Consider the following 144,179-nt stretch of genomic DNA (forward strand, 5'->3'; position numbering starts at 1 on the left):
AAACAACATTTAGATTTAAAATCACTGGTCATGATGCTGTTAGAGGAACACAAGAAGGACATAAATAAATCTCTTAAAGAAATACATGAGAAAATGGATCAAAAGGTAGAAGCCCTTACAAGAGAAACACAAAAATCATTTAAAGAAGTTCAGGAGAATATGGGTCAAAAGATAGAAGCCAATAAAAAGGAAATGCAAAAATCACTTAAAGAAATACAAGAGAACTTGGGACAACAGGCAGAAGTCATGAAAGAGGAAACACAAAAATCTCTCAAAGAATTATAGGAAAACACAAACAAACAAGTGAAGGAACTGAGCAAAACCATCCAGGATCTATAAACAGAAGTAGAAACAACTAAGAAATTGCAAAAGGAGACAACTTTGGAGATAGAAAATCTTGGGAAGAAATCAGGGGCCATAGATGCAAATATCAACAACAAAATACAAGAGATGGAAGAAAGAATCTCAGATGCTGAAGATACCATAGAAACCATGGACTCAACAGTCAAAGAAAATGCAAAATGCAAAAAGTTTGTAACCGAAAACATCCAGGAAATCCAGGACACAATGAGAAGACCAAATGTAAGGATTATAGGTATAGATGAGAGTGAAGATTTACAACTAAAAGGGCCAGCAAATATCTTCAACAAAATTATGGAAGAAAATTTCCCTAACCTAAAGGGAGAGATGCCCATGAATATACAAGAAGCCTACAGAACTCCAAACAGACTGGACCAGAACAGAAATACCTCCCATCACATAATAATCAAAACCCCAAATGTACTAAACAAAGAAAGAATATTAAAGGCAGTAAGAGACAAAAATCAAGTAACATATAAAGGAAGACCTATCAAAATTACACCAGGCTTCTCACCAGAGACCATGAAAGCTAGGAGACCCTGGGCAGATCTCATGCAGACTCTAAGAGAACACAAATTCCAGCCAAGACTACTATACCCAGTAAAACTCTCAATCACCATAGTTGGAGAAACCAAGATATTCCATGACAAAACCAAATTTATACAATATATTTCCACAAACCCAGCCCTACAAAGGATAATAGGTGGAAAACGCCAATACAAGGAGGGAAACTACAACCTGGAAAAAGCAAGATAGTAACTTTCTTTCATCAAACCCAAAAGAAGATAACCACCCAAATATATAAATAACATCAAAAATGACAGGAAGAAATAATCACTATTCCTTAATATCTCTTAACATCAATGGACTCAATTCCCCAATAAAAAGACACAGACTAACAGACTGGATACATAAACAGGACCCTACATTTTGCTGCATACAGGAAACACACCTCAGTGTCAAAGACAAACACTACTTTAGAGTTAAAGACTGGAAGACAATTTTACAAGCAAATGGTCTCAGGAAACAAGCTGTAGTAGCCATTCTAATATCAGATAAAATTGACTTCCAACCTAAAGTCATCAAAAGAGACACGGAAGGACACTTCTTGCTGGTCAAAGGAAAAATCCACCAAGAAGAACTCTCAATTCTGAACATCTATGCTCCAAATGCAAGTGCACCCTCATTTGTAAAAGAAACTTTACTAAAACTCAAAGCACACATTGCACCTAACACAATAATTGTGGGTGACTTCAACACTCCACTCTCCTCAATGCACCGATCAGGAAAACAGAAACTAAACAGGGACACAGTGAAACTAATTGAAGGTTTGGACCATTTGGATTTAACAGATATATATAGAACATTTCATCCTAAAGCAAAAGAATATACCTTTTTCTCAGCACCTCATGGTACCTTCTAAAAGATCAACCATATAATTGGTCACAAGACAGATCTCAACAAATATAAGAAGATCGAACTAATCCCATGCTTCCTATCAGATCACTATGGAGTAAGAGTGGTCTTAAATAGCAACAAAAACAACAGAAAGCCCATATACACATGGAAGCTGAACAATACTCTACTCAATGATACCTTGGCCAAAGAAGAAATAAAGAAATCAAAGACTTTCTAGAATTTAATGAAAATGAAGACACAACCTACCTAAATCTATGGTACACAATGAAAGCAGTGCTAATAGGAAAACTCATAGCCCTGAGTGCTTCTGAAAAGAAACTGGACAAAGCATACTCTAGGAGCTTAATGGCACACCTGAAAGCCCTGGAACAAAAAGAAGCCAATTCACCCAGGGGGAGTAGAAGACAGGAAATCATCAAACTCAGGGCTGAAATCAATCAAGTAGTAACAAAGAGAACCATACAAAGAATCAACAAAACCAGGAGCTGGTTCTTTGAGAATATCAACAAGATAGATAAACCCTTAGCCAGACTGACCAAAGGGCACAGAGACAGTATCCAAATTAACAAAATTAGAAATGAAAAGGGAGATATAACAACAGAAACTGAGGAAATTAAAAAAATCATCAGGTCCTACTACAAAAGCCTATACTCAACACAACTGGAGAATCTGAAGGAAATGGACAATTTCCTAGACAGATACCAAATACCAAAATTAAGTCAATTACGTTGGCCATTTGATGGGAATTGAATTGAATGTGTTGACTTCTTTTGGTAAGATGGTCATTTTCACTCTGTTGATCTTCCCTATACATGAGCACGGAACATCTCCCCATCTTCTTCAATTTATTTCTTCAGGGTCTTGAACTTCTTGTTATACAGTCTTTCACTTGCTTGTTTAGAGTTACGCCAAAATATTTTATATTACTTATAGCTATTGTGTAGGGTGCTGTTTCCCTAATTTCTTTCTAGGTCTCTTTATCATTCCTGTAAGTGAGGGCTTATTTTTTTTAGTTAATTTTGTATCCAGCCACTTTGTTAAACAAGGTTGCTTATCAGCTGTAGGAGTTCTCTGGTAGGATTTTGGAGGGTTTCTTATATATATGTGATATCATCTCTGAATAGTGATACTTTGACTGCTTCATTCCCAAATCGTATTCTCTTGAGCTCCTTTTCTTGTCTTATTGCTCTAGCTAGAATTTCAAGTACTGTCCTGAATAGATTGAGAGAGTGGGCAGCCTTGCATTGTCTTGACTGGGATTGTTTTAAGTTTCTATTTAATATGATGTTGGCTATTGTCTTGCTGTATGTTGCCTTTATTGTGTTTAGCAATGTTCCTTGTATTCCTTATACAAGACTTTTAACATGAAAGGGTGCTGGATTTTGTCAAGGTTTTTTCACAGTCCAATGTCATAGTCATGTGATTTTGTTTTTTTCTGTTTGTTTATATGCAGGATTACATTGACAGATTTTCATATATCAAATCATCCCTGCATCTCTTAGATGAAGCCTGTTTGATTATGATGAATGATGTTTTTGATTTATTCTTGGATTTGGTTTGTGAGAATTTTATTGAATATTTTTGAATTGATGTTCATTAAGTGAAATTGGTCTGAAAGTCTTTTCTTTGTTGAGTATTTGTTGTGGTTTAGGTATCAGAGTGACTGTGGCCTCATAGAATGAATTTGACAGTGTTCCTTGTTTCTATTTTGTGGAATAGTTTAGAATATTGACATTAGCTCCTCTTTGAATGTCTGGTAGAAATCTGTAGTAAAACTATCTGACCCTGGGCTTTTTTGGTTGGGAGATTTTTATTTTTACTTTATTTTTATTTTTAATTTTTAATTTATTTATTTATTTATTTATTTATTTATTTATTTATTTATTTATTTATTTTCAAGACAGGGTTTCTCTGTATAGCCCTGGCTATCTTGGAAATCACTCTGTAGACCAGGCCTTGAACTCAGTAATCCACCTGCTTCTGCCTCCCGAGTGCTGGGATTAGTACCACCACTGCCTGGCTTTTAATTTTTATTTATTTTATGTATATGTGTGCCCTATCTGCAGAGGCCATAAGATCACATTATAGATAGTTGTGAGCCACCATGTGGTTTCTGAGAATTGAACTCAGGACCTCTGGAAGAGCAGCCTATGCTCTACTACTGAACCATCTCTCCAGCTCCCTGGTAAGGAGACTTTTAATGACTGTTTCTATTTCCTTAAGTGTTATTGGAAGATTTAGTTTAACTGATCTTGATTTAACATTGTTCCAGATCGTTCCATCTGGCCCACAGACACAATCTGGGGCAAGGCCTCAGGCAGAAGCCCTCAGGTCAACTCTTTCCGCTTCAGATCAGCCTGGGTGGCCACCACATCTCCAGGTCCATCAAGAGGCTAGTGGGGGCTTCCGGGCGGCCAGCTGGGAGAAGTCGGTGTGCTCCAATAAATCCTGAGGGCCCCAGCGGGAGCCTTCAGGTGCCTGCTTCGGGGTCTGAACAGCCTGGACAACAGCACCCTGTCTACAGGCAGTGCAGAGTGTAAGCTGTGCACCAGAGGCCAACGGGGAAGGGGCAGCTTGCACTGGTGAGTCCAGCACTGACAAGACCAAGTAACACCAGTGAGAGCTAGATGGCAAAAGGCAAACGCAGGAACGTCACTAACAGAAATCAAAGCAATATGGCAACATCTGAACCAAATTCTCCTCTACCAGCAAGTCCTGGATACCCCATCACACCAGTAAAACAAGATTTGGATTTAAAATCACTGGTCATGATGCTGGTACAGGAACACATGAAGGACATTCAGGAGAAAATGGATCAAAAGTTAGAAGCCCTTGCAAGGGAAACACAAAAATCATTGAAAGAAATCCAGGAGAATACAAAAGCCAACAAGGAGGAAATGCAAAAAACACTTAAAGAAATACAGGAGAACTTTGGTCAACAGGCTAAGGTCATGAAAGACGAAACACAAAAATCTCTTAAAGAAATACAGGAGAACTTTGGTCAACAGGCTGAGGTCATGAAAGAAAAAACACAAAAATCTCTTAAAGAATTACAGGAAAGCACAAACAAGCAAGTGAAGGAGCTAAGCAAAACCATCCAGGATCTAAAATCAGAAGTAGAAACAACTAAGAAAACTCAAAAGGAGACAACTTTGGAGATAGAAAGCCTTGGGAAGAAATCAGGGGACAGAGATGCAAATATCAACAACAGAATACAAGAAATAGAAGAAAGAATCTCAGATGCTGAAGATTCCATAGAAACCATGGACTCAACAGTTAAAGAAAATGCAAAATGCAAAAAGCTTGTAACCCAAAATATCCAGGAAATCCAGGACACAATGAGAAGACCAAACCTAAGGATTATAGGCATAGATGAGAGTGAAGATTTACAACTTAAAGGGCCAGCAAATATCTTCAATAAAATTATGGAAGAAAACTTCCCTAACCTAAAGAGAGAGATGCCCATGAATATACAAGAAGCCTACAGAACTCCAAACAGACTGGACCAGAACAGAAATACTTCCCGTCACATAATAATCAAAACACCAAATGTTCTAAACAAAGAAAGAATATTAAAGGCAGTAAGAGAAAAAGGCCAAGTAACATATAAAGGAAGACCTATCAGAATCACAGCAGACTTTTCACCTGAGACTATGAAGGCTAGAAGGTCCTGGGCAGATCTCATGCAGACTCTAAGAGAACACAAATGCCAACCAAAACTACTATATCCAGCAAAACTCTCAATCACCATAGATGGAGAAACTAAGATATTTCACGACAAAACCAAGTTCACCCAATATCTATCCACAAACCCAGCCCTAAAAAGGATAATAGGAGGACAACACCAATACAAGGAGGGAAACTTCACCCTGAAAAAAGCAAGATAGTAACCTTTCATCAAACCCAAAAGAAGTTAAGCAATCAAATTTAAAAAATAACGTCAAAAATGATAGGAAGTAACAATCACTATTCCTTAATATCTCTTAACATCAATGGACTCAATGCCCCAATAAAAAGACACAGACTAACTGACTGGATACGTAAACAGGACCCTACATTTTGCTGCTTACAGGAAACACACCTCAGGGTCAAAGACAAACACTACCTTAGAGTAAAAGGCTGGAAGACAATTTTACAAGCAAATGGTCTCAGGAAACAAGCTGGAGTAGCCATTTTAATATCAGATAAAATTGACTTTCAACCCAAAGTCATCAAAAGAGATTCTGAGGGACACTTCTTGCTGGTCAAAGGAAAAATACAACAAGAAGAACTCTCAATCCTGAACATCTATGCTCCAAATGCAAGGGCACCCTCTTTCATAAAAGAAACTTTATTAAAACTCAAAGCACACATTGCACCTAACACAATAATTGTGGGTGACTTCAACACTGCACTTTCCTCAATGGACCGATCAGGAAAACAGAAACTAAACAAGGACACAATGAAACTAATTGAAGCTTTGGACCAATTAGATTTAACTGATATATATAGAACATTCTATCCTAAAACAAAAGAATATACCTTTTTTTCAGCACCTCATGGTACCTTCTCCAAAATCGACCATATAATTGGTCACAAGACAGACCTCAACAAATATAAGAAGATAGAACTAATCCCATGCCTCCTATCTGATCACTATGGAATAAAAGTGGTCTTCAATAGCAACAGAAACAACAGAAAACCCACATACACGTGGAAATTGAACAATTCTCTACTCAATGATACCTTGGTCAAGGAAGAAATAAAGAAAGAAATTAAAGACTTTTTAGAACACAATGAAAATGAAAACACAACATACCCAAATCTATGGGACACAATGAAAGCAGTGCTAAGAGGAAAACTCATAGCCCTGAGTGCCTCCAAAAAGAAAATGGAGAGAGCATACATTACCAACTTAATGACACACCTGAAAGCCCTGGAACAAAAAGAAGCTATTTCACCCAGGAGGAGTAGAAGGCAGGAAATCATCAAACTCAGGGCCGAAATCAATCAAGTAGAAACAAAGAGAACCATACAAAAAATCAACAAAACCAGGAGCTGGTTCTTTGAGAAAATCAACAAGATAGATAAACCCTTAGCCAGACTGACCAAAGGGCACAGAGAAAGTATCCAAATTAACAAACTTAGAAATGAAAAGGGAGACATAACAACGGAAACTGAGGAAATCCAAAAAATCATCAGATCCTACTACAAGAGCCTGTACTCAACACAACTGGAGAATCTGGAGGAAATGGACAATTTCCTTGACAGATACCAAATACCAAAATTAAATCAGGACCAACTAGACCATCTGAACAGTCCCATAAAGCCTAAAGAAATAGAAGGAGTCATAGAAAGTCTTCCAACCAAAAAAAGCACAGGACCAGATGGTTTCAGTGCAGAATTCTACCAGACCTTCAAAGAAGAGTTAACACCAATACTCTTCAAACTATTCCACAAAATAGAAACAGAAGGAACACTACCCAATTCCTTCTACGAAGCCACAATTACGCTGATACCAAAGCCACACAAAGATCCAACGAAGAAAGAGAACTTCAGACCAATTTCCCTTATGAACATTGATGCAAAAATACTCAATAAAATTCTTGCCAACCGAATCCAAGAACACATCAAAACGATCATCCACCATGATCAAGTAGGCTTTATCCCGGGAATGCAGGGTTGGTTCAATATACGGAAATCCATCAATACAATCCACTACATAAACAAACTCAAAGAACAAAACCACATGGTCATTTCATTGGATGCTGAAAAAGCATTTGACAAAATTCAGCATCCTTTCATGCTTAAAGTCTTGGAGAAAACAGGAATTCAAGGCCCATACCTAAACATAGTAAAAGCAATATACAGCAAACCGGTAGCCAGCATCAAACTAAATGGAGAGAAACTTGAAGCAATCCCACTGAAATCAGGGACCAGACAAGGCTGCCCCCTTTCTCCTTATCTTTTCAATATTGTACTTGAGGTACTAGCTCGGGCAATTCGACAACATAAGGAGGTCAAAGGGATACAAATTGGAAAGGAGGAAGTCAAACTATCATTATTTGCAGACGACATGATAGTCTACCTAAGTGACCCAAAGAACTCCACTAGAGAGCTCCTACAGCTGATAAACAACTTCAGCAAAGTGGCAGGTTATAAAATCAACTCAAGCAAATCAGTGGCCTTCCTATACTCAAAGGATAAGCAGGCTGAGAAAGAAATTAGGGAAATGACCCCCTTCACAATAGCCACAAACAGTATAAAGTATCTTGGGGTGACTCTTACCAAACATGCGAAAGATCTGTATGACAAGAACTTCAAGACTCTGAAGAAGGAAATGGAAGAAGACCTCAAAAAATGGGAAAACCTCCCATGTTCATGGATCGGTAGAATCAATATAGTTAAAATGGCCATTTTGCCTAAAGCACTATACAGATTCAATGCAATACCCATCAAAATCCCAACTCAATTCTTCACAGAGTTAGAAAGAGCAATTATCAAATTCATCTGGAACAACAAAAAACCCAGGATAGCTAAAACTATTCTCAGCAACAAAAGAAAATCTGGGGGAATCAGTATCCCTGACCTCAAGCAATACTACAGAGCAATAGTGTTAAAAACTGCATGGTATTGGTACAGTGACAGGCAGGAGGATCAATGGAACAGGACTGAAGATCCAGAAATGAACCCACACACCTATGGCCACTTGATCCTCGACAAAGAGGCTGAAAACATCCAATGGAAAAAAGATAGCCTTTTCAACAAATGGTGCTGGTTCAACTGGAGGTCAGCATGCAGAAGAATGCGAATTGATCCATCTTTGTCTCCTTGTACTAAGCTCAAATCCAAATGGATCAAGGACCTCCACATAAAGCCAGACACTCTGAAGCTTATAGAAAAGAAACTGGGGAAGACCCTTGAGGACATCGGTACAGGGAGAAAGTTTCTGAACAGAACACCAATAGCGTATGCTCTAAGAGCAAGAATTGACAAATGGGACCTCATAAGGTTACAGAGTTTCTGTAAGGCAAAGGACACCATCAAGAGGACAGATCGGCAACCAACAAATTGGGAAAAGATCTTCACCAATCCTACATCAGATAGAGGGCTAATATCCAATATATATAAAGAACTCAAGAAGTTAGACTCCAGAAAACCGAACAACCCTATTAAAAAATGGGGTACAGAGTTAAACAAAGAATTCTCACCTGAAGAACTTCGGATGGCGGAGAAGCATCTTAAAAAATGCTCAACTTCATTAGTCATTAGGGAAATGCAAATCAAAACAACCCTAAGATTTCATCTTACACCAGTCAGAATGGCTAAGATTAAAAATTCAGGAGACAGCAGGTGTTGGAGAGGGTGCGGAGAAAGAGGAACACTCCTCCACTGCTGGTGGGGTTGCAAATTGATACAACCACTCTGGAAAGCAGTCTGGCGGTTCCTCCGAAAACTGGGCACCTCACTTCCAGAAGATCCTGCTATACCACTCCTGGGCATATACCCAGAGGATTCCCCACCATGTAATAAGGATACATGCTCTACTATGTTCATAGCAGCCCTATTTATAATTGCCAGATGCTGGAAAGAACCCAGGTATCCCTCAACAGAAGAGTGGATACAAAAAATGTGGTATATCTACACAATGGAGTACTATTCAGCCATTAGAAACAATGAATTCATGAAATTCTTAGGCAAATGGATGGAGCTAGAGAACATCATACTAAGTGAGGTAACCCAGACTCAAAAGGTGAATCATGGTATGCACTCACTAATAAGTGGTTATTAACCTAGAAAACTGGAATACCCAAAACATAATCCACACATCAAATGAGATACAAGAAGAAAGCAGGAGTGGTCCCTGGTTCTGGAAAGACTCAGTGAAACAGTATTTGGCAAAACCAGAACGGGGAACTGGGAAGGGGTGGGAGGGAGGACAGGGGAAGAGAAGGGGGCTTATGGGACTTTCGGGGAGTGGGGAGGGGCTAGAAAAGGGGAAATCATTTGAAATGTAAATAAATTATATCGAATAAAAAAAAAAAAACATTGTTCCAGATCATCCATTTCATTTATATTTTCCAGTTTAATGGAATATAAACTTTTGAAATAAGACCTAGTGATTCTTTGGATTTCCTCAGTTTTTGTTATGTCTCACTTTTCATTTCTGATTTTGTTAATGTGCATACTCTCTCTATGCCTTTGAGTTAGTTTGGCTACAGCTTTGTTTAGCTTGTTGATTTTCTCAAAGAATTAGCTCTTGGTTTTGTTGATTATTTTTATTGTTCTTTGTTTCTAATTGATTGGTTCAGCCCTGAATTTGCCTGTTTCCTGTGGTCTACTCTTTTTGGTTTGCTTATTTTTGTTCTAGTGCTTTTGGGTGTACTTTTAAGTTGCTAGTATGAGAACTCTCCAATTTCTTTATGAAAGGCACTTATTGCTATGAGCTTTCCTTAGTATTGCTTTGTGTCCCATAAGTGTAGGTATGCTGTGCCTTCATTTCATTGAATTCTAGAAAGTTTTTAACTTCTTTATTTCTATCCTGATCAAGTCATCATTGGGAGATGTTCAGTTTCCATGAGTATGCAGACTTTCTGTCATTTTTGTTGTTGTTGAAGTTCAGCCTTAGTCCATGGGTCTGATAAAGTGCAAGGGATTATGTCAATCTTCTTTGGGTTGAGGCTTGCTTTGCATCCAATTATGTGGTGGTCATTTTTAGAGAAGGTTCCATGAGATGCTGAGAAGAAGGTATATTATTCTGTTTTGGGGTGAAAAGTTCTGTAGATATGTTAAATCCATTTGGTTCATAACTTGTTAGTTTCACTGTGTCTCTGTTTAGTTTCTGTTTCAATGACCTCTCCACTTGTCAGAGTGGGGTATTGAATTCTCCCACAATTATTGCAAAGTGTTTGATGTGTGATTTGAGCTTTAGTAAATTTTTTAAAGTGTGTGTGCCCTTGCACTTGGGACATAGATGTTCAGAATTGATATGTCATCTTGGTGGGTTTTCCTTTGATGAACATGAAGTGTCTTTCCCCGTCTCTTTTGATTACCTTTGGTTGAAAGTCTATTTTATTAGATATTACAAAGACTACTCCAGCTTGTTTCTTGGATTTGTTTGCTTTGGAAACATTTTTTGAATCTTTTACTCTGAGATAATGTTCATATTGGTTGCTGAGATGTGTTTCTTGTATGCAACAAAATGATGGATGCTGTTTACATATCCAGTCTGTTAGCTTGTGTCTTTTTATTGGTGAATTGAATCCACTGATGTTGAAAGAATTGACCAATGATTATTAGTTCTTGTTATTTTGATGCTTGGTATTAGTACTGTGATTCTCTTCTTTTAGTTTTGCTGTGAGATGATTAATTTCTTGTATAGCTACTCTCCTTGTGTTGACATTTTCCTTCTAGTACCTCAGTGGGGCTGTATTAGTAGAAAGATATTGTTTAAATTTGGTTTTGTCATGAAATATGTCGATGTCTTCATCTATGGTGATAGAAAGTTTTGCTATATAATAATCTGAGCTGACATCTGTTGTCTCAATGGATCTGGATTTTATGGTCTCTGTTGAGAAGTCAGGTGTAATTCTGATGGTCTGCCTTTGTATGTTTTATGACCCTTTTTTCTTTAATATCCTTTCTTTGTTCTGTATATTTAGTATTTTGATTACTATGTGTTGGGAAAATTTTCTTTTGTGGTCCAATCTTTTTTTGTGTTCTGTAAATTTTATGTACCTTTATAACAATCTCTTTCTTTAAGATAGGGAAGTTTTCCTTTATGATTTTGTTGAAGATTCTGGCTCTTTGGGCTGGGAATCACCATTGTCTTCTATTCCTAATATTCTTAGGTTTGGTCTTTTCATTGTGTCCAAATTTCCTGGATGTTTTCAGTTAGGAACTTTTTACACTTGGTATTTCCTTTAACTGATAAATCCTTATCTTCTATGGTATCTTTTATGCTCGAGATGCTTTCTTTCCCATTTATTTTTTTCTATTGATGATGCTTGTATCTGTAGTTCCTATTCTCTTTCCATCTCTGATGTTGCCTTCATTTGTTTTCTTTATTGCTTCTATTTCTATTTTTATGACTTGTACAGTTTTATTCGTTTCCTTCACCTGTTCGGTTGTATTTTTCTATATTTCTTTAAGGGACTTATTTCTTCGTTATGGACTTTGAAATGTTTGTGTTTTCTTTAAAGGATTTATTTATTTCCTCTTTAAAGACCACTATCATCTTCATAAGATGAGATTTAAGGTCTTGCTCTTCAGGTGTATTAGGATATCTGAACTTGCTATAGTAGGAGACCTGGGTTCTTATGGTGCCATATTTCACTGGCTTTTGTTTGTTGTTTTCTTGTGCATGCCTTCAGCTATCTGTCTTTGGTGTTGCCTGGCCCAGTTGTCCTTGGGAGTAGCAAGCTTCTGGGACTGGTTTTCCCTGATAGCAGCAGTCCTCCCAAAACACAGGTAGAACTGTGGGCTGGGGTGTGGAGTGCAAATCCTCAATTGCAGGTAGAGATGTGGACCAGAAGGTGGAGCTAGTTGTCTTGGGTGTCCTTGATGGGAAGAGCTGTAGTTTAGGGAGTGGGGTACAGATCCACATTTACAGGTAGAGGTGTAGACTGGAAGGACAATGGATCTCTGAAAGGATGGGGCAGAGCTCACAGCTGAAGGGCTGGCTGGGGTCCCAGAAGGTAAGGGATTGGGGTGTCAGTGTCTGACCTGGGTGTCCTAGAAGGAAACAGGTCTCCTGGGAGGCAGGAAGAGTTGTGGGGTGAAGAGTGGGATGTGGATCTGCTCTTGCAGGTAGAGGTGTGGATCAAAAGCCTCTCTATTTTTAAGCCTTAATAGAATTCTGCTTGGTTCATTCTGTTTGTATGGCTCTTGAGATTTTGTGGTTGTTACTGGATTTTGTTTTTTCAATTCCACCTTCATTTCAGCTTGATTCCTCTTTAGTGTTATCTGCTTATTGAAGTCTGTTCTCAGGCAATTGTTTTCCTTACATTCTTTCTCTTTAATTTTAGTGAGCTGTGTCTTCTTTAAATTCTGTGAGCTGTTTCTGTTTTCTTCAACTTCTTTAAATCCTTTGTTGAAATTTATGGTTGATCTTTTTGTGTCCTAGGGTTCAACTAGTTAGTTCTCATTGGCAAATATTTTGACAGGACTGGTAGGATTTAGAGAAGATATCAGCTTTGGTTTTCCTGTTATTTGTAGTTTGCAATGAAATTTGGATTTGTGGGCTTTTGTTCTAAGGTTGATATGAATTATATGGGTAGGGCAAGGAGAGGACGTGTAGGTGGGTTGGAAATGACTTGGGTGAAATAAAGTCAGATGGAGAGAGGGAACCAGGCTGGTATACAGGATGTATTTCCTAGTCTAAGCCTAGATTCTGGGGATAAAGGTTACAGGGTGGAGAGGTTGGATACAGCACAGGCAGGAGTGGCAAGACTTGGCCAAAGAGCATTGAACGTGATGCCAGAGCCAGATTTGATAGGTTGACACTAGAGAAATTCATAAGTCTAAACCCCAGAAAAAGATGAAAATCTGACTGGAGAGGTTGGATGTGGTGTAAGAGGCACCTGGGAGTTGTGACAGATAGAGAAGGTATTGGCAAAAACCTAGACTTTTGATGCAGCACAGATAGGAGCAGCTGAACAAAGCCAAAATCCAGATGTGGTAGGTTTGATAGATTGGGTAAATTGGGAAGGACCATGGAGAAAAAAGTGAGAGATCTGGCTGGGCAGAGAGATTCCTTTGTTATTGTTTCACTGATTTCAACCTTGAATTTATTTTGTCTCATGTATTCTTTTTTAGTATTATTTCTTGTTTTTCTAGAGCTTTCAGGCATGTCTGTCAGTTACTAATATAAGCTCTAGCTTTTTGTTGGCACTTAGTGCTAATAAACTTGTATCTATTAGCTATCTTCATTATGTCTCATAAATTTTGGTCTGTTAAATCTTTTTTTGTATTCAATTTTAACATGCTTTTAACTTTCTATCTGTCTTAATGAAAATTTCATTCAGTAATGAGTTTATATACTTCCTGCTTTATCTGTTGTTGGTATCCAGTCTTAATCCATGGTGGTTATAAAGGATGCAGGGTGTTATTACAATTCTCTTGTGTCTGTTGAGACTTGCCTTATGTGCAATATGTTGTCAATGAGCTGCTGAGGATATACTTTAATATTTAGAAGCAATGTTGTGTAGATGTCTGATAGGTCTGTTTGTTGCATATTTAACTGGTGAGTTTTTGTGTGAGTGACCTATTTGTGAGATAGGGGTAACTGAAGTCATCTACCAACACTGGATGATGGCCAGTATGTGACTTTAGCTGTAGTAGTGTTTCTTTTATGAACTGGAGTGTCTTTGTGTTTGGTGCATGTTTAGAATGATAATATTGTCTTGGTGGATCTTTTCTGTAATGAGTACACAATGTCCCTAGCCAGATGAGTATTGAAAACTATTTTACTGAATATGAAAATAGCTATACACATTTATTTTGGGGGTTCTTTTTATAATATATCCTTTCATAAAACTTCATGTGATGTCTTTGAGGATTCCTGCAATTTTTTTGTGGTATGATGTGACCAACCCCCCTTGATTTACTGTTCTGGTTTTATTTATTCCTTATGTCCCCTTGGGTGTAGTTAACCTCTTCAGATTCAAGTTTTCATCCTAATGCCTTCTGTAGATGATTGGATAGAAAATACTTAAATTTTGTGTTTTGTGAGGTTTATCTTTTTTCAATTATGATAGTGTTGCTGTCATAAAAGTCTGGACTCACATGTGGGGTCTCTCAGAGCTTGTAGAATATCCATCCAGGACCTTCAGGCTTTTAGTCTCCATTAAGAAGTTAGTTGTTATTCTAAGTCTTCTGACAGTCTTTTTCACTTGGAGTTTTTCATACTGTTCTGTACATTTAGTGCTTTGATTATATATCCTACAGCATTGGTGTTCTGTATGCTTCTTTTATCTTCATGGGTACCCTTTTAGATTGGGAATGTTTTTATCTAATTTTTTTAAAAAAATATCTGTGTCTTTGACCTTCAATTATTCTATTATTCATAGGTTTGTTCTTTTTGGGTTATTTCAGATTTCCTGGATGTTTTGTGCTTAGAGAGTTTTTTTGTTTTGTTTTGCTTTTTGAGGTAGCATTTTCTTTGAATGAGCTTTCCATTTCTTCCACCTATCATCAAGACCTGAAATTCTCCTTTTCAAGTCCTTTAATTGGTTAGCTGAGGTTTTTGTTTGGCATCTAAATTTTTCGTTTCCAGTTTTATTTCAGTTTGAGTTTTCTTTACTTTGTTAAATTCTCCTTCCATGGCTTGAATTGTTATCATTACTTCACTCAACTGTTTTGATAGTCTTTTATTAAGGCATTTGCTCATAAACTTTTAAGGTTCTTGAACATATTCTTTATTACTATTTTGGAGTCTTCTGCTTTAGAAACTAAATTGCTTTTCTCAGGATCTATTGCTAGCTTCTGGATGTAGCATGCTGTCTTGGTTGTTAATGCTTTTGCACTATTCTCTAGGTACCTGAAGTTATGACATATGAAGTATTTCTTGGCATAGATATTTCATCTTGCTTTGTTAAGTTGGTGTTCCATTCTTTGGTTGCTGTTGCTCTCTATGGGTCCTAGCCAAGTGTTATGGCTGTGGGTTCCTGGAAGAGACTGTTTCTGTGGGGCAGTGAGTATCAGAAAGTAATGAAGACAGGCTAGAAGACAAGACTGAAAAAAGAAATGTCAAAGAACAGGGCGACCCAGGGTCTATACCAAAAGGCAGAATCGCTAGGGGCTGGAGGAGGGCTGGTGTATTTATAGCTTTATAAATCTGTCATTGATCCTTTCAATGATCCTGTGAGAGATGTCGAAAATATTTCTATTTTGTACAGGTAAAAGTTTGAGGTGAGAAACTTTAAACAATTTGCATCTTTCACACTTTGTATTAGCATTATAATTAAAATCCAATTCTGATGTACCAAGAAATTTTTCATATCAAAGTCAGTACTTCATTAAATTATATGTTTTAGTATTCTAATCACATCTGTAATGCTCTACCATGCAAGATTAATTAATATGAATATTTCAGGCTGATGTCATACAAACTTCAAAGCATACATCCAAAATAGTATCTTTGGTTGTAGTGGACTGCTTCAGCAAAATAGTTTATTTAAATCAACAATGTCCAAGGCATCTATTAAACTTGCAAGTTCTTGAGCCCTACTATAGAACTACTGGTAGTTACTATAAGGTATAAACTCTGAAAAAATACTTAGCTCTTTCCCAACTTATTGCTACAGTTTTAGCTATCATCCCCAATTATTTTACAAAGTCTGTAAGAAGTTCTTAAAAGAACTCAAAATATAGGGACTATAGAAATGCTAAGGCCAAAACCACTTCCTGATCTTTCTGAGGCCCATCATCTGGTTCCCACATCCTCATTTGGGTACCTCACTACTGCTTGTAACTCCAACTCCAAGGAATTTAATACCTTCCTCTGGACTCTACAGATACCTTCATTCATATGACATAGATACATGTAAGTAAAAATTTAAAAAGAAAAAGCTTAACAATAAAGTTTTCAGTAACCATCCTCCTCATATGCTTTAGCATTTAGTCTACATTGACTCAATTGTTATGCTACACACAACAAAACTGCCATGTTCAAGCATATAAGCTTGTCTTAAGAAGCAAGAACACTAACTGATGTATCTTAATATGCTATTATAAAATATAGTTAAAAAAATCAATAAAGGGTCACTAACTGCGCCCAGTGAATTAATAATACCAACTTTTAAAAGTCTCTCAAAAATGAAAGGACTTATGGATATCAGGTTTCTCAGGTACTATATTATTCAAAGATATGGGAAAGTGGTACCTGGCAAACAGCCAGTACTTCATGTTTGCTAGGTGAAAAACTGCTAGCATCTGAAGACAAGGTACTCTTGGCAATATTCAAAGAAAGTTTCAATATGGTTTAAGCCTCTACTTTCAAATAGTTAACTGTCAACCAATTTTATGCTGAAGTATTTTAAAGGTTTTATACTAAATACTTCTTGACGTTTTTAACATTGAAAGAGGGTTATTGACATGTGTATGGATATTCTTCAAAGTAACTGAAATTCATTGATATCTTAGAAAATATTATTAGTTATGGCTACTTTAGTCTTATATCAGAAAAGTGTCTAATGCAATTTTCAAATAAAAAACACATATTGACTGTGGTTATAAGAAATTTAAAGTGTTGCTACATGGTAGGGTGAAAGGATATGGTACACAAGATCTGAAAAACCTCATTGTATTTCATTTGATAAGTATATTTAAAATTCATTTCTTCAAACGACAGTATTTTTATTACATTCGAATTATATCCACGCTACCAACAAACCCATCATTTATTTACAAGGCTAGATATTACAAAACAAGGAACATTTAAACAAGTTTTATTTCTTTAAAAGTTTTTCCAAATTTAGAATGCTGAAAACCTCTACATATATACCTTTAAAAAGTATACATTATCAGGAAAATTGTAAGTTTCAAAAGAAATGTAATACACATACAATGAAGCATAATTCACTTTGGCTCAGCTTTACAGGTATATGTCAAAGTGTATAAATGAGTGGGTGAGTGTGTGTACACATATATGCATTAATATATCATATATATGTGTGTATATATGTATATATACATATCACAATTTCTAATACAGGCAAAAGTTATTGCTGGTATCTTCAAGCAATGCATCAGAGATAGTAGAAGAGTCTCAAGACTTCATGCCAATCCATGATTTTTCACATCTTTGCACTCAAATACTAAACCACACATTTGTTTTCTTTTTATCTTTAAATTAAATTCATTTCAAATGCTATGAAAAAGTACTATCAAGCCTGCTCTATTTAGAGCTCAGTAGCGAAGATATATATGATGTTTTGTCCTGCACTTCTACTTTATCTTCAAAGAGTCTCAAAGAAAATCTGTAACCAATGGTGTTAAAAACACCAAAGAAAGTAACTCTGTGATGGTAAAGAGACATGAGACTTAGCATTATCACAGGCTTAGAAAAATAAATGCCCCATTTACATTAAATAGGTGAGAGAAAAAAATCAAAAAGCAAATGGAAAAAGACATGAAGAATTATGGGTTGTATGAGCTTTAGTTTCAAACATATACAGCAACCAAGATATTAATAATTGCTGAGCATTTTTTAAGACTTGTATGAATTTCCATAAATTTTAGTTATTTTAAAGTGGGTTCTGTAGCAGAACAAAGAGGTCATAATAGTTATAGTTATGTGAAGGTTTCTTCATGGGAAGAAAAAAAAGAATGGGTATATTGTACATAAAGTTAAAAGAGACAGGACTAGGAATGAAATTATGCACTGATCTCATCAAAAGTAGAGAGAAATTACCTTTCTTGAGATTTTATCTCATTCTGTAATCAGAGAAAAATAGCACTCCTTCTGTTTTCTTTACTATATCTCAGGTTAAGAATAACAATGAATAGCCCTTATGTATCCTAGTTCTGTAAGAGATAATCAAAAATTTTAGTGTGTTAGCTGTTTTTTTTTAAATGATAAACCTAAGAGCTGACTCTTTCAGAATGGTTCTTAGATGTACTGATATATTTATGGCTTTCCTGAATGAAAAAGTCAACAACAGGGCTGGAGAGATGGTGCAGCCATTAAAGGATAGGCTCACAACCAAAAAGTCAACAATAAGAGTTTGTCATATCAGGCAGTGGTGGTGAAAGCCTTTAATTCCAGCACTGAGGAGGCAGAAGCAGGCAGATACTGAGTTTGAGGTCAGCCTGATCTTACAGAGCTAGTTCCTGGACAGTTGAAGCTACACAAAAAAAAAAAAAAAAAAAAGAAACCCTGTCTGGAAAAAGCAAAAGGAAAAGAATTTGGCATCAACAGTCATTAACTAAATATTTTAAAGAAATGTTTACATTCAAATTAAGTGCTGTTGTATCAAATACCAAAATTGCTATTTTGTTCATCTGAAACAGATAATTAACAAACATTATAAAATAATTTCCTAAAAAACACTAGAAAATTTTAAATGATCTTTTCCTCTATATGAAGATGATGATTCTGAAGGAATACGTTATGCTACAAACCCACTCATGGTATACAACACTTCATCAAGGTTTTCAGAAAATCAGTGCCTTCTGTAGCTACAATAGGCATAATGCTCTTCCACAGTCAGGAGTTCTGAAAAAGTTAAAAAAAAAAAAAGGTAAATAATCTGAAAGTCATCCTGAAGATTACAAATTCTGGGAGTAGTGCTCAAACCAAATATTATTTAACCTGAATGTCAATCAGATGTAGTTTTTTCTCCCAATGGAAGACGTTCCCATAACTGGAGCAACTGTTCTCCAACCTGAGGTTCTAGCTCCTAGATAAGTAAAAAGAGAACATAAACATTAAAACAATATCTGGGCTGATTTTTTTTTATCAGTAAAAATATATGTAGACAAAAAGGCAAAAAAATCACTTTAAATTTCATCTTTACAAAGTCAGATCTGCTAATATTAAATGGTAAATACTATTTCCAATTCTCTGCTTTTATAGAGTCAACATTTAAATGTAGAGTTCTACTTAATGTGAAAATCTTACACATTTTGCAATGAACTGAAAAAGGTCCATGCAATCTCTGAATTCTGTCAAGATGGAAACAATAAATTTTATTTGAAGTGAAGAACACTCAATTTGAACTTCTAAAGATTTGAAACCTATAATACTAAGATGTTTTGAGGCTTTCTCCCCAAAATAAAGTATCTTAAGTGACTACCTATTCTTACTTCAGAAATTATTTGACTTTAATTCAAAATTAATAAATTATCAGAACATGAATAAAAAGAAGCTATACTTTTTGTTCTCCTGTGGTATGTGTCATACCTCTAAAGAGTACATAGAAAGAGCTCAATTCTTTCCCCAGCAGAGTTTGAAGTAAGCCACAATGCTTCAAATAAATTATTTGAATGTATGTTTGGTACAGCTAACCGTGGAATATCCTTATATGTAAACTGGGACCAAGAGCTCACAGTAATGTTAATAAGAACAGATTCCACAATGCAGCCAGCACAGCATTTTGGTACTATTTGTGAATTCTCATCATGCAACTAGTTTAAATGTACAAAGGCAACATCAAAAGGGCAAAGAAGCCTGAAATAAAGCAAGCCACTAAAATATTAAAATATTTATAAAATGTGTTTAAACAAAAAGGAAGCTGACAGTGCTGTCAGTTTGAGACTTCAGTCAAAAGACTACAGGATCGTAATCTCTTCAGTCACATGTCATTAGACAACAAAAACCCCATGAAGTGACTTATTAAAGATATCATACAAGAAACAAAATTTACCAAAACGATGAAAAAATATATAAGATATTTGGAAGCACACTTTTATGTTTTTTATAAACCAAAACCACATTGCTCATGTGCATAATGGCATTTACAACTTATATTTACACATTTCCCCTTTGAGTAGTAACAGCAAAACCAAAATCAAATGGAAAAAAAAAGTAAGATGCCTGTATATACCTGCCCATCTCTGCTTATCTGTACTTTCTTATTGTCATTCCAAGGATTGAGTAAATGGTGTGCAAACTGAAAGGGAAGGCTTTCTTTGCGTATCCACTCCACTTTAAATACTCCGCCTAGTCCAGCTGATCCCCAGTCTTGGCTCTTCTCCCTTCCTATCTCAGAAGACATCCTAGAAAATCCCTGTTTAAAAATGAGGGAAGAGGAAGGAAGCAAAAATGACATTAAATTATCTATATTTATCTGATAGGGTTAATCATAATTTTTAAAGAATTCTAGAGAAAAGATATAATATTAAAATATTGCAAATTTATCAAGAACCTTAAGAGCTGCTTTATCAAATTTTGGAAGAAAAACCAATTCTAGCCTAATGTAATTTCAAATATTAACAGGTTTTTTTTGTAATGTATCAACAGTTATAAGTCAGCATTTATTAAATAAAAATCCAATAAGCAAACCTGTAATTTTCATTTATAAATATGGTAAATATGAAACAATTTAATAGTTTTCAAGTTGAGATATACATAAATTCAAATTAATATTAAGAAACGGACTCAATGATAGCAATGGCTCAATGAATGGTGAAGAGCACTAGCTGCTTTTTCGGAGAACCTGAGAACCTATTCCCAGCACCCACGTGGTGGCTCATAACCACCTGTAACTCCAATTCCAGGGGATCTGACTCCCTCCTCTTCTGATCTCCACAGATAATGCATACATGTGGTGCACAGACTCACGCTCAGGCAAACACCCATACAACATAACATAATTTCAATTTTTTTTCTAAAAAGAATCATGGTCTTTTTGTTGTCAATAGCATTTCTAGTCCACATAAACATTTTACAAAGGCAAAGCTTCTTGCATTTAATCCACTAACAGATGCAAAGTTTCTGTAAGAAGGACTACTAATCTGGAAGCATCCTAGTGAGTCAAGGTAAAGAGGTTCTATCATCCTCTTGCAGAAATGTGAAATAGATCTCACTACCAGTCCCACTACAGACAATTTAATGGAGCCAAATACAATGGAAAGTTAGGCTTTTGTTTTGGTTTTTCTCTGATGGTGAGAGTGTAATCTACAGGCAAAACAAAGCCCATTGTATTGATTCAGGATGGCTCACCTGGAAATGTCCAGATCCTTGAACAGAAAATACCAAGTAGACCATGCTGCTCTCCCAAAACGCTCGATTTAGCTTCCGCTCATTACTAGGGGTTGTAGACCAGATACCCTTCTGTTGAGAAATTTCAAGGTTTCTCAGATTGCTACTCTTCATTATGAAGTAACGAATAGGCATGTTTGGTCTCGGTGAAGGAGATTTTGAGCCCTATGAAAGAATGTGTAAGTTATTGAAAGGTAATTTGACTTTCAACGACAGTAAGCTCTCATTAATAACATCTTGATAAACAAATAAATGTTACCAAATCTAACAAATGCAAATTAAAACTTTTCATTGCTTAATCAAAAAACCAAAAAGAAGCACTTACTTCCAAAGCACCTAAGTACCAAGAAAGTTACTTTATTAATTTTAATACACTTAGAATGAATTTTCATAAAATGTTTTATGAAACTTCCAATTCTGAAAACAAAACCACAATTATTTTAAACAGTTTAATTTTTTTTATTTATTTTTATTTACATTGCAAATGATTTCCCCTTTTCTGGGTCCCCACTCCCCGCAAATCCCATAAGCCCTCTTCCGTCCCTCTATTCTTCCATCTACCCCTTCCCCCTTCCCTGTTCTGGAATTCCCCTATACTCTTGCACTGAGTCTTTCCAGAACCAGGGCCCACTCCTCCATTCTTTTTGGACATCATTTAATTTGTGGATTATGTCCTGGGTATTAAAAGTTTCTAGGCTAATATCCACTTATCAGTGAGTGCATACCATGATTGATCTTTTGAGACTGGGTTACCTCACTTAGTATGATGTTCTCCAGCTCCATCCATTTGTCTAAGAATTTCATGAATTCATTGTTTCTAATGGCTGAATAGTACTCCATTGTATAAATATACCACATTTTTTTTATCCATTCCTCCGTTGAAGGACATCTAGGTTCTTTCCAGCTTCTGGCTACTACAAATAGGGCTGCTATGAACATAGTGGAGCATGTGTCCTTATTGCATGCTGAAGAATCCTCTGGATATATGCCCAGTAGTGGTATAACAGGGTCCTCAGGAAGTGACATGCCCAGTTTTCTGAGGAACCGCCAGACTGATTTCCAAAGTGGTTGCACCATCTTCCAATCCCACCAGCAGTGGAGGAGTGTTCCTCTTTCTCCACATCCTCGCCAACACCTGCTGTCTCCTGATTTTTTGACCTTAGCCATTCTGACTGGTGTGAGGTGAAATCTCAGGGTTGTTTTGATTTGCATTTCCCTAATGATTAATGATGTTGAACATTTCTTAAGGTGTTTCTCAGCTCTCCGAAGTTCTTCATGTGAAAATTCTTTGTTTAGCTCCATACCCCACACCAGAGACCATGAAAGCTGGAAGATCCTGGGCGGAGCTCATACAGACTCTAAGAGAACACAAATGCCAGCCAAGACTACTATACCCAGCGAAACTCTCAATTACTATAGATGGAGAAACCAAGATATTCCACGACAAAACCAAATTTACACAATATCTTTCTACAAACCCAGCCCTACAAAGGTTAATAGGAGGAAAGCACCAGTACAATGATGGAAACTATACCCTGGCAAGAGCAGGATATTAAGCTTCTTTCATCAAACCCAAAGAGGATAACCACACACATATAAAATTAAAATAAAAAAATGTTAGGAAGCAATAACCACTACTCACTGATATCTCTTAACATCAATGGACTCAATTCCCCAATAAAAAGACATAGACTAACAGACTGGTTACATAAACAGGACCCTACATTTTGCTGCTTACAGGGAACACACCTCAATGTCAAAGACAAAAACTACCTTAGAGTAAAAGGCTGGAAGACAAGCAAATGGTCCCAGGAAACAAGCCGGAGAGTTGCCATTCTAATTTCAGATAAAATTGACTTTCAACCTAAAGTCATCAAAAGAGACATGGAAGGTCACTACTTGCTGGTCAAAGGAAAAATCCAACAAGAAGAATTCTCAATCCTGAACATCTATGCCCCAAATACAAGGGCGCCCTCATTCATAAAAAAAACTTTACTAAAGCTCAAAGTACACATTGCACCTAACATAATAATTGTGGGTGACTTCAACACTCCACTTTCACCAATGGACCGATCAGGAAAACAGAAACTAAACAGGGAGACAATGAAACTAATTGAAGCTTTGAACCAATTGGAGTTAACAGATATATATAGAACTTTTTATCCCAAAGCAAAAGAATATACCTTTTTCTCAGCACCTCATGGTACCTTCTCCAAAATAGATCATATAGTTGGTCACAAGACAGACCTCAACAAATATAAGAAGATTGAAATAATCCCATGCCTCCTATCAGATCACTATGGAGTAAAAGTGGTCTTTAGTAACAGTAAAAACAACAGAAAGCCCACATACACATGGAAACTGAATAATACTCTATTCAATGATACCTTGGTCAAGGAAGAAATAAAGAAAGAAATCAAAGATTTCTTAGAATTTAATGAAAATGAAGGCACAACATACACAAATCTATGGGACACATTGAAAGCAGTGCTAAGAGGAAAACTCATAGCTTTGAGTGCCTTCAAAAAGAAATTCGAGAGAGCGTACACTAGAAGATTAAAGGAACAACTGAAAACCCTGGAACAAGAAGAAGCTAATTCACCCAGGAGGAGGAGAAGACAGTTTAATTTTAAGATGGCCAAATGAACAGTCTGGAAATCTCACTGAGTTGTAGAGACTAAAGTTTAGGCACCATAGTGACTGGAATGGGAACAACAATATAGAAAGGAATTGCACAAAGAGTTCCAAAGAAACTGCAGAAGAATTCCCAAAAGTGAGTGGCTAGGCACAGACCTGATCAATAGATCAGACAAAATGTGCAGAGAGTAGGCAACGACTAGAAGGAAAGCAGCACACTAAATATCTCCCACATCTCACAAGTGATGGAGAATACTTGGCATACTCAGCCAGAGCAGATACCTTGTAATACATAGTGCACTTGCCCTGAGAAGAGTCAAACCCTAGTACTAGAAAGAAACTAGTAACAGAATAAAAACCTCTCATAACCTACTGTATCACTTCTTTTAATCAAACCTCAAAAGGACTAAACTGGCAAGTAGTTCAACAAGTTAAAGTTCTTGCCAAGAAAACATGATAAGTATAATCCCTGGAAGCCATGGTGGAAGAAGAGAACTGACTCCTGAAAGCTGTCTTCTGACCTCCTTACAGTTGCCTTGGCATGAGTACACACCTTCACAAGCATGTACATGTACATGCACACATACAAATAATTTTTTAAAAGTGAAAAAAGTATTAAACTACGTGTTAATTAACCTAAATAGAAGACAATTAAGCAGTATTTAAAGGAACACACACACACACACACACACACAGAGAGAGAGAGAGAGAGAGAGAGAGAGAGAGAGAGAGAGAGAGAGAACCTAGCAGCCAAAAAAATTTATAAGACATACAAAGAAAATAAAGGATAGTATCTATAACCAGGAAAAAAACAAATAGTACAAGCAGACTCACATAGCAGGTTTCGTTCAGACACAGTAGACAAGAATGATAAAATACCTATTATAAATTGTGGGATTGATGTTTTAGAAGATAAAGGAAAACATGAATACCATAAAAAGTGTTATTTTTAAATAGGTGATATTAAAGACACAAGGGGAACCTTGAGACGTAAAATAATAACTGCAAATAATGACATTACAAAAAAATGAATGGCTTACCCTCTAAAAATAAAGATATCTTTGAATGAAGAGTGTAGAGAGAATATCTGTGTTTCTCTGCATGTGGCACCTGTCTATGATTATCTGACAGCCTATGGCTTAAGTAGAAATAGGAGGTGTAACATTCAGGAGGCAGAAAGAATTCTGGGATAGTGCCAGTTGCAGGAGATTTGATGAGACAGACTTACAGTACCTGAGCACAAGTAACCATCCACAAGGCAGAATGAAGATTTAAATAAATGTGTTATTTTACGTTATGATCTAATTAGAGCAGAGTCTAGATATATGGCCAAAGTATTTTAAGTCTTATTTCTAGAGCATGGGGATGGAAAGAATAATGACCAAATTTCCACAAAAGAGATAGCAAAGAATTACCTAAAATAAAGCCAAGAGGGAGAAAGGATTAGAAAGAAAATTAAAAAAGAACTGTGAAATACTGAGTGATCTTATATACACATACACAGATATAGATACATACATAGATACCAAGCAAGAGCTCCAGCAAAGAAAAAGAAAGGGTAGATATGAGAAATAGTATGAGGAAATAATAGATTTAGATAAAAAAAAAAAAACAAAACAGATAGAAATTACTGATAAACGAATTGAAAAAGAGAATCATAGGAAGCAATATCAAAATTCAGTTTTTCAAAAACAATGATGAAAAACTCAGTTAATGGAAAAAAACATATTATTCACTAAGAAATGAAAATGACTGTGAACAGGTTGGAGAGATGGCTCAGAGGTTAAGAGTACTGACTGCTCTTCCAGAGAGGTCCTGAGTTCAATTCCCAGCAACCACATGGTGGCTCACAACCGTCTGTAATGAGATCTGATGCTCTTTTCTGCTGTGTCTGAAGACAGGGATAGTGTACTCACATATAAAATAAAATAAATCTTAAAAAAAGGAAAAGAAAATGACAGCAAACTTCCCATCAATAGTTCCTGTGTTCTAAATACTTATCCTTTACACCCACAAATACAGAAAGTGCTCACTCTACATCAAAGAAACTTTTTCCATCAGTCAGAGGCTTTTGTAGAAATCCACTACTGGTCAAAATGCAAAGAATAACTAACTGTGTGAGTCCCATCCCCAAATGGTATATATATAAAATGCAACCCCTGTTGCAGTATATTTGATCATACAGTGAACCCTAAGATTGTTTTATTTACTGGGGGGGGGGGGGAGGACTCTCACAAGAACTCTTACAAGAACAGAGATAAAAGAATAGCTACTTAAGAGAGACCAGTACAGAAAGAAAGGCAATTTTATGAGACAGAGACAGATTATAGAAAGAGAACAAGTTAGACACAGGTGAAGACAGAATGCACCAGAGAATTAGAAGGAGCCAGAAGATCAGAGCAGATGGCTAGAGTTAGTTTGAGGCCAAGCAGAGCAATTCAGGAGAAAATGAGAGAAGCCAGATTCAATCAATAAAGTTTAGAGAGGAGTTTGAGCCAGAACAGTTTAGCTGAACCAGCCAGCCAGAGCTCAGAAAACTACAGAGGGTAAGGTTATTTACCAGTAAGCCTCCAAGATGACAAAGCAGGAGAATAAAAGATACTTTAACAACAAACACCTATACCTAAAGCTCAGAGAGCATCACTGAAGAAGGGACAGAAATATTCTAAGAGCAACAGGGGACCAGTATAGCCAGAGTTATGGCTACTGGGTGTGTTCTTTTTTCTTTTACCCTTCCCTACCCCTCTTCTTCTACCCTATCAACTCCCTAATACTAGATAGGAGAGAAAAAAAGGTTAGAGGGTAAAGGGAGCAACTTTCCTGTTGACTAGGGGTTGAGTTCATTGGGGCAACTTTGATTTTCACTGTCAGGATATCTAATTTCTTCTTTTTGCCTTTTGACACAGGACTACTTGACAAACCATACAAACCACAACCAACAGCATCCAACCACCAATTGCCCAACCAGCCCCTTCTATTAAGGTTCTAGCATTTTATATATCCTCTGAAAAGTCCCCAGAATTCCAAACTTCACACACTCACAGAAACTATCTTGAACTGGCATAACCATGCCCTTGCTAGAGCACTAGGCAAATCATAGTCACATGCTGTGAAGCAACCCCAAATCCCCATACCTGAGATTAAAACAAAAACATATTCCCATATTTCAGTGTTTTTAGAAACTAAAATTCTTAATACACACCAGGGTACCTATTACTAGATATTGTCTTATAGACTTGATAGAGAATCTACTACACCCATGAAATCTCAACAATATGGTTACTTAACCAAGACCAGAATAAAGAAGTACAAGCTGACATGACTATGTGAAAGGGGGATAATTTTGCTAAGCCTTGTCTCTAGATAGAGTACTACAGGCAATCAATGGCTGTTGAATAAAGGAAGATCAGTACTCACATGAACAAAGCCCCCGATAGGTTATCCAATACCATGTGGGTTAACTCTACCATAATAGGGTATGTGTATGTAGATATATGTGTATATACGTGTAACAATAATTATAGAAGAAGAAATCATAAATTTGAGAGAGAGTGGTGTGGTCATAGGAGTTGTAGAAGTGGAGAGTTTGAAGGGTAGAATATGAGATCCTCAAAAATAATTATATTTCAAAATGTCTTTACTAGTGAATTAAAATTACAAAGTTTCTGTAAGGCAAAGGACACTGTCAAAAGGACAAAACAGCAACCAACAAATTGGAAAAAGATCTTCACCAACCCTACATCTGACAGAGGGCTAATATCCAATATATACAAAGAACTCAAGAAGGTAGACTCCAGAGAGCCAAATAACCCTATTAAAAATGGGGTACAGAGATAAACAAAGAATTTTCACCTGACGAATTTCGAATGGCTGAGAAGCACCTTAAGAAATGTGCAACATCATTAATCATTAGGGAAATGCAAATCAAAACAACCCTGAGATTTCACCTCACACCAGTCAGAATGGCTAAGATTAAAAAATCAGGAGACAGCAGGTGTTGGCGAGGATGTGGAGAAAGAAAAACACTCTTCCACTGCTGGTGGGATTGCAAGCTGGACAACCACTCTAGAAATCAGTCTGGCGGTTCCTCAGAAAACTGGGCATGATACTTCTGGAGGACCCTGCTATACCTCTCCTGGGCATATCCACCCAGAGGATTCCCTGGCATGCAATAAGGACACATGTTCCACTATGTTCACAGCAGCCTTATTTATAATAGCCAGAAGCTGGAAAGAACCCAGATGTCCCTCAATGGAGGAATGGCTACAGAAAATGTGGTATATTTACACAATGGAATACTACTCAGCAATTAAAAACAATGAATTCATGAAATTTCTGGGCTAATGGTTGGAACTGGAAAATATCACCCTAAGTGAGGTAACCCAATCACAAAAGAATACACATGGAATGCAGTCACTGATAAGTGGATATTAATTAGCCCAGAAGCTCTGAATACTCAAGACACAATTAACATTATCAAATGATTCCCAAGAAGAAGGAAGGAGAGGGCCCTGGTCCTGGAAAGGCTTGATGTAGCATTGTAGGGGATTACCAGGACAGAGAAATGAGAGGGGGGTGATTGGGGAATGGGCAGAGGGAAGAGGACTTATGGAACTTATGGGGAGGGGGGAACCAAGAAAGGGGAAATCATTTGGAATGTAAACAAAGAATATAGAAAAAAAGTGTGGTCTTGTTAGAGCAGGTGTGGATTTATTGGAGGAAGTATGTCATACTGGAGGTGGGCTTTGAGGTTTCAAAAGCTCAAGCTAGGCACAGTATCTCTGTGCTGCTTGGGGACCTAGATGTAGAACTCTCAGATACCATGTCTCCCTGCATGCCTCTATGCTCCCCACCATAATAAACGAATCCTTTGAACTGTAAGAAAGCCCCAAATAATTGTTTTGTTTTCTTTTTTTTCTTTCTTTTTCTTTTTTATAAGAGTTTCTGTGGTCAGTGTCTCTTCACAGCAATAGAACACTTAAGACATAAAAAATGTTGGAAAATAAGCAAAACCTACCATCTACTGACAAATGACTCAGATAGAATATGTAGAAAAAACCCTGAACATAACTCTGACTCACAATCTAAACCAAGAAACTAGATCCAAAAGATAATGTTAACAGTTATAGTGCATTAAATAGTGAAACTTAATTAAGTAATTAAATGTCTTCCTGCTAATATCAGGCAATGGTACTTTTCTCAGTACTTACACGACATTCTATTGTAGGCCCTAGCTAGAGAAATAAGCGAAGAATGAATGAACAGAAATCAGAATGAAAAAAAAATTATAGAAAATAAAATGTATTGGACAGTTTACCAATTGGTGACTAGGCATTCAAATATACGAGCATAGGGGGCAGTCATTCTCATTCAAACCATTATACCTGGTTTCAAAACTCTACAAAAGTAGCACAAGAAATAAAGAGTACTGAATAATACATGAATAATATGAACAATACTGACAACAAAAATCAATATTACATTTATCAACAGAAGTCTTGAAACTGATGAAGATACAGTCACAGCTATTCAGGAGGAAAAGTGACAGGTAAGAAAACAAAGACTGTAAGTCTTAGTCTACATATTAAAGTCAGTGTATGACTGACAAAAGAAAAATAATTGTCAATGAGACTCAGTAGAGTCAAATAAAAAGATCAGATATTTATGATCAAAATATAACAAATTTGCCAAAGTAATTTAAGAGGAGTGTGATCTTTTTGGAAAATGATGCTAGAATAATTGTTCAAATAATAATAAAAAACCCATCCCATCTATATCATATGAATTAGCTTGAAATAGTATCATATATCTAAATATAAGAGCTCTAATTGTTAAAGTATTAGAAGGAAGTAGAATATTTTTGTTATGTTGGATTATCCAATAATTTCTTAGAACACAAAATATACAAATCATAAGAAAAAATGGGGGAAAAGATTCAATCAAAACTAGAAACTGATGGGCATATCGCATGATTTTAACCCCAATATTAGCAGTTTGATCTCTGTGAGATCAAGGACAGCCTTGCCCTAAGGCCAGCCTGGACTGCACAGTGAGACTCTATCTCAAAACAGACAAACAATACTATAAATAGCCTATCTTCAAAAGAAGGTTACAGAAGCAATTTGTAGGTAAGAAAAGCTCCAAAGCATGCTAAAACAAATATGTCAGATATGTAGAAAATTCTTATACCTTAATTTTATAAAAGATAACCAATAAAGACAGGATAAAATGAAGAAGACTTTGAACAGCTAATTCACCAACAGCTATCTACAGAACGGCAAGCAAGCACAACAGTGGTGCTGAACATCATCACATTCTCGGCAAGTGCAGAATGACTTCATTATAAAATAACAAGGGTGGTCAATATGGAACACATAAAATACTTACAAATTGTTGCAAAAAAACATTAATTAGTTCAGGCATTTCGAAAAGCAGTAAAGGAGATTCTAATAAAGCTAAATATGCATTTACTATACAACCTACAACCCATTCCTAGGTATTCAGCCCCAAATTAAAAACAAAAACAAAAAAACCCTCTACATACAAAGGCTGCACTCAAATATTATGGCACCTTTAGTAAAAATAAAAAGTAAAATAATTTGAATGTACACATCAACTGATAAAATGGGCAAAAACCAAAAACAAACAACAGACAACAACAACAACAACAAAACCTGTAGCATGCCCATACAATGAAATACTACTCAGAGAAAAATGTAATTGTTACATTCAACAGTATAGATGAATTTTAAAGGTCTGCACTAAGTAAAATAAACTAGACACAAAAGCACGATTCCACTTACAAGATATTTAAGAAAATGAGTAGTGATTACTGGAGTACTAAGGTAACAGAAATATTGGTATCCACTATGGTATCAATACACAGTTATATACATTTGCCAAAATCACTAAGCTGTTCAGTTTGAACATTAAGTTGATAATTTTTCTATTACATATACTTTCTTGTGTGTGTTAGGAGGGTATACTTATACCAAGCACATTCATGTAGAAGTAGAAAGACAACCTGTGGGACTCCATTCTCTCTCTCAACCATCAGGTCCCAGTATCCAAACTCAAGTCACAAGGATTGGCAGAAAGCCCTTTCACCCCGAGTCATCTCAATAGCCCATAAACTAGTAAGTTTTTCTGAACAGAGTATACCTTAGTAAAGGAGTTTAAAATACCCCCCCCGACACACACACACACACACACACACACACACACACACACACACATACACACACAATAAAACATAAGAATACAAATGAGCTTTCTTCTTATTTAGCAAGTGTTCAGCAGACATTGTTCATCAAAACACAGCTAAGGAACTCACAATCATCCTTGTTCATATATCAGTACTATGAGTAAAAAGAAACATATTTGAACATGTGAAACCATTCACATTGCAAGTTTTAAAAGACAGTTTCCAATTCCATATCAAATTTTTCTGTCTTCTATATTTTGTGTTATATTTTTATTTTATGTATTTAAAATAAACACTGAACCACAGAAAACACTTGAAAGAATTATAAAACAAAATTAATATCAAGATAGTATTCTTGTTTTAACTAGAAACTTCTAGAGATATAAAGAAGAAAAAAATAGGCTAAATCGTATATGCCATCAATAAATAATCAGTTAGGTAAAATATAGTGTTAGTATTTAGACCACAGGCCAGTTACAAAGGTACACGGCTAGTAATTCTGTATAATTACATCTGTGAAATATGCTGCAAACCTGCTCTTTACTATAGACTGTAGCTGCCCTACCTTTCCTGAGGACGGAGGAGAGGGGCTAGCACAAGGACTTGGGTAACTGCTGCTGTCTGTGGATTTCACAGATGATTGGTCTGACCGGTCATCAGTACTCCGTTTAGGATGTAAAATTCCTCTATCTTTGTACTTCTGAGGTGGATGTAAGGCTGGAGATGGAGATTTCATCAATACTCTTGAGCAAGAAGAAGCACAGGTCAATTATATATAAGTTTATAATACAAAGAGAATGCTATTTCTATCCAAAATCCCAATGACATACAATGTGTGGAATACTTTTAAGGAAAATTAATTTTTCTATTATTCACCAAAAAGAACAAACTAAAAACGGGCTAGGAAGTATAACTTAGTGATATGGCATTGCCAAAGGCCCTGGGTTTGATCTCCAGGATCAATGAATACATAAATGAAATATAAATTCATAAATAAGAAAGAGTTGAGAGGTGGAAAGTCAGTTCAATTAGTAAAGTGCTTATTGTACGTTGTGGTTTGAATGTAAAACCTAACTGTTGGCTCTTACATTTGGCCACTGGTCCCCAGCTGGTAATTCTGTTCAGGAACAGCTGGAGCTTTACTAGAAAAAGTAAGCCACCGGAGGCAAGCTCTGAGGCTTTACTGCCTCACTACATTTCTTGTTCTTTGATGAAATGTGAGTAGCTAACCTGTTCCTGTTTCCATGCCTGCAAGGCCTTTCCTCCCTGTTGCCACATCTTCTCCAACAGGATGGGCAAGCTGCCTTTCGTCAAGTATTTTATCAATATTTTGTTAAATATTTTTGTCTTGTATCAATATTTTGTCAATTATTTTATCATGGCAACATAAAAGAAACTGATATACCATACCATCATAAGGACCTAAATTCTATCCTGAGTTAAAAGATAAAAAGCTGAGTTCAGCAGCATATCTATAATCTCAGAACTAGGCTGCCATTTTTAATTTCTGACATTTGCACGCGTGCATACATCCACCCCAATCCTACCCCTCCAAAAGCCCACAGACTATAGGGTACATTTAAAATCAGATATAAATCACATTCTGAAAAATCAGAAATGGTATTGTATAAAACACAGATACTGTGCTAACATTGGAAGAATAGTGGACTAGAGCAGACAGAGATCTATATATTCAAACAACAATAACTGTATAGCTATCTAGCATATAATCCTGTACATGTCTCTAAAATTTAAATTATTTGTTAAATTAAAAGGTTATCTTAATTGTTTTCTTTTTATATTCCAGGTTTCCATGAAAAAAATTACATTTAGAAATTGCTATGGGTTGAATGTTATATACAAATAATGAGTTGAATATTTTGAAAAAAATAAAAAGTTATCTTAGATGAACTCCAAGATTCTTCTAAAATTCTATAAATACCATAAATATATCATTTAAGTTTTTTTTTAATTTTTAAAAAATGTATAGTGTTACTCTGTGGTACAATCAGACAGTTAATTCTGGTTGCAGTGTAAGGTTTTTCTAACACCATCTAAAAACACTCGTGAAAAAAAAGGGATATAATCAAACCATGGAGCTAACTATTACTTCACAGAGAATAACCAGAGTATATGATTGAATGATGCAATCTGGAAAAAGGCAAGCCAAATATGCTGGGCATCTCACAGTAGCAATGACTTAGTCTCTTCCAAAAGGTAAGAGGAAATGCTCTACATGGCAATATGTTAACAACAAAATCAAAAAACCCTTAACACTCTACCTAGTATAAACCCTGGGCTTAAATAAATCTACAATTTCTGGCAAGTGGGAAAACTGCAGCTTTGCTAAAATGAAGAAAATATATTATGTGTCTTTTTCCTGCTGTCCTCACATGGAATAGGTGTGCAGAGCACCCCTGATGAGGCAGTGTGATGTTCAGAGGGAATGCTGCCTGGTAACACTGACAGTAGGGAGTGGTGCAGGGCAACTGCTCTGTAAACAGCACTGCCAACTAGGTGTCTAGTAAAAATGTCATCTGACAATGTCTACTAAAATGGATCATTTCAGAATTTGCTATATTCCAAAGAGACCTTAAATTTATGAATCCTGGTTATGCAACATTTTCAGTTTTTTTCTGAAGGTCACCTGCTTAAAATCATTCATAGTCCCATTATAGGTCTTATAGGAAATATCTTTAATAAACTCCATTTTATTGTGCTTTTACATACACTAAGTCATATGTAATTATTAAATGGTATAATAGTTAACTGTCCTAGAGGAAATCTAAAAAAAAATTGCAGATTCACCTTTCTGCAGTAGTAGATCCATCAGCAAACTCAGTGTCAGCTGAACTTTTCCTACTATTATTGGATCTCCAAGATGAAGCCAAAGGAAGTTCTTCTGAAGACATGGGTCTTGGCCTCTGGCCAATTCCAGATGGTTGCTGTAAACCTGCAGACTGTTCTTCAGTGCTTAAAACAGCTATAATTGCTCGTATAGTAGCTTCATCGACTTGAGACCAAGGTTTAGATGGCGCTCTCATTCGGCGTAAAAACAAGCTATGCCACTTCTGTCTGAGCTGTAGCAATAAACTGGCAGCCTGTAGTCAATTCAAATACAAGCAAAATTATGTCAAATTTATCACATAAGTAAGAAGTTTCTTACTTATGTGATAGTTCTTACATTAGTTATAGTTTACAACTGTCTCTACTGAACTATCTTACATTCAACATAGTTGTCTATTCATTTCATTCATTCTGTTACATGAGTGAAAATTTTAGCCATCATATTCTAGGCACTACTGAAGGAAACAAAACAGTAAATACTGCTTCCATACAGTACACGCTGCAGGTGGTATGTGTGGTTAATACTGACAAGGCACTAAGGAAGGCAAATAAAGAAAGATGCACGTAGCCTATTCCTATCATCTACAGACCATCCAAGTGGTGATGGCCAGGAGGCAAACAGATGCACAAGAAGGTCTAATATATAGACCTGAGAGTCCTAAGTGCTGTCAGTTCTAAATGTACACACAGAAATAAAGGTAGCTGAAATTATGCAGGGTGAAGAAAAGAGCAAGGTACACAGAAGTAGAAAATTTAAAGACAAGCACCTAAAATGTAAAGAAATGACTACAAAGGCACAAGAATAAAAAAGGCTGACTTCACTTACAGCAGGATTGAGGAGAATAAAATGGAGAGAGCAGGATTAAAAAGGGAGTCAGAACAAGTATGAGAGCAAGATTATCTAAGACAGACTGGCATGTAACAGGGAAGGCACGGTGGTCTTTGGCAAATGCAGTTTGATTGGTGTGAATAGCAAACGCAGTTTGATTGGTGTGGATAGCAAACGCAGTTTGATTGGTGTGAATAGCAAACGCAGTTTGATTGGTGTGAATGGGAATGAGACTGCAGTATGTTCACATGATAAATACATGAATAAATAGAGCAATGGTTAAAAGAGTAAACCTACCCAGTGGTGACCACTCACAGCTCAGCTGCCCCCAAAATGAATAGAGAATGATTATTATAAAAAAAAAATACTTATAGTAACAAAAGGATATGTCAAGAAAATCTTAAATATTAATAACAAAATTATCTCTTCCAAAAAGAATGACCTCACATCTTTCTCCAGAAATGGTGAAAATAAATGGTGCTCTGTACTCAATACTCAGTATTTTATATATCTATAAATACTATAATATTATTACTATAGCTCAGATGCCTCTAAAATAATCACACTGAAACAATTTGACAGTAATGGACGATGAGACCTTCAGGAATGACAACGACTAGACACACTTCTGAAAAGGTTTGAGAGATGAGCCTATGTCTTTTGCCTCCAGCTTCCGTCATGTATGGACACACCATCCTTCACCTTCACCTTCATCCTTCATGGAGGGCACAGGGTTTAAGGTGTCAGCTAATAAAAGGAGTAACTCTCACCAGCACCCTGATCTTAGACTGAAGAATAACTATTTGTTAAAAATTAGCCAAATTAAGCAGCACAAATGAAATGAAATAACAGCCACACATAGATACTAGGCAACATCTATGTTGTTTTGTATCCTTTCTCAGAAGAAAACCCTGATGTGGCAGAGAATGCATGAGGGGGTCTATGAAAATTGAAAACCAAGCCATAGGTTATTTTTTAAGATTAAAGGATCAATACTGAAGATAAAAATTTTAATACACTATCTCAAATCATATTAACTAAAAGAAATTTATGTCTTACTACAAAGCACCTTACCTCTGGCTCTAGTTTGAAGTTAAGCCATTCATCAAGTTTCAAGGCAGCCAAATTCGCTGTAGTTCTGTCTTCCATCTCACTGTCACTGCTATCATTGGGAATGCCATCCGCTGTCACAACACACAGGAAAAATTAACCATTTTATCTAACATTACAAAATGGCAGAGAACAGCAGAACAGATACTTCTCCTTACCGTCTAAAAGTTCATGTGGCAAGTTCATCTAATCAAACAGAATATAAACTTAAGTATGTAAAATACAAGCCAACAAGATGTCTCAGCTCTGCACAAGCCTTGTTTGATGCCCAGAACCCATGGAGTAAGAAGAGACTCCAGGGCACAGATAAATAAAACACATTGAACTTTATGAAAGAAAACATTAATTGAAAAGAAAAAAAAAGAGCTGTTGCATTCCAAGAGGAATACAAGATTAACTACTGAACTTTAAAAACAGAAATAATAATCAAAGAATATTTTAGCAATACAAGGTCAGCAAAACATTACAGGTAGGTCTTTCACTAACATATTAACTTTATTGGTAAACAAAAATACTAAATGAGGGTACAGTGTAAATATAATTAGTAGCTACACTAGAGAAGATATAGAATATACAAAGAGCATAAAGATTCCAAATTTAAGAGGTATATTTAAGTATTCTAGAAAATGATATATAAGTACTGCAGATTAAGGAGAAACAGGAGAAACACTCCCAAAATGGGAGGGAAAATACTTTAACTCAAATATACCTCACTGAGAAAAATAAACCTTAAAAAATTAAATTATAGAAAACAAAAACTATATCATTGCAACAGAATTACACTTCTCAGCTCTGAAAGTAAATAGTATACGATTAACCAATCTGAATATACAGTAATCTAAACAACTTAAAATGTGGTAGAAAAGGATAAAGCTATAAAGCCATTTTCCTAGGTTGGCAGAATTAATATGTGAAAAATGTCTATACTGTTAAAAGCAATCTATAGGTTCAATACAATCTCCATCAAAATTTCAAAGACATTCTTCACAGAGCTAAACTTAAAAAAAAATCCTAAAATTAATATGGAAATACACAAAAATGAAAACAAAACTACCAAAGGTGGATAACAGAGCAGCTTGAAGCAAAAGGAACACAGCTGAAGATCTCAATGTTACTCAACGCCAAACTATACTACAAAGCCCTCGTGATAAAGACAGCATGGTAATGCAAACACAGACATGTAAGTGACAACTAATGGATATAACAGATGACCCAGAGATAAACACAAACAGCTATAAACACCTAACTTTTGACAACAGCAATAAAGAAACAAAAACCCACCAAACCCCACAGGAAGAAAGAAAACCTTTGCAACAAATAGTACTTGCAAGCTTGCTATCTACTTGCAGAATCTTTCACTCTGCACAAAAATCAAGTTAAATTAGATCAAAGACCTTAACTTCAAACAAAAAACACTTAGAACACTAAAGAAAACCACAGGAAAAATACTTCAAGACATACGCCAAACTCCTGAACAGAATCCCCATAGCACAGGAAAAAAAGCCCCAGCAACAGACAAATGTGATTACATAAAAAGTTTCTGCACAGCAAAACAAATTATCAAAACTAACAGATAGCCTTCAGAAGGACTTAATTTCTAAAATAAATATATGGAAAAAAATAAGCAAAACACCAAATTCCTGCCAATCAATACTGGCCAATGATCTGAACAAATTTCTCAAAAGAAGCAACACAAATAAGCACTAATTCCTTCCAGCCTATAACCTGGCCCAGGGCATAGCCAGTGCTCCAGACTCCCTCCCACACCCAGAGACAGCTTCACTCCCAGCAACCATCATGACCAGACTCACAGTGAAACATCCCCTGCTCCTTCCCACCCTCCCACCACAACACCTGGACTAACTGGGACCCCAACAGGGCAATCATTAAAAGTCTCCCAAACATGTCAGCCAATCAGACACCCCAGGGCTCCCAGGGACTAAGCCATCAACCAAGGGGTACACATGGTTCCAGCCAAAAGTGACAAAGGAAGGCCTTGTCGGGCATCAGTGGGAGGAGAGGTCCTTGGTAATATAGATGCCGCAACAAAAGGAAATCGAGGAGTGGCAGATGGGAATGGGTCTGGTGGAGGAGCAGATTCTTGGAGGCAGGGTGTGGAAGGATGGGTTGGGGTTTTCTGGGAGGGAAAAAACTGGGAAAGTATATAACCTTTGAAATGTAAATGAATAATAAATTCAGTTAAAAAAACTCAAAAAAAATAAAAATTGTTGCTAGTAGGGGCTGAACTGGGTTTTTTCCTATTTTATGTTTTTCCTTCTTTTTAAAATTTTCTCTATTGTCTGGTTTTCTTTATTGAACTTGTAATTAACAGAAGGAGATGGAATGCTAAATATAAAATTTTTAAAAGAAAAGAAAAAATAGAAACAAAAGCAACAACTAGAAGAACCGTTTATCCCAACAGGAGACCATCCTGAGTATATCTCAGGAACAACAACAACAACAACAAAGTCTCCCAAACAAACAAAAAAGGCCCAGGGGTAGATGGTTTCAGTGCGGAATTCTATCTGACCTTCTAATACTAATGCTTCTTAAACTATTTCACAGAATAGAAACAGACGAAATACTATCTAATTCATTCTATGAAAACCAGTTAGGCTAATACCTAAATCACACAAACACCTAACAAAGAAAAAGAATTTCAGACCGATTTCATTTATGAATATCAAAAACATACTCAACAAAATTCTAGCAAACAGAATCCAAGAACACATAAACATCATGATTCACACGTAAGTAGGCTTCATCCCAGGGATGCAGGTATAGTTCAACATACAGAAATCCATCAACATAATCCACTATATAAACAAGCTCAAAGAAAGAAAAAAAACACAGGATCATTTCATTAGATGCTGAAAAAGCCTTTGATCAAATACAACACCCCTTATGTTAAAAGTCTTGCAAAGATCAAGAATTCAAGGCCCATACCTAAACATAATAAAAGTAACATACAGCAAACCAACAGCCAAATCAAATTAAACAGACAGAAACTTGAAGTAATCTCACTAAAATCAAGGACAAGACAAGGCTGCCCACTCTCTCCCTTATTCAATATAGTACTGGAAGTTCTAGCTAGCGTAATTAGACAACAAAAGAAGGTCAAAGAGATACAAATTGGAAAGGAAGAAGTCAAGGTATTGCTATTTACGGATGATATGATAGTATATACATAAGCGACCCCAAATCTACCAGAGAACACCTACAGCTGATAACTTCAGCAAAATGGCTGGATATAAATAAAATTAACAAATCAGTAGCCTTCCTCTACACAAAGGATAAATGGGCTGAGAAAGAAATTAGGGAAATAACACCTTTCACAATAATCACAAATAAAATATCTTGGTGTAAACCTAATCAGGCAAGTGAAATATCTGTATGACAAGAACATCCAGTCTCTCAAAGAAGACCTCAGAAGATAGAAAGATCTCCCATGCTCATAGATCATTAGGATTAACATAGTGAAAATGGCCACCTTACCAAAAGCAATCTATACATTCAGTGCAATCCCCATCAAAATTCTAACTCAATTCTTCACAGAGATAGAGTAATTTTCAACTTCATCTGGAATAACAGAAAACCCAGGATAGCAAAAACCATTCTCAACAATAAAAGAACTTCTAGAGGAATCCCTATCCCTGACCTCAACCTGTACCACAGAGCAATTGTGATAAAAAACTGTACAGTATTGTTACAAAGACAGACAGGTAGATCAACAGAATAGAACTCAAGACCCAAAAATGAACCTACACAACTATGGTAATTTGATCTTTGACAAAGAGGCCAAAACTATACAGTAGGAAAAAAGAAATCATCCTCAACAAGTGGTATTGGTCTAACTTGCTGTCTTCATGTAGATGAATGCAAATTGGCTCATATTTATCACCCTGCACAAAGCTTAAGTCAAGGACCTCAACAGAAAACCAGATACACTGAATCTAATAGAAGAGAGTGAAAAATAGCCTAGAATATATGGGCACAGGGGAAATTTTTCTGAATAGAACATCAAAGGCTCAGACTCTAAGATCAACAACTGACAAATGGGACCTCATGACACTGAAAAGCTTCTGTAAAGCAAAAAACACTGCCTATAGGACAAAATGGCAACCTACAGATTAGGAAAAGATTTTTACCAACCCTACATCTGATAGAGGGCTAATATCCAAAAACCTCAAGAAGTTAGACTCTAGAAAACCAAATAACCCTATTTAAAAAATGGGATAATAAGCCAAAAAGGGAATTTTCAACTGAGGAATCGCAAATGGCCAAGAAGCAACTATAGAAATGTTCAACATCTTTAGTCATCAGGGAAATAAAAATCAAAACTCTGAGATTCCACTTCACACCATCTCAGAATGGCTAAGATAAAAAACTCAGGTGACATCAGATGCTGTTGAGGATCTGGAGAAAGAGGAACATTCCTCCATTGCTGGTGGGCTTGCAAGCTGGTACAACCACTCTGGAATTGAATATGGTGGTTTCTCAGAAAATTGGAAACAGTTCTACCTGAAGACCCAGCTATACCACTCTTGAGCATATACCCCAAAGATGCTCCAACATATAACAAGGACACCTTGTTCATAGCTGCCTTATTTATAATAGGCAGAAGTTGGAAACAACCCAAATGTCAATGGAAGACTAGATACAAAAAAATGTGGTACATTTTCCCAATGGACTACTACTCAGCTATTAAAAATGATGACTTCAAAAACTTTGAAGGCAAATGGATGGAACTAGAAAATGTCATCCTGAGTGAGGTAACCCAACCAAAAAGCACATACATGGTATGTATTCACTGATAAGTGGATATTAGCCCCAATATCCACGATACAACTAACAGACCATCTTAACAAGATGGAAGGCCGAAGTATAGATGCTTCAATCCCACTTAGAAGGAGGAACAACATAATCATAAGAGGTAGAGAGAGGAAGAGACCTAGGTAAGAGAGGGGAGGAAGAGGAAAAAAAAAAAAAGAAGGAGCAGGACCAGGTATAGAAAGTGGCAGGAGAGAAGTCCAGAGGGCCAGGAGAAAGAATAAAAATAGTAGCAGTGAGGAGGTGGGGAATTTGGGGAACCACTAGAAAGTCTCAGATGCCAGGGATGTGAGAAGCTCCCAGGACCCATTTTGGATGACATTAGCTGAAATACACAACAGTGGGAGACAGAACCTGAAGAGACCACCTCTAATAGAGAGATATGGCCCCCAGTGGAGGGATGGAGCCACCACCCATATAAAAATTTTTAACCTAGAATTGTCCCTGTCTAAAAGAAATGCAGGGACAAAAATAGAGACGAGGCTGAAGGAAGAACCATCCAGAGACTGCTCCACCTTGGGATCTATTCCAACTGCAGACACCAAACCCTGACACTATTGCTGATGCCAAGATTTGCTTGCAAACAGGAGCCTGGTATGACTGTCTTCTAAGAGGCTCTGCCAGTACCTGACTAAGACAGATAGATAGCCACAGACAATCACTGGACTAAGCCTGGGGACCCCAGTGGAGGAGTTAGGGGAAGGGCTAAAAGAGCTGAAGGGCATTGCAACCCCACAGGAAGATCAACAATACCAACTAACTGGACCCCTCAGAGCTCCCAGGAGGAGCTCTTATCTGCATCAGTGGGAGGGGAGGCACCTGGTCTTGCAGAGGGCTGATGTCCCAGAGAAGGGGGATGCTAGAGGGGTGAGGGGGGAATGGGTGGCTGAGTAGAGGCAACGGAGAGGTGGAGAGGAACCCAGAGGGGGAGGATAACATTTGAAATGTAAACAAATAAAATGATAATAAAAAAACAAAGCAAGCATCAAATACTGTAGAAAGTAACATCTATCCACCAAAAAAAAAATGAAAATTAAAACTACACTGAAAGAAAAAAAAGACAATAAATGCTGGTGATGTTGGATAAAAAGAGGAGACCTCATCTAGAAAAGTCACTGTGGAAATCTGTGTGTGGGCATCACGAAAGGCTAATACAGACCTAGCATATACCCAGCTATACCAAGCATATGTATATACCCAAAAGTTCCTTGTATCCTACTGTAGAGCTGTGGTTTTTTTTCTATATTCTTTGTTTACACTCCAAATGATTTTCCCTTTCCAGGTTCCCCCCTCCCCGTAAGTCCCATAAGCCTTCTCCCCTCCGCCCATTCCTCAATCACCCCCCTCCCACTTCTCTGTCCTGGTAATCTCCTACAATGCTGGATCAAGCTTTTCCAGGACCAGGGCCTTCTCCTTCCTTCTTCTTGGGAAACATTTGATATGTGAGTTGTGTCTTGGGTATTCAGAGCTTCTGGGCTAATATCCACTTATCAGTGACTGCATTCCATGTGTGTTCTTTTGTGAATGAATTACCTCACTTAGGATAATATTTTCCAGTTCCAACTATTTGCCTAAGAATTTCACGAAATCTATTCTATTCACAAGTACAAGAAGGTGGAATCAGCCTAGATTTCAGTGATCAATAGATCAATGAAAATGTGGTAATAAATACAATGGAATTTGCTTCAACGTAGAGAAACATGAAAAATCCACGTTACTGGAAAACTTGTTCATCAAGGTAAATCCAGACTCAGATATTAGCCTCTAACCATGCAGATCCTATCCTCTGTTAAATGTGTAAATCTAGATGATAGTGAATATTGGCAAAGGCTAGGAAACTACAACAGAGCCTATTTGACTGGGAGGAAAAAGAAAACAACACCTTGAAGGGAGAGGTAAGACAGTACAATAGAAGGGAAGGGAAGCCTGTGGTCACAGGGTATTGAGAGGAAGGAAGCAGTGAGATGAGAGTGGACTATCACACACAAAATCAATTAAGCATGTATGAAAACCCCATAGGGAAACCTATTAGCTAATTTATAAAATAAAGTAGTAACAAAAATTAAAATATAATTTAAGTTTTATAGAAAATAGCAATATCTAAATTAAGTAAATGGGTAAAAGATTAAAAAAAACAACTCTATAAGAAACAAATGACTATAAGGAGATTTATCCCTTGAAAAGAACAGAACTAAAAGTCAAAGAAAACCTTTAATTTTTTAAAATAGCATCCTTAAAAAAAAAAAAAGCCACCAAAAATTAACTAACCAACCAACTAACTAACTTAACTAACTAAGAGCCATTTACTGTGGATGGCCTGGATATAAGGAAGAGCCATATCATTTACATTCTTTTATAAGTAATATTTGTTATATTTTAAACCAAGGAAATTATTAAATAAATGAAAAGAAGGAACAATGGCAATGCACCAAAGCTCCCACCTTAGCTACTCTCTCAGGAGTAACCTGCCATAATATTTTAGAGGTAGGGGCTGAAATGGTACCTCATTGTATAGCCCTGATTAGAACTCAAGTGTGTAAACCAGACTGGCCTTGGATCTCCCACACTCCTGCTGCCTCTACCATGCAAGGGTTAGAATTACAAAGGTGTATTACTGTACTGGTTCCTATCATGTCAATTGCACTCTCTCCCTGAAACTCAATCTCTGAGCCCATCTGTCGCTGGCACTGCTCATGACAAGACAACTGATAGATGCCATATTGCCCAAACCCAACTTAGGATTTTCAGTGTTTATCTTTTCACTCAAATAACAGTTAAGAGAGCCAACCATTTCTTTTTTTTAAACATATTTACCTTCAACGCTTTCTTCCTCTTCTCTAAAAACCTTCTCATGCCTTTAAAATACTTAAAATCTGATAGCTCTGAAATGTGTACTTCCCACACCTCTCTCCTGAACTCTAAGAGACACAGAGAGCAGAATGCCTTCTAAAGTTACTTCACTTAGGGTCTCCTAATCTCTCAGCCTTAAATGTATCTAAAAGACCTCTGTCTTAGACCACACACAGCTTCTAGGTTTTTTCCTACACTCCTAGTTTTTCAATTTCAAATAAGTGGTAGCATGGGCTGGAGAGACAGCTCTATGGTTAGGAATGCTCAGTGCACAATTGCAATGACCAGAGTTAGGACCCCATGTTTGCCCATAAGAGAAACATGGACACTTGGGTTCAAGGAGAGCCTGCCTCCAAGGAACTGGTAGAATGAGTGACAGATGAAGACACCTAATGCTATCTTCTTGACATTCCCCAACACTTGCACGTTTATCATATTCTTATACACTCACAACATACAAAGTAAATAAAAAGGGGCATCATTATTCACCAAGCCACTAAAACAGAAAGCCTGAAAATGTAAAAGGTAATAGCATTAGAAAAATAATTAAAATGTATAAATAGAAAAAACATATAAAAATTACTTGCATAAGATAAAAATATTAGTTACTTTTTAAAAATTATCCTTACATTATTTAAACTAAAGTAGAAAACAAACATCTTCCCATCAGTAAGATTAATAAAATAAACCAACAACCTGTTAACTGAAAATAAATTTCAACAAAAGTAAAATAAATTACTATTTCCTGTCTCAACATACCAAATTTGCTTTATAGTATTTCCTAATTGTCTCACTATCTCAAATACACCTTAGTATTCCCTAACTATCTCATTATATCAAACATTCCTTTGTATTTCCTAATTGTCTCACTATGTCAAATATAACTCAGTATTTTCTGTCTCATGTTATAAACAAACCACACACATTTTTTGCATTTTTTATGATATTATTGGCTTAGTTTATCTCATATGGATTTTTACTACCTCACACTACATTTACCTCTGAAGGACGAAGGCTCCTGAAGAGCGTTACTTGCCAGTCTCGCTGGTCCACAGAACACCAGGACAGTGACAGGTGTCACTGCTGAACAACATCTGATATTAGCAATTCTATGAGCTCTGGTCATTTCATCATAAATAAGCCAATCCGTGGGCAACGCCTGAATCGCTGCAGCCTGGCCATTGGCTGGAGGAATCTATTAAGACAGTTACAAAAAGAAAGAAAAAAGAAAGGAAGGAAGGAAGGAAGGAAGGAAGGAAGGAAGGAAGGAAGGAAGGAAGGAAGAAAGAAAAAAAGAAAGAAAGAAAGAAAGAAAGAAAGAAAGAAAGAAAGAAAAGAAAAGAAAAGAAAAGAAAAGAAAAGAAAAGAAAAGAAAAGAAAAGAAAAGAAAAGAAAAGAAAAGAAAAGAAAAGAAAGAAAGGAAGGAAGAAAGAAAGAAGTTAATCCCTTAATTTATTGGGAATACTTTAAGTTCTTTAGTAAAACATAATGTACATTAGTACTAAAAACTGAAGCAAGTCCTTGTTCTGGTTTATAGAAATTCCCTCACTATTTTTCCAATGTTATCTCTTCTAAGATTTAATATTTTATTACACACATTTCCCAAATTATTTTGCTAAAGAAAAGGTAGTTGCGAGTATTTTTATCTTTACTACCAGAAGGTCTAAGAGCATTAAAAATGTTTTACCTTTTTGTATTGAGGCTGACTGAGAACTGAAGTGGGATGAAAGCGTACTTTTTTTTCCTTTGGCCCTGTCAATACTACATTCTCTCTGTCCACATGGACTAAATTAGGATACATGCCTGCTACCAATGCAGCTTTAACAACAGCCCAGTTCTCGGAGTTTGTGTTAACATCTCGAATGTCACCACCACCTCGTGCTCTAACAAAACCTAGGTGGACAAAAAGAGCACACTAATCTTTTCTATTATGCAAAAGACACTTTAACATTTATGGACATTTAACAACAAAAATTGTAACCTCATATAAATTTAACAATATCTCTCTCCATGACTAATATTATCCATTCTGGCAAGTGTGAAGTATAAAACTAACAGAGCAAAGTTTCTATCTGCTCAGGCTAGATCAAGTATATATGTTACTGGGAAAAGATAACCTGTAACCCCAACTGACCCCCAGTGGATCGTCCTGACCCCCTGTTGATCATCCTGAGCATTTGGGATGTTGGTGGATGGCTGTAATGCCTGGCTCTATATGCACATTCTTCAGGAGAGCCACTGATCAGTTGCTGTGTTGGTTAGCTTTTCTCAACCTGACAAGCTAGAGTCACCAAAGAAGAGGAACCTCACTTAAGAAAACACCCGATCTGGCCTGTAGGCAAGTCTGTGAGGTGTTTTCTTGATTGCAGTGGCGTCCCTGGCAGGCAGTCCTGCATGCTGTAAGAAAGCAAGTCAGCAAGCAGCATTTTTCCAGAGCCTCTGTCTAGTTCCTGCCCTGACTTCCTTGGCTGATGTGACAACTGAAAGCTGAAATAAGACCTTTCTTCCCCAGGTTGCCTTTGATCATGGTCTTTATCATATCAAAAGAAATCAAACCAAAACAGCTGCTATCATAAACATTCTCCAAGTTCACAACTTAAAACCCAAACCAGTCTTTTGATTTTTATCAATACTTCATTTTTTCAGACATTAACTCTAAAGGTATAATTAAGTATGCATGCTGTATGGTTAAATTTTAAAAATCCTTCATATCTTCCCATATTTATAACAAATATAAATTCTCAATTATCTTTTTCCCCTAATACTTTGGCTAAACTATAGATTTGGATGCTAATGATTATCATTATTACTTCAGTTACTTAAAAAAAAAAAACCTTCAAAGGAGCCATTCTAAAAGAAAACAGTAACATTAGAAAAATTGTATATCATCAAGTTATTACCAATCATTTGTGTTCCACATGTATACAGCAGCCATATTAATCTACTTAAAATTTTATATTCACATATTCTTGTATTAAGTGTGTGTATACACACACACACACACACACAAACACAAATTCAGAGTTAAATAACTTCTGACTGGAAGAGTCAAAAGTAAATATAATGACTTATTATATCTAAACTTATTAACAACAATTAAAAGTTGCTCTGCCAACAGTATCAAAAGGGTATACTAATCACACTCATACACTTTTACACACAGTTCATATAGTTTTACACAACCAGTGTAATATTTTACTTCATCGATAAGCAAAAGTACAGAAGTTGGAGAAAAATACATATCAGCTCATGACTATAGCCATACAGTGTGATGTAAGGAGAACAGGAACTGGCATCACTTTAAATCTGAAAACAGGAAGTAAAAGCAGGTGTCCTAGGAGGGAAATCCTTACCTGATGCTCTAAGCTGCCCAAGCAACTGTGTTCTCATGCCTATAATGATTTCCATGGTAGCTTGTGAAAGAAAATTCTTTTCACAAAAGGCGCGCTCCCACCCATCACTTCGTGCTTTCTGCCATGCCTACCAAAAAAAGGAAAAAAACAAACAAAAAGCATAGAATCTGTAAACAAGAATTGTCTGCCAACCACATCTGAGGCAACAAGAGAATACAAAAGAATACCACTACTATATTAATCACTTAAGGTAAAGTATTAGTCTGATAGTTTTACAAAAGTCTAAAATTTTATAATCAAATTAGACTTGTCATTTAGTTTATACACAACTGCTATCATGTCAATTGAATTTCAAAATTCTCAATGAAAACTAAACTCCAAGTGATTCAAATAACCAACTCTGTAAAAATAATTATTCTCATAGATCTAGTTTGGGGCTGGTATATTAATAGCTAGCTTTATTCCAACTGAGAGGCTTTCTACTTATATTTTCCATTAAAATATTTTATATCTAGGAATTCTAAAAGTCCCAGTAATGAAGATAATAATAATTTCTATGCAACTCTCCCAATTTGACTGGAAATCAAAAGTGGGCTTTCTAGAAATCATACATACAATATAAAAATCTGGCCTTTGAAAATATGCTATTCTGGTTTGAGCATAACTAAAAATAAGCCATATCTCATCTGCTTCCAAAGAGCTATAAAAGAACACAAAGCAGGAATTCTAATGCAGATTTCTGATTACTACTAAGTTTCTATAATATATACTATCTAATATCCTAACTTAATAGCCCATTATTAAATATTAATCATAAAAGTTTGCTACTCCTGAAATTACATATGTTGGAAAAATTTTGAGTGTGTGAAGCAGTGCTTTCTTATAAACAAGACAGATGTAAGGATGTAGAGAGAGGCATAGCCTAGAGTCAATAAATTCAAAGAATTAAAAAAGATGTTTGCTTTTTACAAAATAATATATTTTCCCTAAATATCAGAATTTCTAAATCACATTGAATTTTCTCCTCAGAGGCATTTTTTTTCATCCTTTTCCTTACTCAATATCTTACTATTGTTTTTTAAGGTTTTAAATTATTTTTTCTTTATAAAATTAAATTAGTGGCATAAAGTCTTAAGTGCACAAGAAAAATACTGTAAAAAAAAGAATTTCACAAATAATACTAAATTTCAGTCTTTGTTCTGTGTCCTCTATATAGCAACAGCCATTGTAAATAATTTTAACAGTATTTCTGGCCAAATAATGACTAAACATTAAGAAACATTCAAACATTAAATGGAAATATGCATATGCATACATATAACCTAATTAGGAAAAAAATCTAAAATTTTATAATCAAACTAGACTTGTTATTTAGTTTATACTGTTATCATGTCAACTGAGTTAAAATTTCTCTCATATACTCCTTTTTGCTCTCTTTCATATTCATGGCCTCTTTCTTGCTTGTTACATGCATACACACACACACACACACACACTTAAATGCAAGAAGCTCTATCTGTATAATGTATGTATGTTTTCAGAGCTGACCATTGGTACTGAGTAGGCAATTCGTGTGCTCTTCCCTGGGGAAGACTTTCTCCACTCTCGGTGTTCTTTAGTTACCTGTACTTCTTTGTGTAGGGTTGTGGCCTCATGGTCTTTTCCCTGCCCACTTCTGCTCTATTGATAAGATATGACTTCTGAGACTGGAGGTGGCTCAGTAGTTAAGAGCATTTGCTGCTCTTGCGGAGGACCCAGGTGCAGTTCTAAGCACTGGCATGGTGGCTCACAACCATCCATAACCCTACTTCCAGGCAATCAAGCCCCTCTTCCTACTTCCACAGACATCAGGAACACATATGACATATATACATACATGCAGGAAGAATACTCATACAGATAAAAATAAATAAATCTTAAATAAAAATAAAATGTGGCTTCCAAAGTAAAACAAAATTAACAGAGTATTTAGTTGTTTATTTTAATGTTTAAACTGCTATTCTTGCCCCAGAATGCATTACAAAACATTTTACTTTATTGCCCATAAACAAAAGTGACAGCACCTGGAACGCTCTCAGAAGTGCCATGTGGTCACTGAAGGTCCCCGCAGTGAAGCGTTTCCTACAAAGCATAGCTGCACGTTTTTGAGAGGCCTGGGTAGGCAGTACAAAAGGATCGCGGTAGGCCAGTGTACAGGCAATTGTGAGGATGGGGTCCAGACACTTTAAAACAACAGCACATAGGACCATTTTCCCAAGATGTGGTTCTACTGGCAAATCAGCCAAATGATAGCCAAGTTCAGTCAGATCTTCCCATGCATCCATTGCATCTATTGTCTAGGTAAAAGGAGGAAAAAAAGATTGACATATCCCAAAATGATGTTTAAATTGAAAACCTAGTAAGTATGAAATAATGTAAATATTCTTTTGCTATCACATAAAAATATATTTTGTATTAAATATATACATATATAACAACTATATCTACTATTTTAAATTATAAAAGCACTAAAGTACTGATCAAGTAACAATTTTTAAAAGAATAAAGTTATTTAAAAACATATGCTCATTTAGCTTAAATTTTAAGTTAAAAACACAAACAAAATAATTAAAATACCAACCTTAAGCATCTGCACAGCGTTCCTTACAATTAAAGCTGGAGGCGGTTCAGGTGCTTTCATAAGGAAGTCAGCAATGGTACAATTGACTGGGGCTAACAGCTTGGTATGTAAACAAAGTTCCTGAAACCACAAGGGCAAAAAGATTAGAAATGGTAAAACTATCCCACTGACTTTTATATTAAGGAAAGCACTTACAGAGAAACTATCTAAACAGTAGGTCATTGTTCTCCCGTTATGATCACTTCATCCTATCTTCTTTTTCCACTCAACAAAGATTTGGGTGCTTTTGACAGTCAGGCATATGCAACAAATGGATAGATGCCTGCTCTTTTGGAGTTTATAGAAAAGTGAAAAACAGACCTTAGATTACTTTAGCACATCATTATTTATGATTACTTATATATCTGTGCTAAGTGCTATGAAGGATACTGGGTGCTGCAGGTGTGGGGTGGAGCCTAAAATGTATCATGTTCCAGAAGGAGCTGGAGAAGGAGGCTAGGAGAAGTCAAAGACAGTTTCCAAGAAATGATACTTACACTAAGATATACACAAGAGGAGCTTAATTAGGAATTTAGCAATGGGTTAGCACACATGAAAGCAAAAGAAATATAACTTTTAAAAAACACTAAATCTGATAAGAGTAGAAACATGAGGATAGGGGATTGGAAACACTTGAAAAGTTTATTTAATAACTTAGGTTCCAAAAGTTTTAAATTATATATCTGAGGAACAAAAAAAAATCTTGCAAAGACATTGGGAACATGAAATCACAGAGATATGAATATCAAAACCATGATTCTGTATCACTGAAAGACTGGAAGCAAGCAGCTAGGCTAAGAGACTAGAGTACCAAGGTGGGCCTGGACACATGGCTCGGTGCTGTGGAGCCAGGCTGAGAGCCCAACACTCACATCAGGCAGCTCACAGCCTTCTGCAATTCCACCTCCAGGGGATGTGAGGAGACATGCTGGCTTCTAAAGGCACCACATACATGGGCATGCTTACATACAGACACACAAGCATGCATATAAAATAAAAATAAAATGAGTAAATCTTTCAAAAACAGAATCAAACTGATATTCTTTTAGTAGTTTTCCATTAAGGCAGAAAACTCAAAGAAAAGCAATTAAAATTTGGAGATTTCAGTGAATACACAATTACCAAAGTAGAGGCTCAGCATCTTACATTATGATGTTGGGGTTACCTTGTACACCTTAGATTAGTTCCTAATCCTATCTAGAATTTTCAAAATCCACACTGCATACTTGAGACCCTTAAAATGCTAGAATTAAGTGTACACACACACACACACACACACACACACACAGTTTCGAATGGCTCCCATACTTTAAATGTATTCCAATAACTCAAATGAGAAAAATAATTTTTGTGGATATATCCCACTTCATAAAGCATATGATTTTATTTTGTAAACTGAATGTATTCAAGCCCAATCTGTAGAAATGAAATGGGACCTGTCCCCTCACCCCCAGACAAAGCCTTAGAGCTTTAGGTCTACCTGCAATGGCATTCTCAAGAGCTCTGGTGTCTGAAATTCCAGCATGTTCTGAAATCGAAGTCTACTAAACAGACGGAAACAAATGCCAGGTCTACATCGCCCCGCTCTTAAAATAAAACAAAATTAAGACTCAGATAAGGAATAAAGACAGAAATAATGAAACCTCACACTAATATGATTGAGGAAAATAAAACAAAATTAAGACTCAGATAAGGAATAAAGACAGAAATAATGAAACCTCACACTAATATGATTGAGGAGACAGAAAAATGAATCATGATCAAGACATCTGAGTTCTAATCCTTATTTAACCTCCATGAATACATTTAGAAGGTGTTTTGTGCTCTGGGACTTAATATTATCATTTAGTGAGCAAGATTCATAAACATCATCTACAGTTATAGCTAAAACACACAAAGAAATCAAAGTTAGTAACATAAATTTGAAATCAAGTGAAATTCAAAGCATGAATGCTTAGTAATTTAAATTTAGTCAATTTCACTGAGACATTATCAAGCACTATGTTCAGGCCCACTGATCAGAGTTGTACAAACTGTGGGTTACAAAACAAAGCTCTGACACTTACCCTATCATCAGGACAGTTTCTCGGTAAGCACCAGAACAATATAATGAAGTAGTCTCCTTTTAGTTCTTCTAATCAGGGAAATAACTAGTGTCTGGGATGGATGACAGATACTTCCATCCTGATGGAGCTGACAACCAACGGATAAAACTCTCTTCCTCTTCTAGCAGCTAACAAATGCCAGTAGCTCCACAGACATAGGCAGAATCTGTGCTCAATTCCCCTCTCCTCCCTCCATGCTGACATTTGGCATTACTTGGGCTTGCAACATAGCCTAAATTTAACTTTTGAAAAATTACCCCAAAAGGGCCAGCGAGATAGCTCAGGGGTTATAGGCATTTGCCATTAGGCCCAAAGACCTTAGTTCTATTCTCAGGAACTACATGGTAGAAGTTCCCGAAAGGTATCATCTGAATACCACACATGTTCCATAGCATGTATGTACCTCTGACTCACATTCTAAATAAAGGAATGTAATTTAAATTTTTCTAGTTAATTAATTTTTTAAAGTATCAAAACAGTTTGCTTAGCAAAGTCACTGTAAAGTTAAGACTACTATTAAAATTAACATATTTAAAAGGAAAAATATATGACAAATATGTAATGTATATGGTAATATTAGTATCACAGGCAATTAAATGAATGTAAATTATGCATGTATTTTATCATACAAAGTACATTACCTGCCTTTGCGCTGTATGGCACTAGCTTTGGAAATCCATACCATTTTTAACATTGTAACAAAGTTTAGTGCATCAAAGGATTTCTGTAATATTTAAATAATTTTTATGTTAAAACATGATCTGTACTAACAAGGAAATAAATATTATCGATACATTTTTACATGCCAAGTTAAACTTAAAGCCCCTCTTAATTAGTTAGAACAAACTGTTTCTTAAAAACCCAGGTTTCCTGGTTATAAGTACTCTAATGAACAGTAAACGGCAAACTAATCTTAGAAGACCTATCCAATTCTGCATGCTGTGCTTTGCAGAGCTGTTTGCAATTCTCTCCTGCAGTTTATTAACAACCAGTTCTCACAAGACACCAAGACTTTATCATGACATCAACATGGCTACCTGGACATAACCTGAACAAGGACAACATGAGTGCACATCCTGCCATGGAATGGGGAAAGGCTGTTAGGTCTCAACCCTGGACAAAGAATTACAGGTAACTGAGGAATATGAGAGCAGGAGACATGGTCCTTCCCAGACAAGAGCATGCTAATTATTGGTCAGTCCTGAGATCACATATGTACAGCTTGCATTAGACACACTGAGCAGGCTGAATTTATATATTTAGGAGTGTGTGGATGTAAAACAAAGAAAAAGAGGCCATGAATTTGAAATAGGGAGTGGCAAGGAATGAGTCAGAGGAAAAAAAGGAAATGATGTGATTATCATGCCAAAAAAAAACAAAACAAAACAAAAAAACAACAACAAAAACCCTTTAAACAACAAAACAAAGTATAAATAGGATTCCCTGATAATTATTTTTATCATATTTACATCATTTTAAGAAACAGGAGTGACCAAAAAAAGATATTTGCTGAAATGCTTCTCAAGGAGTATCTCTGGAAAAATTTACCAAACTAAACATTTAAATGAAAATATTTTTAACTCTTTCTACTTGATACCCTGCTGAGTTATGTAGTAAGAGTTTCCTGAATCAAAGGGAAATATAAAAAAAGTCATTAATGCCAGCCTACCTCAACATGCCTAAAGTGAATGAATATCTGCTGTAGGAGAAATTTTTTGTTTTTGTTTTTTAAGACAGGGTTTCTCTGTGTAGCCTTGTCTGTCCTGGAACTCACTCTGTAGACCAGGCTGGCCTCGAACTCAGAAATCTGCCTGCCTCTGCCTCCCAAGTGCTGGGACTAAAGGCATGAACAACCACCATCTAGCTAGGAGAAATATTTTTAAATATATTTCTAAGTAAAATACATATTTCAAGTATTCAATGTTCTTGCTTTCTCTTAAAAATTAATCAAAGAGAGCAAATATAATGTATTCTCTAGTAAGTTTAGTTAAGGAATTTTTGAAAATATGCTACTTAACTTAAAATATCTGTTCCATTTGTTAGTTTTGTATATAAAATAACTTTTGATACTCTCTCTGTATATAGGTCCTGATTTGAAAACACTTAAAGAAATTAATTTCTTAAATACTCAAAACCGACTTCCTTCAGCTTTTAATAATTTAAGAGCGATGAATCTGCACTTTTTGTTTTCTCCTCTTTGAGACAAGTTCTTACCATGTAGCCAAGCTAACTTTGAACCTCCCCCATGCAGGTAGTGCGGATATGTAGCACATTTGGTAAGTGTTGATATTTAAAGTGTTTAAAGTATTGATATCACTTACCTTTATTGACACTATCATAGGAGAAACAGTTTGTTCTTTCTTTACAATAAATTTGAACAAAATCTATAATAAATTTTATTTTCTGTAAGATAATCCTAAAATTATATTGAAAACATTAACTTTAACACTAAAAGTGATTACTTATATCCACTTGGTCATCTCTTCCTTAAAATCCAATTACTTCTATTATATGATCTACCAAAAGTGAGTAGCACTGGGAACTGTTAGTCATGTTAATATTGAAAAAAAACAAATGTTATCACTTATTTATCATTTAAGAAATTTTTTTTTGGAGAGGGCCCAGTAGTAAATATTTTACACTTTGAGGTCTTTGCTACAATTTATGAAATGCCACAATGGTATGAAAGAACCAATAGATAGCCAAATAGTGATCTGTACCTATTGAATAAATGTTGTAGTGTTCACCCTGATTTATGTTGCTGTTGGTTTTTATGTAAGTATCTGGCATATGTGTGTGTGAGTGTGCATCTGGAAGACAGAGGTCCACAGTGCACATTTTTCCCTATTGCTTCCCACTACAGTTTTTGAGATAGCATCACTCAGTGAACCTGGAGTTCACTGATTTGGTGATTTGTCTCCATCTTCCTAGCATTGGACATTGCAAGCACACAGTGACATGCTCAGCTTTTTATGTAAGTGACAAGGACTGGAACTCTGGTTCTCACAATTAAAGAACAAGTATTGAGCCATCTCCCTAGCCCTAGTTCCTAGAATCTTATTTTCCTTTGTTAATTAAGGTTCTCTTAACAAATATCTTCAAAATACCTACTATGTATTATCTATGATGCATTAGGTATCAATGAACAAGTAGAATATGACCAATCACCACATATAGGAGGAAAACAGAAAATGTGTACTCATATTGCCATGAGGTGACAAATTTTTATTGTAACTATTCAAACTTTTTACTTTCTTAGTAGTAGTTAGTAAGTAGAAGATAATCTTTTTGTCTATGTCATTGAAATATCAAAATATATCCCATGTACTAAATTTAAGCTAGAATAGTTTAGTAAAAACAACATATATTGTGTTAAATTCATCTATAAATTTTCCAGTAAACAAAGTCTCAGTCTTAAGTACAAATACAAGTTCTTCATACATACCTCTTTCACCTTGCCAGAATCAATAACAAAGACAACATCATTGACAGTGATGCTTGTCTCAGCAATATTGGTAGAAAGGATCTGCAATGCAATATTATTTTATGATTAATATGAAAATAGATCAATAAATTAAAAAACAGAACATAAAGGATCTTATGCTGCTTACTATTTTTCGGACACCTGCAGGTGGATTTTTTAATACCTTCTTCTGATCAGATGTCTGCATATTTGAATGAAGCATAAAGACTTGATACCTGTTTACAATTAAAAAGAAAAAACTCCACTACAGTGCCTGTCAGTTAGCATAAGGAACAAGTTCAAATCTTTAGAGTTTACCTATGTGTATTGTCGGCAAAGCGCTTATCATCAAAGAGGATGCGATCCCTCAAACCAACGATTTCATCATATCCAGGTAGAAAAATTAATATTGCACCTTGGAGAAAAACATTTTTAATATTTAATCTTATGAAATTAAACACAATCAACAAAACTAGTCATAAAGAATAATATGATGTGAGTTCAAGTATTGGTATACCTTTATAAAAGAATCACTATATGCATATATCAATAGAATTATAGAAACATTTTTACAACTAAATACTAATTTTCAACAGAGTTTGCTCCAGTTCTTTCAAACCAAACTCACCAGCATCACAACTATGGCAGATATTATATAGAAGATGCATGATCAAATCCAAGTCTACTTTTTCATCATCAAAACTATGATGGTAAGCTTTCAACAGCTCTCTGTCTTCTGCACTGAGGTCATTTCCATTTGTTTGAACCAAAGAACTTTCATCTAGATTTCCAAATTCCAATGAAGCACTAAGAAAAATACCAAATCAGTTTTTACTGAAAAGAATAAGACTTAAAGACCAAGGTTTCCCATTATTCCCAGCGAATTCTCAATATCCCCTAAGGATGTTGTCTCTTCATGTATTATCTATAATTTGTGTACTGATTGCAAACATTACTAAAGTTAAATTTAATAAGTGCTTTTAGAAAAATTACAACCTGAAGACAACTTCATTAAAAATGTAAAAATGACCTATAAATATTTAAGTGATAGGGATGGTACAGAAATACTAAAACATTCCTAGATAAAATGTAGACAGAAAGAGCAATTTTGGAACATTGGCAGTTCTCAAAGGATACAGTGTTTACTACATCACCTAGCAACTCCATGCCTAGGTACAGGTGAATGAGAAATGGAAATAGATGGATGGATGGATGGATGGATAGTGATAGATATCTATATTAACTTTCGATTTAAATATCTGTATTCCTATTTATAATAGTCAAGAGTAAAAATAACCCAAATATTCATAAATTACCAAATGAACCATGGCATACCAACAGAAGGGACTATTTGAAATGAATAAGAAAAGAAAGTTACAAAAGACTGCATATCATATTGCTCTATTTACACAAAATGCCTAGAATAGACTAAGTTAATAGAAATAGGAAATAAGTTGGTGGCTAGCCTAAGAACTGGGAGAGTTAGGTGGGAAAATAAGTAAATGCTAATTGGCACAAATTTTTGTGAGTGATTAAAATGATCTAATATTGACTGCAGTGACTCTGAACACTTAGAAAAAGGCACTAAATGTGAATTGAGTACAGGCAATATTTCAATAAAATTTTACTTTACAAAATGAAATATTTTGTTATGGTTTTGAATAAAGTGCCTTTGCTACATTTTAACCTCAAACTCCATATTTTAGTTTTTTTGAGATTTTTAAGTAAAAGAGATATAGGTATGTGAGAGTTTTTATATAGGATAAAATCAAATAGAAGCCATCAATGTAATCTAAAGTACATTAAAATCTGCTTTAGTATCTAAAAATCTATGTAATTTAAGGGAATACCCATATTGCACTTGTGGTTTTTCTCATTTTGTTAGTCAGAATAATGTATGCAATATAAACAAGAAATCAAGTTCATGGAAGTATAATTAAAATTCACAGTCCCGTGATCCAGGGCCCTTTTCAATATTTCTTAGCCATTTCTTTTTATTTACTGCCATATATCTGCTACTACATTCCGATGTGTAGTCTGTACCTTTTATGTAAACCCTTTGTAGTTTGATAACTTATCTCCACTTCCCAGTGTACCCAGGAACCTGAAGGTCAAAGTTTAAGCCTAAAGCCTCTGCAGCTTGATCTCTAATGAACCTCCCATTCCTGCCAAAGAGAGGAAGGAACACATTTGGGTACAGGAGATGATCTGGCATGCTACAAACTTATCAAAGAGAATTTAAAAGAAATCTACTAGTTATTTAGCCCTTTGTCATTAAAAGGTCACAGAACAAGTATACATAGAGTTCTGACACTAAAATAAGTTTGTTTCTCACTGGTACTGTGAGTGTTCTAGCTTTGCTAAGGTAGTTATTTCTAATCAGCATGATTCTTGTCATATCACAACTGATTAAGAACATCTATTAGCTGCCATGACCTGCTTCATGTCCTCTCTGCTTGTCAGTTTTAAACTTTAATTTTTTTTTTTAAGATTTATTTTTATTTATGAGTATGAAGGCCAGAAACCAGCATTAGACACCTTAGAGCTGGAATTACAGGAAGCCTTGAGTGCCCTTATATGAATGCTGAAATCTGCAGGAAGCACTCTTTTTTATTTATTTTTTTTGGGGTAATTTTTTCTATATTCTTTGTTTACATTCCAAATGATTTCCCCCTTTCCCGATTCTCCCCTCCCCATAAGTCCCATAAGCCCTCTTCCCTCCGCCCATTTTCCTATCAACCCCCTCCTATTTCTCTCTCCTGGTGCTCCCCTACAATGCTGGATCAAGCCTTTCAGGACCAGGGCCCTCTCCATCCGTCTTCTTGGGAGTCATTTGATATGTGAATTGTATCTTGGGTATTCAGAGCTTCTGAGCTAATATCCACTTATCAGTGACTGCATTCCATTTGTGTTCTTTTATGATTGGGTTACCTCACTTAGGATGATATTTTCCAGTTCCAACCACTTGCCTAAAAATTTCATGAATTCATTGTTTTTAATTGCTGAGTAGTATTCCATAGTGTAAATATACCACATTTTCTGTATTCATTCCTCCATTGAGGGACATCTGGGTTTTTCCAGCTTCTGGCTATTATAAATAGGGCTGCTATGAACATAGTGGAGCATGTGTCCTTATTGCATGCTGGGGAATCCTCTGGGTGTATGTGCAGGGTCCTCTGGAAGTGTCACGCCCAGTTTTCTGAGGAACTGCCAGACTGATTTCCAGAGTGGTCGTGCCAGCTTGCATTCCCACCAGCAGTGGAGGAGTGTTCCTCTTTCCCCACATCCTCGCCAACACCTGCTGTCTTGTGAGTTCTCTTACTCACAGTTATCTACATAGGCCCCTAAATGTTCACACTTTAAAAAACAAAAATCACCATTCTGGCAAACTGTAGGGGAAATGCAGAGACACATATACACTTGAATCTACCATGTCTTGAATGTGCATATATGTGCTTATGTATGTATGTATGTATGTATGTATGTATGTATAGGTGTTCACATGCATGTGAACACAGGTATGGAAGCCAGAGGTCAACCTCATTCTCACGATTTAGATACCATCCCCATTTCTTTTCGAGTCAGGGTCTCTTCCTGGGACTGGAGCTTGCCATGTGAACGGCAGTTTGGGTAGTCAGGGAGTCTCATTCATCTTCCTGTCTCCATCTCTCCAGTGCTGAGATTACAAAACTGTACCAGCACATGGGCTCTTTTATGTGGGTGCTGGAGATCAGAGTCAGGGCCTCATGCTTGTTCAGTAAGCACATTACTGACTGAGCGACCTCCCCATTCTCCAGATGCCATGTTTAAGTGGAAATCTCCCAAATTTTCAAAAAAGTTTTTAAATAAGGTAAATATAATGCAATATGTCTTATTAACAACCTGAAGAAAATTCTTTTCCAACTACAAAAGTAAATCTCCAGGTAAAAGAGTATAAGTGCCTTACCTTTTACAGACTCTGATTTAAACAACTAGAATTTTTTTAAAGGTAAAATTAATTTTAAATAATGTTAAGGTTTTTACCTGTAAGATTCTAGAAGATCCACAATTTCTGTCTGTCCAAAGTGCTTAGCCCAATCTAAAGCCATCCTGCAAATTTCAAAGATATTAGACTGAGAAATAATTTGTTTTCAAAATTACTTAACTAGTCATCCAAAATTATTTACTCATTAAAGCTGTGCCATCAATTATTATACAAAAGATTTTAAAATAAGGACAATCATGAGAAAATGTCAAATTTTCAAAGGTCTGTGCAACTATATAATGCTATACAAAGAATGCATACAATCTAAAATTACCAGCCATTTGACGCTTTACTGTGGACATTGGCTCCCATACTAATTAATTGCTCTACTTGGCTCGTAAAGCCCCGTCCTGCAGCAACCATCAGAGCTGTTGCACTGGTCTCACTATGCCTGTAATCAACTAGAAGAAGAAAAGAGTATGTTAAATGTTCAAATATTAAAGACTCCATTGTTTTAGATAAGTAGCAGAACTATCACAATTAACCTGTGACTGGTTCCTTCATTTTAAATGACAGTAACATTATAACCTTCAACTTTCCCATTCACAAAGAAATCCAAGATGATCTTGCATAAGTAGAACAAAGTCTATCTTTGGAGAAATAAGAAGAAATTATTTAAGGTTTATTTATATAATTAAGAAAAAAGAAAGCTATTGGCTGCAGAACCCTTCAATGGTGACTTTTTAATCTACATATTGCTATATTCATTAAATAAAAAGATATAGAATTAAAGAATGTAAATGTTAATTTTTATCAATAACTAGCAATAAATGCTTTAAAGCAAAGTTCTTGAGGATTTTAAGATACTATAATACTAACTTAAGGAAATAAAATGACCCAAGAAGAGAAACAAACACTACACACTTTGATGACCATATTCAAAGTAATTTAGTAATCACCACAGAAACTAAGGAAGTCAGTCAAGAGTCACAGCTAAATATTTAAATGATTTATCAATATTTTAAAGCAACATAGTAGACAAAGTGATAAAACAACAATAGGCTGAATTAATATACGTATATATAATAGTCATTTTAACAGATAGCAGTGGTGTTGCACACCTTTAATCCCCCACTTAGGAGGCAGAGCCAGGCAAACACTGAGTTAGAGGCCAGTCTGGTCTACAGAGTGAGTTCTAAGACAGACAGAGCTATATAGCAAACCCCTGTCTCAAAAAAATAAATAAACAGATGGGGGGGGAGGAGAGAGAGAGAGAGAGAGAGAGAGAGAGAGAGAGAGAGAGAGAGAGAGAGAGAGAGAGAGAGAGGTAATTTTAAAAAGAATAGCGACCTTCAGGTCAAAAGACCTAGTATATCCTAAGGTGGTCACTAAGAAATTAAGCTCAGAACCACAGAGTATGTGTTTAATTTTATTTTTACATTTATGTAGTAATTTAAGGGAGACATCTGTGAAGAGGTCAGAGAATGACCTGAGAGGAGTCTGCTCTCTCCCCTACCTAGAATGAGGACAAAAATCTTAGGCTTTACGGTAAGCCTGTATTCCCACTATGCAATCTACCCAGCCCCAGCTATGTCTTGAGAGGGTTTATAAATTAATATACATTCAAAAGTGGTGCAAACCAGGGAACTTAGAGTCTACATAGGTATCAAAATAAAATAAATATGATTGGCTGAGAAAACCTTAAAAGGAAAAACTAATTTTACAGCTTAAAAATATAGTCTTTCAGACACAAACACACTAAATCTCTTGGCACACCAGAAGCAGAAAAAGACAGATGGTACATATTAACTAGTTAATGGACAATTAAAACAATACAAAGTTGAAAATCACCCTCAAGTAAGAATGCTACAAGGTATGGTGGTGTCCACATTTAATTCCAGCACTCAGGCAGCTGGGGCAGGAAGATCCTGAGTGTAAGGTTGGGCTGGCTTAAACTGCCAAATCCTCTCCAAGCAAACAAAGCCTCAAGAAAAAAGAAGAAAGGAAAGGAGAGAGGCAAGGAGCTTCCTACCTCCTTCCGTATCAGACATTACTATCTGATAAAAAAGCTTAAAGATAGCATTACTGAGCAAGTATTTAAGCACTTATGATCCCTGGGACCCAGTGGGGAGTGAAGCAGACAGGATTCTGCCTTCACAAAGTCTGCATTCAGTGTAAGATAGGTAGTGAACAATAACAATGATAAATAACTAATGATTAAACCATTAAATGTTAACAAAATAGATTAACAAAATAGTAAGAAAAGGATACAGTTTTCTTAACCAGAAAAGGCCTCTCTGAGAGGCAGTAACTAACCAGAGGCCTAGATGAAAGAGGCCATCAAGTCTATCAGATTCTGTAGTCAGGATTCCAGGTAAACTTAAATAAATAAAACTAAAGGGTGAAAGAGAGGAATCTATCAGTAAATTCAAGGAAAGCAAGGCCAGTGAAATGTCTCAGCAGGGAAAGGCGACTGCCCACCAGGCCTGACCTGAAGACTAGGTACAGCCCCTGAACCCACGGGAGGAAAGACAGAGCCAACTCCTACAACTTGTTGCTTTCCTACAAACATAGACCATAGAATGTGTGCACCCAAACACACACACATACACACACACACACAAAATAAAAATATATTAAGAATGTAGAAAAACAACTGGTGTACCTGCAGATCAGTGACCAAAAAGAAGAGTGCTGGAGCCTGAGCTTAGGAAGGCAGCAGAAGGCCTGGGCTCAGCTACTTTTCTCTCTCTATGATCCAGGGCCGACAAGGAGCAATGCAAGGGAAGAAGGTTTATTCTGGCTCACGATTTGTGAGCCCAGAAACAGTCTATCCTGGAGGTGAGGTGAAGGCATGGCACTGGCTCACTGGTGCGGTGGAAGACCCCGAGACCATCTGCTCACACTCGGAAGTAAGAACACCGACAGGAGGCACGGCTGGGCTATAAAAGTGCCAAGGCACCCACAGTGTTTGTTCAACTTCCTCTGACAAGGTTCTACCTCCTAAAGGTTCTACCACTTCCTAAGCAGCACACAGGCAAGAACCAAATATTCAAATACATGTGCCTACAGTAGACATTTCATATTTAAAGCCACAACAGTCCCAATTATGGAAAGTACTTTGAGGGTTTTTTTTCCCCTACACTATTATTGAAAGCTAACCCAGACTCAAAAGATGAATCATGGTATGCACTCACTAATAAGTGGATATTAACCTAGAAAACTGGAATACCCAAAACATAATCCACACATCAAATGAGGTACAAGAAGAACGGAGGAGTGGCCCCTTGTTCTGAAAAGACTCAGTGAAGCAGTACAGAGCAAAATCAGAACAGGGAAGTGGGAAGGGTTGGGTGGGAAAACAAGGGGAGGGAAGGGAACTGATGGGACTTTCGGGGAGTGGGGGTCTAGAAAAGGGGAAATCATTTGAAATGTAAATAAATATATCAATAAATTAAAAAGAAAAAAGAAAAAAAGAAAGCTATGGAAAACTAGGCCAGTGGTGCTGTCCACAGTGGGCTGGGTCTTCCTACATAAGTTCTGGCAATCCTCCCACAGACCAACCCAATGGAGATAATCACTCATTGAGAATCTCTTTCCCAGGTGATTGGGTCAAACTGACAATTAAAGGTAACCATCATAGCTACTAATAGATGTGATCTATCTAAAGAATAAATGTAAATAGAAATAATAAAATGAAGGTCCTAAAATTGAAGTCCATGTACTTGAAGATGGGGGTTGGGGAATACTTTCTGCCAGGAAAATCTAGAATTAATAGATTAAAAAGATGCCAGGAAAATCTAGAATTAATAGATTAAAAAGATTTTTTTTAAAAAAAGCCAAATTGAAACATCAGAAGCCGAAAGAAGGGTTTAAAAAGAACCAGAATAGTTAATAATTGTAACATTGCCTAGAAGCCTACAGAATTATATCTGTTCATATCTGGTTGCCAATATCCATGAAAGTTAATTAGTTAAACAAAGTTCATGACTGTATGCAGATCAGAACCTGAGCCCATATACTTAAACTTAAAAAAATTCATCATTTACTAAATGACTCAAGGAATTCCAAAGTGTTTTTTTTTTTTTAATTCCAAAGTTTTTAGCCATTGTTTTGTCCATTTCTTTTTCAATCACAAACCTCTTTGAGATACTTTTTTTCTGCAGCACAGAGTTAAGGACCAGATTACATGGATGGATACATACAACACAAATTAATAAAAGCATTTTTTGTAAATAACTGTCATATCTGTTAAGAGTTTAAGAAATCTCTGTGGAGATACTAACAAAATTTGAAACAGTATAAAGCACTCCAAAATAAAATTAATGATAGTAACCAAAATGTGCCCTGCATACTTTTTCAATTAGATTGTATTTGTACCACAAATAATGGCAAGAGAAAATTGTAATTTAAATAAACTTACCACTAACATTTTCCGTTAAAATAAGATGAAAGACCTGAGCAAAAGCATCAACATCTTTATGCAGCCATATATCAGAAAGGCAGGCGTCCATTTCCTTGATTAACCACGGTTCAAGGCAATTCACATCTTTTTCTGTCTTTTAAAAACAAAAAAGCAAAGATTATAAATTATTTATTTGCTTATTATTTGTTTGCCTTACCTTAACAGTGCTGGAGTGCTTGCCCTGGTGACGTGGATAAGGGAGAACCAACTGCTGCCAGGCTCAGCTACCACCCACGCCAGAGCCAGGGCTCTGAATTGATCCACCCAAAATCTGTATCATCTAAGAACAGCTGGGACATGCTCATCCAAAGCTGCAGGATCTCCATGACACAGGGCAACAACAGAATAACTGGGAAGAGTCCCAATGAGGATGCAATATTGATAGTATCACAGAATCCAGAGATCTCAGACCAGATCAATGAAGATGTGTGGACAGAGGGACATACTGTGAGACACCCTGTAAGATGGCTTCCAAGTGAGATGTCTCCTATGCTTTGTTTTTTCTTGTTGCTGTTGGTTTGTGTGTGTGTGTGTGTGTGTGTGTGTGTGTGTGTGTGCATGTGTGTGTGTGTGTTGGTTGTGTTGTTTGTTTTGTTTTATGTTGTGGGAGAGGTTGCAAGGGTGAAGGGACAATATGAGGGAACCCCTGCAACTTGGGTGAAGCATGATGTGAAATTTACAATTTAGAGCAATTAGACAACATAAGGAGGTCAAAGGGATACAAATTGTAAAGGAAGAAGTCAAACTATCACTATTTGCAGATGATATGATAGTATACTTAAGTGACCCAAAAAACTCCACGAGAGAACTCCTACAGCTGATAAACAACTTCAGCAAAGTGGCTGGTTATAAAATCAACTCAAGCAAATCAGTAGCCTTCCTATACTCAAAGGATAAGCAGGCTGAGAAAGAAATTAGGGAAATGACACCCTTCACAATAGCCACAAAAAATATAAAGTATCTTGGTGTGATTCTAACCAAACAAGTGAAAGATCTGTATGACAGGAACTTCAAGTCTCTGAAGAAGGAAATGGAAGAAGAACTCAGAAAATGGAAAAATCTGCCATGCTCGTGGATTGGCAGTATTAATATAGCTAAAATGGCCATCTTGCCAAAAGCAATATACAGATTCAATGCAATACCCATCAAAATCCCAACTCAGTTCTTCATAGAGTTAGAAAGAGCAACTCTCAAATTCATCTGGAATAACAAAAAACCCAGGATAGTTAAAATTATTCTCAACAGTAAAAGAACTTCTGGGGAAATCAGTATCCTGGACCTCAAATAATACTGCAGAGCAATAGTGTTAAAAACTGCATTGTATTGGTACAGTGACAGGCAGGTGGATCAATGGAATAGGATTGAAGACCCAGAAACGAACCCACACACCTATGGCCACTTGATCTTCGACAAAGGAGCTGAAAACATCCAGTGGAAAAAAGCCTTTTCAACAAATGGTGCTGGTTCAACTGGAGGTCAGCATGCAGAAGAAGGTGAATTGATCCATTCTTATCTCCTTGTACTATGCTCAACTCCAAGTGGATCAAGGACCTCCACATAAAGCCAGACACACTGAAACTAACAGAAAAGAAACTGGGAAAGAGTTCCTGAACAGAACACCAATAGCTTATGCTCTAAGATCAAGAATTGACAAATGGGACCTCATAAAACTACAAAGTTTCTGTAAGGCAAAGGACACCATCAAAAGGACAAATCGGCAACCAAAAATTTGGGAAAAGATCTTCACCAACCCTACATCGGACAGAGGGCTAATATCCAATATATACAAAGAACTCAAGAAGTTAGACCTCAGAAAACCAAATAACCCTATTAAAAATGGGGTACAGAGCTAAACAAAGAATTTTCACCTGAAGAACTTCGGATGGCTGAGAAACACCTTAAAAAATGTTCAACATCATTAGTCATTAGGGAAATGCAAATCAAAACAACCCTGAGATTTAACCTCACACCAGTGAGAATGACTAAGATTAAAAACTCAGGAGACAGCAGGTGTTGGCAAGGATGTGGAAAAAGAGGAACACTCCTCCACTACTGGTGGGATTGCAAGATGATACAACCACTCTGGAAATCAGTCTGGCAGTTCCTCAGAAAACTGGACAGGACACTTTCAGAAGACCCTGCTATACAACTCCTGGATATATACCCAGAGGATTCCCCAGCTTGTAATAAGGATAAATACTCCACTGTGTTCATAGCAGCCCTATTTATAATAGCCAGAAGCTGGAAAGAACCCAGATGTCCCTCAATGGAGGAATGGATACAAAAAATGTGGTATGTATACATAATGGAATACTACTCAGCCACTAGAAACGATAAATTCATGAAATTCTTAGACAAATGGATGGAGATGGAGAACATCATCCTAAGTGAGGTAACCCAGTCTCAAAAGATCAATCATGGTATGCACTCACTGGTAAGCAGATATTTGCCTAGAAGCTTGGAATACCCAAGACATAATCCACATATCAGATGATGTCCAAGAAGAAGGTAGGAGTGGCCCCTAGTTCTGGAATGGCTCAGTGCAGCACTGTAGGGCAATACCAGAACAGGGAAGTGGGAAGGGGTGGATGGGGGAACAGGAGGAAGGAAGAGGGCTTTCAGTGAGTGGGGAGCCAGGAAAGGAGAAATCATTTGAAATGTAAATAAAGAATATATCAAATAAAAAAAATTTAAACATTTATCTTGGTTGTTTTCTTTTCTTCTTTTCTTTTTTTCTTTGTTTGTTTGTTTCTTTCTTTCTTTTTGTTTTTGTTTTTTTTTTTTTTCAGACAGGGTTTCTCTGTGTAGCCCTGGCTGTCCTGGAACTCACTCTGTAGACCAGGCTGGCTCTTGAACTCAGAAATGCACATGCCTCTGCCTCCCAAGTACTAGGATTAAAGGCGTGAGCCACCACTACCTGGCACAATAAAAAGTTTAAAATAAAAACATATTTGAAAATAAAATGGCTATAATCATCAGAAGAACTAAAAAACAGATAACATGCATATGCTATTATATAAAAGTCATTAAATTCATCTTTCAAATGTTATCTTTCATAATATGTATTACAATCATCTTTTATCTGAATGTGAGCTTGTCAGCAAAGTACTGTGATCTAGCCACATGAACTAATCGTGTTTGGTGGTACACTGGTAAATAATACAGTTTTCTACCTACATCAGAGAAATCATTACCTTAGAACTTCTTAATACTAAAACCAGTTTCTTATCTATATCAAGCACATAAGAAGCTCTCATTTATAATCCCAGCAACTCAAGAAGTTGAAGCAGAAGAATACAAGTTTCCTTGTATTGGCTAGTCCATGCTACATAGCAAGTTCCAGAAAACTTGGGCTGTCTCAAAAGCTCAAAAGAATTCCTTTCCCTACCACAATCTCCCCCCACTCAAAGAAGCACTGCTGGCAAGGAAACAGATTCCACCAAGCTTTACAAGCTTCTCCATATATACTGTCGAATGTGGTTCTTAAAACCACTAGTTTACACAGTCAAATCCATGGACTAGAGACTGCTTGGCCATTAAAGGCTAGACTCACAGCAAAATGGTGACTGTTAATTCAAAGGGATCTTCCCTAAACAATTTTAAGACATCTTTCAGAAGCCTCATTTAAAACTCAAGTATAATACTTCTGGATATATCAGAATTAAAATACTAGTATAGAATGTTAAGCATTATCTATCTTCTCACTTAAAAAAAAAGAAGTGCTAAATTTGGGGCTGGAGAGATGTTCCTGCAGTTAAGAGCATCTGTAGCTTTTACAAAGGACCCAATTTCAGTTTCCAGCAGCACTTACACGGTGGCTCATAATCACCTGTAACTCCAGTTCAGAGGATCCCATTCCTCAAACTCCAAGGGTATCTGCACTGATGTGCACACAAATACATGCAGGCAAAATATTCTTACACATAAAATAAAAATAAATAAATCTTTTCAAAAAATAGTTAAATTATTCTTCTAAAGACAATGTTTGGGATCATAAGTATAGCTCAGGAATAAAGTGCTTACAAGGCCCTAGATTTAATCTCCAACCTTTTTTAAAAAATGAAGAATTAGATTATTCTGAAATATGTTATAGTTTAAAACAAAAAAAAAACCTTCCAATAACAAAATAAAAAGTACTATTATCTCATTAAAGTTATTTAACCTATAAAATTTTTACTCAAAATAGCATTATGAACCAGTAATATCTTACCAGCTGGCTGAAGACAGCATCACCTCCATCATCCAGTAAGTCATACTCTTCAGACACACTAGCAACAGCTCTCTGTCTCTGAGATTCAGGCTTGAAAGTATTCTCTTGAGCTGAGTACCATTCTGTGAGGGTGGTCTGCTGTTTCTCCTCTAAATTAGAAAAGAAAAATTATAAGTACTCTGTCCTTTCCTTGTGAAAATGTGTTCCTTTGCTTAAACCTAAGTAACTGTTGTATCACTTAAAAGTTGGCTTTACTTTGGAGTCACTTTTAAAAATTACAGTGAGTCTTTCATAAAGTTATGTTGTAACATAAGGACATATAAAAGTACACAAAAACATTCGTTCTTTCAATAAGAAGTTTGCTTCTAACTCAGAATGTCAAAAACAGCATCTTTACCCATACTGTATCTACTATATAAATGACTAATACTCATATAGCACTTTGTATTAACTTATTTATTAAATTTATATCATCCTGTCAATTGTTTGACATATAAGAAACCAGAAGTTCCAAACATTTTAACATCTACAAGTTTCATAATTTACATGTAAGGCATGATATACTTTTGCAGTGATAGAGGGAATTGTTAATTACATATTCAAGTGGAGAATCATAGTTATGTGCCCATAATCATATATAGTGAACAAAGACATAAGAGTACAACCAAGTATACTACAGAAAGGAATATAAACTCCAAATAATTCATACACTGAAACAGAATACCACTGAAAGATTTTTTTTTAGGCAATTATCGATAAAATGGAAATAAAGACCAACCCTATAATAATACTGATTTGGAAATCTTTCTGGAAATAGAGAACATGCTGCAATCCTAGCATTTGGTAGGCAGATGGAAAAGATTAACCAAGTTTCAGGCCTATGTGAGCTATAAAATGAGATTATGTTTTAGAAAATAAATTTTAAAAATTGGAAAGCTTGACATTTTCAAGAAAAATAATCCTGCTGTCATCAATCAGACAATCCTTCTGCCCCTCCCATCTATGTCTTAATTCCACCTATGGAGGGAAGCTGTGCAGGGAGCAGCATGTATCTTGCTGCTTTCTTAAAACACTGATTATGATTCGGGACTCAGATACACTCGACCTCCTCAATCCCAGCATGCATCCCAGCATCCCAATTCTATAAGCTCTCCCGGCACAACGTGCTTATACACAGACATACATGTGGGCAAAACATTTACAAATATGTAACAATAAACAAATCTTTCTTTAAAAAGTGTATTTGGGACAATAATTATCACTTATTTTTATCTAATTATATGCAAGAGAAAAATATGTTCAAGTGTACTAGTTCTTCTGTAAGCTTAAGATGTACAAGGTAAACTTATAATGCAAGCATTATAGAAATAATTTTCAATAGCAAATTCTTAAAAAAAAAAAAACCTACCTCGCTGCTTTTCCTTTTTGTATTTTAACATTTCTTTGTTGGTATATCCAGTAGTTCTTAAAATATCTTCCAGAAACATTTCTTTCACTTCAAATGGTCTTCCCTGTACTAAAGAATAAGAATTTTTAAATATCCAATTTGCATCCTATAGATGATTCACAAAACAGAATTCCCACATTTAATGAAGCTTCTTGTACTATGCAAATGCTGTTCCAAAGCTCCAGTAACTCTCCTAATACTTCCTGTTAACTGTAACTTTTCTCAATAGACAGCTGTCTAGAATGAACAACTGACTTCATAGTCTAGACACGTGCTCACATGCTTTCCCCAGACTACCTGTTTGCCATGACCCTGGCATCACATTAGGAACTGGGAATACTATGCTAAGAACAAACAGCAGAACTTCCTACTTCTGTGAGGCAGAAGACCAGTAACTTGAAAATGGAATGGAAACAGAATGCTGTGCAAGGTCTAATGATAAAAGTCCTAATGATAAAGAAAGAAGAACAGGATGTTATGAGAGCATACCATAGAGGAAAGTGACCACACCAAGAAAATATTTTTACTGATTCATGAGGAAGAAGGAGGCAAAACAACCAGCTTCAGGAAAGTAAATAGCATATGAAGAAAATGCAAAGTCACTAGAGTGGAACCAAATGAGGCTGTTTTCAAGATACTAAACTGCAAGTGAAGAATAAGAGAGAAGTTAAAGTCCAGAAATGAATGAAGTCATAGTAAGTGTCTGCGTCCTGAAATAAAGGTCATTCAAATCTTAGAGAGTGGTCAACATCAACAAAATTTCACTTCAGAAAAAAACACAATGATAATAATTTGGAAAATATATTTAAAAACCAGAATAAAACCATATCACGCAGCAACATGTATAGTAGATCAGGCAATACATAAATTCAGGTTAAATAACAGTAATAATGAAGATTTAAAAAAATTTAAAAACCCAGAAAAATTACTGAAACAAAGTAAAATGAAGAGAAATCATTATTACATTTGTTATGAAAATAATTTATTTTTAAGTCATCTTGCCCAACAAGAATGTTTCTCTGACAAACAAGGAAAGATAAAGAAAAATGAGTTGGCCAGCGAAAGCTGAAATTTCCTTTCACACTTACCAATGAGAACTCAAATCGAACTTTCAATCAGCATAGGTATCAATTTTATGTGCTTAATCATCCAAGCAAATATTATTATTATCAGACAAATGTACAACTTTGAGACTTAGGTGACTTTAGGTATCATCCAAAATATGCAAGACAAAAATAAAACCATAATTTATATATTAAATATTCAGCTTTGGACATATTGGAAGTGATGTCTATAAATTCTACATCCAAAACTCTGGAGAACAATCATCAGTATACAATAGAAGATAGAAGCCATGAGCATTAGAAATGGACGGGGCAATTAAATGTCCATCTGTAATAGCCAGTATAGTTAGAAAATAAAAGCAGGAAGAGAGAAGAAAATGAGAATGAATAGAAACAGAAAGGAAAGAGATTAAGGGAATAAAGGCTAAGAAAGACCAATATATCATTACAAATACCAATATATCAGTACATGCAAATTAAAAGAAGCCAGAGAGAAAACATGATAATGAAGAACAAGACTCAGCAATGGTCCCAAACTGAGATCTGAGGATTCACACACACACACACAATCGTGAGATGTCACAGAACATATATAACTAAAATCTAAATATTGGCCTTAGTAATTAAATCAGCACCAAAATAATATTGTTAAGAATTTCTAAATGGGGGTCCACATTAGATATGAGAGAACCAAGTCCCATAAGCTGTCCTATGACCTGCACTCAAGTACTATGGCATTTACACACACTTACACACACACACACACATCATACAAAATGAATAAAATGTAATTTTTAATAAAAATGCTAAGTGAGCAGCCAACAATTAAAAATATAAATCAATCATCCTTTAGAAAACTTGTACAGTGAGTCTATTCATAAACTAATGACAAAGAGACCCCTGAATACAATGGTAGACTAAAAGATGCCTTCCTGTGATCCAGTGGAGGAGATGTACCAAGATAAGAGAATCAAGTAAGAGCTTTGGAAACATACAAAGGAAGTCCTAGTATAGGTGAAATGCAGGGAAACAAATCCAAAAACTAGGAGAAAGGATGCACAGTTCTCTGGTAGATGGAAAGGAAGCAGAGTCACATCCAGAAAGTAAACCTGACAGCCCAGGAGAAAAGGGGCTACAGTTTCTAACCACAAGAACTCAATTCCAGTGGTGGGAATTACTGGGATAGATAAATGACTTCTCTAGTAGGACAGGTGAGGAGTGGAAAGGGCCCCCTCCCACCCCACTTAGAGGTGGTGAGTAATACTAATAGAAAATCAATCGTTTAAAACTGACAAAACTTAGGGGGCCCAAAACCAAAATCACTCAAGTGAAGATTCAACAAGTCAGGGAGCCTAAATTTAAACTGCCAGTCTCAGCATGAGAGACAACATAAAGAGGTAGCTGGCCAGATGTTGACAAGACAAAATGTGAAGGAAATAAGAGATATAGCTCAAGCAGTAAAGTATACAGAGAGAGGAAGCCTAATGTGGCGGCTAAGAACAGACCTCACCAACCAAGAATAAGTATGCATTTTGACAGCCTTGAGCCTCGGGTTTGCAAGTGGATGAACAGGACAGTATAGAAGACTATTCTAAGAGAGCAGGCAATAAAGTGCAGAGCCGTGTTTAAAGAGAAACACAGGAGAAGCTCATTTCTTTTTAAGATTAGATCATTGGATTTGCTACACAGCATCAAAGAGCTACAGATGCAAAAGAGAGACCAAAGTAGAGACAGACCACTAAGAAGCCTGTCTCATGGGACGCATAAATGAATGTCCTCTACTTCAGAATATTTCCGAATTTCTGCTATAAATAAATAAATAAATAAATAGATAAATAAATAAATAAATAAATAAAACAAAACATTCACACTGCAAAATTTTACTTCAAAGAAATTAAAGATAATGGATAGTCATACTATATATCACCGGACAGCTTCCAAAATATCTTATAAAGAGATTCACATCCAGGGCAGCACTAGAAAGAATTAGTTTCAAAGTTGGGTGCTTTTGCAACAAATCTCTTAACTTTGTAAGTAAAAAATCACTGAATCGATCCCTTTCATGCACTTCATCCTGCACAGATCAGAAACAGAGACAAAACCATAGAGCAGGTTAAATACTGTGGACGATTCATCTTTAACAGAAAACACTGTTAAACATTGGATTTATATCGTTCAAATTAAATAGGGAAAGGTCAATCAATAGCAGTTTGCATTATGTATAATACAGAAATCATTTTACATTAACAACTTACTGTAAATGACAATTTATAAATGAATGTACTATTCTTTTTCATAGACTCTAAAACTACAAAAACTATTAAAAACTCTAAATTATCTCAGTCTATTAAATGAAGCCTCAATATAAACAAAATCAATTTAAATATATGACTAGCTAGGCATGGTAGCACATCCTTGTAATCTCAGCTACTGAGAAGGCTGAAGCCAGAAAATTACAAGATGGAAGCCTAAGCAATACAGCAAAAGACCCTGTCTCAAAAGCAAAACCCAAACAAAAAAAAAAAACCCCTGTGTACATGCAACTTTTAGTACTGGGGATCAAGTGAGTCATTTGGCTAGGTAAGGACTACTTACAACTTAATCTATTTTTTCTGATACAAACTAGGAAAAAAAGCTTAGAATATGTTAGTAAGAGAGTAGTTTTTACTTAACAAGTAGTTAATTAATTTTGCAACTTAACCACAAACATTAAATGTCTATAAAGTATATAGTTGCAATTAAAAAATCTATGGCAATAAAGGATTAATTAGGAAGCTAAGTATAAAGTCTAAAACTTTCTAGAAAATTCTAATTATATTCACCATTTTCATAGATAACATTGTATTTTTAAAAAATGTCCTATTTGGTTATTTTTTCCATAAAACCCAAAGGCAATAGCACCTTTTTGTAATATAAGATATATTTCTAATAATTATATCAAATTACCTTGAATACAATCTACTAAAAATAATAATTCATTTCCCTATTCTGAAAGTATTATTATGTAATTAAGTATTAAGCTGTCTCAGTATCACATGGCAAGTTCAGCAAGTCTTACCACAATAACATGGGTCACAGTTGACAATGTGCTGTCACCTGCCATCAATGTACGAAGCAATACCCCATTAGTGCAAAATGTCAGGAGTGTCTTTGGCGAAACCCTTAAAAATCAAAATGAAGTGCAGTTACAAATCTTTTATATCATTAAAATATAACTACTTTAAATGTTTACTGTATATACAGTTTAACGAATATTATATAAAATATGTGTACTATTATTTTGAATATTATTAATGTATTGGTATATGTGACTTGTGAGAAAAATTAGATGTATATAATGTCTGACAATCACAAATTTCATCAGTAACAGCTTTTAGTTGAGTTATATATGTTGTTAAAGAATATAAGTAGGTTAAAAAAACTTTAAAAATTTTAGTTCCATTAAAAAATTACAGTACAAGTGAAAAAAACTTTATTGTTATAAACCAAAAAATGCTAATACTGTCAAGAAGGCTACAGCAGGTTAAACATCCTCAGTCCAGAAATCCAAACTCCCAAATGTCTCGCTTCGGATTTCAGACTCTCCACAAGCTCAAGCAGGAAAGTTTACTTTACAGTAATATCCAAACTATTCTCAACTCTGATACACTTGTTCCCAAGCACTGTGGGTAAGGCATGCTCAGCTGCACACTGTCACTCAAACTGAATCACTATCATTTACCGAGTAGATCATCGTTCTAGACTTTAGATGGTACAGTACCCTCATATATAAAACAAAGTCTCAGCAAAGTGAATCAGCTTGTTCTTGATCACGACACTGACACAGGATTTTATACCTATGGCTCAGCTGTTCAAAACCTAATTTCAGACATGGTATCAATATCTGAACACAGTAGCAAAACTATCAGTTAGCTTTTTGTCTTCTATGACTTTATCTTTGTATATATTAAATAAAACACAATTAAATCTGGCAGAGCCATATTTACTGGGGATAGTGAAAGCCACAAAGCCAGCACAGCCGCTTGACAGAGACCAGCCAGACTGAGCTGCGTGCTACAGTCACCATCAAGCCACTTCTGGTCTTGATCTTCACATGTTGTATGCTTACGGGGCTTTTCATGTTTGTACAACTTGGGGAAACTGGGTTGATGGGAAATTCCTTATGATTCATTTATGCCTTCTCCCAGGAGTACTGCTTCTAAGCTTCCCCAGGAAAGTCCTGAGCATACTACCTGTCCTGCTTTTAGGAAGATATTCTTATCTGATGCTACTAGAAAGGTCTTCCTTATGCCCTAGAGGTTGTGACTCAAATAAAGACACCAGAGATCTCTTTATTGAGGATCTGGTTCCAGATACTCTTAGAACACTTGTCCCTGGACTTACTCAGGAACAAGATAATCAGAACAAAATAAGTTTAAAAAGGTAAACAAGATTCAATAGGCTAGAGAAGTTAGTAACAGATCAGGTTAAAAGCACTTCTTTTTTTAAATACTTATTTACTTATTATATGTAAGTACACTGTAGCTGTCTTCGGACACCCCAGAAAAGGGCGTCAGACTCAATATGATAGGTGTGAGCCACCCTGTAATTGCTGGGATTTGAACTGGGGACCTTTGGAAGAGCAGTCAGTGCTTTTAACTGCTGAGCCATCTCTCCAGCCCTATAAGCCACTTAATATATACTCAGGAGATTATGTGGACTACAAGATTGGGGACCACATATGATACGCCCCTTGAGGAAAAGAAACAGCAGCAAAGTTAGATTGACTGGAGTTATCTCTGGCCTACACACGGACGTATACTGATAGACAAAGAATGGTTGGCAAGGATAAATGATACAAGAGAAGCATTAAGACCTCCCTCTCTTAGAAAAGTTAGCCTGTGGGCCACTGTGGTATCATATGAACAAGGAACAAAAGAATACCAAGATTAGACATATAAATTCTACAAAAATATAAGCATTGTATTATAGCAGAAACTGAGTAACCACAGCAGCTCTGGCCTGAAGACTTTTCTTAGGCCTAATGACAATTAACACTCTGACCATTAAAGGTTGCTAATATCGTGCTTGGGACATGGCAAACTGCCTAGACTGGCCTGGAGTTTTTTTTTTTTCTATCTAGTACCCTTGAAACTCAAGAGCTACTAACATGAGAATGAGCTGCCATGCTTTGGCAAAATATGCCTCTAGATTCTTAAAAAGTTGAGCTATGGGGTTGTTGAGGAAAAAATGATTATAAAAGATAACTCTGTTCTGTCATTATTAATGATGACTAAACTTAAGACCATGAGTAAGTTAAAACACATGTCCAATAACAAAAATGATAGGATCTATGTTTTGGAACAACTTGAATCTATCTATCCTTGCCTACCTAGTTCTGATAAATAGAGAGGGACTCTGACCAGTCGGTCAGGCTGCAAAATTCCCATCCCCCATGCTTGACTCACTCCTCCCTCTCAGACTCCTTGTCTCCTCTGCTAACCTGGCCATTGCTGGGGATAGCTCCCAGCATAAGTCATTTCCCCTCCCCTTCCTCCCTCCACTCAGCCCCTCCCATGTTCCACAGATTATCAAACGATACCCTTTTTATTATTGTTACATATATGTGCACAAATAGCTCAAGATGACCTGCTAAGTCCAGTTTTGTGGTTCATGGGTTCATGGTTTCAGAGCTGACAACTTAATTTGCAACCCCTTTACAGTCATTCATTGCCTGGGTTCTCCGTCTAGAGGTAGGATTTCTCCCTTCCATTTCACATGATCATTTATTCCTCTACTTTTAGTTAAATATATATACACTTAGCTAGCTTTAAGCATGAAAAAAAGGTAAGAAGACTGTCTTTACCTGCTTTCTAATCGGATCTGATAACCAATTGTTTGACCAATTCTTTCCCTTCTCTCTGCAGCAACTCTTTCAGCCACAGCAATAGCTGCTAATCGTCTTGGTTGAGTACAAAATATTCGGCAGGGGATGCCATTTTTAAAGCAATCATCTAACAGGAACTGAGGAATCTAAACCAAAAATTTTAAAACACAAGCTATTCATTTTGCATACCCAGAAATATCCAACCAAATCAAATAGACATCAAACTTCAAATTTCTATAATATATCAAGACATTAATCTTCAAATCAATAACTGCTAATAATCAATGAGAAAGTATAGTTTTAAGAGATTTTGTTCATCGTGAAAACTAAACCTAAATGTTTTCAGTGAAATATAGCAAGAAATATTCAAGGTAAAGAAGACCTTCAAATATCACTGAAAACAAAAAATGACGAGAGTATATTGAGAAATGTAATCCTGGATGTTAATGATCATTATCGTAGGCTAACTGCCCCAAAATTATCCTATAAAGACAATGAAATGGCAAAGTCCCACTGGGATTTTTTTAATAGTCAAATTCTCACAAAAATAAAAATACAATCCTACAATCCTAGAATTACAACTACTTTAAAATACAATAAAATTCAGGAGGGTCATAAGCATTAAAGTAGTAAGTCCTATTGGGACTAGAAGGATGGCTCAGTAGTTGAAAGCACTCACTATCCTTCCTGAGAACCTGGGTTCATTCAATTCCCTGCACTAACACTGAAGCTCACAAACATCTGTAACTCCAGACCCTGATGATCTGAGAACTTCTTCTGGTCCCTGTGAGCACTGCATGCATGTGGTACAAAATCATACGAAGATAACTCAGACCCAGAAAGACAAATGCTGCAAATTCTCTCTCATACATGTCTGATAACTACAATTTGCACTGGAATATCAATGGAAGGGAGTAAGCTAAGGGCAATGAGAGGAAGTAGAATGCATTGGAAAGGGGGAATAATAGAATAGGAAGGGTTCAACTGATGGAGGGGAGCAGAGAGCAAGGTAGAGAACAGAGTATGAAAAGAAATAACACTAAAGACCTCTAATAATGCCACATGAAAACCTACTACTGTACAAGCTTCCTAAAATACATACACATTAGATAAAAGGAGTTTAAATGGAGTTGCCCTATGAGGGACAATGCTTCTCCCAGACACAATATTCTCTCAAAAAGAACAGTAGGGTTACATCTTTTTGAGTCACTGGTCAGTAGGGTCCCATTACATTACAGACTACTACTACCACTGTCGGTTACCCTCCAGAACTTGGTAAGACCCTATTACTGAAGACACCATATATTTGAGGCATAGGACATGGAAAAATCAAGCTGCTGACCTGGAAGCATTTTCCCTACTGACTAGTCTACAAAGTGCTAAAGATGCTATGCAAGTTATTAGGGAAGAAAAATGATCAACAGTCTTACCCAGATGTGAGTCCTACATGCTATAATAGCTAATGGCCTAGCAAGATACGCCCACTGGAACAACAGTAGTGTAAATTTAATGGGAGTAAACCACCAATTAATGACTGGATTCAAAGCCTGCTCCATAAGACAGAACTCATGCCTGATACTGCTAACTGGGCCAAAATCCTAAAGCCGGCTAGGTCATAGGCCCTAAAGGATGATTTCAAAAAATATTATTATGCTAAATAAATATAGTAATAAGTTACCCCCATTCTTATTTTTATACCCATTGATTAGTATATCTCTAAATCCTATCAGAGAAACTTCTTTACACAGTAGGGAGTAGTTAATAGAGAGACCTACAACTGGCCAATGTACAAAGAATAAGAGTATGGAGTGCTCAGCTCTATATAGGGCAGCAATATCACACCCTACCCCAAGGCTCAGGAATCATTGTAACCAGAACAGAAAGACTCTAAGAGCCATGGGCAGCAGATTTCTGCAGCTAAACAGTATTTGCTAAACATGTTGGTGCCACTGTACACATGAACTCACAGTAGCTGTGACTGCTTGCATAGGATCTGCACAAGATCAAGTCAGTCAAAATCTCCGCATGGATATGAGAAGGGCTCATTAAGTTCTACTGAAGGCTGGTGATGAAGGGAAAGTCAGTTTTCTGTGGGTATGCAGCCCCTGAGAGGCATACTAAGTGAATTGAGTGGGTTTACTAAAAGAGTACATCAGGTTGGCAAGAAATCATGGCAAGGGATGGGAAAGAAATTGGAGGGGAGGAAAAGGTCAATCTGGTTAAAATGAATTATATGCATGTATAAAATTTTCAAAAAAAATGAATAAATTCTTTCATTTTCTACGTAATAGCCTCCATGTCACTTACATTATAAAGATGAATAAGAAGAAATATTGAAAAAATATTTTACTTCCTGAAACTGGCTAAAGTCTTCTTTAAATTTTGTCTTGGTTTGTGGTTCACAGAACAGAAACATCAGGAAAAACTTTAATGGCATCTTAGCATTAAAGTAAATCCTACCAGTAGGAGCTAGTTAGCATTTTATATAAGGCATTCTGTAGAGATTACCTCTAAATTTCACTCTAAAATGAACTAAGTAACAGTTCCATTTTATAAATGAAAAACGGGCTTACAGTGATTATGGGGTTACAATGCTCGATGAAGATTTTACATCTAATAGATAAAATAATAGGAATTTGAACTCCAGGTTCAGTCTCCCAAAATAACAAATCACATAACTTCTGTTTCTTAAAGACCAAATGCATTAGTTTAAAAATAAGAATAAGGCACAGTGTGGAGGCACATGCCTTTAATCCCAGGACTTAACAGGTAGTGACTGAGGATCTCTGTGAGTTCCAACCCAGCGTGTTCTATATAGTAAGTGCCAAGACAGGCAGAACTACATAGAGAGACCCTGTGTCAAAAATAAATAAATAAAAAGTAGTAATTTTATTCTTTATATGCACTCAGTAACAATTTGTAAAATAACTATTAGAATAACCAGAAGTTGTTTTTAAAGACATAGTATAAGTTTGACATAAAACTATGAAATGGAATAAATTCAATTTCCTTTTATAAACAACAAAGAAAAAACAAACCTGTGTGGTCTTTCCAGACCCAGTTTCTCCTACAATCAAAACTACTTTATTTTCCTTAATTATTTTAACAATTTCTTCTTGTTTCTCAAAAACTGGCAAAGACTGCCTGAAGGAGTCAAATTCAGACTCTCCCCTTTTCACAGGGACTTGAGGTATGCCATTGTTGAGTCGCCCGCTTGTCTTGCTCATTTCTCGGTTTTCTTCAAAAGTGAATAAACAGACAGAGAGTTTATGATCAACACTGACATGACATATGGAAAATGAGGCTGCATAACTTCCTGTGCTCCTCTGAATGGCCTTCTCTATAGTCCTCACTACCCAGCGCCTCAGCTACTGCCTCCTGCATGTGTCACTTTACAGGCTACCAGTTTCAGCAATTACACAGTGAGTTTTTTCAAGTATTTCCAATGCATAATTAATAAAAATTAATTATTCTGTAATCACTAAACAAAACAAATTATTTTCATATTTATCATAAAGCTTCGATCACTAATGTCAAAAAATTTTATAATTTAAGCAGGAAATAATGTGCACTATAAAACCTGTTACAGATAATATAACATTACAAAATAGGAAAATACACGGTTAAAATGATACTTGTACAATTAAATGACTAATAGAATAAAATTTGAAAATATAAAGTTCTAATGATGAATGAATTTTCCAACTGAGCATTTCGGCCAATATCCACATATGACAAAGCAGGTGTAATAAGGAAGGTATTGTGCAAATAGCTCAAACTATTTCTATGTGTCCACACTTAAGATACTTTCTTCAGAGCTCAGGTTATAGCTCAATGGTAGAATGCTTGCATAGCACCCATGAGCCCTGTATAGTAAAAACAACCAAACCTTTAAAGATAAATAAACCAAGTTTTTTGGTATCTAGGATCACATATGCCCTATGACCTGAGGACCTACTCCCATACACAACAGTAACCACACAATTCTACACTGGGCAGTTAGGTCATTTTTTCACTTTGAAAGCTATTGTTCTGAATAAAATTAGGACTTCGTTTTATAATTCATATATCAACTGTCTTTGAGTAACTTTGTATGACTCTTTTCCAGCCCTTCTCAGAAGCTAAAGCCCCAGTTTAAAGTACCACACCAATGATTAGCATATCAAGGCACTGAGTGACACACAAAAGCCACAGACTCTGGAGTCCCATCTCAAAAGTGTTCAGTAGCTAGCTGAGTATCCTTATACAGATCATTTTACTCTTCTTAGCGCCAGCTTCTCCATCACTCAGATTTTATAACCCAGAGGTTGCTACTGTAAGGCTAGAAGTGAGGCTACTGCCAAGCACACAGCAACTATTCAATGAACAGTAGTTATTATTACAACCTTTAAAAAACTTGGTTCAATTGCACAATATGCCTTAATACTTTATTCCAAAGGTTCCATAATACTTAGTCACCTCTAATACACTATTAAAACTGAAAAGAAACTTGTACCATATAAGCTCTCAAAAATAAATCTAAGTTGGGAAAAAATAATCGCCAAACAATGGGGTAAATACAGCAGCTCCCTGGAAAATACATACCAGCTTCAACTGCAAACACGTTTCCTCTTTCGGTTTTAGGTAGGAGTTCAGTGCGTTCTTTATTGGTGACAGGAAATCTTTGAATTAGGCTCCTAACAGCATGTTTTGTATTATGAGTCAAATTACAGGTCATCATTGCATGAGCTGTTTCTGATCCATCTTTCTTCTTCACAGTTAGGTATCTATTTGCTCCCTTTCTGAATATTAATAGAAATAATTTATTTACTATATATAGTCAGCTGTTCACATATGATGTATGCCTACTTAGAAAATTAGAAAATAACTGCAATCGAAACAATGAAAAATTCTGATATTAAAAGTCCCCCCCCCAAAAAAAACAATAAAGAAAAACAAAGCAGTCAAAAGAGTATCTTCAATTAAAATATCAAAATACTACAAACCCATTTTTTAAATCAACAATAACAGACAGGAAAAGGAGCTTAATTTATCCATCAATGCTAAAATTTAAATTTAGCAGACTTCTCAGTAGGCGCAACCTCACCAGTAAATACATACTGGGAAGCATGTAAAGGTGGGGAAATCTGAACAGAAGTCCCTAAACATACTGAAAAGCTGATGGCTGACTGTTCATATTAGTATGTCCCATGGAATACTTTGGGAATGCGTTTATTACATTTCCAGGAAAACCTGTTAAAAGAGCCACTTTTAATATCTGAAGTTCAACTGTGTAACACAGTATTGCCAATAATTACTTCAAACACATACTTTGTAAATGAAAAGAATTTTTTTCTCAAAGCTTGTGACTATATAATTCTGTAATAGTTCAAGTTCCTTGCTGGGTGTCTGCTTAATTCATACAAAACTGACCATATCTTTTATGACTTCTTTAAGTCATAAAACCAACAGTTTTATGACTTAAACAGTCCCAGGTAAAATGTTATAGACACAAGAAGTCCCAAATGTGTTCTGAAAGATTTAATAATATATGCCTGAATTTAGCCAAGTTGTACTGATTAAAAACTTGGCTCTAACAAGCACAGACTTGGGTGGGAATCCCAGCTTTACTGTTTTTTAGTTGTGAAACCATAAGTAAATTATAAATAGTTCTAAGCCCAAGTTAATAATACCTACTTTGAATAGGTATTCATATGATTAAGAAGTAAGATGTAAATTATAGCATCTGTCACAGAGCAGGCTTTAAATAAATGAAGGCTATCACAATAAAAATCATTTCATAGTTAACTAAAATATTTCATACATTTTCATTTGATAATGTAACTACCATATTATAATGAACAATGGAACCACAAATTGGTGAAAATGACATTATTTTCTAATTTTCCCACTTTTCATTACATTCAAATTTTGTCAACAATATCTTCCCCATAAGAACATTAAGCTGGGGCCAGACTTGCCTACAACTCTGACAACCTGAAGTCAATCCTGGGAATCCACATGATGGATGGAAAGATCCAACTTCTGCAAGTTGCTAACAGACAACCACACATGTGTCACAGCATGTGTGCACATGATTGTGTCCTCACAGGCACAAATGCTTAAGTGTAAAATAAAAAAGATGTAAAGAACATTAAACTGAGGTCTACACTGTAGTTTTCGCTGTAGGTCTTCTAAGTGCAGCTCTTACTTTACTAACATTTAAATTTCTGCATGCTCCCGAGTAAATACCAGAATGAACTGTGTGTTCTCAATGTGATCATCTGCCCTGACTGATGAGATAACGCAGCACAGTGTAAATTAGCTGGGTGTGGCGGCGTCCACCTCTGTTTGCAGCACGGCAGAGGTGAAAGCCTGAGACCCAGGGCCTTCTGGGGCAGCCTGGGCTACTGGAGACTCTGACTCAAGACGGAAAAAATAACCTCATCTAAAAATTGTCATTTCCACAGCAAACTGGCATCACTAGATTCTACACATATTCTCTGTAGTAGGTTCTTTTCCCCTTGTTGTTTCCCAGTGTCTAAAATTTCAAGGGTAATTATTCATTCCCTGTGCTATTCATTTCATAAAATCTTAACCACACAGGGGAGATAATGTTGGAATGAAATAAGCATGACAGTAGAAGTCTGGAGGCCAGTGTTCATTCAGTAATAATTTTTTAATTAATTAACTATATAATCAAAAGTATATCATTTTAGTTCTATAATACTGTATCCCAGTTAATAAGAATAACTTTAACATGTCTGTGAAACCAAGACAATTTAATTCCTCTAAAGAGTATCTTGGGAAGCTTTGTTATGGTTCACCTTTAGCTAATTTTTTCTGAAATTATTCTTAATTCATGAGTATACACCAGACACTATGGTAGAGGCTATGATTACAAAACTGAGTAAATAGTACTCTTTCCTGAAGCTCAAAACCAAACTGATGGATCAAACTGAAACTTCTCTAACACATTACATCTGTGTGTATAAATAATCCCAATTAAGCAAGTTCAAGTTTAAATTTCCATTAAAAAGTATCTGTCACTTAGAAGTCCAATAATAAACAACTGAACCTGAATAATGGAACTATAGTCACCTTTTAAAGATATTTAAACTTATGAGTATGTACAAATTCAGGGGTCCATGTGGAGGTCATTGAACAACTATTAGGATCCCTACTTGAGGCAGGGTCTAACTTGTTATTTCTACCACTGGGCAAACTTCTGACCCATTTTGCAGTCTCCTGCTTCCATTTCTCCATAGGAGTACATAGTTATCATTGTTTTAACCACAGTGAACTTTATTTTTCTTTCTTTGCTCAAGGCAGGTTCTGAGGATGGAATTCAGATTGGTTGGCTTATATAGCAGATGCTTTTACAACATGAGCCATCTCCCAGGCTCTAAGTTAATTTCTGCACCTGGGAAGTAAAGTGGCTTGGAGGAAGAATAGCTGATCTTGGTACAGACCTAAATGACTTTATTTCCATATACTATTCTTAAGAATGTAAAGTTAAACCAGAAATAATGATTTAAATGTATACTTTTTGTAGTAAATACTTTTGTAAAAATAAGAAAAGTTGTACACTTACCCTTTACTTTTAGAAACTAAACCAAGAGATTGACTTAGTCGGTGAATAAAGGCTCTTTCCGTACTGGTCAAAGAAGAAGGAAATTCCATTTCTACATAGGAAAAAAGGTTCCACTTAGAGACAATTATAGGCAGAAAACATGAAAAATACATGTAAATATAAATCAAATTATGTATTTTATACGAAAAGTATTTGTAGTCAGTAACTCACATCAAATACGATTCTGATATTAACTTTTAATGTTTACTTATTTAATTGTGTGTGTGAACCATATGTGTGCAGTGGCCACAGGTCAGAAGAATCATCAGATCCCCTGAAGTTGACTCAATGGTTTCAAGCCATCGTGTGGTGCTAAGAATTAAACCTGGGTCTTCTGCAAGAGCAGTCCGCAAGAGTAACTGAGCCCAGAATTCTGATATTAATTATTAAGTTACACATGAAACCTAAATATGATAAAGGGCTTGAAAATTGATCAAAGATTACTACCTGTGCTGAAATCTTAAATTAGTATAACTATGGACATCGTTTTATAATTTAACTTATCCTGTCTTACTTAACAAAACTGCATTTCCTTCAGTAATGAGGCATGCTCAAGCATTATGAATTCTCAAGCTGAAACTCCCATGTTTCTGTTCTCAAAACTGTTTAGGGCTCTTGCTCAATATTTCAGAATGGATTTGCTGCGACATCTTGTCAAGGTTTTGCTTCTGTTAAATATATGTTCAAAATCGTTTCAGACAATAAGCCTCAGCAAATGATTAGTTAAGCCAACAAATCAAAATGAGCATTCAATATGCTATGCAAGACACAGGCTGTAGATTTCTAGCAGAGGGCTAAGTAATAACTGTGCCACAGCCTGAATGGTACCCTATCTTTACCATAATTTGCAAACTCATTTGTATATTATGAGGCTCGAACCAAATAGGTCTCTAACCTGATAAAAGGACGAAGCACACAAGTTTGTGTTTGATTTGATGCATCTAGAATTTCAATAAAATCTATAAATTCAATAAATCCAAAGCCTCCTGAAGCTTTTTCAGCTTAAAGTAAGGCTACACCTTCTTTTCAGTAATAATGAGGATGGTAGGGGCTTACCAACTCCTTTTAAAAAATGTTGACTTAGCAGCCTCGGGTTGCTGAAAAGTACCTGGGAGAACGTTTTCCCACCTGGGAGTAACCTAACCTTTGCCCCCTAACCCCACCGACCCACAAGGCATCCCACTCGGTGACCAACAGTCACCAGACGACGCTGGTTTCACCTCTGCGGCCCGGCCCTGGGTTCCTCTGCCCATCAGGGGCGGGCCTGGGGGCGGGTGTCAACCCGCAAGGTACCCCGTCAGAAGCCTCACCTCGCTGGTCACCATATCGGAAGCGCTCCAGAGCGATGTTGACAGCGATCTTCACTTCCTCGTCGATACGAATGTCTTTGAGGCCCTTGGCCCGGCCACCGCCTCCAGGACCACACGAAGCGGGGCCGCCGCCGCCACCACCACCGCCTCCGGAGCCGCCTCCACTAGGAGCCGGCGGACGCGGCGAGACGCTGCTCGGCCTGGACATGGCCCTGAGGAGAAGCTCGCTCCGCGTGGGAGCGGCCAGGCCTGCTGCCAGCGAGCAGTGACAGAGACAGAGAGCCTGTGGGAACGCGGCGGACCTACCGCTCGGAAGACAGCGCCAGGAGCGACTAGCGGGAAAGCGCCGCTCACAGCAGTGGTGGAAGCGAAAGCGCCGGCACCACTACAACCCAGAGAAGCTTTGGGCGCGCGCGTGATGACGTCACGAGGGCGCGCCGCGCGCGATCCCAGAACGCTGGACGGCTGGCAATGCTGGTGTGCCGCGGGGAATGTGGTCCTTGGAAGGGTGGTGTGATCCTCGCGACCCCGAGGCTTTGGTTCTCATAAAGTATCATCATTTAATTGGAGGACGTATTATTCGGCTACCCACTCGATGATTTAATGCTTCACTCATATATATATATATATATATATATATATATATATATAAACGGGCTTCTGCCCAGTACTAGATTCACAAACTCGAACGCGCTTAAATAAAAGGGTTTTCCTGCAATTCTGGGATGCGTGGTCTAGTGGGACCAAAGTAAGTATGGTGGGTAGGCCAACTGATTTGATTTTAAATAACAAATAACTGTTTAGTATATATCTTTCATTCTGAGACACGTTGAAAACTTGGTTACAGGTTTTAATAAAAATTTAACTGTGTTTTAGATTATAAAGAAATAAAAATTTAACTGTGTTTTACCTCGGAACCCTAACGAGCGGTTACAGTCCCCAAAGGGAAATGCTTACATGATAGTTATTAAAGTGCTTACAGTTTTAGGGAACAGCCCACCGTGGATGTGGAAGCCATAGCAATGAGAATAGTTATATTTTGTGGCAAGAGTAAGCATGAAGAGGAACTTCTCAAGAGTTTCTGGGGGTATGGGGTGCAAATGCCTTTATTCCCAGAACTTGGGAGGCAGAGGCAGGTGAATCTCTTAAGTTTGATGCCAGCCCGGTCTACAGAGTGAGTTCTAGAATAGCCAAGGCTACAAGAGAAATCCCATCGAGAGAGAGAGAGAGAGAGAGAGAGAGAGAGAGAGAGAGAGAGAGTTGGGAAGATTATGAGAATTGCCATTGGCTCAAATAGAGCCCTACTAACATAAATCTAATTCCACTGACCTGAATTGCTTCTACTGTGGTGACGCTGTTGTTCTCCGGACAACAACAGACGTGATCCAGAGTGTAGTAACATGCTCTTATACACAACCTTCTAGTTGCTTTCCTCTACAACTAGAACATAAATTTCTCATAATCCTCAAGATCCTCTATGATACCAGACTGTGCCAACACTCACCCTCACACTGCTCAGATGCACTTAATTTTGTTGTTTGGTTTTAAGTTGCTTGGATGATTTTTGTCTTGGAAAAGGTGGTCTCCCTCTGAGAATTCCTCTGTACCATATTTTAAAAACTGATTTTTGGATCGTACATAGACAGACTTTCTAATCTTGTGATATCATTTGTTACATTTGAAAATATTTTAGTTGCTCTTGCCAAACGGTATAAGCTACTAAGAAAATGAAAGTTATCTTGTTTGTCATCATTCCTTCAGCACACACAAGTTATTTTTCTAATGCAGCCTGGTCTACAGAGCAAGTTCCAGGACAGCCAGGGCTATGCAGAAATCCTGTCTCAAATAAATAAATAAATTAAATAAATAAATAAATAAATAAATAAATAACCAGCAAAACAAGAAGGCAGGAGAGGGGGAGCAAAAAGAAGGAAGAATAGAAAAGGAATGATATTTCAACTCTCAGAAAATTTTTGTTGTTGTCCTTGAACTACCTATATCTTTGATTGATTACTAAAACCAGCTTTGGGCAAGTAGAGATGTGCCTAAGCTACCTCTGTCCCGATCTAAAGCAAGTAACTACTAGCTTTGAGGTCCCCTAAGATAACTTCCAGGAGATATATTACAAACTTTGTTTTGAAAAATCAGAAAAATATCCCAGAGAGCAGTTTTCTCCTGAAACAACAAAGAAAAAGCCATGGCAACGGTACACACCTGCACAGAATCTGAGCAGAGATGCCCTTCAGAGTCATTCACAGTTTGGGTTTTCTCAGGAGAGTCTGTATTTCCACAGGTCAGATTTTTTTTTGATAGATGGGATCTTACTCAAAGGACACCTTTCTTCTATCCCAGTGTAAGCTCTTAGATTTCTCTTTAGAGGTGTAGTCTCTGTGACAATTCCAGCTGTTTTCCCAGCCCCGGCCTTCTTTGCAGCTTCACACTGCCTTCCGCTCCTTTCCCCAGCACACCACTGTTTTCCTATCTTTTTGTTCACACTCACTCTCCCACACAGGCTGTAGATGTCTATCAGAGGGCTAAGTAATAACTGTGCCACAGCCTGAATGGTACCCTATCTTTAAATTTCCTCTTAGGACATGGACGGTATGAAGCCAGATTCTGTGCCAGAACATCATCCAAATGGTCTTTAGCCTAGTTCTAGACCTACTCTTTGCTCTTCACTCGTGTTCACATTTCTCCTAGCACTGTGATTTCTTAGCCGTCTACCAGCATGGCCCATTGAGCTCCGTTTGCAGCATTCTCGGACCTCTCTGTCTAGCTTACATCTCTAACTTCCCCACAGTCCTCCCTTCAAAGGCCCAAGAATGGAATGGTGGCCTCACTCCGTAGCAAATGACTATACTGGTAAGAGCAAGTTAAGGAAGTAAGAGTACAATTCAGCTCAAAGATTGAGGGAACAGTCCATCATGCCTGAGGAAGGCATAGTGTCCAGAACAGCTTTGCTTTGGTGACAGGAATGGGACATGCAGCTGGTCACACTGCAGCCACAGACAGGAAGCAGGGAGAGTTGGATGCTACCATGTGACTCCCTTTCTCCTTCTGTTTTAGTCTAGGGCCCAAGCCCATGGGATGGTCCTACCAACATTCAGGTGAGTCTTCCTGCCTCAGTTAAAGCTCTCTGGAAATGCCTTCCCAGGTGTGCTCAGACATATGTCTCCTAGGTAATTGTCAATGCTGTCAAGTTGATGCTCAAGATTTACCATCACACCACAGGAAACGTCTTCCACACATGCCCAAGACTGTTGCAAAAGCACTGTGAACCACAGAGTAATTACTGTGTCTTAAGTTCCTCTCTCTCCTAAATGGGAAGTGTTTATACAAGTATTCTAGCTCTGCTTATCATTTTACATACAGCATGTGGGTGGAGACATACACTGTACATATTTACACATTACATAACTAACCTGACTGCGACCGTTTGTTAAGACATTTTCACCTTATTAGAGGACTGACTCAACAACAGATCCTGGTTGCAGTGACTAGGTAGAACTTTGGATTTCTCAGGGAATATGTGTATTTTATGGGTGGCAAAAAGACAAATTTACAAAGAAACTTACAACAATTTGTTCAAAGATTTTAATTTTCTTTAGGATTCTGGAATCAGGGAAAAACTTGGTTCATAATTAGAGGATGTCAGCTTTATGAAGAAGAATGGAAGAAAGCAGAAGGAAAGAACAAAAGCAGAAAGGGAGGGAGGAATAGAAAACTGGCTGCTTTTCAGGACGTTATTTATTTTGTTGAGACAAGGTCTTACTACCTTGAAAGGCTACCCTCAAACTCACTGTCCTTTTGCCTTCACCTCCTGAGTGCTAGGACTGTAGGCACACCCAGCTTCTGGTGTTGTGCTTTGTTTATTAATTGATTGATTTAGGCATAAAGACTAGCGTAGAGAACATTCTCAGGCCAACTGAAACTGCTTTCCTGAGTAAATGTGCTGGCTCCCTCCCACACCTGCTCCCCATTCCCCTTCTTGCACCCCCCTCTTCTTTCTTTCCCTGTTTGACTCCATCTCCCTTTTCCCTCTTAAAAGTTCTCACAAAACCTGGGAACAATTTAGTTTCAGTTTGGTGGCATACATACATCTTTATTTGAGTTTTCTCTGTGGCTTGTTGGATTCTGGCGTAATAACTTAGTTTAAAACAATGTTGTTCCTTTTTATTTCAATTTGCCATAATTAATCATGTCAATGGATTGCAGTGCTTACCAATAAATGTGTTCATTGTCTTTTAGACATTATATTAATTTTGGACATTGAGTTAACTGTAAGCCACATGGCTAAGTTGCTGGAGGCAACATATACCACTTCTGGGCTTTGTCTCTAAAGCCTTTTGTCACACCTGCATTTTCTGCTTTTCCTTGTCAGATGGAAGTTCTTAGGCAGTGATAGATACACTATGTAGACGAGTCCAGGGTTCCATGATGATTGCAGCAGTCGTCTTACCAACCTGGTGTGACATTAGTAAGAAATAACAGTTGATTGTGGGAGCCACTGAGTGTTAGGGATGTTCTTTTATAGCACTATGGAAGTTCTTGCATGAATTGTTCCTGATGAATCACACTTCCTTGTACTCATATCTTTACACACGTACAGTGACTCAGTCCTTCAGCTATGAACTTACCTTTGACCACAGTGACCTTAGTGACCAGAGGTTTGAATGATACTTATACATTTGTACTTATCCTCCTTTACTGTTAGGCATTCTGCTTCCCCTGTGTAAAGAAGTAGAGGCTAGCTTACAAAGGCTTGTAGACACACCATTAGTCAACACCAATGATTAGATATATGAAAGACAACATATTGGAAAATATACCCTCCAACAAGTTGCAGATGGGGGAGGGAGGGAGAGGGCACGTATATGACCCAAAGTAAGATCAAAAACCTCTCCTTGACATACATCCCAAGTTTTCACCCACAGAATTCGTGGACAAATAAAATGCATATTGTAGTAAGGCATAAGTTTTGAGTTTGGTTTGTTATACAACAGTAGCTAACAAATAGAAAGTTAATATACTCTGTTCTGGGCAGTGGCACAAGCCTGTAATCTCAGTGATTGTAAACAGGACAATCAAGAGTTCAAGATCAGCTTCTGCTACATAAAAACACTGAGGCTAAACTAGACTTCATGAAAACTTTTATTTAAAAATATTAATGTGTTCTGATTACTATCAAGAGATATAGATAAGGTTCATCTTGTCCAGAAGCAACCAGTGCAAGAAAACTGACTGGGACAGCACCAGTTTCTATCTAGCTGGTGTTATCAACACTTAAGCATACTTACAAACAATTCATAGTGGCATGCTACAGCAGAGAGTTCTGTAATGTACTCTAGAAGATTCTCTGTGTCTATGAAATTACCCTGTTAGAGTAATAGATGTAGCCACCTTGCTTTGTAATTGCTGTTATCGATACTTTCTTTCACCCTTTGTCTCCTTACCACCCACAGTCTCTACTTCTCCAGCTCCTCTATTTAGATACGTTGTTTCAGGTCTTTTAGGTGATGTGGAGTCTTTTATTTCAATGATTGTTGTCTTAGGTTAGCTTTGGCTCCCAAAAGCTTGAAAGAGAAAGGTCACATACTGGGAGGTGAGTTACTTAAAAGGATCCTGATATACATATGATCCCATTAGGGAAAGAAGCAATTTTTTTGAGGACTTGGGAGGCCAAAAACAAAGTGGAGCCTAGTAAGGACATGCTGCTATTAAGGTCTGGGTGTGTGTTGTCACCACTAAACCTCATGATGACGTTTTCATCATCATGAGGGAGTCAGACAATAGAAACATGGTCCCACTATAGTATTCAGAGGTGAGGTCTTTACAGATAATGATTAGGGGGAGATAGGGTCATGAAAGAGAGAGAGAGAGACAGAGAGAGAGAGGGAGAGAGAGAGAGAGAGAGAGAGAGAGAGAGAGAGAGAGAGACTGCCATAAGAAAGAGAATACTGATGGCTTTACAATATTGGGTAGCACACATCTATTAGTTATTTTTTGTTGCTGAGATAAAGTACCATGGCCAAAAGCAAGTTAAAGAAGAGTTTGTTTTGTCTTATAGTTCCAGGGAGCTAGATATCCATAATGGCAGGAGTGGGAAAGTGAAAGATCACATGTCAACCACATACAGGAGGCCGAGGAGAGGCAGAGACAGAGCAGGAAGTGAGGGCAGTGCTATAATCCTTCAAAGACTTCTTCCAATGATGCGCTTCCTCCAGCAAAGCTGCACCTCCTAAAGGATTGATAGCATCCCAAATAGTGCTACCACACGGTGACCAATGTGAAAATACGTGAGCCTATGGGGGCTTTTTATTTTGTTTGTTTCCATTCTAACCGCAATAGGGCAGAGGGGGAATTGAGCATACATGTTGACTCCCTGTATCTTGCCATATGATTCTGTCCATTTCCTAAGGACTCTCTACATGGAAAGTGCCATCTAGAATACCCTATCTAAATTTGTTCCCTTAGCCCAACTTTGAGCCAAAAGGAACCTCTTTTCATTGTAATGTACCCCTTTTCTTTGTAATGCATTCATAATTCAGTCCTGTATTATGAATAGAAAATGGACCAAAGCAAATGTTTTCTTAAGTGTAGCCATGGGGTGACTCCCCAGGGAGGAACAGTGACAGGATATGTGTAGGCAATTAGGACTCGTGATTAAACATCAGTAGATGGGACTAGAATTGGCAAAGACAGATACCAGGGCCTGGAGGAGTCTTGCAGTAGGGAATAAGCAGTGAGTGACTTAAGTTAGATGCATAGAGACAGCAAAGGATCAGAAACACAGTACCTAATGCTGAAGAACCCTGAAAGAACCTCAGATTAAGTTAATCAGAGAAATTAAGTCCTGCCCTATTTAAACCTCCTTGCTCAGGTTGCCTAAGGTTTAAGAAACTGTAAAACCACCTCTAACTCGACCATCTGATGCATGTGTAACGATGGAGACATCAACATGTGTATGTGGCTGATCTGCATACATTTTACCCGCTCTTCTATCTCTGTAGCAATTAACCTGAAAATACACATTAATAGTCAGCCACAAGGTGGTAGTATAAAGCTGTCTTTTGCCTGCAATCCCATTTTACATTGCTAATTTCCACATAGAGCTTCTGTGAACTATTTTAGCAGTAACTGTGAAAAAAAAAAAAAGAAAAGAAAAATCAAGATAGCCACAATGGGGTAAAGCAATACATATTTAAAATCATAAAACTAGACTCTGAGGAAAATGCTGTCAGTGTGCGTTCTTCCTCTTTTTCTTATCTACTACTATGTCATTAGATATCTTAATTCTCATTCAAAACATCAAAAACTAGCATATTCCACACACATTTTTTAAAAGTATTATATTCCACACATAATTAAAAATGCTAACAGACATGGTTTCTTATATTTTAAGCTTTCTAAATTAGTCTTTACAGGATATGCCATAACACATATAGAATACCCTTAAACTGTATTGTGAACACTAAAATCTCAGTCTCCCATGTGAATACAGCATGCTAGGAAGTGTGCAGCAGAGCTGACGGAGTGCAGTACCTGTTATCTTCAGGGAGGACTGAAGAGAGAAAGAAAACTCCCTTCCCCTAGGAGTTCCTGCCTCTGCCCCCACACGCCCCTTTTCTTCATTTGTTTGTTTTGTTTCCCCCATGTGATGCAGCATTGAAGAGACACACATTAAAAAGGGAGAAGAGAGTGGGAAAACCACACAGGAGGAACTCCCTATGCAAAATGGCTCTGTGTAAGAGAAGGCACCACGTCACAACACAAAATGAACAGCGACTGCTCAGGCTTTGCATCTGATGTTGGACTGGAGCTTTCTCACTGGATTTGCGGTTTTCTTCTTGGGAATGAGTTCGATCCCTCACTGAGTATGGTTGCTCAATTTAAATCCAAATACCTAGGCTCCTTACAAGACATAATATTTAGTGTGGGATGACTTAAATTCAATTTACATCGGGCAGGCAATTCGCAGCTAGCCAAACACACCAGAGTAGAGGTGGAGAGGGCCGGAAAGTCTGTCATTGTGAGGCTAAGAAAACCGTGATGACTCATAGTCCCGTGCAGTCAGCCCACTGCAAATATGCCCTGCAGGGTTCGCTACAGAATAAGAAACTATTTCTTTCTTTTTTTCTGCATCTGAGCATGGGGGCTAGAATAGAACCGACCAATCTGGAGACATCGATCAACAATTTCCAAAGCTCTTATTGCTTTGGGCTCTGGAAAGGAGCCTCCACCATGAGGACCTGTTACCCAGGATCCACAGAATGGCTAACAATAATCTGTAACTAAATGTATTTGTTAGTCACCATGACCAAGGAACCTTGTAGAAGAAAGTGTGCTTTGGTTTATAGTTCCAGAGTATGGCAGCACGAAGGCAGGAAGGCGAGGACTCACATCTTCTTCTCCAAAGAGGAAGCTCAGAGAAAACACTGGGATCGGTGCTAGCCTTTGAAACTCCAAAACCTGCCCCCAATGGCACATTTCCTCCAGCAAGGCTGCACCTCTTAAACTTACCCAAATAATGCTACTAATTGGGAACCACATGTTTAAATACCTGAGAATATGGGGAGATCTTATTCAAGCCGCAATACTCTGATTCGAGGGAGCGCCTTCTTCTGGCCTCTCAGGCCACAGCATGAACATGGTGAATAGATACACATGCAGGCAAAAATATTCACATTAAATTTTAAAAGAATGGAAAATGTTTTTAAAAGCAGGTCTGGCAACATCTGATCTCAAACAATAAAAGTCCTGAAAAATGTGATATACAGGCTGATATCATTGTCATATATACATTTCCATCGAGCTCTTTCATTGGTGCAATATGGCCTATATGAATAAGTTACAAAACCCCTATGAAATAAATGATATTATAATCACTGTTTTACAGGTATGTATCCCCCCCAAAACCTGTCTATGCTGGATGCATTTTTAAATATATTTGGATAGAAATTGTCCAGCAAGGGGAGTTCTTTTTGGTTGTGAGTGAGAGAAGAAATGTATTATATTGTTTTTTCATTGTGTGTTCATGCAGTGCAATGTATTGAGGGTGGTGAGGGCTAGGTTGCTAATAGCTTTCTACATGCATTGCTAGAATAGGGGTGTTTGTTAATAATACATACTGGTGATATTCTAGGGTTACCAAGTGCACTGTTAGAAGGCATGTGTGTACAGCCTAAGTGAAGTGGAGTTCAAGTTGCAAAATATTTCCTATACCTCCCTGTCTTGATACTTGATTAAGGCAGCAAATCATATCACAGGACACAGAATACACTATGAACCAAAAACCATATGTATTCTATGCCCTCAAAAAGAAGGCTGTATGGTTCTGTGAACAATAAGTTAGAAACAGGAGTGATCGCTTTTAATTGAATTCCCATTATTAATTTGATACATTTGTGCCTTCTATCACTGAAACTCTTAGGCTCAGTTGTAGATGTCCTGATATTTTGTAAGTACTAATTCTCCAGCAAGGATATAGCCAGTTTCATATACTCCCTGGATGCTTCATGTTCCACATGTCTAGAAGTCATCAGTAAAGAAGAGTCATCCTGGCTAAGTAAGTGGGCTGATTACGAAGAGAAACAGAGCTTCAGTCAAGAGCAAATGAATCAGGGAGGAGCATATTTAGAGTGCGGGTGACTGATGTGGGTAACTCTTGGCACTCTCGTCCAGTTCTAAGGGTAAGTGAGCATGTGCAGCAATCCCAGCCTTGGCAGAATGAGCACCTGGGTTGTGCCAACTGGCAAGTAGCCAGAGTCTGCACTCTGCGAGGGAGACAAGTCAAGACTCATTAGGATAAGAAGGAAACAAAAAATATTAGTTGGCACCCCAAGATCTGAAGCTGTGATAAAGACTAGAATTCTTCTCTCACTAAATTTCCTCTTTTAAGATTCTGCAAGAAGGGCTTGGGATGTGGTGTCCTGGTATGTACAGCCACCATTCAACATTTTTTAAAAGGCCAAGGAGTTAGGGAGTGGCTCAGTTAAGAGCACTTGGGAGTGATTCTAACAGAGAACCTAAATTCACATACCAGAACCCATGTGTCAGATCTCAACCATCTGGAACCCCAGTTCTAGGAAATATGATTCCCTCTTCTGGTCTCTGCAGACACCAGAAATTCACATAGTACACATACATACACACAAACAGACATACACATGAAATAAAAAGAACTTTAAATGTTAAGAAAATTCCTCAGGGGATGGAAGCTCTACAAAATCCAGGAATAGTTCTATCCCAATCCAAGATGACCCATGCGACTTAGGGATGGACTGTGTGGCGATGCACTACTTAGCTCTCCCTTCAGGAAAGGACTGGTGTCTCCTCAACAGCAGCTAGGAATGCTGTCAGAAGGCCCTTCAACTGTTGACACCTTCGGGAAACTCATGATACTGTGGAGATACCCTTCTTGTGCTGTAAATCTGGTGTCTCGGAATCTCTGCCTAGTGAGTGGCTGAAGCATGAGTGTAAAGGCCTAGCCATTCTGTGTCAATAACGGATAACCTGGTATACTAGGCAGATGTGCAGTCTCTGCAATCTCCACACCAATCTCTAGAATCTATAAAAATGTCCACATGGAAAAACTACAGATAGAATCAGACTTGCTAATTGGCTGACCTTAAAGTACATATAATCCTCAGTGATTTGGGTGAGAACAGTGTTCATGGGGCCCTCTAATCTCTAAGAGGATGAAAAGTTAATCACATTTGAAAATGCTCATCAGTTCTCTTTGAAGGCTGTCAGAGTGAGGGAATACAGACATTCTCCAACAGCTAGCAAAGAAAATGGATTTCTCCCTCAGCTTCCAGAAGGACCATGTCCTGCCAACACTTTGATCTTAACTCAGTGAGACTCATTTCAGGATTTGGGCCTCCAGAGTTAGAACATAAGAAAAATATCATTAAAAATAACTGTGCTCTGGAAATTTGTTGCAGCAGTCATAGAAAGTGAATCCAGTCTATCTTAGAATTCTCTATTAGGAGCTGGAGAGATGTCTCAGTGCTTAAGAGCACTAGTTGGTCTGGCAGAGGACCTGGGTTCAGTTCCTAACACTCACATGGTAGGGAGCCCTACTCCCTACATCTGACTAACAACCAGCTGTAATTCCAGTTCCAGAGGATCCAACACCTTCTTTTGCCCACTGGTGGTGCCAGGCATAATAACATGCAATATACACATATATACACATACACACATATACATATATACACATATATACATATATTATGTACATATATACACAGTCACACATATACATATATACTATGTACATATGTACATATATACACATATACATATACACATACATATTTATATCATATGTACATATGTATACATATATACTATGTACATATACATATACACACATATATACTATGTACATATATACATATACACACATGCACATATATACATATGTACATCATATGTACATATATACATATATAAGTATAAGTTAATCTAAAATACAGAAGAAAATTCTCTGTCATCTTGAATATGGGCATGCTCAGGCTTGCAGCACAGCGTGGCTCTCCCCTTTGTCTCATGCTGCTTCCTATGCCTTTTCACCTATGTTGAAGTATTTAGTGTCTTGTACCTGAAACTCTGCCTTGTTTGTGACTGGTGGCTATGAGCTCAACTCCAGCTGCTTCCTGTACTTGGGCCCCGTATGTAGCCTGTTTGGGTTGAATTATATCTTCCACCTTCCACATACTCCCTACCTCTCACACAATGACTAACATGTAAATTAAATAAATAAAAAGATGGGTAAAGTGTATCCCCAGTATGTAGCATTAGGAAGCTTCAAAGAGCATCAGTAACTTGTGATGAGAACTTGGTAGAAGTTGATTTGGCTTCCTTGACTTTACCTCAGCATTTTCTTTCAGAAATCTGCAACCTCATTTAAGAATAATTGACACTAAAGGGCAAGAGAGTCTGGAAGACAACTTAATATTTCACCATAGGATTCTTCCTTACAAACTGTGTGCTTCAAGCTAAGAAAGCCCTGGAAGTGTGAGGTGACTTTTGGAAGGTTACTGGAATTTAGCGGGGTTTATGAGAGAGAGAGAGAGAGAGAGAGAGAGAGAGAGAGAGAGAGAGAGAGAGAGAGAAAGAGAGAGAGAGAGGTGGGCAGCCGGCTGCAGGGAGCTGCATGCTAGCATTTGCCTGTAGTCTTGGTGCATTTAAGAGTTTGGAAGCCTAAGAAGCAGGTAATTAGGCTGGCAAAGTGCTTTGGTCACTTCCTTTAACTGGTAACTTTAGATAAATGAGCCCATGTATCTAGAAATCCGTATAGCAAGATACATTGACATACACTACATAAATAGGAAAGGAAATTATACCGAGAAGAACCTTAGAATAAAAACAAAACTAGAGAAGGAAAAGAAAGTTATGCATCCATTTCAGATGAATACATAGACCTTTTGGAGTTAGGACATAAACAGCACAGTTATGTCTATGGCACAGCTATTGCTTCTGTTCCAAGTTCCTACCTTATATTTGCCATCTACATATTCATCTCTAGTTCCCACTATCTTGCGCATATATCCTCTCAGAACCTTTTCAGCATAAATTTCAAATGTTTTATATCAACTCTGAACAGGAATGGACCCTATAGACTCCTGCTTGAAAGCTTGGCCTATAGGTAGTGGCACTATTAGAAGGTGTGGCCTTGTTGGAGGAAGTGTGTCACTGTTGGGGCGGGCTTTGAGGTCTCCTATGCTCAAGCTGTGCCCAGTGTGGCACAGTCTCCTTCTGCTGCCTGTGGATCAAGATGCAGATCTCTTGGCTTCTCCAGCACCATGTCTGCCTGCACGCTGGCACACTTCCTGCTATGATGATAATAAATTAAATGTCTGAAACTGTAAGCCAGTCTCAAATTAGCTGTTTTCCTTTATAAGAGTTGTCCAGAAGTAAAAACGTTTTGCCTTGCTGAAGTTTTTAATTGAGCAATTAATTTTGGAGACACCGGACTTATTTCTACAACATCCATTATCTGATTACAAGTACCCCAAATAACTGAAATGTTTAGAACATGTAGAACCAAAAAGGACTGAATAGGAACAAGTAGATGGGAGAGAAAAGAAGAGAAAAGAGCAAGGGCCGCTTCCCACTGACCCTGCAGTCAGTCCCAAGGGAGATGGGTTTGTTCTCACTACCTACTGCTAAGCAAACACACCACCCTAAAACTCAATGATTTAAAACCACAACAGAGTTTTCACAGTCATATCGTTAGAGCTCTGGACTGTTGGCTGAGCTCTGATAGGCTCTTGTTTTACTTACGGATTTGCAATATCTAGAGAAAGCAACGTATCTCATTCATGCCTGGCTTCATGTCAGAGAAGGCTCAGAGAGGCTGTTTGATCTCTCTCTCTCTGTGTCTCTCTCTCTCTCTCTTCTTTCAGAGAAGGTTGTAGCATCTAAGGTTCTTGTCCCCCAAAGAAAGACAGGTAGAATCTTCTACCATTTTAAAGCTAGCTTCAAAAGTCAAGATAGTTACAAAGTCCCAGTCAGGTTCAGGAAGAGAAAGCATACTTCACCTCTGATGAGACCAAAGAATCTTTGGGCATGTTTTTAATGTGCCACAGGACTTCACAGACCTCTGGCAGAAAGCCTGCAACAGAATCATGAATCATTCACTAAACCACAAATTGTTTCATTGTGGTTCCTTTGCCTCTTCCTATGATAGGTTAGTGTGGTGTTTAAGAGTTCCTGATCTGGAGTTATGTATGATTGCCTAGGCTTGCCTCTGTGCTGACACAAGGCTTGTAACCTGGAGCAAGTCTAAGTACCTCAGCAGCCCTGCCTGCAAATCAGGATTAGTATCCGTTGGGCACGCAGCTGAAGTTAGGTGTCGTCCTGCATTATGCACCATCTCCTTTGCTCTTAAGATAACCCGATAGCTTTATCTACTTCCCAAGCGAGGGATTTTCTAGATCTGTAGTATGAGACCGTCTATTATGTTCAGTGTTGATGCGATTAAAGCAGTTGGGATAAAGTCTATTGTAGCCAGCCCAGCAGAGCACTGTTACCAGAATCCGACCCAAAGTGCGGAAAATCCCACTGAAAGGCAGATTGTTCCAGTGAAAGACAAATATGAGCCAAGTTTAGTTGCATGTCAGATGTAAACTTTAAAATGCCTGCCTTTCTGGATCTCATTCCGGGCGGCGGAGTAAGAATTCATCACGCTCTGGAAAGTGGAATCAGAGTTTTGAGCCTGCAACATCGGAGTCATACCCCGGCCCCCGGCGGCGCGCCCACCCCCCCACCCCGGGCGAAAAGGAATCCCTTATTCTGAGCTCTAGTACCAGGAGAACATCGCCTGTCTGTCTGGATCATCCCCTAGTGTCAGGCGCCTGGAGCCTTCTTTGGCCTCCAGGAAGTCAGCCCTGGCTCGGTGATTCCCCGAGCCAACCTGGCTCCGCAGGTGCCACTTAGGCGATTCCGGGACGCCCATCTTCCCAGCCCTGGCAAAACCCGGAGAGGTGGAATCCGTAGCCCGGAGCTCCCGGGCGGCCACTGGGCATGCTCTGTGGTCGGGCAGGTTCGGGGCTGTCAGCGGCTGTGAGCGGTGCAGGTCCTGCTGTTCCTCCTCCGGGCGGGAGCGCGATGGCGGCTGCAAGCGCCTGCAATAGCAGCGGTGGCAGCAGCGACACGTCCAGCACTGGCGAGGAGGAGCGTCTGCGGCGGCTCTTCCAGACGTGCGACGGCGACGGCGATGGCTACATCAGCAGGTAGACGACCCTCCGCCCAACTCCAGCCAAGTTGCTGGCGCGCTCGCGCTCGCGCTCGCGAGGAAAGTTTGGTTCCGAGAGCTATTCTCCTGGCTGGGCCACAGGGTCGAGGGGCCGCTCTGGCTGTCTTCCGGAGGTACCTGCGGGTCCCTGGTAGGAGGCGCTGCTCTCCTGGGGCTGCTGAGACACCGCAGAGGCCAATGTGCAGTCGGGGACAGGTGGGCAACCCAGGCTGGGGCGCTGTCAGTGACAGACTTATGCAGGTAAATTGCTTAGGAAACGTACCTGAATCCTAAACTTAAGAGCCCAGAGAGAGGGGCAGAATTTGTCTCCTAGTAGCGATCTATACACACTACTCTAGGGCACAGGAAGCCACTAAGAGCGAGCTGGGCTTTGAAGAGTAGGTGTGTCCTCGCATCTCCATTCCCTATTTGCTTCCAGGTAGATCCAGGTCTGATATGATTTTAACCTATAGCACTGGATTAACTGATGAGTAATGCCAAAATTTGAAAGCCTTAGGAGCTAAAGGTGAAGTGAAGTTGCAGTGTGCTTTTAGGAAAGGTTGACTTCCGGAAATAAAGAAGTACGCTCCAAATTTTGAATTGCCGTCAACAATACAGTCAGGCAGTCTAGCTTTTGTATACTCTGTTTCTTTAAACTATGCCTTGGGGATGCTCACTATCCATTGTGAAAATCTGAGGTTGCCGGCTTCCTATTTGCCCTTGCCTACCTAAAGGCAACAGGATTCAAGGAATATTTTCCCTAAGCTACTGAAAAGCTCTCTGAAACAGGTCATTTAACCTGTAACAATTTGGCAGGTACAAAAAACATCATTTATTTGAGACTTGATTCAATTATCAATGTTGTTGAATTTTTATTATGTTTTCCAAAGTTTTGTTGAAAAATACTATCAAGACAAAAAAGTAATAATTCTATTCTGAAAGGAAACAGTATGTAACTCTGATAGACTGATAGATCCCACATAGGATTTATGGGTTTTGTTTTCAGTTGTTGTTGTTGTTTATTTGTTGTTGTTGTTGTTGTTGTTGTTTTCACTTTTTAGCTTGAATTCAGTGTTGTGATTTTTTTAAAAATTTATTATAGTCTGTGGTTTGGGGGTTTGACTATGTGAAAGGTCATTTTCTCATTGTAATAATAATAAAAACGATCTACATTCAAGTTGGAATGCAAAAGGAATTTAATTTCACACAAGCAAGAATGTGCACAGGAAATTAACAATATTCTTATCTTCCCTTTCCTAATTTGGCCTATTAATATGTTGCTTTATGTGAACTAGACTTAGCTGTATAAATGCTCATTTTAGACTTGATAATGGACCTGTTTACCCTAGAGAATAATGAATTCTCTAAACAAAATCTAAGAACTTTGTTCTGAAAACTGAAAATTTCTCCTTTCATTAAACATGAGAGTTGGAGTTTCCACACTGGAACCTTATCATGGCCCCAGGGCCATCAGTGCCCAGCTTCCTTTCCGCAGCATGAGTCTTCATGTAAAGCACCCAAAATTATCTCACAACACAATGATAATTGGTCCAGCTCCAGCTTCAACCCCTAGTTCTAGAGGAAGATCTAAAAGAGCACAGGAGTGTGTTATCATTACAACAAGACTTAGCCAAATATCTTATTTTTCAAATTCCAACCCTTTGTCACCTCTATTTGGGACAGAATGGGAGGGATATTGTAATTCATCTAGGTTACAGTCATCCATGAAATCTGAGTTCTGTCACTTAGAAGAAGCAGTAGCTCGTGGATGGGAAAGTAGTAATCAGTCTATAAGTTCCCCTCCTCCATAATAATCTTTACTTGACTCTGTTGGCTCTAGTCCTCTACCTAGCCCATGTCCTAAACTGGAGTGGGTTGGCAACCTTATGTCTGGAAGAAAGAAAAATAAAAGAGAGAAGTGTGGGGGGGGAGGGGAGGAGGTGAATGCCAGTGAGATAAAAGATGGGACTTCCTGCTGTCAAAAGACTTTGGCTAACTGAAGGTGCCCGGAATTGGTGATTCTAGCAGGAAGCTTCTAAACTGTCAAAGGGAGGCAGAACCATGCTCATTCGGTAGCTGAGATGGTCCACAAAATTATCATCAAGCATCTTAGCCTGGACTGAATAGGACTGGGCTGTGCAGTGACATCACAGAGGGCTCTTCTATACTTCATTAGCATTATAATGACTGAGCCTGATGTTTCACAGTAGTGAATTATCCTCATAATGACTGAGCCACACGTTTCACAGTAGTGGATTCTGGACCCCATGTATCATATTATAGGAAATAGTAAGGGTTAGGACTTGTTTGTTCACTTCAGTGAAAAGCAGTGTGTGTGTGTGTGTGTGTGTGTGTGTGTGTGTGTGTGTGTGTGTGTGGTGTGCAAATGTAGGTATTCATGTCAGTGTGTGCATATGGATGATTTCCACATATATGGAAGCCTTCATGTACATGGAAACCAGAGGTTAAGTTGTTTTTAAAGCTTTTTATCCTGTTATTTTTATTTATGTATATGTGTCTGTGTATCAGTATGTACACATGAGTTCGCATGAGTACCTGCAGAAGCTGGAGGTGTTAGATCCCTACTGAAGTTGAAGTTACACAATTGCGAGCCACCTGTCATGGGTCCTGGGCATTGACCTGCAGTCCTCCAGAAAATGGGTATGTGCTCTTAACTGCCGAGTCTTTTCTCTAACCCCTTCCCTTTATTTTTGAGACGGGGTCTTTCACTGACCCTGGAACTCAGTGATTTATTGAACTGGTAGGATAGTGAGATCCAGGGATCCTAGCATCTCCACCTCTTCAAACCTGAGATTGAGTGTACTTGTGCACATCAGTGACCAGCTGTTTATGTGGGTGCTGGAGACCCAAACTCAGTTTCTTGTACTTGCATCATGAACACTCCAGGAATGAAGCTGCCTATTTTGAGCATATCTAGCAAATATCTAAAGCCTAATACTTGCATTTTAACCTTCTCCTAAATCGCAGCTCAAACTTTGGTGGATTAAAAGCTGGACAACCCAAAACCTGTTCTCTTTGGATCTCATTTCCCCATCCTTCCCACTGCTCCAAACCTCAGCACCCACTAATCAATTGCACATATCTCTTCTGGATATTTCAGATGAAAGGAATTATATATGCTCTTTTGTGATTGCAGTGTTTTTTTTTTCCAGTTAGCTAATGTGTTCAGGTTTCTGCCTGTTTTAATATGTATCAAGGCTCTCCATTCCTTCTTATGGCTGAATCATATTTCATTGTAATGACACAGCATATGCTGTTGGTTCGTCAGATGAGGAACATTTGAATGTTTCTGTCTTTTGACTACTGTGAGTAATGCTGTCATAAATATTCATGTACACGTTCTTGTGTACGCATATTCCTTTATCCCCTAAGTACATTCCTGGAAGTAGAGTTCCTGAGTGTCATGGAAATTCTAGGTTTAAGCTTTTGAAGAAGAATTAGATAGCTTTTCAGAGCACCTGCATCATTTCATATCCCTACAAGCAGTTTTAAGTTCTATGCATCTTCATGGGCGCAAATTATTTATGGTCACCCTGCTGTGTATACCTTATGGTAGTTTTGATTGGCATTTTCCTAATAGCTAATGATATTGAACATCTTAATGTGTCCTTATTGGATATTTGTGGGTGGGTGTTTGGAGAAATTTATATTCCACTCTGTTATTTATCTTTTTATTATTAAGTTATAAAATTGCAACTTCCCTGTCTTAGGGTTTTACTGCTGTGGACACCATGACCAAGGCAAGTCTTATAAAAGACAGCATTTAATTGGAGCTGCCTTACAGGTTCAGAGTGTCAGTCCAGTATTATTGAGACAGGAACATGGCAGCATCTAGGCAGGTATGGTGCAGAAGGAGCTGAGAGTTCTTCCTCTTCATCTGAAGGTTCCTAGTTGAAGTCTCCATCCCAGAAAGCTAAGAGTAGGATCTTAAAGCCATTGCCCACAATGACACACCTACTCCAACAAGGCCACACCTCCAAATAGTGCCGTTCCCTGGGCCAAGCATATACAAACCATCACACCCCCACCCCAAAAGTTGGTCTTTAAAAAAGAAAGTGCATGTCTTATATCAAGATGGGTTCATTCTATTCCACTGATATTCTCTATCGTAGTAACAAACTTTGTCATCTAAAACATTCTTTTCACCTTGTAAATTTCATGATTATTTACTATTTTGATTGTTACTATTATTCTACACTGGCTTCCATAGGGGCAATAATTTCTGTGTTTTAGTAAAACTCATACCTGCCATAGTTTGTGATGGCGTAGCACACACTGAGAAAATTCCAATGGAGAAATGACCAAGTGTAATCGGTGGTATGTGTGTTCTTATATATTGAAGAACTGTCTGGGCATTTTTATTTTCAAACATCTTTTATCTTTATAAAACACATTAAGTGCGCATGCATTTGATGAGAGGATTTTTTCCTTTAAAATGACTTCTGTTATATGGAAGGTATTCCTGTCAATTTTTTTGGAAACTATACAAATGTACAAAAACAAAAATCCCAATTACCCATGATCTTGTCACCGAGGAGTATCACTTGTTTCCCTAGTATAGATCATGTCGATCCTCTAGTACATTAAAAATGATTGGATTGTTGGAAAAAGCATCCTATGTTCATGGACAGGAAAATAGTGTTTTTAAGTTGACTAATTACACAAGTTGGTGTGCAAATTTAACTGTGTGAATATACTGAAAAATATTCATCCCATTAAACTAGAATGAACTTTCTAATGTGTGAATCATTGCTCAACAAAGCCATCTCCTTGTCCTAATTTTGTCTGTTTCAAACCTGTGCAGATCTTGTGTGTGCTGTCAGAGTCTCTGCGAGTTCTCTGTGATGGTCTGTGAGTATCAGCTCTGTTTGTGTGGAACACACTGTTACCATGACATCATCTACCACATCTGGGCTCTTACAACCCTTCTTCCTCTTCTTCTTCATAGATCCCTGGGCCTTGAGAGGAAGGTTTTAATAAACATATACTGCTTAGGGCTGAGTGCTTTTAAGCTTCTCACTCTCTGTACATTTTATAACTGTGAGTCTCTGTGTTAATTCCCATTTACCACAGTGAGAAACTTCTCTAATGGGAACTGAGTGATACACTTGTCTATGGCTATAACAATGTTGGTAGGAGTCATTTTATTGTCATGTTCCTTTAGCAGAATAACTGTAGTAAGTTTTCCCTTTGGCTCCTCTAGTTTCCAGGTTCTTGTCTACTTTAGGTATGTCAAGTATGGGTTCTGTCTGATAGAGTGGGCCCTGTATCCAGTACAAAGTGGTTGATTATTTGTGTGTATAAGTGTCATGTTGAATGTGTGAAAGCTTAGATAACAACTTGTGGTAGTCATTTCTCTCCTTCTGCTGTGTGGGTCCTCTTCCTCTATCTTAGCTAGGTTTTTACTGCTCTGAACAGACACCATGACCAAGGCAATGCTTATAAAGATGATATTTAACTGGAGCCGGCTTACAGGTTCCGAGGTCCATTATCATCAAGGCAGGAGCATGGCAGTGCCCAGGCAGGCATAGTGCAGCAGGAACTGAGAGGTCAACATCTTGTTTTGAAGGCAAACAGGAGAAGACTGGCTCCCATGTGGTTAGGAGGAAGTCTCATTGCCCATCCCCACAGTGTCATACTTCCTCCAACAAGGCCACACCTACTCTAACAAGGCCACATCTCATTTTTTAATTAGATGTTTGTTAATTTACATTTCAAATGTTATCCTCTTTCCACATTTCCCCTCAGAAGACCCCCTATCCCATCCACTCTCCCCCTGCTCACTAATCCACCCACTCCCTCTTCCCTATCCCGGCATTCCCCTATACTGGGGCAGGGAGCCTTCACGTGTCCAAGAAGGCCACACCTCCTAATAGTGCCCTTTCTGGGCCACATCCTCTTGGCTTCCCTCTAACTTGTCTCACTGGTCCTCTCCTTGATGTTTTTCACTTGAAAACATCATGCTGTTAAAGACAAAACCTAGGCTTTAGGAAATACTGAGAATTTAGCACTAAGATACTCCTCCTGTTTGTTAGTATATGTCTAACGATGGTGTGTACTTATAGAAACTAGAGTTGAGTCACTCCATTCTTTGTATATTCTTTACAACAGGAGTTAATATCTTTTTGAGAGCCTCTTCTATCACATATACTATCCATCGAACACAAGAGAACTTGTTTTCTTCTAAAGCCTTCAAGACCTTTACTTTTTAATTACTAGCCCTCTGTAGTGAGGATGACTCCACATTCTAATTGGCAACTTGGCATTGGCAGATATGGCATTTACAATCTTGGTGTAGGCATTTGCATTCTAAATGAAATTACATAGAGATCTCAGCTGGAGAGAATCTCTGTTGCTTAAATAAAAAAAAAAATCTCTTCAAATCTTAGTCCCAAAGTGGAAGCCATATGGAGGGGAAAGGGCATTTCCTTAGAGAACAGTTAATTGCCAGCCCCTCATTGTCTTTTCAAAATGTCAGTTAAAATATGCAAATGAGCCATTACCAAACTCACGCCATTGCTTATTGATGACTCCAACTGATGAGAGAAGCAAAAAGACAGACACCTTAACCTGAGTTTGTTTCATAGTCCTAAACAGATGAAATTTGCTGTGAGAACTTTACTTGGTGGGCCCTCCACTTGGATAAACACCATGTTGGCAGTTTTATATGTCTTATAGGCAGGAGGTAAAAGTAACGGGGCTCATCCCCATACTAGCGTCTTGATTTCTTCAAATTTATCTCTCTAACCAGAACTACTGTTTTATTATTCTCACCCTCTGGAATGCCCCTGTCAGGCCACTCGACTGACACTGAAGTTGTTTTTCTATAACATGAAACAGAGCAGGCATCCTTTAACATCCTTTAGCCTTCGTCTGTTCTTTACAGATAAGTTCAGACACCTTCTGAGGCATTTAATTTGAGGCCTCTGCCTGCTGCACAGTGACTGTACTATCTCCCTGCACATTCCTCTTACACTCCAGCCCTCCACTCTACCAGGCTGCGCCAAGCACCAAGCTCAGCTTCCGTCTCTCCATCTGTCTACTTAATGAGCACTTTTTCATTTTTTCTGGACTCAGTTTCTATAGATCTCTTGGTCTTTGGCCATCTTCCTAAAGCCAGCTCCTTCTCCTCTCCTCCACCAGCACAGATCATTCTCTCTGCTATTTTCTTTTTCCCCCAGTTCTCAGAACAGATTTCTACTCTCAATACCATCAGGAAGCTTACTGTCAGTCAACACAAACATGTTTTATTGTGTAATGGCCACTTCAAATGTTTGAGAACTTCTAGAAACAGATTGGTTTTTAATTCAATGTAGATGATATTGTATTACTTATATTATATGTGCACTCTAAAAAATTCTAGAATCCAAAATACTATAATAACAGAATTCAGTTGTCCTGCTACAGAATCATCATGTGTTTTTAATCAAATTCATATAAGACTCTCTCATCTTCTTGGACCTTTTATATCATGTTTTCAAGATAGAAATACTTTGATTTGATGAGTTATAAATACCAACTCAGGATTTTAGTGGTAGCATATTTTTATAGGAAGGCATAGTATTTTAGTTGGCTTCTGGATAGCTGTTTAGGGTATGTTTATGAGCAAACCTTGGTGAATCCATACTTTCTCTAAATTAGTTATTGTTCAATAACCTAAACACTAAAGAGTTTTTTTTTAAAGCATTGAGCTGCTAGGTAGAATTTTTTTTAATCAGGTCCTAAAAACAGGTTATGAGATAGAGGAGATCCTAAAACTACCCCCAACATTGATTCTAGTTATTAAAACTTGATAGAGAATTGCCTTTATTATTCAGAGTATATGAAATACAATAGAAGATTATCAAATCAACATTTTTACCTTTTCTTTCATAGTTTATCTTCTGATAGGTATTAGATATTCACATTAAATTTTCAAGTAATAAGTTGATGTAATAATAAAATAAAGGAACATATCCAATACTAAATTGTAGCCTCTCAATCTCTTCTTAGCTTTCTTCCCCTTCTAGAGTATAAGATTCATGAATATGAATAATGCAAGATTCATGAATAGTATCTTGGTATTTTTCACAGCACCTGACATCATCCTTGTATGTAGAGAGATCTTAAGTCAACATTGAATGAAAGGATGGACTTAGACTTCAGGTAATTAATTAAGTTAATTAATAAGTAATTAAGTTAATTACTGGAATTTTCAAGGTCCCTACATGGTTGCAGGATAATACAGGGGAAATCAGGGTTCTTAGTCTAATTAATAAACTAATTTAAGGATGGGCTCAAATGGAAGCCCAAGGACAATTTCATCAAAGTTTTAAAAAAAAATCATGGAAGGCCAGCTGCCAATCTCAGCAGCTGCTTGGAGAGGAAAATGGTGGGAAGAAAAAGCCATGCCATTTGAATTTCTGGCATGGAGGCCCACACAAGCCAGAGAAGGGGGTTAGAGGGTAGTAAGGCCCGGAGTACGAGAAAAAGCACACTTAGGCTCTGGCCAGCCTCTGGATGAAAGGGAAAGAAAGAAAGGAAGAAAGAAAGAGAGAAAGAAAGAAAGAAAGAAAGAAAGAAAGAAAGAAAGAAAGAAAGAAAGAAAGAAAGAAAGAGAGAGAGAGAGAGAAAGAAAGAAAGAAAGAAAGAAAGAGAGAGAGAGAGAGAGAGAGAGGAAGGAAGGAAGGAAGGAAGGAAGGAAGGAAGGAAGGAAGGAAGGAAGGAAGGAAGGAAGGGGAAGGAAAGGGAAGGAAAGGAATGGAAGGAAGAAGGAGAGAAGGAAGGAGGAAGGGAGGGAGGAAGGGAAACTTGCACTTTTTTGGAAGGTGAGTAGACCCAGCTGCTGTGCACAGTGATGTGCTTTGACATCATCAGGGCAATATCTTGCAGTTTTGGTGTAAGAGTCAGGCCTAACCCAGGAGCTTTCTTGGCTGTTGAAATGGCTCTGTGTGACATGTTCTAGCAGCATCCAAATATAAGGTAGCAAGCTACATTTGTCTCAGGAGTTCTGCTGGGATTACTCACTCACGCTGTATAGAAGATACCGAATGACCCGCTCCTTTGCAGCTCTGTTGATGCAGTGCAAGCTGGCAAGGATGATGCTGAGTACTCTGTAGGCTCACACAGTCCTCCTATTGCTGCTAATGGAGAGAAGAGATAGCTAGCTTTTAATTCTCTGGCCAGGGTTTAATAATAGTTCTGAGAGATTGGAAGGAAAGGAGACAACACTGACAAGAGAAGTCACAGAAAAAGGGATATCATCCAAATATCAGTTAATAAAAGAATAAATAGTCATAGTCAAAGAGAAATGTCCTCTGGTCTCTTCCTTGGAGGGATCCACACTGACAAAGTATCTAAGCCAATAGGCAAGAGCTTCAGGTTTGACTTGCTTCTGTAGATTGACAGGCAACTCCAATGGCAAGAAGCTCCTTACTTGTAAGATTGTTTTCTAAACCTCTATGACAGTAAGAAAAAACTAAAAATAAGTTACAACCACTTGGGGAGTTTTGCTTCCTTAAAAAAAAAAACTAATTGTTTTGATATAAGTGCTTTGCATGTGTAGAACTCTTCTAAGCTGCTGTTTACCTTGTATTCGTCTGTATTCTTGAATATTGTGAGGACAGAGCAAAATAGTCTAACTCCATTCCTGTCCTAAGATGTATACCTCTCTGCGTGGCTCTCTGTCTCTCTCCTCCTTCCCTCTCTCCCCTGTCACTGTGGCTGTCTCTTCCCGCTCTGTGTAGGTATCTGTGTGTATAAGTATGTGCGTGCATGTGTCCATGTATTTGTGTGTGTTCCATGGTGATTCTGGGAGTCTCTTTTGCTATGGACTATCTGAACAGTCTAGTTTCCTTTGAAGTGGCCTTTTGGCTAAGATCAAACATTTTTCTGCTTTTAGATTCTTTGACCAACTTAGGGTAGCTAAATGTAGAATCCTTCTGCAGCAGTAAGTTTTATACCAGGTGCTTCTGCTCTGTGGGTCTCTCAAATTAGGATTGCTATGGCCCCATCACTATGAGTGAAACAGTATTTTTAGGTCAAATTAAAGTCAATCAACACAGAATTCATTTTCAAAAGATTTATTTCCACGAGCCTTTATTTATATAATTCATGTACACACATGCACACACACATATAGGCATGCATGCACACATGTACACACACATATGCATGCATGCACATGTGCACAGAAAAACACACACACACACACACACACACACAGAGAGAGAGAGAGAGAGAGAGAGAGAGAGAGAGAGAGAGAGAGAAAGACCCTGCTCCATTCCGTGTTTCCTCTGCATATGCTGCTCCAGCCCTCATCCTCCTTGGCTCTCTCCTCTTCCCACATCCTCTGAGAGATGCTTCTATAAGGCAAACTTGGAGCGGACATCTGATCTCAGGATGCAGGTCCATCAATCAATAACTATGACACACAACCATTTGTACTTTGTTATGTGAAAACTCTCTCATCTTCCAAGCCTTTCATCTAGGTGAGTTAAGGATTCCTGTGGTCAGATGGAGACCCCTGGAACTGTGGTCTTATTAAACAGGGCAGATGGCTCTGGCTTTTGCCCTTACTGACAGATAACCACAAAGCTATATATAACCTTACTAATCAGAGCCCTATGTTCTTTCTCTGTGTGTAGCCCCTCAAGTCCTCATGTCTAATTCCTGGTAGCTGACCCAGTACATCAGTAGTCCTGTGTTCCTATTACACTATCCTGTATGAGAAGACAGCCAGATTGGTCTGCCCTCATTCAGAAATTACATGATTTTTGCATTAGAGATTCACATTCTATCATACTGTACTCCCTCATTGTGCCTTGATATTACAAAAGCATCTATTCTCTCTATGGACAAGTGGAATCATAACTGTGTATCTCCACAACCTCACTCAAAAGCTTGCATTTAGAGACACCAAGTCAACTTATTACTCAGGTATAGTGTCACACTTTAGCTACAAAAGCAACCCTGAGGGACTTGAAACAGAAAGATATTGAATTCAAGGTCAGGGCAGGTATGTATATATTCTTTCCTTTCTCTGATGAATGTTTTCTAATATATAACAAAAATACAAAATATTTAAATAACTTCCAAAACATATAATGTGTATTCATTGATATAAGTACATGTATATGAATTCATATGTATTCATATGAATATAAATATATATAGTACATATATGTGTGTACTTTAATTCTCAAATCATTTTATAGCTAGTAAAACTCTTTTTTTTTTTATTATATGTAAGTATACTGTAGCTGTCTTCAGACACTCCAGAAGAGTAGTCAGATCTTGTTACGGATGGTTGTGAGTCTCCATGTGGTTGCTGGGATTTGAACTCAGGACCTTCAGAAGAGCAGTCAATGCTCTTAACCACTGAGCCATCTCGCCAGACCCTAGTAAAACTTAAAATTCTCTCCTAAAGCAAATATTAAGCACTGCAGCTTCTGGATGATGCAGGAACATCTTTGAAATTTACATACACTTCTTATATTTTTATCAGTTTTGAAGTAGACACACATAATAGAAACCTTTAAAACCAATAGTTAAAGTAGTCTCTCTTAGAAGTATTTATGGATGTCATTTACTAAAAGAGAAAACTTACCAAGGAAACTGCCTCTCGGCCTTAGAGCCTTGCTTCTGTGACAGATTTATAAAACAAAAGCAAAAACAAGCAAAGCAATTTGCTTTTTAAAAGCAGGTTGGGTTTTTTGTTGTTGTTTAGATTTACTTTTTTATTTTATGTGTATTAGTGCTTTGCCTGATGTGTATGTGTGCTACAAGTATGCAGTGCCCTTGACAGCCAGGAGAGGGCATCAGATACCCTGGAACTGGAATTATAGACAGCTGTGAGCATCAATGTAGATGCTGGAAACCGAACCTGGGTCCTCTGCAAGAGCAGCAGTGTTCTTCACCACTGAGCCATCGCTCCAGCCCCTCCAATCTGATTAGTAAGGAGAAATAAAGTGGAAATTTCTGGTTTCTTTGGAGACTCAGTTAGGTGCTAATGATATTTGGCTGGAGCAAAAAGCTGAAAGAATGTTTTACTAAAACAGACACATAAAAGAATGTTTTGCAGACACAGGTAAAGTGATTTTTGCTATCGCAAACATGTGAAACGATGCATGATGCTTAGAATAAATATAAATATGACTCCACAGACAGTGGGAGCCAGAGTTTTGGTTCACCTTGCTCCACCTCACTAGTCTTTGCTGCTGGCACACATGTATGCTTGGTTTGCCTTCCATTGTGTTGCTTCCTTCCATTGTGGTGACTTCATAAAGAGAAACTCACCTGAAAACTTCTCTTGAGGTTCCTGCAGCTTCTTGCCACTTCTGTGGACTTGAACCAATTAGGGAGCCTTGCAGTTTCCTCTGGATTAAACTGCCATTGCTGATTTGTGTGTGGTGTCTGCCCACTGGACTGGACTGCTTCTGATGTTTGCTGTTCATGTTTGCTGTTTGCTAGTGGACTAGTCTGAGAGTGGAATTGCCCCAAAGAAATATTTCAATACAGGTCCATTCCTCCTACCCTGTGTTATTATAACCTTTCTTTTTTACTACCTCTGGTGAATAGTGGGCTAGAGGGGCTAAAGTAGGCTTTGAAAAATGTATGCCTACAGAGGAATGTGGGTGATTTAGGGGTACTTAGATTCTTTAATATACACTTACTAGCTTAATCATGTTGTCCACAAAAGTATAATTTTAATTATAAAGGATAGTATCTAAGGTAAGTGTGATTAATCTCATTTAAATGCTCGAATTTATGAAAATGTTTAAAATTTTATTGAAGAAAATATAAAGTAAGAACCGAAGTTGTTACCTAAATATATACAGATGGGTTAAAAGAATTCCAGACAGTGGCAAAAATCACTAAGCATCTAAGAATATGTGAGGATCTGTGTTTACAGTAGGATTCAATACTGCATACATGTGCTTTCATCAGGTCTGTGAGCTGATGGAAATAAAACACATATACACAACAACATGCTAATATCTAATTCGTCCATTGAACAAAAGAGGTGAAACTTTCTCTAATGTCTACACTAAGATGTTCTCTTATTCAGTCTATAAATCACATTTCAGTTCAGAGCCATCCATGTTCATGCTATCCCTTATATTATTATTCTCTGCATCTAGCTTAATAATTCTTAAGTTATATTATTAGCAGTCATTTAAATAACCAACCCCAAATCAGTCTGAAGCCAGAAGCCTTTCCCCCCTTCAGTTACTGTGCCTCATTGCAGGGATCTTCTGAAACAAGGGAAGGCATCTGGAAAACCTCTTAAGGCAGGCCTGCTGCCTTCACTAAGACGTTAAATACCTTCCACAGGAGGTTCAAAGCCAGAAGGAATGCATTTGCTGAGCAAGGTCAAAGAGTCCCTGGCAGTGCTGTGTGCTCACTGCTGTGACAAAGCCACAGTGAGGAAAGCCTGGGCTGAGGGTCCATTTGGAGTTCAGTTACAGAAAAAAGCAAAAGTCTTAAATAATCTCATAGCTATTTTACCACAGTATTTAGCAGCACAAGTTTTATGCATACCTATATGCTCACGTGTGTGTGTGTGTGTGTGTGTATGTGTGTGTGTGTGTGTGGTAAGTATTCCTAAGAGCTGGGGATAGCTGGGTGTTTTACATGAGTTAGGCCTTGAAGGAGTTTTATACCTCAAAGAGTCTCAGTTGTATGTCTGTCTAAAGAGAAAGTCTAATTGGGTGCTCTCTCAATGTGCCTTCAAGCTGGAAGATTCAATAAACCTGAGTCAATTATGTAAAGCTTCCTGTGCTTTCTCTGCCAAGTGGCTCCTTGCCATTAACAGTCATCAGCAAGTAACCTTGCCCAGCCAGTTATATACAGCACTGCTTGGGGTGTACCTTATCAGCTGACATGGTGCTTTCTACTGGGAACATTAGCATTAGGCGGATTATTAAGTTAAATTAACACCAGTTATACTCAAGCCCAGCTTTACTGTTGCCTTCCAAAGAAAGGACACATAAAGCTAAAGTTGGCAATAAAGACATCACCCAAGTGTGTACACTTGTGTGTGTGTCTATAATGAAACCACAACTATGGACTTAGAGAATTAGTGGAAAACTGGCATTTTCCCTGTAGTGCTTTGAATAGTCTTGGCTCCCATAGTCTAATGTGTTTGGCCTGGCCCAGGGAGTGGCACTATTAGTATGTGTGGCCTTGTTGGAGGAAGTGTGTCACTGTGGGGTGGGCTTTGAGACCCTCCCACTAGCTGCCTGGAAGTTAATCTGTCTTGGCTGCAGTCAAATCAAGATGCGAATCTCTCAGCTCCTTCTCCAACCCTGTGTCTGTCTGCCCTGTGCCATGCTTCCTGCCATGATGTTAATGGACTGAACCTCTGAAACTGTCAGTAGTTCCGATTACATGTTGTCCCTTATAAGAGTTGCCTTGATCATTGTGTCTCTTCACAGCAATAAAACCCTACTAAGACAGTTCCCTATCTGAGTTCCAGTTGTATGATGTGTTGTAGATTATCTGCAAATATAGTTCTTATGGATTTGATCCCTGTTACAAAATACTATAGAGTAGGTATTTCAATACAGCAGAAATTGGGGTGGAGAGATGACAACTAGAGTTCAAGAGCACATTTTGCTCTTCTAGAGGACAAAAATTTCGTTCATAGCAACCATATTGTGGCTTGCACTTAACTTGTAACTCCAGCTCTAGGGAATCCAATGCCCTCTTCTGGTTTCCAGGACCACCTTCCCATATTTATACATAAATAAAAAAATAATAGCAAAGGGTGTGTATGATTACCACTGCTGGTTACGGGCACACATATCCATGTTTGGCTTTTTACATGGTGCTAGGGATTTCAACTCTGGTCTTCATTGTGGCAGAGCAAGCATTCTCATCCACTGAGCTATCTTCCCAACCCTTCGCATTATTTTCCTTGGCGTTTTTGCCCTTCTCTTTTAACTCCTTTTCCTTGTAAATTTGATAAGGTGACTATACACATATACATGCATTTGTTTATTTGAAAATATGGGAGTATTACACTGTTTGAAAGTGTCCCCACTAAGTTATTTAATGAAAGTCATATAAATAGTGACAGGATTTGAGGGAGTATAGGTTGTTACTTGCTTCTCACTGCGAATCTCAAAGTTACATAAATGTAAAGGACACAGAATGGTGTGCGGAAAACAGTTAAGTGCAAATTCCTAGTATGGTAACGTGGGACTATCCCCCTTCCAGCAGTCTCTGCAATATCGAAATTCTCCCATCTCCCCTGAGCTCTCTGCACAGTCTTCGTCAGGTGATGCCTGTGAGTGCCCAGGCTTCCTCTGCAATGAGCGTCACATTAGAGGACTGAAACTGGAAAGGGGTAAAGCACCCCTCCAGCATGCTTACATCTTTGCTTACATCTTATTTTTTGCTCATGCATTCCATTTAAGGGGTACAAGCTATGATTGCATGAGCTGGTATAATAAGAGTAGGAAAGGAAAAATAAACAATTGTGGAAAAGGAAAGAGTCATGGAAATGAAAGGAGCAGAAAGGATGTGTGAGGAAGAGGGCTCCCAAAGAGGGCGGACGAAGTCTGAAAAGCCCGCTGTTAATATAGTTTGTCAAAAAAGAACAGGAAAATCAAGAGTACTCAGCGACAACAATTACTCACCATTTTCTGGGGCACATAGAACATGCACACCAGGAAGGAGGCAGCTTGCGAGGAGTCTGTTTTCAAAAGCACATGGAAAGGAATCCTGAATGAGCTCTAGATGGGAGTGGAAATCCTGAACTACCTTCCCAGCATTTCTTAGTACCACATATGCTGCACAAACATCTGTGAAACTGCTTCAAAGCGTCCGGGTCCCATCAGGGTCATGAGGAGCAAGTGGTGCGTGCCAAAATGCTGTCTCTCCTGGGCTTCCTCCTACGCTTCCATACATGATGCTGAAAGGTTTGTGGGTACCGTATCAGTCACGGATGGCTATTTGCCAGAAGAGCTGTTGAGTCCCACAAGAAATAGGCCTGCAGTCTTTGTCATCTCCCAGGAATCTTTGGAACCCCTAGTCTCTCTGTGGTCTCTTGGTCTGCTAAAGACAGCACTTTGGGCTCTTTTTAATAAATCAACTCAAGGTAAGTAACTTTAAACAAGGTAGCATTAAATCTTATCTTACCTCAACTCCACATTTAATTTCAACTGTGGATTTTTCTGTTTTGGGGAAATAATAATAAAATTTTTTTCTTAGCACCTTTGGGGAGGATGTACACAGGAAAGACACTCCAATGTCCATAACGTAATATCTCCTTGTGGGACACAGGGGCTCATTGTCTAACTCAGGTTCAGCTTGAACCACCTATCCTTCTCCTGTTGCCTCTCCAGGCTGTGCCTGGCCTTATAAAGAACAGCTTTAAAAGCACACTAATAATTGATAGTATATTTGGTAAACTGTACATATATAGGTATAGGATGGAAAGTAAGCTTTCAGAATACAAAATCTCAAACTTTAAGTGGAAACATACATTCCACCTGCATAAGACCAGTTCTTGGGTTTTGTTTTTGTTTACATTTTTTTCTCTTCATTGCATATAGGACTATAAATTTGATAGGGAAAAAAAGGATTCTAATCTGATAATATGCTGCAAAATTGTGTGTTTGTTGTGGTTTGAAGCACAGGCTACAATATCCACAGAGATAAAATCATTTTGTTTCTGTTACCTTGGAAAGTAGTATGTCCTAGGCTTAGCAACCGTAGCTCATACTCAGCCTTATCACAGAAGCTGCTCCATTGCAGCTTCCAACTTGAACACTGTTCTCTTGTTCTGCTACGTCCTACCAAAAAGAGAAGGAAGAATTTCTAAGAAGCCAACTCTCTGTGGGCCCTGTTGTCTTTGAATGAGACCAGACAAAAATCATCCTGGGAAGGGCACTTGGCTTCTGCTGAGAGAATATTCTCTATATTTACTGTTAAAGGAATGAATGTGTATACGGAGGACTTTTTTTTAGCTCCCAAATTAGCTCCCAAATATCTGGTTTAACTCTTTGTATTACTGTTTATTATTATTCTGCCTTCTGTGCCCCATTCATGCTTTTCAAAAAATGTAGAAATATCATTGTTAGGGCATTCTTTGACTTTGGTAATTTCTTCTCAAGTATTGAACTTCCCTTCATAGCTAATGTCTTGTCCAGGGTAGAACTGTTGGTTAAACATATTTTATTATCCATTGAATGGTGTTTAGCTAAATTCTTGTTTAGACATCAAAATTATCTCTCTAGATGTGTCCTATAAATGTAACTCCTATTTAAATGTTAAATTTATGTACCTAAAATTTAATTTTGAGACATTGGTGGGGTCGGAGAGATAGTTCAGTGGGTAATAGTGCTTGTTATACAAGGAGTTTGGATCCCTAGAACCCATGTCAAAAGCCAACGGTGAGACCTTATGCCTATAGTCCCAGCAATAACAGGTGAAGACAGGAGAATGTTAGGGTTCATGGGCCAGAAATCCAGTCCAGTTGATGAACCCAAGATTCAGAGAGAGAGACCTTATCTCACAAATAAAGCAAAGTATAGAATAATAATAATAATACGAAGAAGAAGAAGAAGAAGAGATCCAAAGGGCCTCCACATGTGAATACATGCCAGCACACACATGCCTATACCCCCAACACATTATAAGGTGTCTCAGTGTTCAGTTTATATACCTGAATTACAATAAAGTAGCCTATACATGATCACCCCCCAGCCATATCTTCCCCATGCTAAGAAATTTGCTGTCCTCCACTTTGCTCAAAGAATCTTAACATTTTTTTTACTATTGTTGAGATTCCTCTTTTGAATAAAAAAAGAATCAGCATATATTAATTATACATAAAATGAATTTTATTACTGTTCTATATGTACAGAATTATTTCAGTCATTCACCATCCCACTCTCCCTCCTGATCATCCTGTTCTTCTTCCCAACAAATCATCTTTGTGCTTTTCACGGTGTGTGTGTCTTTCTGTGTGTGTACATGTCTCTGTGTGGGTCTTTCTCTCTGTGTGTGTGTGGGTATGTATGTGTGTGTGTGTGTGTGTGTGTGTGAGAGAGAGAGAGAGAGAGAGAGAGAGAGAGAGAGAGAGAGAGGAGAGGAGAGGAGAGGAGAGGAGAGGAGAGGAGAGGAGAGGAGAGGAGAGGAGAGGAGAGAAGAGAAGAGAAGAGAAGAGAAGTTTCACTAGTGTTTTTATAGGAGCATGGACACCTTTACCAGTGGTTACACCCTGAAGAAAATGTCCTTCCCCATCAACTCCTAAGTGTATATAAATCCTCAGTGATTCTTCTCCAGCTTTTCAATGAGCCTCTGTTCTTTTACATCATTCCACAGAGCTAAAGATTGGCTAAAATTGGAGCTAAAAATTGGCATCCAGTAAGGATCGGCTCTGACCTAAGAGTAGTTATGCAATTGATTAGTTTATGGGTTATTTGTGCTATTTTATTCTCAGTCAGAGGCAAGCTGGCCTCCCTTGGATATCTGTAGTGAGCAGCTGAAAGTTAACTTTAAATTAGATCACACAACAGACAGTGTTAACTTGTACCTGTTACATTCACACTCTTTATGACTGTATAAAATACAACATAGATTGGTGAAACATTGAATATGTATTACAAACTTTCACTGAGGGGAAAATATCAAGCTCAAGATTAAGACCGAAATCAAAATTTCCCTCATTTGTGAAATTGCTCTGGAAACACTGAAGAATCTCTCTCTTTTTTTTTTTTTTTTAGATACTTTTTTCCCCATTGCCATTAAAAGCTGGGGGCTTTAGAGTACCTAGTTTTTAGGATGATTGTTTTTTTTTTAATCCCAGAAAATAGTGGGGAAGAATATCCATGTGTTTAAAACGGGCTGCTTATTCCTGACATGAATACAAGAGCTAAGACTTAGTGATAACCACTGAGGTCTATAAGCATCCCAGCCAGAGAGGCAGAGCATCAAATATGAAAGATAGGAGACCGCAGGGATCTCCAGGGCGCGGCTGTCTTTGTGTGTCAGGAGGATCTCCAGGACGCGGCTGTCTTTGTGTGTCAGGAGGATCTCCAGGGCGCAGCTGTCTTTGTGTGTCAAGAGGACCTGTCTGTCTGGGGAAGCATTTACTAGTCCCCTTTCACTTGAGAACATTGCTGTCTTTCTTTGCTCTTTTGCCTGAATTCTTGCAGTCTGGTTTTGCTTAAGCTTAATATTTAAACAAAATGTTTATTCTGGAAAGGCTTTTCTGATGTGAAGCCAGTTGTGTCTGCAACCATGATCTTTTCACAATTTATGTATCCTTCCCAGACTCATAGCTCTTCCCCATATGTTCCCCCTTCAAAGGTTGTGCACCAGAAGGAGAAGAAAGGAGAAACAGCGAACCCCACTGACAATTGGCGCCCGCCCACCCCGTGGGCGCTCATCCCCTGAAAGGGACTAAGAGGCTTCTCATAATTAAAAACATTCGGCGTCTGAGACTGGACACATGGCAGAAAAGATTCTACCATGAGATACGTGTTCTGTGCTTTATTTACAGTGACAGTGAACCTATACTTACTACAGTTGTGCCCGCAATAGCTCTCCTTTTCCTTCCTGCTCCTATTCCCTTTTTCTAACCTCTCTCCTTCCTAACTCTAATAAGAGCCAGATTCAGCCTATCTGACTCCAGAAGGTCAGCAAAACCATAGATGTTTCTTGCCCTTATTGTTTGGAGATGGAGTCTTACTGTATCATACAGGTCTGTCTCAAAATTCTATGCCCAAGTGATGCCCCAGTCTCACCTCCCAAGTAAATGAGACTAATACTCATTAGCTCTCTTCTAGAGACTGCCCAGGAATGAGGCACCAGGCACTGTACTTCCTCAGTTCTCCACATGAGTGGATGATCCTTCTAGAAGTCACAGATTACTAAACAAAAATTCCAGGGCCGGATGTGCTGTAAGTCCCTTTGAGTTGTTCAGGGAGTTTAGGAGTCTGACAGTTCCCAGAACAGCCAGGCTTTTGCCATCACTCCTGGTGGTCCACCAGAATTCCATGGTGAGAATCTACCTCTGACAACACTACATTGGTTGAAGGTCGTAGAGAATGCAAGCTGGACCAGAGCTGGAAGCTGCTTCCTTCCTTTAATAGTAGTGGACGTGTTATTCTGTCTGTGAGACTGGGAGAAGGCCAGTGAACAGTGTCCCTCCATGGTTTCTGCTTCTAGCTCTTGCCTTGAGTTTCTGCCTCTGCTTCCGTTAGTGGAGGACTGTCCGTTCCCAGTCTTGGTCATGGTGTTTATTCCAGCAATGAAGGGTACAGGGAGCATCCATGGGTAGTAGAAAGGCTCACACTGCTTTCTGAGGAACTCTTATCAATGATTGCTGGGAGAAGGCTTCTCATTTGGTTCAATGATGTATCCACCTATGGTGGTGCTCATGCTCCACCTGCAACTCTGTGTTCAGTTCTAGCTCATGCTCACTCAGGCCACACTGATAAACTCCGTGGATCAAAAAGGAGGGACACAGAAACCATCTGCAAGTGGTAGCTACTTGCAAATAAAAAATTAGCTTTCTCTATCAGAGTCTTACTGGGCAAACAACTCACTCTTAAAAATAAGCATTATGCCCAGCATAGACCTCAATAGCATCGTTGGAGGTCCTTTGTCTCATAATGTTAAATTCGGGCCTTTTTAAAAACAACAACAACAACAACAAAAAAAAAAAACCTTACAGGACCTTTGAATATACATTATGGCTTCTGGTTTGGGGATTTTATCAGATTCTTGAGTGTAAACGTATGTGTCTTTGCATCTATTTGTGTTTCTTGTCCTTTTTGACTTTGGCTGTGTGTATGTGTGTGTGTGTGTGTGTGTGAGAGAGAGAGAGAGAGAGAGAGAGAGAGAGAGAGAGAGAGTATGTGTTTGGTTGTTCTGTGATATTATGATTTGTTTGTTCTTTGATTTATCTTATTTTTTAATTATTATTTCTTAGATGCCTGTTTTCTGTTTTTTTTTTACATTTTTATTAATCATTCTATTCATTTACTCTCAAATTATATCCCACTTCCTGGTTACCCCCTCCACCACCCCCTAATTCCATATGGGATTTCCTTTACGCATCCATTTTGCCTGTATGAGAATGCTCCCCCATCTACCCACTCTCTCATGCCCCACTGCTCCAGCATCCCCTACTCTGGGGCAGCAAACCTCCCCAGAACCAAGGGCCTCCCCTCTCACTGCTGTCAGACAAGGCCATCCTCTGCTATATATGTATATGGAGCCAAAGATCCCTTTAGGTACACTCCTTGGTTGGTAGTCTAGTCTCTGGGAGAACTGGGTGGTAAGGCCAGCCTATGTTGTTCTTCCAAAGGGGTTGCAATCCCCCTCTGCTCCTCCAGTCCTTTTGCCAGCTCCCCCACCAGGTTCCCTGAGTTCAGCCTGATGGTTAGCTTCAAGCATCTGTTTCTGCATTGGTCAATTGCTGGCCGGATCTCCCAAGAACTGCTATACTTGGTTCCTCTCTGCAAGCGCCTCATGACCCTGAGATGCCTGTTTTCTAAGGAGAGAAAGAAAAGGCATGACTCTGGATTAAAAGAGAGGTTGGAAAGTACTGGGAGGACTACAGCGATAGGAAACTATAATCAGAATATATTTTATGTTAAAAAAGCTGATTTTCAATAAAAGAAAAAAGGGGGACTTTAATGTCCTATTTTACTATAGGAGGGAGACTTGCTGGGAAGAACTTCAGTGGGAAATGGAGGGAGGTGAGAGGAAGTGACAGGAGTGAAAACTAAAAATAAACTTCAAAATGTTCTCCTCTGTGACCAGACACTGATGTACTGTTGGCGGAAGTTCAGGGGTCTTATGTGTTGAGTCTTCTCAGAGGTAGCTGTGTTAGAGCAGAGAGAGAGAGAGAGAGAGAGAGAGAGAGAGAGAGAGAGAGAGAGAGAACAGGGAGAATGTGTTTATTTGAATTGTAGCCAATTTAATATTTTCTCTAACTTTTTTTTAATTCTTTGTGGAATGAGCCAACCCTATGAAACTTTCTAAAGTATCCAAATGGAACCTGTGGTCTTCCTTGTTGTCAAAGGAGGGAGTTGTACTAGGTGATTTCTAAGATATCTGCTTCTAGATTCAGCTGTTGAGAAATCACAGTACACAGGTACCTTCAGACCCTCAAGTAAGGAGGATTGACCAAGAGGAAGATGAAGAGGAGTAGGCAAGGACTGGCACAGGTTATCAAGCTTCCAAACATTTCTTGAGGCCTGAAACTAACACCAGGACTCAAACACAGCTGTCTCAGCCTTGGGCATGGAAACCAGGGTAGAACATGTACCTAGAATCGTACTTGGTGCTTGAGGGGCTTGAAGTGACTGGCTGATTTGTAGTGATGATGAGATTGCTTGTCAGAGGATGTGTTCTGCCACAGCTAAGTGTAAGCTCTGACCTTTGCTATCTCTATTCTTGCTAAGTCCCTTAAATTAAACCTCAGTTTCGTCATTTGTAGGAGTGCTTCCTTGGTAGAGTTATTACAAGGATAAGTTACAGAAAGCAGTGTAAAGCTCGCTTTCAAATTGTTGCTGTTGTTGTTGCTGCTGCTATTAGGTCCTTAACCCAGACATTGCTGGAAAGCCTTCAGTGTAGAATTATCATACTAAATGGACAATTAACCTAAAGGATTCATAACAACTGGTGAATAGTGTTTTCTATTGGCATGAGCACATAGAGTGGAATCAGCAGCATGTATCTTGATGCATGCCTTTAATCCCAGCACTCAGGGGGCAAAGGCCAGCAGATCATTGAGTCTGGGAACAGCCTGCCCTGTGGGGTGAGTTCTTGGACAGCCAGAGCTTCATAGTGAAACCATGCTTTGAAAAAAACAGACGGAAGAAGACACGTAGTTTCTGCATCCAAACTATGAATCCAGTGCTGGTACCATGTAAAGAACTGTCCACCTGGGCTGGTTAGCTGTAACTGTCAACTTGACACAACCCAGAATTAACTGGGAAGGGATTTAATGAGTTATGTAAATAGAAAAGGTCGGCCTGTGGGCATGTTGGTGGAGAACTGTCTTGTTAATTGATGTAGGAAACACCAACCCATTGTAGGTGGCACCATTCGTTATGCTGGGATCCTGAACAGAGAGGGGAAAAAAATGCTGAGGGCAAGTTAGCAAGTAAACAAACAGGTTGGAGTGCATTCGATTCTTGATTATGGGTGTGATGTGACTAGCTGCTTGAGTTCCTGCCTTGACTTCCCTGTTGATGATGGGACATAGAAATGCAGGTAAAGACCGACAGCTAGTCATCCTTTGCTTTATGCTCTTTCAGTCCCTAACTACTGTCCTATCTGTCTCTTCTTTTTTCTTGCTTTCATTTTAAAATTGAACTCTTTATATGCTGTCAGTTTCCTTGTTCCTTTTTATAAAAGTCATTGTTTATTTATTTATTTATTTATTTATTTATTTATTATTTGTATGTGTACGCATGTGCATATGTGTAGTATGAGTTAATATGTACCATGTGTATGAGGTAGCATCAATGTAAGATGCAAGAAAAGGACCACGAGAAACAGTATATAGACTTTCGGTCTTTATTTTATTTTACTTTATTTTATTTTTATTCACCTTACGTCCCAATCAAAGCCTCCCATCCCTTCTATCCTCCCACTTCTGCTCCCACAAATCCCTCCCCCATTAACCCCTTCCCCTGTCCTCAGAGACATCTAGAAACCCTGGGACATCTAGTTGCAGCAGGACTAAGCACCTCCTCTCCCACTGAGGCCCAACCAGGCAGTCCAGCTAGGGGAAGGAGATCCAATAAGAGGCAACAGAGTCAAAGGCATAATAATCAAAAACACAAGGCCTACAAAACAAAGTATATTAAAAATTGCAAAGGGAGAAGGCCAAATAACATACAAAGGCAGACATATCCAAATGACACCTGACTTCTCAACAGAGACTTCAAATTTAGTAGGGCTTGGTTAGATGTCTTACAGCCTCTAAGAAACCACAGATGATAAGAAACTACTATACCCAGAAAAACTCAATCTCTATAGATGGAGAAAACAAGATATTATAAGACAAACTCAAATTTAGACGTCTATCCACAAATGCAGCCCCAAAGAAAATACTTGAAGAAAAACTCCAACCCAAGGAAGTTAACTACACAAAAGAAAACACTAGAAATAAATAATTCTACACCAGTGAAAACACATACACGTACACACACACACACACACACACAGAGAGAGAGAGAGAGGGGGGGGGACCAACATCAAAATAACAGGAATTAATAATCATTGGTCATTAATATTTCTTCACATCAATTAACCCAATTCTCCAATAAAAAGACACGGGCTAAGAGAATGGGTGTGAAAACAGGATCCATCATTCTGCTGTATATAGGGAACACACCTCAGCAACAAAGATAGATATTACCTCAGAGTAAAGGGCTGAAAAAAAAAGTTTTCCAAACAAATGGACCTCACAAGCAAGCTGCAGTATATAGTACTTTGAAGGAGCTCAGCATGCTGACTTCTTACTAAGACCTCAGCATCAGAATGCTAGCCTGCCATTGCTTCTCATTTACTATTGAAAAAGTAACAGCCAAGGAGAACGGAAAGCCTGAGGAGTCACAGGTATTCTCTCACACTCAAGAAAAAAAAACAAGAATAGGCAGCCAGATTCTAATCAGAAGTGTATCGGGATCCGGGAGAGCGGGAAATCTTGGATTTTCCTGATGGCTCCCTCCATCTGTAGGTATGTGTGTTCTCCTGGAACACACTGAAATCACTATTCCTGGCATGAATGCACAAAGCTAGTCCAAGGTACGCGATGATTTGTTTTCTCATGAGAGCTCTTACTGGCTAGCAGACAGCCTCATTCTTGCCTTGTCCTCACATTACAGAGGCATGGGAGTTGGGGAAGACAGACAGAGACAGAGAGCTCGGAAGAATGTATCAACCTCCTTTGCCACTTCTTATAAGACAGTTATAAGAAGTATTGTATTCGAATAATAGTAGTTGTATTTGAATAGGCTTGGTACCTCATCGTACCTTATGATTATCCTAAAGACCCTGACTCCCAAAACAGGCACATTGGTAACTAAGACTTTACCATATGAGGGAGGAGCACAATTCATTTCATTCCATACTGCTCCCATCTAAAACAAACAAACTACACACAAAAGTTTCTTTTTTTTCTAATAAGCTTCCGCACCCCTAATTGCTTTGATTAAAAAAAAAAGGCTTACCAGAGAGGAGATATCCAGAAACAGGTTTGTGACTAGAGACACAAATTCCAAGCAGCAGAATTTCCTTAATATATTTTAGCTCTTATTAGCTGTACTGTGAAACTGTCTAGCCCAAAATTATTTGGGGCATCAAAGATACTTCTTTATTGAGAGCTTAGACTGTATTAATATATTTTGGACTATGAAAAATTGAACCCTAAATTTAAAATGTTCAACTATGTCAGGTTGGAATTAACATACTTTTTAAGTAGGAAATCAGACTATGCAATAACGTTCCCCTAAGTCCTTCCTTAGGGGGATTCTTCAGTTGAGAATTATCCTAAATTCATACTCTCCAAAAATCAGAATTATGGTTTTGTTGAAAGGCTGAGGAGCTGACTCATGGTACAGTGTCTGCCATGCAGGGACAAGGACCTAAATCCTTTATAATCCACATAGAAATCCAGGAGAATGTAGTCCTGTGATATCAGCAGTGGGGAGAGCAGAGAGAGGAGGATTCCTGAACCTCATTGATTGCCAGCCTAGACAAATGGATGAGCTACATATCCAGTGGAAGAGTCTCAAGAGAGAGAGAGAGAGAGAGAGAGAGAGAGAGAGAGAGAGAGAGAGAGAGAGAGAGAGAGAGAGAGAGAGAAATGAAAGTGGAAAGCAATCGAGGGAGGGAAAACTCCTGACACCACCCTTGGGCCTTCATGTGCATGTGCACCCATGTGCTTGTGTACCCAAATGTACCTGCGTATATGCCCACACAAACAAGCACGACACGCACACACTCACATCATGAAAGGAGAATTGGTGAGGAACACTCTTGGGATGAATACCTTCGAAGAAGTGAAGGAATTAATAACAGATACATGGAGATGTTGCACTGGGATATGTGTATGAACAGTATCACAGGTGATTTTATGAGAAGCTTTGTTGGAAAGGTGACTCTTCCTTCTTTGTATTCTAGCATCCCCCAGTCATTTAATATAGACTGCGTCTAGGGAAAGAGCATGATATTAGACCAGATACCTTCCATATCTGCACAGTGATAGCTAGAAAGGAACTTGTTCTTGAGCCTTCTCAGTCAGATGCACCTAGCATCTAAGCAGATACTCCTGGAGTCTGGTGCTACATCCTTTGCTGTGGATGACAGTGTAGGGATGACAGATGTTAGTTCTGCTACCGTCTAACGACATCTTCTGCTTAGAATGTGTCCTCTCCACTGCTTAGAATGTGTCCTTGCCCTGCTGTGGCTAAAAGATCATCTATCCTGTGCTACAGGCTGCAGATTTTATACAGAATGGTCCTCAAACATGTGGGATTGTGTTATCTAGGATTAGTTACTACTAGTAGAACCAAAATGCAGGATAGTTCCAGTCGTGTCATTACAGGCATAGGGAGAGGAGACACTAGTACCATTTGTACCCATAATGGAAAATTACTGACAGATGATCTGATGAGGATCAAGTGTTAGACATGCCTTGACATTTGTTTTGGGGGAACCTCTTTCCACAGAGGTAGATGCAGTTTCCATAACCTTCCTGGATTTCTTTCACTAAAGCTTGTGTTCACTTGGTAGCATGAGCAGAGGGCTTAAGAAGACGGAATGCAATCCACGGTTGTACAAGTGCTCCTCAACATTTAGCTGTTAATTAGTGTGACTAGGTTTAATAATCTCATTTAATAACAATATTCCTGCTGAGAGTTTTATTGAGTATAAATTCCTAAATTTAATAATCTAAAACGTATCTGTGGAGTGTTAATAATAGTTTCAGAGAGTAAACTCCTGGAAGGTTATGTGCAATGGATTAATTAAATAAGAAAGCACAAAATACTTTTCAAACTGATTTTATAATGATCTCTGCTTTGTGCGAAGGGATTAAATAGACCATTCCAAATGGCATTTGTGTATATCCATTTAAAACCACCACCCAAAGCTAACCAAATTAGATCTGATGGAAACACAAACACAGCAAAATATTCTGCTTGACAGACAAGAGTTTTGTTTTCTGTACTGATTCATTAAGTTGAATAACTCGATTTTCCTACATGATGTCAACAATATGTTTCCTCCATGCAGAGAAATCAGTGGGATCCTTCCAATCCATTCCAGCGCAGCAGTAGCTTGGATCCGCAGTGGCTTTGCATAAGCATGTGGGAAATGCTTTTAATTATTTTAATTGCATATTAGTGAAATGACACAAACTTCTTATAGTTTGATTTCAAAGTAAGCAATTCATTTAAATTAGATAAGGACTTTTAAACCAGTTGTGAATATCCTTTAAGTAATATATTCAAGAATAAATTTTAGCAAACTTCGAGGTGTGGTTAATAATTCATTTTGCTAACAAATTGTCCCAGGGGAGGTATGTCCCTCAATTTTTATGTCTACGTAATAGGGTTAGAAAATGAAAATTAGGATGTGGGAAAGCGATATGGAATTGAGTGTGTAGAGTTGAGTTCTCCAGAGTCCTCAAAGGCAATTGCATCTGAGGATGACTTTTGTGGATTTTGTTTCCAGGGGTAATTATTCCAAACAGGAGTCTTGGGAGAGAATATTGAGCTCATTTTGCATTCCCTTTGGGCTACAGAGGAGTGAGTGTTGAACTTTCTAAATCCTAAAATGATTAGAAGCTGTAATTGCCAATGAATCCTTTCTGATCACATTGAGAAATATGTTTATATCCATTTGAGACATCAATAATTTCAGGACAAGTATGACCCTGCAATTCCATAGACTTGGAGGCTAAAGGTGAGGCAAGGGAAATCATAAGTTCAAGGCCAGTGAGGAAGAATAAGGAGTTAATGATACCTTCAATAAATCGGTTTCTTTTACCTTTTTTGTGGTATTAGAAGCTGAGCCCACATCCTATCTCACATCAGATAAGCACTCCTTGAAACACTGCAGATCCCTCCCTTTTCCCATCTATGAGCAGTCCTGACAATGTCCTCACACTTGTTCCCTCGAGGTTACCAACTGACTGCCTGTACGGGTGTTGTGTGTTTCCAGGAATGAATAAGACAGGTATGAAGAAGAGGCTAAATTGCTTTCATGGGATCCTTCAATATTTGTTTCATTGTATCTATTACTTAACTGAGCAAATGCCTCACAACTTGACTAGTCCCGGTGATAGACTTTGGAAGGTTGTGTCTGGCATCCAGGGAGGACCAACATTCTGAAGGAAATGAATGACCTGGGGCTCTTAGATCCAGTACCTATCACTAAGTTGGTGCTTGCCAAGCCTCCAAGTTTCCAGCTTTGGTTCTTCTGTGGTCCTCATCTGGTAGGTTCAGACTGATGCTGAGTCTTAGCTCGAGGGGAATATAAACAATAAATGTTCTGCTCTCTGGGCCTCAGTGTCATTATGTGGTGGCTGCCAAGCAGCCTCTGACCTCATTTCTGATGCCAAGTCCCCTGTGGCCTTGTTTCCTGGTCCTAAATCCCTTCCTTAGAAACCCATTCAGCTTCTCAAGGACTGGCTTGCCTAATTCTCATTGGCCCTCCTCCCTGAAGCTAATGGCCCTCCTCCCTGAGGCTAATGCACACTGGCTTGGAGTATCACCAGCCCACATGATAGGTGGCCTCTGTCCTGTATCTACTCATCTTGCTCCCATCCCACACCTACATAATATTAAATTCTTAATGAAAACATTGTTCTTCTGTCCATCTTTCCTGTGTCTTCTTTTCCGAATAATACTGATCACAGTTTTAAGCTGTGTTGTCTCATGTTGGCCCCTATAGTCTGTAACTTCCTCATAATACTTTCTCTTACAATTTTCATTGATGACAGATCAATCATATTGGTTTCTAGTAAAAAAAAAAAAAGTAAATTTAGCATCTTCCTTCAAATGCAAGCCCCTATACCCTTTATGCATACTAACCATAACTGTGTGTTATTAAATCGATTCTCAGGCTTCTTGTTACATAAGAGAAAAACAGTTGAGTAAGTGGGAAATAAGCCATTGCCACTGGAGAAGTCAGAGGTTCCTGTGAGCTCCTAGTCAGTATATATAACCTCCTGTTATATGTATTTCTGTTGAAGCATTGAACTCATGCCCACCAGCACTACGAATCATTCCTGAATGATAGTCGTCTCAGTACACATCTCTGTAAGCTCAGAAAAGCTAGACAATGCTTTGGCACTATGCATGGAGGCTGCTTTCACCTATGACATCATCAACAAAACGTGTAAAGATTTATGAAGACATCTGTATAAACACGCAACACTAAATAGACTGTGAAAAGGACATTGACTTGCAGATTACCCATTGTCCTAGATGGATTTCTGTTAGTGTGATGAGACACTGCCAAAAACAGCTTGGGCAGAAAGGGTTTGTTTGGCTTACAGGTTACAGTCCATTATCAAGGGAAGCCAAACTAGCAATTTGAGATAGGAACCTAGAGGCAGAATTGAATCAGAGACATAAAGATGCTTTCCCTGGCTTGCTTAGCTACCTTTCTTATAACCCAGGCCCACCTTTTCAGGAATTCTACTGCCCACAGTGGACAGAGCCAACAATTAACAGTTAAGAAAATGCTTTATGGACATACCCACAGTCATCTGATAAAAGCAATTCCTGAATTGAGGGTCCCTCTTTCCAGATGTCTCTAGTTTGTGTAAAGTTGACAGAAACTGACCAGTACATTTGGTGTTGATGTAGATATGAGATAAAAGAAAGACTATCTAAAATTGGTAACAGTAAAACTAATTAAGTTTTTCTATATAGTGGCTTAGCAGGTGGAGGTTTTCAATCCTTGTTCTTTTGATAATATTGATTCCACCCCCAGTAATGTACCCAAAGGGAATTAATCAGGAAAAAGTATTTTTGTTTTGGGTTTTTTGTTTTGTTTTTTAAAGACAGGGCTTTGGACTGGAGAGATGGCTCAGCTGTTAAAGGTTAGGCTCACAACCATAAAGACAGGGTTTCTCTGTGTAACAGCCGGGCTATCCTGAAACTCCTTTTGTAGACCTCAAATAAACAGATTTCAAATTTGTATTATATTTTGCAACTACAAAGACTTTTTTTGCAACTATAAGATTTAAAAACATATACAACTATAGTTAGTACCATGGCAATATGTTTACAATTTTTAATGTATAAAAATGCATGGTCTATAAAACAGGCCTTCAGTATTATTTAATTTAGAGGAATGATATGCAGGGATCGATACAGAGATACATTATTAGAGAGATAAATGCTAGTGCATATACAATATACACACCTAAGTAAATGTAAACCTGTGCATCTATACTTCTCAATACTTAGATATCTACCCAGAGCAATCACTGTAAGAATGAATTCATTTTTAAAGATTTATTTATTTACTTACTTATGTATTTAGTGTATTGTTTATGCCTGTATGAATTTGTGTGCATTGTGTGTATACTGGTGCCCACAAAAGCCAGAAGAAAGCATCATATCCCCTGGAACTGGATTTTTAGATGGTTGAGAGCTACCATGTGTGTGCTGGGAACTGAACGCAGCTCCCCTGCAAGATCAATACGGTCTCTCTCTCTTTTTTTTTAATTCGATATATTTTTATTTACATTTCAAATGATTTCCCCTTTCCTGGCTCCCCACTCCCCAAAAGTCCCATAAGCTCTCTTCCCTTCCCCTCTTCCCCCATCCACCCCTTCCCACTTCTCTGTTCTGGTATTGCCTTATACTGCTGCACTGAGTCTTTCCAGAACCTCCTCCTCCGGTCTTCTTGGACATCATTTGACATGTGGATTATGTCTTGGGTATTCCATGTTTCTAGGCTAATATCTGCTTATCAGTGAGTGCATACTATGATTGATCTTTTGAGACTGGGTTACCTCACCTAGTATGATGTTCTCCAGCTCCATCCATTTGTCTAAGAATTTCATGAATTCAACACAGGGACTGGCAGTATGCTCTCTTAAGCACCTGAGTTGTATAGGAAAGCAACTTGAACACTCTATGGGAAGCAGAACAGTAAGCAATGTTATTACATGTTTCTTCAGTTTCTGCCTCCAGCTTCTGCCCAGAGTTCCAGCCCTACTTCCCTAATGGCAGACTGTTGGTTAAATAAACCCTTTCCTTCTCTGTACCTCCAACCCATGTTGCTCTTCATCATGGTATTTTGTGACAGCAACAGAAAGCCAAATGGGGCATGGGCTTTGCAGACAAAGTCACAGAGAATGAGTGACTCCAGAATAAAGCACCATATCTAGAAAAGGCAGAGATGGGAGTTCAGCCTCTCTCAGAATACAGGGAATACATTCTGCCCGACCCACAATCATAATACATTCACCTTCCAGTGTCCTGCACTGCTTTCAGTTTCTGACTTTTACCCTGAGTCCTTTGAGAACAAGTGAGTTTGGCCCGAGTCTCAGTTGCTTTATAGCTGACAAGTTACCGAGCATTGCCCTGTAATCCTTAGTCTTTTTACCAGCAGAAGGGAGATAATAATAGTCTCCACACATTTATTATAGAGATTGTAGAAAGTGGTGAATACAAAGTGTGAGCTGAATAAATAATAATTATGTTGACTTATTCTGGAGTTAAAAATCACTGTATATATAATTTTCAATTCTGCTTTTGCTCTTAAGCAGTTTATTGCAAACATTCATTATGCTGCCCTGGATCTTCACATTTGCATTTGGGGCTGTGTCTGGTTGCACTGACAGCATAGTTATTTACTCATCCACTGTATGAGCAATATTTAAGTTGTATTACTTATTTTATTGCCATGTAAAAGAACACCGGTTTTAAGGAGCATGTCTGAGTTAATTTTCTAGCGGTGTTGTTTTCAGTCTTGAGTTAGTTGTTTGGGATTTCTGTAAATACCATTACTGCTTGTGCAGGCTGAGCTGAAGATTAATAAAGACAAATGGCAATTATAAAAGTCCTAATGCTTTGCCAATACATCATGCATTGTTACTATTGGCTTAGTTTTTTGCCCTCTGCACCATGGAGGTGGGGCTCAAGGGGAGGGACCTTTAAGCGGACTTAACATAGCCTTTGTCCCACTGTTTATAGTTCTCGAGGGTGCAAGCATCCTTTCCTGAGATTTTTCTTCTGGTAGCTCTTCTGCTCAAACTAACTTAGGGCATTCTCAGGGGCTCTCGATAAAAACCCAGATGTCCCTCAGTGGAGGAATGGATACCGAAAATATGATATATTTACACAATGGAATACTACTCAGCTATTAAAAACAATGAATTCAAGAAATTCTTAGGCAAATGTGTGGAACTGGAAAATATCATCCTAAGTGAGATAACCCAATCACAAAAAAACACACATGATATGCACTCACTGATAAGTGAATATTTGCCCAGAAGCTTGGAATACCCAAAACACAATTCACATTCAATTCATATATCAAATGATGCCCAAGAAGAAGAATGGATACTCTGGTCCTTCTTAGAATGGGGAACAGTTTTGGCTATCCTTGTTTTTTTTTTGTTGTTGTTGTTCCAGATGAATTTGAGAATTTCTCTTTCTAACTCTATGAAGAATTGAGTCCTTCCTAAAAGGGGGAACAAAATACCCACAGAAGGAGATACAGAGACAAAGTGTGGAGCAGAGACTGAGGGAAAGACCATCCAGAGACTGCCCCACCTAGTGATCCATCCCATATAAAGTTACAAGACCCAGACTATTATCGATGCCCACAAGTACTTGCTGACCGAAACCTGATATAGCTGTCACCTGGGAGGCTGTGCTAGTGCATGACAAATACAGAGGGGGGCACTCTCAGCCAGCCATTGAACTGAGCACAGGGTCCCCAATGGGGGAGCCAGAGAAAGGACCCAAGGAGCTAAAGGGGTTTGCAATGCCATAGGAGGAACAACAATATGAGTCACCCAGTACTCCCAGATCTCCCAGGGACAAAAACATAAACCAGATAGTACACATGGTGTTACCCATGGCTCCAGATACATAGGCAGCAGAGGATGGCTTTGTTGGACATCAAAGGGAGGAAAGGTCCCTGGTCCTGGAAAGGCTAGATGTAGCAGTGTAGGGGAATACCAGGACAGGGAAGCAGGAGGGGGTTGATTGGGAAACAGGGGGAGGGAAGATGGCTTATGGAACTTTAGGGAAGGGGGAATCAGGAAAGGGAAAAATCATTTAAAATGTAAGTAAAGAGTGTATCTAATAAAAAAGAAACTGAAACAAAAAAGAATCATTATACCAACATAAAGTCTCAGACTTTAGGGCTTCCCTCCTGTTTTTAAACATTATCCGGAATGACTGACTACGCATCTCTCTTTACACTGGTTTGAAAACATGGCTCAAGTATGCTCTACTGGTGGAACCCATGTAGCAGACAAATAGCACTAGAAAGAACTCTCTCTATTGCCAAGTAGCGCAGAGGGCAGAACACTAAAGAGGAGTGTGAGCTGGGGCATTCTGCATTGTATTGACATGGCACGATTCCCCTTACAATAGAATGTGTCTTATTTGGGTCATTTTAAGAAAACTCCATGGGACTCAAGTTGGTATTCTATGGCATACGTGAGCTTGTGATTACCTTGATAATTTTTTTCCAGTTAAAATCAGATCTCCACATGCATGGAAGTCTTAAATTCACAAGCCTTTTCCTAAAGCTGAAAGAAAAGGCAAGAGCCTAGAGCTGGGTTCTAAGGTGTGAACTGTGGGGAGGATTTGTCTGTGATTAACTCAGAATGGACTGTTTGCATTTAACATCACCATGATTCTTCAGGATGAACAAATCCAGCACTACATAACACAGAGAAAGAGTGAGGCTTTTAACACATAGGAAGGCGTGTACGCACGCATGTACACACACACACACACACACACACACACACACACACACACACACACACCAGTAGTAATTTTGAAGATGAACCTGTGAGCTTTTAATTCATACTTTACTTTGGAGTAATTAGACCTTGAATTGTCTAGCCTTTGAGATGTAATTATTTACAAAAGACATGGAATCTGGAGACCATCTTGATTTTTTTTTTTTTTTTTTTTTTTTTTGAGGAAAGGCTGCTTTGCATCCAGAGTCGTGATATGATGTTTGGAAGCATAACTGTGTGGACAAATGCTAGAGCAGTGAAACAACATCCACAAAGAGCCTCATCTTACAAAATCTGCGCCATGTTTTATGAGTCTTGCGTTCATCCACCAATCCCTTTACCTACTTTCTATTGTGAAGTGAAAAGCATTCAAATTCAACCAACCACCAGATAATTCATCACATTGTATTTAAATATCATAATTTTATTATGATACTGTTCTTTATTGTATAAGTAAAGATTAGCTGAATTATTTGGATAGTTGTACACTACTAGTCTCGTGGCCAAGTATGAATTGCAAGCCACTGGAAAATCTGAAAGAATAAGAACGAGAGTAGCTGCTGTGGATGTTGATCCCCTTACAGAGGCATCTGGGTGTCCTCTTGGTGAGACAGGGCTACCAAAACTAATCTCCTGGGATCATTTTGTCTCCTGTGGCTCACTGGATACCAGGATTCTGACTCCCATTATAGAAATGGCATATAGCAGCTTTTGAAAGTGATATATACTACCCCAGGTTTGATTGCCAGGATAGAGAGAGGAAGAGAGAGAGAGACAGAGAGAGACAGAGAGGGAGAGAGAGAGACAGAGAGAGAGACAGACAGACACAGAGAGACAGACAGAGAGAGAAAGAGAAAGAGAGAGAGAGAGAGAGCCAGAGGTCAGTGAGATGGCTGGATGAAGGATCAAAGGAGCTGTCTTTGATCCCTGGACTCATGGTAGAAGGGAGAGGTTGACTTCTAGAAGCTGGCCTCTGACTGCCAAACATGCCTGTGTCACACTTGCCCACCCATAGACATGGACACACACACACACACACACACACACACACTCACACACACACAATGTAAATGAACAGGTTTGTTGTTGTTAAAAAGGTAGATTGATGAACACGTTTCCTCTCTGTCCCTGCCCCTTCCCAGAAGCAAGCCCCCACCCCACTCTTTCCTGTTCACTGCCCTGCCTTATGCTCCAGCTGCAGCTCCCTCTTCTAAACTTTAACCATTTCGAAGGTTCTGCTACCGTTCTACCCCATTGCATTCTGGTAAAGGTTATTCCTTATTCATCACACCAGATGGCTGAACCATCTCTTACTTTAGCTCCGCCTGTATATTTAGCTGATGTCTAATTATTTTGCCGCATTTAGTGGCGGTTCCTTCCTTGTTTTGTATACATCGCCATATCAATAGAGGACACACATTTATAAATGAAACCGATGAGCCAAACACAAGGCACATGCATTTTTTATTTTAACAAATGCCACAAACTTTAAGTAGTATAGAGTCACACTGCCAGCAGCAAGGACAATGGAGGTGCCTGTGCTTGTAGGGTGCACACCTGGCCTTTGAGAGTAACAGGTGTTTGGTGTTCTGTTGTTGTTTGCCTTCTTGATCTATAGCAGAGTCCAGATCTGCCAGCTCACTTATGTAACACTAGCGACTTTTCTTATTTGCATTAAGGATTCACTTTCCAATGTTGTATCCATTTCCAGCTATTTGGGGACATTGCTTATAAGAAATAAGATCCACTTCAACTGTGTTGACTCATACAAAAGAGGATTAAGAGACGTGCTAATATTCCAGAAGCTTGCTGTTTTAACTAATGTCTAATAATACCTAATATTCATTAGTGGGGGAGGGGCAGGGAGGCTAAAGCAAATGATGGTCCAGCCACAGGGAGCGGTGCTTTAAGGTTCTGCGGGGTTGGTCAGTTTCCCTTAGTCTGGAAATCATAAAAAACGTTCTTTCTCTCCTCAAATAAAGAGGCACACGAACAGTGTGAATTTTAACGATAAAGTGCAGGTGTATCATTTCACCTCTAAGCTGCTCTGCTAACCAGCCACCATGTTTTCACTGTGGGAGTGAGCTCCTATCTTCCCCTCACCCCTTTGCCACCTCTGTCTTTCCTCTCCTTCCAAGCGGTTCTGATTACTCCTGTTGGAACATAACCACCACTGTCCGCAGTATAGTTCAGCTATAAGGCGGCACAGCAAGTCCCTCTTGACTTTTCTAGCTATAGATCCCTTCCCCTCCTTTGCTGCCTTATGATCTGTGATGACATTTTCATCCCAAATTCCAAATGAAAAGAGCCATTTTTATTAAGTCATGCAGAGCATATTCTCAGTGCTCTCGATGTATAATGACATGGTTTGTTGGGGGATATAAGGCTTTGAAAACGATTTGGAATTTTAGCTCCTGTGTATTTTTAAGTAAGGAACCTTGGTGGCATTTCTGTGGGATGTGCCCTCTATATACGGTTTATACACATGGGTGCTGCTCCTGTGCATACTTACTTTGCTTGGAGAGATATGTCAAGGTAAAGAATGATGGCATGTTACCTATGATGGTGGCATCACAGCTTCCTTGGGTTTCGCTCATGTCATCTAGAAGAGTGTTACTCAGAATGTGTCCCCACTAGAACTATTCTAGCCTGGAAACATTCAGAAACTGTCACTGCATTCTGGCAGCATTGAATCTGGTGTTAAAAACTGGATCTGGGGGCTGGAGAAACGACTCAGCGGTTCAAGTTACTGGCTGGAGAACCTGTGTTCCACTCCCTGCAACTCTAATCCTTGGGAATCTAATGCCCTTCTCTGGCTGCTGAAAATACTGATATGCCCATGGTGCACAGACAAATGTACACAAACACAACCCCCATGCACATACAAATAAATTAATTAAAAAATAGATGCGTTTTCTATGCTTCAGGAAATATTTTTCCCTAATAACTTACTTTATTCGGAAAAATACTAATTGATCCCAGATTCGATCTTTTAAATAATTCAAAAGTTTCTCCAAATTCCAGAGATTCTGTTTTTGTCAGGAAGCCTCGAAGCTGTGTAGAGACCATTGCTATTGTTTGCTTTGGAAGCAAGACAGGTAAGCTCTCCCAGGAAGTGTGAGGAAAGGAGCAGCAGTGCAGGGTCTCCTGCCTCAGGCTGCTGCCTGACTGCTATTAGAGCTCCCCATTCCTGTTGTCAGACTATGATCCCTCCTCAGGTCTTTCATGTCAGGATATTTGTATTAGTTTTCCAAGAGACTGGGTATATAAATAAGTGTGAAAATCACACGTGGAAAGGTAACAACATTTCCCCTGTTAGGTTTGCCCTAATGTTATTTTTTTCTGCCCCACCCCCAACAACATTTATATTTTGTTTTCCAAAATGTTGACATTTTAAGTTGATTCTCAGAAGATCTGGGATAACCTAGTTTCATTCTCTAAAACTGGAGACTGCTCTGAAGATACCGATGAAAATTTTAATGAAGTGATTTTTTTTTTCACAAAAAAATATACCAAAACCAAAACAAACAAGCAGATTAAAAAAAAAAAAAAACCATGACCTTTCCTTGAGCTCAATGCTTTGAAAAGGCTTTAGGAGTCTGTGTGTGATATGTAAGAGCCAATAATTGGGGAACAGAAATGAGAAACTCTGGGGACATTCACAGTGTCACAGTTAGCCACAGGGAGAAGTGTGTTTCTCCCCAGGTTGTGGTGTGACCATGGAGCCAACATGATCCCAGGGGACATCTATCTAACAACTCAGAGAGCAGATAGAGAGGAAGGTCAGTCATATAGTTCCAGATAATTTGTGAAGCAAGAGAAACTGTTATTTGAAGGGGGGAATTAAAATAATAAAAGTGAGCTGAGAGGCTAGAGCCTCTGTGGATGAACTTTGTTTTTTCTTTTTAAATGTTTGTATGTATGTATGTATGTATGTATGTATTTATACACTCCAGATTTTATTCCCCCCATTCCCGTCTACCCTCCAACTGTTCCACAACTCATACCTCCTCCCTATATGCCCCTGTCTCCACGAGGATGTCCCCACCCGAACTCCCCACCCCACCTGACCTCTAAATTCCCTGGGTCCTCCAGTCTCTTGAGGCTTAGGTTCATCTCTGATTGAACACAGACCTGGCAGTCCTCTGCTGTATATGTGTTTGGGCCGCATATCAGTTGGTGTATGCTGCCTGGCTGGTGGCTCAGTGTCTGAGAGATCTCAGGGGTCCAGATCAACTGAGACTGCTGGTCCTCCTATAGGGTCGCCCTCCTTCTCAGCTTCTTTCAGCCTTTCCCTAATTCAACCACTTCTTTTCCTCAGGTTCCTCTCCATTTCCATCCCTGTAATTCTTTCAGAGAGACACTTATGTGTCAGAGTTGTGACTGTGGGATGGCACCCCCTCCCTCATTTGATGTCCTGTCTTCCTGCTGGAGGTGGGCTCTCCTCCCTCTCCTTACTGTCAGTCATTTCATCCAGCAGCTTTTGTTTATTGGTTGGGTGCAAATATCTGCATCTGACTCTCTCAGCTGCTTGTTGGGTCTTCTGGAGTGCTGTCATGCTAGGTCCCTTTTTGTGAGTGCTCCATAGTCTCAGTAATAGTGTCAGGACTTGGGATCTCCCCTGAGCTGTATCCCACTTTGGGTCTATCTCTGGACCTTCTTTTCTTCAGGCTCCTCTCCATTTCCATCCCTGTAATTCTTTCAGAGTGATACAATTATGGGTCAGAGTTGTGACTGTGGGATGCCCCCCTCTCCCTCATTTGATGCCCTGTCCTCCTGCTGGAGGTATAAGTTCCCTCTCCCTACTGTTAGTCATTTTGGCTAAGATCCTTCTCTTTGAGTCCTGAGAATCTCTCACCTCCCAGGTCTCTAGTACATTCTGGAGGGTCCCCCCCAACTCCCGGGGGTGTGTGTGTCTGTTTTCATTCTTTCTGCTGGCCCTCAGGGCTTGAACTTTCATCTTAAAATGTCAGGATACTGAGTCTGTAGCTCTGCCATAGAGTCCTTGCCTCAGCCTGACATTTTCATATGAGCCCGGAATAGCACTTAGTAAAAGCTTTGTTTTATTCTCTTTTTCTTAAATATTTTACATTAGTATTCACCAATATTAGTATAAGAGGGAGGTGGCAGCATGCTTTCCACAGCAAATCTGTAGTATTCAGTGGACAGCTTCTTTTACCAGGGTAGCAGGCACCAAACCAGGTCAGCAGACTTTCATGGGAAGCCTTTTTACCCACTGAGCTGCCCTGCCAGCCTTTATCTTAATTAGCTATTTCCTAGCTCCAAGAAAAGGTAAATATAATTTCAAGTTAATAATTCATAGCATGTTGCAATATTTTGCAGTTTAATTACATGTAATATGTTCTTGAGATTAAAAAATAAAAATGACTTCCTGCCTGGATGTAGTTGTGTTTTTCATAACCATGATGCAATGCATATCATTTTCCCAGGAAAGTAGGACCCAGAAGAACCTGAAGGGACAGCAATATTGATACTGTTATCTTAACAATTCTTAGACATAAGTTTCAAATGCTGGTACAGTTTCCAAATACTAAGAATGACTTACTCATTTGTCACACTAACTCCCGATGCTCAAATATTTACTAATGTTAGTACATACTGAGTGCTCACTGCAATGTGTCACATCTGTCACTAAGGTTACCAAATTGATGTTCCATTCGTGCATGCATCAAACCAGTGAAATACTTGTAGAACCTCAAGCATAATTCCAGGAACCAGAACAGGTTCCGTTTATAAGCCTTATTTGGACCTGGGAAGTGCAGAGAATATCTAAATTATTGTATGAAATAATATAACTAATGCACCTTTGAAGTGCATGTGCCCCAACTTAATACCACACCCACACCCACACCACACACCAGGAATGGTTGAAATTGCTTCTGAGATATTTTCACAAATTATTCAAGAGATAAACAGTCTTACTTAACATAAAATGTTACTTCCCCTATTTTTTTAAAAAACTATTCCAAAGGGGAAACACATTGAAATATTTCCCGCTCCCCCCCCCCCCCCCAATATCATCAGGAAATCAGAGTGAAGAGATGCCTGGAGGATGGAGAGCCAGGGAACAGGCGTAAGTAAGAGAAGGCGGTTTTTATAGTATGAGAGCATTGCTCTTCCTTTCAGTGTGATCTTATATTGCTTTTCCTTCTTCTTGACTTTTCACTGTGAAATGGGGAACCATCATGTCTGTGATTAATCTCATCCATCCATTACTTTCATGAGTTCTTAGAAAGTTCAGGCTAGAAATAAGGCAGTATTTGTGCTGTAACAACTCAAATCTATGAAGACAAAGCTGGTGCTTCCTGTAGGAAACGTGCATCTTCCCTCACTCGCCCGAGAAGTCTGATAAATCTTTCAGTCTGACGTTTCATGTAACCTAGTGGTTGTTTGGACATGAATTTAATTTAGCAAGATTCTCTCAAATGAAAAGTGACTGTTTTATCATGTCCTATGGGTAGGAATAACCCAAAAACTAGAAAATCAGCTGAAAAAAAAAAGATTTATGACATTTTTTTCCTGTATTCCAGAGGAAGAGCAGCTCCAGTTTTGTAATGTGTTGGTAAGGGCTGTGTGTGTGTGTGTGTGTGTGTGTGTGTGTATGTGTGTGTGTGTGTGTATGTGTGTGTGAGAGAGAGAGAAAGAGAGAGAGGGAGAGAGAGAGTGTGTGTGTGTTGGTAAGGGCTGTGTGTGTGTGTGTGTGAGAGAGAGAGAGAGAGAGAGAGAGAGAGAGAGAGAGAGAGAGAGAGAGTGCATCCTTCTATAGGAGACATCCACCTGTCTGAGGGAGAACTAGTTTCTCTCTCATTGGCTCAAAGCTCTCAAGTAGGCTAGCCTAGCTGGCTAGCAAGCCCCAGGGTTCCCTGTCGCCTCCTTTCTAATTCTGGGATTACAAGCACATTTCTCTACACTTCAAATCCAGTTTCTCATGTTCATGTTGTGTTGTTAGCACTTTACTGAATGAACTATGTTCCCAGCCTGTGCAATGCTGGCTTTCTTTACCTAGAATGATCAGCAATATAGACCGTTCCTTTGCTTCACTGATATTATTGCCTGAAGCTATTTGAAAACAATGCACTCTATTATATTTTCCAATTGAACTTTCTATGATGATTAAAATATTCTACAGTAAGGGCAAGACATGTATCTCAGATGGAGATTCCTTTTCTAGTCCTGAGTTTCAAAGCTCTGAGTTTGATCCATGTGAGGACAGTAGTGGCAGGTGGAGGAGGGAGTGGGGAGGGAGTGGAGAGGGAGTGGGAGGAGGGTTCTATATCCATATCTTCATGCTGCTCGAGAGGCTCATCTCAGAGGATCCAGAATTTCTTTCTTTTTTCTTTTCTTTTCTTTTTTTTTTTTTTTTTTGGATTTGTTTTTTGAGACAGGGTCTGTGTAGCCCTGGCTGTCCTGGAACTCACTCTGTAGACCAGACTGGCCTCAAACTCAGAAATCTGCCTGCCTCTGCCTCCCAGACTGCTGGGATTACAGGCATGTACCACCACCGCCCAGCTGAGGATCCAGAATTTGAGCCCAGTCTGGGCTACACAGCCAAAAGACACCTAAAAAAGAAAATGCAATCTAGGTTGTCCAGTTTAGTACTGTACCTAATCATTTAAAAGGTTAAACTAACACATCTGTGGAATAGTGTTTTAAAATACTGTATTTTAGGTTTAATTATTTTAGATTAGAATTTAAAATATTTTAAGGTTTTATTTGGGCTGATTTATTTAGGTTTAATTAATGTAAATGTAAACTTTGTCATCTGTTGCTACTGCCTACCATATTGAACAGGAAGGTACAACAGATACTAATTCATGTGGATTAAAATAGATGCCAAATTAGAGCATTCTAAGGAGGCTGGTAATTAGAACTCAGCTGGTGTCTCAATATTTCATTAAAAACCCGTTATACTATAAATCAGTTGCTGTAATGTATTCTTTCGATCTTAATGCCTTTTTCTGTCATCTTGTTTTTCTCTGTATTTTTGTCAAGTCTGTGGGCTAAAAAGCACTTTTCAGATACAAGAAGTCAGTCAAGCCACTGCCTCTGTCATTTCATAGGGAACAGATGTGGTCAGGGGGAGAATGAATGCTCAGGTCAACTTGAGCCAGGCTCCCATGTTGCTTTGCAGACCTATAAGTACTTACAGACTGTCCCAGGGAGGCTTTCGTGCACTGTGCAGTTTCTTTGTTTAAGTAATGGCAACACTTAGCTTTGCCTGCCCTTTATGGAAGCTCATGTCCTTATATCATGTATTTTCAGATTACAACTGACCTTTTAAAATAAAGATTGACTATTAACATGGGACATTTTAGTCATAGTAGTATCTTTTGTCTTTCTTTTTTAAAAATAACATTGTTGAAAAGGCTATCTTTTTTCCATTGGATGTTTTCAGCCTCTTTGTCGAGGATTAAGTGGCCATAGGTGTGTGGGTTCATTTCTGGATCTTCAATCCTGTTCCATTGATCCTCCTGCCTGTCACTGTACCAATACCATGCAGTTTTTAACACTATTGCTCTGTAGTATTGCTTGAGGTCAGGGATACTGATTCCCCCAGATTTCCTTTTGTTGCTGAGAATATCCTGGGTTTTTTGTTGTTCCAGATGAATTTGATAATTGCTCTTTCTAACTCTGTGAAGAATTGAGTTGGGATTTTGATGGGTATTGCATTGAATCTGTATAGTGCTTTAGGCAAAATGGCCATTTTAACTATATTGATTCTACCGGTCCATGAGCATGGGAGGTTTTCCCATTTTTTGAGGTCTTCTTCCATTTCCTTCTTCAGAGTCTTGAAGTTCTTGTCATACAGATCTTTCACATGTTTGGTAAGAGTCACCCCAAGATACTTTATACTGTTTGTGGCTATTGTGAAGGGGGTCATTTCCCTAATTTCTTTCTCAGCCTGCTTATCCTTTGAGTATAGGAAGGCCACTGATTTGCTTGAGTTGATTTTATAACCTGCCACTTTGCTGAAGTTGTTTATCAGCTGTAGGAGCTCTCTAGTGGAGTTCTTTGGGTCACTTAGGTAGACGATCATGTCGTCTGCAAATAATGATAGTTTGACTTCTTCCTTTCCAATTTGTATCCCTTTGACCTCCTTATGTTGTCGAATTGCCCGAGCTAGTACCTCAAAGAATGCGAATTGATCCATCCTTGTCTCCTTGTACTAAGCTCAAATCCAAATGGATCAAGGACCTCCACATAAAGCCAGACACTCTGAAGCTAATAGAAAAGAAACTGGGGAAGACCCTTGAGGACATCGGTACAGGGAGAAAGTTTCTGAACAGAACACCAATAGCGTATGCTCTAAGAGCAAGAATTGACAAATGGGACCTCATAAAATTACAAAGTTTCTGTAAGGCAAAGGACACCATCAAGAGGACAAATCGGCAACCAACAAATTGGGAAAAGATCTTCACCAATCCTACATCAGATAGAGGGCTAATATCCAATATATATAAAGAACTCAAGAAGTTAGACTCCAGAAAACCAAACAACCCTATTAAAAAATGGGGTACAGAGTTAAACAAAGAATTCTCACCTGAAGAACTTCGGATGACAGAGAAGCATCTTAAAAAATGCTCAACTTCATTAGTCATTAGGGAAATGCAAATCAAAACAACCCTAAGATTTCATCTTACACCAGTCAGAATGGCTAAGATTAAAAATTCAGGAGACAGCAGGTGTTGGAGAGGGTGTGGAGAAAGAGGAACACTCCTCCACTGCTGGTGGGGTTGCAAATTGGTACAACCACTCTGGAAATCAGTCTGGCGGTTCCTCCGAAAACTGGGCACCTTACTTCCAGAAGATCCTGCTATACCACTCCTGGGCATATACCCAGAAGACTCCCCACCATGTAACAAGGATACATGTTCTACTATGTTCATAGCAGCCCTATTTGTAATTGCCAGATGCTGGAAAGAACCCAGGTATCCCTCAACAGAAGAGTGGATGCAAAAAATGTGGTATATCTACACAATGGAGTACTATTCAGCCATTAGAAACAATGAATTCATGAAATTCTTAGGCAAATGGATGGAGCTAGAGAATATCATACTAAGTGAGGTAACCCAGACTCAAAAGGTGAATCATGGTATGCACTCACTAATAAGTGGATATTAACCTAGAAAACTGGA

General features: G+C 38.2%; 1 protein-coding gene across 1 annotated transcript; it reads right to left on the reverse strand.

Annotated features, from left to right (window-relative positions):
- Positions 1-18,606: 18,606 nt before the first annotated feature.
- Positions 18,607-85,667, reverse strand: Ythdc2 (YTH N6-methyladenosine RNA binding protein C2). The gene is made up of 30 exons (XM_052155217.1): positions 85,289-85,667; positions 83,940-84,030; positions 80,951-81,147; positions 79,405-79,604; positions 76,346-76,512; positions 73,559-73,661; positions 72,418-72,574; positions 69,398-69,505; positions 67,990-68,138; positions 63,738-63,873; positions 59,649-59,775; positions 59,374-59,439; positions 55,979-56,157; positions 55,669-55,765; positions 55,499-55,586; positions 55,333-55,413; positions 52,529-52,611; positions 51,263-51,368; positions 49,744-49,863; positions 49,187-49,459; positions 47,124-47,250; positions 45,458-45,663; positions 44,770-44,965; positions 36,055-36,164; positions 34,113-34,405; positions 31,870-32,047; positions 21,425-21,628; positions 20,307-20,489; positions 19,073-19,160; positions 18,607-18,976 (listed from the first exon to the last, which is right to left on the reverse strand). Exons 1-29 carry the CDS (start codon positions 85,494-85,496, stop codon positions 19,080-19,082), a joined length of 4,314 nt encoding a protein of 1,437 aa, XP_052011177.1. The 5' UTR covers positions 85,497-85,667; the 3' UTR covers positions 18,607-18,976; positions 19,073-19,079.
- Between the last annotated feature and the right edge of the window lie 58,512 nt (positions 85,668-144,179).

Source organism: Apodemus sylvaticus, chromosome 13 (assembly GCF_947179515.1).
Source record: "Apodemus sylvaticus chromosome 13, mApoSyl1.1, whole genome shotgun sequence".
Lineage (NCBI taxonomy): Eukaryota > Metazoa > Chordata > Mammalia > Rodentia > Muridae > Apodemus > Apodemus sylvaticus.

Excerpts from the sequence above, each read along its gene's own strand:
- Ythdc2 (XM_052155217.1), bottom strand. The coding sequence starts at position 85,496 with ATGTCCAGGCCGAGCAGCGTCTCGCCGCGTCCGCCGGCTCCTAGTGGA. Across the intron at positions 84,031-85,288 it reads CCGATATGGTGACCAGCGAG|AAATGGAATTTCCTTCTTCT; the intron begins GTGAGGCTTCTG and ends TTTCCTATGTAG. Across the intron at positions 21,629-31,869 it reads CTCCTCCGTCCTCAGGAAAG|GGCTCAAAATCTCCTTCACC; the intron begins GTAGGGCAGCTA and ends ATTCTTTCATAG.